At 38.0% G+C, this 141,118-nt stretch overlaps 1 protein-coding gene and 1 long non-coding RNA gene across 3 annotated transcripts; one reads left to right on the forward strand and one right to left on the reverse strand.

Annotated features, from left to right (window-relative positions):
* Nucleotides 1–48,148: 48,148 nt before the first annotated feature.
* On the reverse strand, nt 48,149–107,985 carry GABRA2 (gamma-aminobutyric acid type A receptor subunit alpha2). 2 transcript variants are annotated; one of them, XM_059470560.1, is made up of 10 exons: nt 107,965–107,985; nt 107,268–107,356; nt 104,609–104,724; nt 82,144–82,211; nt 68,909–69,129; nt 66,533–66,615; nt 63,459–63,602; nt 62,491–62,643; nt 54,502–54,704; nt 48,149–50,444 (listed from the first exon to the last, which is right to left on the reverse strand). In XM_059470560.1, exons 2-10 carry the CDS (start codon nt 107,336–107,338, stop codon nt 50,136–50,138), a joined length of 1,368 nt encoding a protein of 455 aa, XP_059326543.1. In that variant the 5' UTR covers nt 107,339–107,356; nt 107,965–107,985; the 3' UTR covers nt 48,149–50,135. The 2 variants fall into 2 exon arrangements, with proteins under 2 accessions (XP_059326543.1, XP_059326542.1); XM_059470559.1 differs by lacking the exon at nt 107,965–107,985 and adding an exon at nt 107,455–107,695.
* An 11,165-nt stretch (nt 107,986–119,150) lies between these two features.
* LOC132072839 (uncharacterized) lies at nt 119,151–124,680 on the forward strand. The gene is made up of 2 exons (XR_009418409.1): nt 119,151–119,256; nt 123,948–124,680. It is a non-coding gene; the product is annotated as an uncharacterized LOC132072839 (long non-coding RNA).
* The last annotated feature ends 16,438 nt before the right edge of the window (nt 124,681–141,118 follow it).

A 141,118-nucleotide genomic window follows, 5' to 3' on the forward strand; every position in this document is an offset into this window, starting at 1 on the left:
GTCATGGCCGTGGAAACTCTCAGTGGTTTTGGCATGCCTGCTTAATTTGGGAAAGGAAACCTTGCCACAGCTCAATAGGTTTGCAGAGGATGAACAAAAAGAACTGTTCAGATATCAGAGCTTTCATACCTAGCTTGCTGCAAACAAGTTGAAAGAGTCTATTATAGCAGAAAGTAATATGCAGTCTAAATACAAGGCTCACTGACAGCTTCCCTGTAACAGCCTGAAAAGTGCTTTCATTCTTTTAAATTGAAATGCACCATAAAATACTTAATCTTTACTGCACTACATAGAGAAATGTCAGATATTAAATATTTAACGTTTCCCATTAGCAGGATCCCACTAATGGGAGCACTAAAACTAGGAAGTTAAGTTTCATAAATGTACACTCTTTCTCCCTCAGAGCTACCTGTTTCTTTCATGCATTGTTGCCGTACAGCTTTTTTTTTTATTATTATTATATCTATTTATGATCTGCTTGCACTTTTTGGCATCTAATTACTTTATAAATTAGCTTACAGTTGCTCAGAGTGAAAAGGCAATCCCAGACTTCTCCCAGAGGCATTAAGATGATGAGGAGTTAAAAGTTAATTTATAACTAGCTCTCTAAGGAAAGACACATAACCGCCACAAAACTGACCTTCTTTTTTTGTCTTCCATCCCATAAACAGTAGAAAGTATAGTGAAATTAACAGAGTTCCTTACATATACAGGGCACCTGATTCTCTGGGTCAGCCCAATTATTTGCAGAAAACCTGAAGTGATTATGACTCTACTTTGTTCTTCTTTAAAGTTTTTTCCACAATGCTATTAAGAACAGCCAAAATGGAAAGTACAAGAGGTCATGCCATGACCACCTAAACCAAATAGGAGTTACAACCACAACACCTCAACTCACAGTCACTTGAATATCTTGACATTTCAAAGAGTCCTTAATTTTATTTATAGATTCACAGGACAAATCACGTCAGAAAGAGATCATGAGAGGTCTCTCTAGTCCAGCCTCCTGCTCAAAGCAGGGCTTGCTCTGAGGTCACAGCAGGTTGCTCATGGCTTGATCAGGTTGACTATTGCAGACATTCAAAAATGGAAGCTGCACAACTCTCTGAGCAACCTGATCTCCACTTGGCTCTTTTCTATAATTTAATATATTTAAATAAACTGGAAATTAACAAGAAGAAACAATGCAAATAAAAACAGATTTCAGATTTTCACTTTTCATTTTTTCACTTTTTGTCTTAATTGGAGTATCTCTGGTTCTCCTCCAATTTTAAAACTCTGAACTACGGATAGGTGTACAATGACAGCTTACAGAAATCTATTAATGCAATTCCACGGGAAAGGGAAAAATTCCATCCCAACATCTGAGCGATTTTCCAGGCACCAGTAAATAAATCCATATAAGAAGACAGTTTTATTAGAGGCAACATTTCTTTACTTGGTGTCTGACAAGTATTGGTTTAAAATGCGCATTTCTGACTATTTACAAAGAACTAATTGATTTTATCTTGGAAATACTGTACACTGAAAAAAGTGCCAACTGCACAAAAAGAAACAATTGTTTTCTACACTAGTACACAAGGCCAAGAAGAGCTTGTGACTCACGAACCCATTTGGTAAAACGGCAAAGAAACCAACATGAATCAGATAATAATGTAACCAAATGTGGAATACCTGAATTATTGCTGTTCTTCAAGGTGAAAACAGCTATTCTCACTCTATTCCTCTCTTACCAGCCTTTTCAGAGGTGCTGGACTGAGATTAACCCATCTCACTACCTGACTACCATCTTTTAAACTTGTCTTTAAAATGTGCCCAAGGTCACCAAGCGTGCAGTAGAGACTGTAATATCTCTGAAATGCTGATGGAACCCGGTTCTACAGTTCTGATTCCTAAACCACAGCCACTGACGTGCAGCAACAAGACTGTGGTAAGAATGAATGACACTGGATGGAAGGAGGAAGTGACCAGAATATACAGAAAGTCTTTTGTAAACCCTTCAGTGAAATAGAGCACACCACCTGCCAACTTGAATTGTCAACCCAGTCGGTTTGGGGGGAGTTGCACAAAGCTCCCTCAAAAGAGCACCTAGTCATGTGAAGGCAACAGGACAGGCACTGTGTCCATATTCATCTCCAGCAATCTGAATTACCAATATGCTAAACAGATTTGTCATGCTAAACATTTGTCATGCTAAAGAGATTTTAATTAGTTTGTTTTAAAGATAGAAATCCCTTCAGATGTAAAAAGTCTGCAGGATCAGTTGAGATGGTGTTATCACTTAATTGACCTTGCTAGGCCATGTTCTATAAAGAAACATTCACTTTAGAAAACAAGATGGGTCAAAACTGTTAATCTTTTACCAAGTTTTTGTGTATCTCCAGCATTTTCTTCAGGATTTGGAATGGGATAGAAGGAAAAACAGAAGGCAGCAAACTTCATTCTAAACCAGAAAATAAAATGTTAAATTCAGGTATGCCATTCAATTATTTAATGACAGTTAACTTGGGCTGAGGACCTTTTTACTTCTTTGCCATTAAAATAAATCTGAAAAACCCATGAAGATTAATGCCAATTAACTCCACTCCCATTTTAATGGTAGCACTATCCTATCTCTTTCACAACCCCAAGAAGAAAGGCAAACTTAATTAAAGAGGAATTCTTTTCCTTTCCAAGTTCATCTAAAGGTTATTTCACTATACACAGAACATAATACTTGATCATCTCTCCATTTACTGTAAAATGTATTTGTTCCAGCTAAGTTCACTCACTATCTTTTTCAGAATGTCTGGAGAGATTATGATTTAGAACAAAAATACATCATCAAACATTGAAACATTTCTGTTCCATGGCACAGTGCTACTTTACGTCTAATAATGCAGGTGCTAATTCTGATTTTAATGATTTTATAAATAAGAAAGAGACCTCACCTCTTAAGATGTTTGTTGTTACAACACTTCAGCTACCCTCATAAACTCAACAGTAAACTGCATGTACACAGCTACCAGCAATTAGGCAAAAAGTGCCCCCATTTTGCTCTCTGTCCTTCAACTAATTGGAGACATTACCATGACTAATAAATCTCTGGGCACAAGTGACTAAAGACTAAATAAGTCTTTTCAACATCAGGCAACGTGCTTCTCTTCAGACACTAATATCATAGGTTTTTGTTCTCCTTTAAATACGAGAAAAATCAGTCAGGTGACCTTTGTGCTGCAATTAACATCTGTCAAGTTATGCAATGAACTGGAAGAAAAACTAATATAGGGAAACTGTTCTGACTGCTACTTGCATCATGCATGTCAAAGTATTATGCACAGAAGTACATGTATGGCATAAGTGAGAGAATTTAAATATAGCTAAGCATCAATTTAGTTGTCCATTCCCAGGCTCCTATTCCTATCCAGCACAGAGAAGGATATCCAGTCTTCCAAGATGGGCTGATTTATAGGGAACCTGTAGGCCTCTGGAAAAGTAGACACTTGTCAAGGAACCTGAGTTATCTCTACTGAAGCTTTAAGTTTGTGCAGAAGCAACTCAGTCAAGCTCTTGGTACCTGTGAGGTTTAGACAACCTTCACAGGGGCCTCGTCTATTTGGAGATAGTGATCCTTCTGTACAAGAAATACTCTGATGATTATTTAATAAATAAATAAGGAGGAAAGTGAGTGTTTCAGATAATTTCCATGCTGAGAGAGCTAAAACAAATACACTTCTTTCCTTGTTGCCTTACATATGTGAATGAAAACAGTAAGGTTAGTTGAGTTACTTCATTTACGTGAGGATCTTCAGTTGCTTCAGGAGTTTCACCAACACAGGAGTAGGGCACAGTAACACTCACTTAAATGATGAAATATGACATAAGACAGCTGTTATTCACTGGCTGTGCTCCCCAGGATACATCCTTTGTCTAAATATAATGCAATTTAACCTTTATTTTGTATTACTTAAAAAACCCCAAAAAACAAACAAAAAAAATTTCTTGAAGTGTTAATATGACAGATTACTTTGTAAACAATAATACTGGCCTTCATAACAAGTCAGTCAAGACAGGTAAGGTTCCCAGGGAAGTTTTCCAACAGATCATCTAACCAGACACTAGCTTGCTCCAGAACACCAAGCACTGTATGCTTGTATGTGGTAAAGTGTATTTATTTCATGGCCCCATCAATGTGAAGTCAGAGCTCACCTGAACTAGCCAAATTCCACACATGAAAAAAGACCTAAAGCTCTGCTGAAAAGCTAAACATGGTCACTGACACACCTATGTCCAGAGTCAGACATTTGTAAAGAGGCTGGTGATGATTCTAGCTCAGAAGACAATAATGTAAGTACTTAATTGTGCCATGTGAATGACCAGGGCATAGGACCAGGCGTAGATGAAAATCGGAACTCTGGCAGGTTGATAAGTTTAAGAAATGCCTGAAGCAGAGCAAAGTTCCTTAAATACAGAGAAAAATGCAACTTCAATGTGGAATGAATAATTACTCTCATGTCAGAAATTTAAATTATATATTTGCATATGTTCTTGAATCTTCTTAAGATAAAACATGGATGGATGTCAGATAGACTCGTAGTACCCTCAGAAGCTGAGAATTTAGTGGCACTCCTTCAGGTATGCAAATACTACTCTCAAATAGAAAAAATAATTAGGGCCACATAATCATGACTCATAAAATAGAACTCAATTTCATTTTTCTAGAAAAGACTTGGAAGCTCACTACCACTGCTAGCTGTCAGTAGTGAATGGTTTAAAGCATTCACTCTCAAGGCTCATCTCTCAAGACTTATCTTTCAGACTTTATGGCTGACTTCATAGTCATCAGTTCCGTTACAATTCTGTGGAAGTGAACTCTTGCATTTCATCATCAGCATCTTCACTGATATGGTTTATGTGTCACAGAAATTTTCTGGGAAAATAAAAGTTACTGCAAGCAAAAAAAATACAGCTATTGAAAATATGCTTTTTTGGAAAAAGCACTACTTACTCCTGGTAATCCTGTGGGATATACAGCCACTGATATTAAAGTCCTTGCTCTTTATCCTTCCCAAAGTGGTTTAGACATTCTCTTGACAAAAATCTCTTTTCCCCCCATCTATTCCATCTCCAACGTTTTCACCAATTTCCCCCCCTTTCTGCCTTGCTAGACTTGGGCATATCCTTTTGTGTGTCAAAATGTATTTCTCTCTCCCACTGAAGTATGTTTTGCTTATTCCCTATATCTTTTCTCCAGTACACCTACCACATACTGTTAGGTTGATTCTTCTTCTGAATACACATAGTCCCTTGTGCTATTTGTTTTATTTCATATTTGTCTGGCTGTTCATAATTTTCTGTCCTTCTTCTTCTTTCCGTTCTTCTTCCTTGTTGTTTAGTAAAGGGATTAATTTGGACATTAATTATCAGGGAAAAGTGTGGAAAAAAATATTAGGAATTCCTACACAGAAATATTTGAACACTAGATTAGAAGTATAAGCTACATAGGGAAGTTCACTTGGTATTAAATAAGCTTTTTTGCAAAAAGAATGAACAATCATAGCAATAACAGAATAAAAACATGCACCTCTGGTGTTCACTCCCTGTAAAAAACGTGCTGCCTATGTATCTGAGTGCTCAGACTATTAACCTTGTGATATCTTCATACATATCACAAGTACTGAATGATTAAGATCGTTTGAGTCATTACATCTTTGAAGCACATCTCAGAGATATTAAACATTTTCTCCAACACATAATAACTTCAGTCCAACTAATTTTAATCTCAGTGATACCTTCACTTAAAAGCATTATCACATTTCTCATAAAATCTTCAACATCTTTGTGACACCTACATATCAAAAACTAATTCAAAATTACTGAACAATACAACCAGACTTAACTCTGAGCACTGAATAAAGGCACAATCTGACAAAAATATTTATAGAAACGTGGATTTTTAACAAGAGGAACAACAGATACTATTAAAGCTATCTTCTGAGAGAACAGTTTTGTTCTGAGATCCACACAAATTGCTCTTCTCCAAGTCAATTTTCACATAATGCTGCATGCTGTTTGAAATAACACTGGTCAAATGCTATTAATTCAAATGGATTTTAGAGATCTCACTAAATTTTCATAAAGACTCAAAGTATCTCAGATATTCTTTATTCATCAGTCTTCTAACATAATACAAAGTTTATCTCCTTGAAAGTTTATCCAAAGACTGATATGGTCAGACCAGTACAACTGCTGTCTCTACTCCTATCAAGCTGCAGCCCAGAAATCAATTGACAATTTTTCTCACATCTCTGTAGCTAAGTACAGGTAATTCTCTGTACCACTTCAGAGCTGCTGGATTCTCAAACATATTCAGCTTGATTAATATAGCAATCTTACTTTGACCATGTCTTTATCTCCATATGTGATGACAAAAATCCTCAGTTGTGGAGACCTGAGGCAGAAAACTACTTGTTTCTACAATTCTCTTTTTGTGCCACACAATAGAGAGCAAGGATTTTGCACACAGAGCAAAACAAAACAAAAAATACAAGCTGATTTCTGCAATTTTCCAGAGAAATTACTAGTTTTCACATAAAATTTAGAAGGAATCTTAAGAAGTTTACTTCTAGTCAAAGGGCCGAATCTGAATTTAGACTAGGGTGCTTGCCTAATCCAGCTGGTATATAAAATTCCATGGAAAGACATCCCAAACCTTCACTCGATATCTTGTTCTGCTGTTTAATTATCTTTCTAGTAATTTTTTCTTTATATCTAGTTGAGATTTCCCTGTTGCAATTCATCACCATTGTTTCTCATTTTCTTACCATGCACCACTAGGAAGTGCCAACCTCTGTTTTCTGGATTGCCTCCCAGTAAATGCTGGGGACTGATGCTGAATCCACACCAAGTTATCTTTTGTCCAGTCAGATCAGCCCTTGCCTCTTAGGGACAGGTGCTCCTGCTTGACCAGCTTGGTATCCTCTCCTGAGCTCCCTCCAGTTTAAGCCCTGAACTGGATGCAGAATCTACATGCAGTTTCACAAGGGTTGAGCAGAGGGAGACAGTCAATTTCCTCACCTTCCTGAATGTGTACCTGATCCCACAGCCCAGGAGTCTGCTGTGCCAAGGTGCCATGCTCTCCAACAGCAAGTCCAGGTCCTTCTGGAAGAGCTGCTCCCCAGCTAGCTAGCTCCAGTCCTGCTGAGGGGGATTTTCCATTCAGGTGCAGGATTTTAGCACTCATCCTTGATGACTTTTATAATGTTCCTGTCAACACATTAACCCAGGCTCTCCTGCTCCCTCAGAACAGCAGCCCTGTCTGCAAACATACAAATTTGGTAAAATAGTAATATTTCAAAATGGAAAAAAAATGTCTTTAAGAAACATTAGGCTAAAATCATTATTCCTGATGCTCTGAGGAGTTCTTGCTCCACCCCAGACAAAGAAGGAAACAGGGCACAGTTCTCACTTCTCTTCCCTTGCAGCAATTATTTTGTCTTCTGATTACAAACTTGAAGAACATGTTGTATGATGCCTTTTCACAGAATCATGGAACCATTTAGTTTGGAAAAGACCTCTGAGATCATCAAGTCCAACCTTTGACTGATCGTCACCTTGTCAACCAGACTACGGCATCAAGTGCCACAGAGTTGTTTCTTGAACACCTCCAGGGATAGTGACTCTACCATGACCCAGCTCAGCCCCCTCCAATACTTTCTGGGAACAAACGCATCCCAATGTCCAACCTGAACCTCCCCTGTCACAGCCTGAGGCCATTTCCTCTTGTCCTGTCTCTATTTGCCTCAGAGAAGAGGTTGACCCCCACCTTTACAACCTCCTTTCACGCAGTGGTAGAGAGTGAGTGATAAGGGCCCCCTTGAGCCTCCTTTTCTCCAAGCTAAACAACCCCAGCTCCCTCAGCCACTCCTCACAGGACTTAACCTCTAGATCTTTCACCAGCTCCATTGCCTTACTTAGGACACACGCCAACACCTCACCTTTTTTCTGATAATGAAGGGGCCCGGAACTGAACACAGGACTTGAGGTGGAATCTTGTTTTCTCAGTCGGTAAGTTTTACCTTCTTTGTGGGTTTTGGCCAAAGCACGCAATCAAATAACCAGAATGTAAACACCCATAGTGCACTGTTCATCTAGACAAAGCAGCAGGAAACAAATGAAGACTTGAAAAGAAAGTACGAGGATAACCAAAGCAAATTATAGAACCTAAGTAGTGTCCAGGTTTAGAGCAAATTTGGGGAAGAATGCCTCAAAGGAGCTTCAGTGGGAAAAAGAGATCCAATCGGCCCCTCCCCCCCACTGGTCCGGGAAGGAAAAAATACCTCCTTGGAGAAAGGTGGAAAAAAACTGGTTATTAAACAATAGAACCAAAACAATATCAAACAATGAGACCCCTTGCCACTCTAAAAGAGATGACAAACTGAGAAAACCCTGTCCCTGGGTTGCAGCTCACTCAGTCTCTGATCAGTCCCTCCGGTGCTGGAATTGTCGCAGGCCAGGCCTGGCCCGGTGGGCCAGAGATGTGAGCTCCAGTGCTCTCCCGGGTGTTCAGTCCAGAGCAGGTTTCAAGAGGTCCAAAGAAAAGAAAAAAAAACACAGTCCAGGGAACTTCTTTGCCTCAGCTAGCTAACACTAACTAAAAAGCAAAAGAAGAGCTCTGTCCCGCTGTCTATCCACGGAGGAGTCCAGGAGGAGGAATGTGGGGGAGTGGAGTACAATGTCTGAAAACAAACTGCGCGCTTCTTCTCTCCCCACCCTTCACTCTCTGGAACACTCTTAAAGGTGCAAAACTTATTATTCAACATAAACAGAATGAGACGACTGGGGATAAAAGCATCATATAGTCAACCCAGGACAAGTAGATATAACTGAAGAGGGACAACAGGTATTATATAAAGGTCAAAATATCCCCAAAGTGCTAAGGAAGGACCCAGTGTTGATAACTTCAGTGGTTATGTGAAACACGTACTAACCATGGCAGTACCAGATCTCCTGGAAGTTTCAGACTGATCACCACTCAAAGACACAAAGACAGGAACACATAAATCCATGTGTCACACATCAGCACACCATTCACACATTATCTACACTTGACTCATGAAAGGTTAATTGCCATCAAATTCAAAATGAGCAAATACACTGTTGATGGGCTAAGTGCTTTGATCTAAGATACACTTTCCATAGTTAAACTAAACTTAAAACAAACTTTTGATAAATGAATGCTGAGAACTATAACCTCAAAAAAAAGATGTTAACCTAATTAAATAAAATCCCACACTAACTATAAAATTCACCAAATTGCAAAGTCAATTTTCTACCTTAAAATATCACCAGCATCTCAAAAAATATATCAAATGAGCAATCCTTTATAAGGTTTTTTCATTTGAATATTTGATCTAACACAATTCATCATATATTTCCTGCAAAATCTTCGGGTGACAAGAAATCCTACTACAACCCTTCACAAAACCAAACTTCTCTGAAATAGTTCCAAATTGTGTTACACATGTGAGCAGGTGCCATCCTCCTCCCACAAGAGCCAAATAAATATGCATGGACTGAAGCAGCAACAGAACCAGAGACTTGCATTGAATTGCACACTGTAATTGCAGCATATAAGTAAATTCAGCTTGAAATTACAGAAAAAGCCATGCAACTACAATAACTAGGCAATGACAACATGTACCCACTAGAAATATAATTTATAGGCTCTACTGAAATTTTAGTGTAAAATTAGGAAATTATGGACTAATCCAAAGGTCAGTTAAGTTAATGAATAATTGTATAGAGAGATGAATATACTCTGCAAGGACTAATGGAAATACCTAAACCATATAATCAAAAGCTTGCTGTCTCTATGCACAAAATTGTCTTCTCTGATGTTGTGTATTACATTACACATCTCTTTCAAACAGAAGAATTACACCTCTTGTTAGATGGTAACTAAAATTCATGGTAGTCAGAGTTGTCCCCTGCTGGACACAACCCACAGGCTATCAGCTGTATGGCCCTCACTGGCAAAGAACCTAAGGTACAGGTCCATAGGTCACCTGCAGCAGGTCTAACACAACCCAATCCATATCCAATGGCTGTATGGTGATGATATTAAGAACTGTTCTCCTCCAGAGAAAACAATGAGGACACTTTATTAAAAAAAATATGCACATAATTTATTCTGTCATGCAAATTTAACATTGGACAATGAAATAAAAAAAAAAATTCATGACTTACATTGACAGTTTACCATCTAAATGGACACTGAATGCTATATTTTTTTACTAGTATAAATTCTATCCAGTCAAACTTTATTTAGAAAGAAAAATTGGACAATAATACTGCATTATACTACTAATAATAACACTTAATCCCTCCTGGTACACTGCCTTAAACAAGAAGATAACCATACTAAAGGAAAGGACGAACAATCTATTTGAGACATCAAATAATTTAATCCAAAGAGGATGTATCCCCTTTGTTCCACCTCAGATTTTTCCTATCCACTAAGTCTGTCTTCCTTAAAACAAAGAAAAATTGCGGCATATAAATTTAGAAACACAGAATTAGCCATTCGCACCTCACCAGACACGAATGCAGTGACACTGAAAAGGATTTGACAACCAAGGCAAAAGAACATGAGTTAAACCTGAACAATATTGGAGCTAATCCTGTGAGACAGGATCTGAGCAGTATGAAGCAGCAGTGAAGCAATATTCTGTGTGTATCTCTTCTTCAGACAAAAAAATGGAAAGCGCTTAAAAGTGGTCAAGCAAATAATTAAATATTTTCTGAAGAAATGCAGGTATCTCAGTTTACTCATGTGAGAGAAGAATGTAAGTGGCTATCAAGTCATCTCTTAAACTACACCTACCAGGGATGTGCTTCAAAGATTAATTCATATGACTGCAGCATGGCTAAACCCAATTCAGTGGATATTTCCACACTGCAGAGTGTCTCCAATTGAGACACATTTGTACACAAGTTTCATTTTGAACTAGATCATTCATCCTGCAACAACTCCTTGGAATCTAACCACACTGGAGCTTCTGAGGTGAGGAGGTTTCTACAACATATTATGGAAGACTAGTCTGGAAAGAGAAAGACACCAGGATGTTTTCTGACCAAAATACTGATTCCTTTAGGAATTTTTGAGATTCACTTGAGATGCTCTGAGTTCTTGTCAGGGCAAAACTTGGCAGAGGCAATCAGAACAAGGAGGAGCTTTGATGACTGGTTATCTTGTCAAAGAGCAGATGGATGCAGACCACACTCTGCTCCTGAAGAGCAGCTGCAGCCATTGGTCTATGCCTTGAGGCTACCCTGCAGAACCAGAAGTATAAAAGAAGATGTGGATTTCCCCACAAAGAGATGGACATGGTAACCCAGTGGCTAAGCCAGGTGTAGCAGGTTACACTGGGAACAGGAGATCCACTGGCTGGAAGCCAGAGAAACCTCAGACTAGAAATACTGTGTAATATTTCATCAGATTCCTCCTCACCAAGTCTGTAAGCAGGGACTTAATTAAACTGAAGGAGCAGACCTAATAGAGGCACCAGGGTAAATTCTCCAGTTTTGTTTAGCCTCTTATACATTCTTATATAGGACCAGATTATCTCAACAGATCCTACTGACTGGAAAATCCCCAATTAAAGCATATTTTAGAAACTATTTATTACCATCATATCCATATAACTGAAATTGCTCTCTTCTTTAAAATAAGTTCTGTTCTGATGAACTCCGATGACCTTCCTAATCTCTCTAGTTACCTCTATTAGTTCAGTGTTGCTCCATGATTTACCATTTTAGTTTTATAAATAAATAAATAAATAAATAAATATATATATATATATATAAATCAATTTTTTACATAGGCCTTTAGGCCACTGAACTCACCACATTATTTTCAGTCTTAAGTAATATTTGCCTGTGTAAAAATTCAAAATCTGGACTTCTGTGTCATCTTCAGATTAATTCAGTTGCATCTGAATTACTCTGTACAAATTATTACTATTCAGAGAAATTGTTAAGAAATAAAAGTTAGTGTCATTTTCATCCACCAGCCTTTAAAGGTTCCTGTCAGTGTGTTACAGTCATTTGTAATTTGTACTTGTCTCTGCTGCTCTTTACCAGCTAAGTTATGATATTGTTATTTTACTCACGCACATGACCAATTCAGGGTGCAGTGCAAGAAAGTTATGCAGGTAATTCAAAAAGTGCTACTCTCTTCTACCATGAATGGTACTACAAAAAAGGGGTTTGAGACAATCACTTTTGGTTTTCTGTGAATTCAACACATATGACTCTTTTAGTTTATAATATATGTATGACAGCCCAAACCAAAGCAACTCACTTTCAAACAGTGCATATACCTAGTCCATTTAAGTGGTTCTACGTATTAGGTGTTCTGTTTTAACCAGATTAATACAATCTGTCTAGAGCTTCAAAGAAAAAAAACACCTCACTATTCTCATGATCACCTTGTAATCTGCTCTGTAGATAGACTTCTGTATTCAGAAAAAGAACAAGCTCAACAAGTGCTCACCTGTAAATTTTTCTGTCCAGCTCAAAAAGGCTTGAATTTGCAGCAAAGGTGCCTTTTTTAACATCAGGCAGATTTAACAAACAGAAAGTTAAAAGTAAATGAAAATTTGTTTCAATTTGATGAGAGCCTTTTCTTTACTTAACAGTTTGACATAGTTTGAAGGTTTCCTTGAAACCGCTGTAAGAAGATTATGTGCAAAGACTATAAGTATTTCTCAATATTTAGGTCTCTTTAAACTTTATACCAACAAAAGAAAATATTAACAAACTTTCAATAAAATAAACTGTATTTTAAATCACTGGGACTGGTGAATAACAAGTTCTTTGTTGTCACATCATGAACAAAGCACATAAGAGTGAGGATAATAATGAATAAACATCACAGATGTTCAAATGAAACAGTAAATCACTATTATCAAGCACTAAGAAACCAACATTGTTATGACAGGCTTAGCTCTGATCCAGGAATTTATATGAGAGAAAAACGTAGGCTGTATTATATATTTTCCTAACAGATACTTTGAAAAGAAAATATCACTTGACATTTGTACTTGCTGACAGTTGCATTTCAATAGAGCATTTATAATTGCTTTTAAAACATCGGATTACAAATTGAAAGGGAAGATATGGCCAAAATTAAGTTAAGCTTAAAATATACCTTTAGGCATGCTGACCAGCACATACCATTTAAAGAAGTATAAATTGGAAGAAAAGTTACAGTTATGGTGTACTTGTATGGGTGGAACTGAGAAAATAACATTAATTATATTGTCAGTTCTTATGCTCTGCCTATCAATTATCTGTTTATTTGAATTCAACAAGAAAAATGGGTTTGTCAGACATTGAGGACTGCAGTAACTGCTGGGTAAGTATTCTTTCCCTGCACATATTTTGTAGAAAGGCTCACAGCCCAATTTCTGCTACAGAAGAGATCTCCGATTGACAAAAGTAGTCCTTCAAAATATGGACCCCTGGAATTAAATCAAGTGCATTGGTCATTCTGATCTGTTAGTGCTGAAGGTGAGGAACTGGAGGTAAACAACTGCTTCATGGGAAAGAGTTCCCACTCTGTGGTGTGGGAAGTTTGGTGTAATGTCATGGAACAGCTTTTGGGGCAGTATCTTAATAGAATAAACTCTTGGTTGGGCTCAACTTCCAGTGCCTTTGCTTAGGCTTTAGCTCCATTTGTTGCAGCTGAAGCAACTTTATTCATACTCAGCACAAAGAACTTTGTGTATACATGTGTACTAAAAATGATGCAATTTGCATCCTTTTAAAAATATCTGTTGGAAAGGCAGACTGGCTCCTGCAAGATAGCTTTAGAAAAACTGGCAAAGTTTGTGCAGCCTGGTTTACTATTGAGAAAAAGCATTACTCCTGTGTTTTAGTTTGAGCTTCAAGGAAAATCTTGGGCTGAAACTATAGAGAGGCATCCAAAGAAGCAGAAAAATAGTATTTCCATCCTACTTTGTAGCAGACTTTAAAGAGTGCCAAAGGTCCATGAATTGCAATGCACTACATACCAGAGAACCATGATCTGCAACACATGTCCATTTGAGGTCACTTAAAAGGGAAAAAAAGGAAGGGGGGGGGAAATCTTTCAAACACCATTTTTCCATGTAGCCTCTGAAAAAAAAAGTCAAGGCTGAAAACAGTTGATTCAGATACACAGATATTCATACCAAAGGTTCCCTCTATCTGAGATGTCCTGGAACACAGAAAAAAACAATGCATGTAAGTTACCTCTTTTTCTCACTTCTTATCAACTTATATATAGATTATAATGCTAATGAGATGCATCCATGGTAATCTACACTCAATTTTATAATCCCAACCACAGTCAGACAAGCAAAGCAAAATAATTTTTTTTTTTTGGCTAGTTCTCCTCCTTTGTTACAAAGTCTTTGAACTGCTAAATTAGCATGCATATTCTTTTCTCTCAAACCACTTGATAATTTCTTTCACACCTGAGGTACACTACGATCATTAAGAAACATTCTGAAGACGCACAGCTGCACTGGTATCATTTTCATCAATGCCTTTGAAAAACATTTCCATAATTTATCAAGGTTTTAAAAGACACAGGTTAAGAAAAGTATAATCAGGGGTTTTTCTACTAGGATAACACAGCAGCCTTCTGAAGATGAGATGCGATGAGATCAACATACCTCACACATCATTCAGTGTGGTGAAGGGGTCTAGATGGACTTTAAAAATGTTTAATAGATTTTTTTCCCTTTTTTCCTCTTTTTTGCTAGCCTTTACACTACATATTTTTATATCCTCTAGAATGATAACTTCGCCTTTCATTTAAAAGAAACACACACTGAGCAACAGTCAAATACCCTTTATTTATACCTGAAGTGCTGTTTTGTGATTTTTATGAGTGTAACCTGTGGAATTGTTCACATTAGTACTGCATCATCAATGGAGTTGAATTATCACATTCCTCTTCGTTGTTATGGGTACTAATAACACATGTACACAGCTGTACCAAACTGTTGTTTCTTCAGAGGTCTCCAGCTCAATTTTCTAAATCTCCCTCAAAACGCACCTTCCAACTTCGGGGACTTGAGCAGCTGCCCTGCTCCATTCCACATGTGACCCCGATCATTCTCCCAGCGGCAGGAGCCGATGCCGCGCTGGGTGCCCCGCACGGGTCCCATTGCCGGGCCGGGTGCCCCGCACGGGTCCCATTGCCGGGCCGGGTGCCCCGCACGGGTCCCATTGCTGCTGTGGGTGCCCCGCACGGGTCCCATTGCCGGGCCGGGTGCCCCGCACGGGTCCCATTGCTGCTGTGGGTGCCCCGCACGGGTCCCATTGCCGGGCCGGGTGCCCCGCACGGGTCCCATTGCTGCTGTGGGTGCCCCGCACGGGTCCCACTGCTGCTGTGGGTGCCCCGCACGGGTCCCATTGCTGCTGTGGGTGCCCCGCGCGGGTCCCATTGTCGCTGTGGGTGCTCCGCACGGGTCCCATTGCTGCTGTGGGTGCCCCGCACGGGTCCCATTGCTGCTGTGGGTGCCCCGCACGGGTCCCACTGCTGCTGTGGGTGCCCCGCACGGGTCCCATTGCTGCTGTGGGTGCTCCGCACGGGTCGCATTGCCGGGCCGGGTGCCCCGCACGGGTCCCACTGCCGGGCCGGGCGCCCCGCAGGGGTTCCGCGGCCGCCCCGCACCAGCAGCCGCAGGAGCGGCAGCGCTGGCCGCGCTCCCGGGCCCTCTCCCCGCAGCCGCCGGCGGGAACGGGCGGCACCGCGCGGAGAGCTCGGGGCTCCGGGCCGCCCTCGGCATGGGGGGACTCTTCCAGCGCCGAGCCGAGCCTGCACTCACCAACCCGCCCAGCGAACAAGTGGGATGCGGCTGAAGTTTTACTTTGCCGGAGCCGCCTCCCGCCGCAGCCGCCCGCGGGAGCCACAGCGGCAGCACCGACACGGTTTTGGTTGAAGTTTGGCGGCACAACACGCCGCCCCTCCCGCCCCTGCCCCCGCCCGGAGCCCCCGGCTCAGGTGAGGCGCGATGCGCAGGTAGCGGTCCCGGCGGGCGGGGGCAGGCGCGGCTCCCGCCGTACTCACCCGCTGCCCAGGCGCACGGTCAGCAGCAGCAGCAGCAGCCGGGCCCCGCGGCGGCGGATCCAGCGGGGCGCGGGGCCCCCCCACGCATCCATGAGCGAGAAGGAGCTCTCCCTTGCCCGAGTTTTCTCCGGAGAGCCTGGGAAATTGCGACCCTACCGATCCCACCACCCCCCGACACACGGCAGGGAGAAGGAGGGGAGGGGAAGGGGGAAAAAAAATAAAATAAAACACCCAAACAGGTAGAAACCCACTCTGCAAGGACCGAGCAACTCGCCCAATAGGCTCATCAGGTTGCTTCATAAATTATCCTAAAAACTGCTGGACGAATCAATCCCTAGCAGAGGTGGAGCCTCCTTTACTAGAAGGGAAACATGCATGCGAGAAAGGGTGGCATTGATTTGGTATTTTTCTCCAAAGAGGGAAATGAAATAGACCTTACGTATGTACATATACATGTAAATATAAACAGGCAAAATGTATAAAATGTTAAATACATGATTAAAGCTACACATATACATTTAAATATTTCTATTTTTGAAGGTATTCTGAGGGCGACTCTCCGAGGGGCAGCCGGTCCGGTCCTCCCTGCCTAGCGGAGACCCGCAACCGGGAGCTGAGACCCCGGGGGACGTGCAGGGACACCCGCGGGGACTGCGCGCCTCCACGTCTGGCACGATGGAGATTTGCGGGGGGCGGCCCTAGCGGGAAGGGGGCATCCGCCATCCCCTCGTTGGTCCCCAAGAGAGGGAGCACAGCCCTGCAGCCGCAGTCCCGAGAGCCGCGCTGGAGGCGTGCCGGGCGCGCAGGGGCAGCGCGGGAGGTGCGCGCAGGCTCGGCGGCTGCGGGCGGCTCTGCGCGGCCGCGGAGCGCCCCGCGGGGACGGGCGGGAGGCGCTGCGCTGCGAAATGCGCCGGGGCATGCAAACCGCAAGGGTATGGGGGTTTTCTTCTTTATTCCTTCGTGTCTCCTCTCGGCTGCTTCCTCCTCCCGGAGACGTAGGCGGGAAGGCAGCCAGACGTGCCCCCAGCAAGCCCGCACACACGGCCCTGAACCCGCACACACGCCCCCGAACCCCCGGCAGAAAAGCGCCGCGGCAGAGAGCGCAGGTTCCGCGCCCGCAGGCTTTGTCCGGCGGTAGGGGCGAGTGGGCACGTCCCGGCGGGACCAGCGCCTGGATAACGCGTATTCCTCCTCTCGGCTTCAGGCTGTCACCAACCCAAATCACCGTCCCCGGCGATGCCCTTGTTCCCAGCTCTCTACAGGGCACTTACGGAGTAACCTGCGCACCGAGTTCTCGGTGGAAGTAGCAAACCGTTTTACAGCCATCATTATCATCATCCTTTGAGTCAATGTACAGAAATGTAAATAATTTGTCCTTTGTACAGAAATGTAAATTATCCCCCATCCAGTGGTTCTTCCTGTGAAAGGCAGTGTTATGTCTTCTTTACACATCATCATCTGCTTGTTATTTTATATATACAGCTTACAGCTTTAATGGTTAAAGAAACTCACCATGCTTCAGAGAGCTGCAGTACATTAAATGAAAATTCAACAACTTGAAAATTAATAGCCAGTCCTGGGGGTACTGGCAGACGGTAAAGGCACATATTATTGCATGACCTGAGGTCTCTTTACTGGTGGATTAACACAGCAGGCAGCATCCTAGCATGATGGCAAAGGCATGAGCTCAGAGCATATGCATTTATTACAGAGTAAGTGCAGAAGCAGCTCCACTGCTGCAGCTGGTGGCACTAGCTCCAAGAAGCAGGATTGCTGTCCCTCTCAGCAAGACAATGAGCACACCCAAGTCCCTTTCTCTCTGGGAAGTCCCTCTGCCCTGAAAATGGCCATGGTCCTTACGTTTATTATAAATTTATCTGTCAAATTGACTACATTTTGCAAAATATGCAGTAATTGCTTATGTCTTTGCATTCTGATGTTTTTGGAATCATTAAAGCTCTTTACCAGTCTATAAAATTCCACCCTGTCACTGAAAAGCATGCAATTAAAGTAACTGCTGCAAAAATTTTACATAAGAAGTTTAAACATACTTACAGGATTCCAAGACATCTTCTTTCTACATGAGCAGTTTGGAGCATCTGCTTAAAAACTTAATTTCACCCCTGTGAAGATCCAGCAGCTTGCTAACAGTGAAAGAGGTGGAAGATTACAGCAAAAATAACATGTAGCATGAATAGTGAGAAAATGGAATTTTTCATTTGATTTCAGGGTTGAGAACACTAAGGCATATAGAAGTACTGTTAAAAAAAATTAAAATAAAAGCAGTGCCAATGCTATTTCTCAAATGAGACAACACTAAGGATGACATCTGGACAAGCTGGTTTCAGGTAGTCCCAAATCTAAATTTTTCTTGTACTTTCATGTAAATAGAAATCCATCCCTCTAAAAACTAGAGAAGAAATTACTCCATAATTAAGTAAAATACTAGATGAGAAATAGATATAAAAGCTTTGAAAAGCAATCAGGGAACAGAAAATAACAAAAAAAACTTTCACCATCAGAAGAAAACCTGGAGGGAAAGAAATCAACTCAGATTGTCTGTATTCCTGAAGAAAATAAAAGAAGCAATAAATGAATTTTAAAACTGCAAAATAGAAAAGAGAATATCAAAGAAAAGCTGGGGATATCACCTAGCTGGGTGTCAAAAGAAGGAGATACTGATACAGGACAAAACACTAAAAGATAGTGAGTTATTACTAAGACCTGCAGATATTTCTCCTGGGTTTTACTAGCACAGCAAACCAACAACAGTGTTTAAATTCTCAGTTAAAAACACCTTCTGATGCTGGAAGTAAGAAGGCTATCTTTAAAAAAAAGCAAACAACCAAGATGAAGAAACAAGTTAATCATGTCTCTTCAGACCTGCTAGGCATCATTTCAAAATCATCAAATTAAGCAAAGTTAAGCAAAACTGCAGGATTCACATCACTACTATTACTAAGGAGGAACAAACCAGAATAGGTTCTGCAATGGAAAATCACATCTCTATCTTCTTCAGTCATATTTAATGAAACTATCAATAGAGGAACAGAGCTTCATAATTCACTGTCTTTCAAAACCATTTCAGGTCTATCAGGAATTTGTTAAAGAAGATGCATAGTTCTGGGGTCAGTAGGAAAGTAAGGCCATCTTTCAGAAACTGCTTGAGACTGCTGTCAGCAATTAACTTTCCATGTTAAAAAGTTGAGTTCTTACAAGTCTGGTCTTGAGACTATTGTATTCAACTGATTACTTACTGAACTAATGGTTTCAAAGAGAAAAAATTCTCTGATGAAAGTTTCAGATTGGTGAAGTCTATAGAAAAAAAAGTGAATACATTGTTAAATCATCACAGTATAGAATATCAATTATAAAATGGGAAGTGATAACATGCTGACAAATGGAAAAACAAAAATAATTCATGGGTTGAATTTAGTAAAGATTGTAAGTACCTAAATACCACATGTCAGCTCTGCTGCTGCCTAGTAGTAGAAAATCTAAAGACATATATTCATAACTAACTGAAATTTCTCCAGGACTGTAGAGGAATACCCATACAAACAGGAGGAGCTCTAATTTGAGCAGCTCAGCAACTAAACTCTGCCCAAACTCGCTAGAAAACTTTCTCTACACTTCAGATTTAAGGAGTGCAAGATAGGATAATCCAATGTAAAAGACCTCTAAAACACAGCCAGGCTAGATCACTAGTTCCCTAATTTCTTAAACGTGTAATTATTGATTCGGATTCCATAATAATACACCTAAGCTCATGCACTATAAAAGGAGCAAAGGCACTTAGCACAAACTCTGGATTTCCAGTCTGGAAGCAACTTACTCAACCACAAGGTACCTACAATCTGTGATTCATCTAAAAGGACATGAGAAAGAATTTTTGTTATTAAAGCTGAAGTCCAAATAGAAGGAGGAGGAAAAAATCTTCCACAATAATATATAAAAAGCAAATATCACTGTATTTTTCACCTGGGAGGCTTCACACTTAGCATTGAAGAGCATTTTGATCCTTCACAATTCAATTGCTCAGGACCACAGAGGAACTTAAAAACACTCACATGTAATTTTACTGAGCTGACATCCTACATCTGCTGAATTTCTCTTGGATAGAGAGAAACATCTATCCTGATATATGGAGAGGAGCATATGAGAATTGATGCATGATTTGTGTGCCTGCATACCATATTGAGTGCATAAGAGCTCTGAAAACCTAGACTTAGTGGGTGGCCCATCTTCATTCACTGTGCTTGAGGGAAGTTAATGGCTCTCATGTGGTTGTGTAAGGAGCACTTACCTGCTGAAAGCAAAGTTATCCAGCGTGTGGAGACGGAAGAACAAATTATTGTGGTGTTCTGTCCTCCACCAAAAAAAAGCACATAGAGCAGCAGGAGCTCAAGGACCACTGCAGTCATGTCTTTAAAAGGCCAGGTTTACATAACAATATTTTGATGAAATTGTATATGCAGACCTTAACTGTGTATTCACAAAACAATTTCCTTTGTGCACCTCTGTCACTGTAGGACATGAAATAAAACAATGCAGACAAGCAACTCTCCAAGGTAAAAAAGACAGTGTTTAATTTCTGACTCCAACATTTGTAGATTTCCAAAAGTGATCATGGATTGGAGTATGACAGTGCCACCTCTCCAATGACACTGGACAAACCAACAGTCCATCAAATTTTTCTTCCTCCATAAAAGAATGCAAAACAATAAGTTATTTACATAAAGTGCATAAAGTTACATAAAGTTCATTACAGGAAGGTAAACATCAGAAGGCTTACAAAAACTTAAAAAAAAAAGGACAACACACCTCACACCTTAGTTTTATAGTGTCAGAGAATACTTTAGGTTGTAAGAGACCTTTAAAAGTAATCTAGTTCAGTCTCCCTGTGATGGGAAGGGACAATTTCAAAATGTACACACATATCATTTGTGTGCTTGCATTTGAGTAAGCACAAACATAAGAACAGAGTCAAGTGCATGGTATTGAAAACCTGCAACCCAAATGAAAACAGTTCCATTCTTCTTAGGGAAGTTCAGAAAATGTGGTTTTAAATATGCATCATCATGGTTAATCCTACCTGAATGTTTACTCCAATGTAAACTTAACGAGCTATCTTAAACAGCATAATAGCCTAGTGCTACAATAAATGCAAAGAACATCTCAAAAAATAAAGAAAACTAATGAAAACATTTTGGTATAGGCCTTTTTAAAAGGAGCCTTTAGACTTGATGGTGGTGGATATCCCCAGGAGGAGAAGAGAAAGATGCAGAAATGTAACTTCAGTGCAGCTCGCATATTGTGATTTGAACCACAAAATAATTGCTTTCAGTGAAACAGTCAACATCTTAATAGAAAATAAATTATAAAATTCTCTTTTTTTCATAACTAAATACTATTTTAATTAGGATTTAATCTCTGATAGATTGATTTAACTCCATGATTTTGATTCTGATACATTGATTTTACTCACTCAAATTACTCATTAAAATGATTAAGAACGCACACATCTTCAGTTACACTTAAAAATTAAGCAGGAGAAGTAATCTCAAGTAGAGAAGAACTGATGAAGAAAGAAGATAGCACCTATCTTTGCATCTGGGGAAGGGAAAGTGTTGCAGTATATAAGATGATATTCCTTTACATTTAGCATGCTACACTTCCTCTCCATTTAAGTTAAGATGAAACGAAAAACAAATTGAAGTGTAAACAGATCTGTGGTGACTAGACTGGAGTGCCTAGGTACAGAAAGATAACTTCAAACCACAAACATTCCCCTGGTCTATTACTTTTGTCATTGCCTTTCACTAGACCTTCAAGTATTCTCAACACAAGCCAACAAACAGCAAATAAATACTTTTTGTTCTTTCCTGTTTTACAAGGCCTAAGTCCACAATCCTTAACTCTTCTCCACCCTAAGAGCACATTTTTAACTTTGCTTCTCCTTCTCCTATCAGACAATTTCCCAGTAAACAGAGACTAGGACCCTGGATTTTTTGGGAGCCTGGATTTACCATCTGTCAAAACACATCCTCAAAAGCAGCCAACTTTGATAGGGAATATGGTGACCAGTGGGAAGAGGGGTGCTTCCAAGTGTGAGGCACATATATGATGCAGACAAGGCAATGAGTCTTACAGGGGACTTGCACATCAAGGTGCACTCTAGTTAATTTAGGAAGTTAAATCCAGCTTGGATACCCCAAAGTCATGTGCAGGAGGTGGGAACTATTCAAACTCATCTTCAGTCTGTGCTCACTTTTCCATGTCAGGAAGTGACACAGTTCAACCAGAGGACCCCAGTGGCACAAATGTACAAGGAATGCACAGTTTACATTGGCACTGCAGTGTGAATGAGGAGCATTCAATTTAAAAGTAGGCCACGAGGTACGTGAAGGTGCTTGCAGCATTTTCTGAATGTGCTTACCAGGGCTTCTGGAATGTACTGTGCTCCAGCACAGTAATGGATCATCTGTCTAGGGAACTAGCTTGGCACTAGGCTCAAGTAAATCCCCTCCAAACCACACTGTGGCTGCTGGGTTCTCAGTACAGTGGACTGTCTCTGAAGATCTGTTTTATTTCACTCCAGTATTTGCCAGTGTGGCCAATGGCACAGTAAATTATTAGAGGACTAGCACCCTGGCATGAATCATGGCAAAGCAGAATGCCAGTGTATGTTTGGTGTATGTTCACCCATACTTCGAAACCCCATAGCAAAGAAATCTTTTCTTTTTGCTGATTCGTCTTGCCTCTATCCAGGACAAAAACTCCCTTCAAATGGTTAAGAATAAGAATAATTTCATGGCTTATAGGACGCTCTAGGGAGAATACTATTTGATTATCTGTCTGGTCTTATTTTGTTAGAGGCTAACAGGGCAGCTGTTCTATCCAACTACTGTGAGCACTTACTGTTCCAGCCAGATCAGGAGGACAAAAACATGTGAAAATGAAAAATAATGGGGCAGGCAAAGACTGTGGTCTGTACTTTTTCCAGTTTCAAAAAGATTCAGTTGATACTTGCCCCAGCCTTTGTTGAAAGTTGAACGTGGCTTTTCAGTAGACCCTATCCTGAGTAATCCTCCTTAGAGTATAAGAAGTTTTTTAATCTGCAAAGCACAAGAGATAAAAAGGTCTCTTCAGAAGGCTGGTCTGTCTGATAATTGGAAAACATTTTCTCCAGAATGACAATTTAAACTCTTGGTAACAGTATCCCATAGCAAATCTAAAGGAAGAGCAAAGTAATTCTGTCCAGAACATTAAGACTCTGCCTGCAATATATTATGTCACTTGCTGAACTTCTACAATTGCTATTAATTGACTTCTAGGTCTCTCAATTGTAACAAAAGTCTCAGATATTTAGAGATTGCTTTTTGGTGTAATAGATTTTATTTTGTTCCTTTAACATTTTCTAAAGTTTCACTAAATTTATCCTTTTGCATCTCCATTTTTCTTAAGATTCTTCTTCCATCTTCCAGTTATTGTTTACTATACTACACTTTATGAAACAAATGTTTAATAACCCAGTTGAATACATCACAGTCATAAGTATCTCCTGTGCTTAGAAGAGAAAAAAGCTGAGAGAAAAAATCTGTCTGAGCTTTGAATTATTTTAATTGTTATTGGATATTCACTACATAATCAGATAGAACTGCCCTACAATATACCTTGGTGTAAATTCAGCTGCCAGGTAAATAGATTTATTTACATTTGTAGGATCATGTCAGAATACATCATGTAAAACCAGCATTCCTCCCTAGTTTAATTATTGAGAGAAAAATAGTGTATTATGACAGATCCTCACTAGATTGTGTAAGGTAAATACTGTTGATTATAAAAAATCATTTGTGGACAATATCAAACATACAGACATTTAACAGCATTGGTATAGCATGGAGGTTAAAGAATACATACATATTACACTGTGTCATAATGCACAAGTCTGGCAAAATTTTAAGTACATATTTCATGGTATGTTTTCAAAACTACTTCATTGCATCATCAGTATGATGAAAGTGCTTTGATTTTTATATTTTTTTAAACATGTCCCAGAGAAGAATAATTTTCCCTCTCAAACAATACCAGAAAATAGGACTAGAAGACCCTTAGTCTTAGGTCTGTTGCTCCTAGACAAACTCTTTTTTCTGTGGTTGTCTTTAATCACTGACTTGCATATTCTAGCATTTGCATGTGATGAAAATTCATCATTCTAGCATGACAAAAAATGTTGCTGTGCAGAGATAATTCTAGTGAATAACAGAGAAATCAACTATTTTTGAAAGTGGACACATTATCCTGTGGTTTATCATATGCTCTCAGGAAGGACATTATCAGTTATGATTATCAATGCCAACTCACCCTTTTGATTGGAGACTGATGAAACAACTGCTTTGATTTGCATCATTGATGTCTATTCTGAAGAATGGTTGATTTACTCCAGAAAAGGATCATTCTCTTGAAAATATCTCCTAAAATAATACCACTGACAAGACTGGTGATACTTCTGCTTCAGCTATGTTGCAAATGATACTCTGTATGTCAGAGTCTTTGATTTCCCTAATAGTTGTTAAAAGCATTGCATGTTTTTGCAAAGACTCACCTCAGTGATCACACTGTATTTGCCATGTAAAACAGCTTTATTTAGTCTGATTTAATAAAATGTAATTTAATTTTCTCATTTATTTTGTTTCTTATCTCCTTTACTTTAAATTCTTTCTTCTAAAGTACTAATCTTTTTTTTCTCCCCATTAAATTCTCCTTAGCTTCTGGAAAAATATCATCCACCCAGAGACCCACCTTTACTTTTTTAGGAAGTATTGCAAAGGCTGCAGTATGTTAATAGCTGCCAGTCTCAGTGTGCCACAGGCTTATGACAAGTGGTGAGCAGAAGCTTCCATTTGTGCAGTTTGCCAGTGTCCCAGAGCTGAGGAATTGCCATGACCTGTCTTCCATATATCTTTATCATAGCATGCAGTGTTGGGCACCACAATGCAAAAAAGACATAAAGCTATTAGAGAGCATCAAAATGTGGCCATGAGGATGATGAAGGGTCTGGAGGGGAAGCTGTATGAGGAACAGCTGAGGTCACTTGGTCTGTCCAGCCTGGAGAAGAGGAGGCTGGGGGGAGACCTCACTGCAGTTACACCTTCCTCATGAGGGGGAGAGGAGGGGCAGGCACTGATCTCCTCTCTGGTGACCAGTGACATGACCCAAGGGAATGGCCTGAAGCTGAGCCAGGGGAAAATTAGTTTAGATAAAGGAAAAGGTTCCTCACCCAGAGGGTGGTTGTGCTCTGGAACAGGCTCCCAGGGCAGTGGTCACAGCACCAAGCATGACAGAGTTCCAGAAGTGTTTGGTGAGTGAACGCTCTCAGGCACAGGGTGTAACTTCTGGGCATGCCCTCTGCAGGGCCAGTTGGACTCGATGATCCTTGTGGGCCCCTTCCAACTCATAATCAATATAAGTTGGATATCAATACCAGAATCTGGATACCTATTTACAGTAGAATTTGCAGCTCTTCTTGCATCACACTGTTTCTGCAATGAAAATATTATTTTCAGAGGACTATATTCCTACTTCCATTTTTCCAGCTTGAATCTTTTTCATCCCAGACATTTCTCAAAGTAGCCAATGTAGTATCAAAGACTTTGTACAATTTCTTAAAATATGTCATTAAATTTCTGATCTAGTTGCACAAAGTCCACTTAGTTAAAAGTGTAGGGTTTGAATGGAAAATCCTATTAAAAAAAAAAACAACAAAAAAAAGAAAGGAAGGTATAAAGGCAGTCACTCTTTTCTGTGTTGTTGTTCTGCAGAGCCTGTGTCCATCATGACCCTTGCTTGGCTTCACTTGTTCCACAAATTGCTTCCAGTAGATTGTTGTGTTGTCATCTGATAAAGTCCTGCCTCCAGGTTTTGACATTTATAGCCCAGTTGTGAGCATTACCTGAAGTCCAGCTGTGCTCTCTGGGGAAATCATGGCAAGAATGGGAAACATCTTTTGCTCATTGTTGTTGTAGCTCCACATGCTGGGTTTATAACAAAATAGGATCTGCCCCTTGTAATAGGTGATTGTTGCTTAGAAATGGTATTCTCCAACTAAGCATTTTTACTAAATGCTTCCCTTCCCACCCCCATCATGGGCTGAGATAAGAGCAATTTACTGAAAACAGCAATGAGATGAGAAAGGAAACAGTAACAGCAACAATAGCAATGAAAAAGGTGTAAGAAAATAAACAATTGGGAGCATGAAAAGCTCCCAACAATAAACAAACACCAGACCGCTCCATGGCCACGCTGTTTACTCAAATGGAGGATCCCCTTCTCCTGGGAGGAAAGACAGTCTCTTTCCCCCAGGGCAGCAAGGTGATGTGGTGTCAAAACACATCAGGGCCCTGGCCATACTCTCTCCTAGCTACTGCAAAAAATTATCCCCACCCTGGCCAGAACCAAGGCACGCATGTTGCACCAATGGACAAAACACATTCCTGCTACCTCTTGGCTTTGGGTCATAGTCACATTGTGCCAAGCAGTAGTCCATGTGTAAGCCCAGATAAAGTGAATCATGGCTGTACAAAACACAGGGATTGCCAGAGCCTACTGCAAATGCAAAATACTCTCCAATAGCAATGGTGTAGTCCTCAGTCAAATTTGGTATCACAGAACAATTTTGTCATGGTGAGTAAAAACTAACTGTCTTTGAAAAGGAAAGCAACTTGCATTTTCAGGATGATGAAGACTTTTGCTAGCAGCAGGTATTCTGGCTGGAACCTATGTGAATATCTTAGCCAGGAGCACCTATTTCTTGATTGGACTCACAATAAGCTGCCTAATCACAAGTATACAACTCTTTGAAACATGTGACAACTTGTGACCTCACACACTGCATCTGTTGAGGACAGACGAGGAATAATCCTGTTCAAACCATTGGTGATTAAAAATGTATTGAAAATAGATCCAAAGATTTAATTGCATCTAAATAGAGTTTGGATAACATAAAGTAGCAGAATGTGTTATTAGATGTACCTAATGTCATCTTACCTTACATCTGTTAGTGTTCAGTGCTTTTTTTTTTGTTTGGAGATGTTTCAAGATAGCACAATAAGCTTTTATCCTGTAAGAATGCTCCCTGAAATAACATCAAATTTTCCTTGGAGAAGCAGTCCGGTAAAAAAAAAAAAAGTCACTATACCGAAACAATCTTGCTTTTTTAATCTACGTGTAGGGAAAAAAAAAAGTAACATTTTAAGAAGTCATCTGTATGGTTTACTGGTGTGTATGTTTGGAAAGCAAAGTACTTAAGTCCAAGTTATAGATTATCTTCAGTCTGGCCAACTTGATCTCAGTGATATCAATGTCTACAAATTGAAAGATGGTCCTGAGAACAGGCTGAATTTTTTCAGCAGCCAAGTGCTAATCTAAAATTAAATGGATGTATTATCCTAAATCATTCAAGCTACCACATTTCTTTATTTACACACATGGCCTAGCACTCTGTTGTGGTGGTCCTGTTGTCTCAGCTGTAAGTACAGAGTCATGACTGCACTGCTGCAGCATTTCTGGAAAGAACGGGTTTGAAAAAGTAAAGTAACTACTGTATGTTGTCATCTTATTGCAAAGCTACCATACATCCTCGGTGATTTCTCACAAGCAGTTCCTCACAGCACTGACACCTTTGTCTTCACAGCACAACCAACAAACTCCATCTCTCTCCTCACCCAGCTACCCCACTCTTTTGTAGCACTCATCTCCTTATTGGACACAGCTGTGGCCTGTTAAGGGCAGGCCTGTTCCTAATCTTTGGTGATTGGTACAGCTGCAGCTCCTCAGGTGTGAGACTGCCTTCTGCACTATTCTCTTACATTCTATCCCCCACAACTATACACACAAGCACTACTCTCACATTGTAAATTGTGATGGTGGCTTTTAACAGTAATTTTCCTATAGACTAAGAGAAAATCACATTGCCAGTGCTTTCAGTACCCACAGGTGAATTCCATGCAGCCCCACAGATCTGTGTCTGAGTAGAACAACAGGTCACTAACTACTTCCTCCTGGGTTGCAGGGGATGCCTGTCCTGGTCTACCAAGGGAGAAGACTGGTTGTCCTGAGGATAGCTGGCCTCTCTGTTAAAGACTGAGGTAAAGGAGGCATTAAGTACCTCATCCTTGGTGACAAGTGTGGAGTACCTAAGTACCTCATGCCTTTTCCTCATCTTTCATGACCATGTTGCCCTCCAAATCCAATAAAAATATGTAGATATTCCTTTTCCCTTCTTTTGTCATTAATATATTCATAAAACCATTCTTTATTATCTTTCACAGCAGTAGCCAGATTGAGTTCTAGTTGAGCTTTCGCCTTTCTAATTTTCCCTCTACATGACCTAGCAACATCCTTGTACTCTTCCTGGGTTGCCTTCCCCCTTCTTCCAAAAGTCATAAATTCTCTTTATTTCCCATTGAGTTACAGCAGCAGCCCTCTGTTCAACCAGGCCAGTCTTCTTCCATGATGGTTTGTGTTTCGGCACATAGGGACAGCCTGCTCCTGCACCTTTAAGATTTACTTTTGAAAGTATGTCCCACCTTCCTGGATCTCTTTATTGTTAAGGTCTGTTTCCCAAGGGACTCTCTGAACCATGAACATGCCAGTGACCACCCTGTGGAAGGCCAATGCAGAGGTGTTGCTGACCACTTTTCTTACTTCACCAAGAACTGAGAACTCCCTCATTTCATGGTCTCTGTATCAAATACAGCCCCAACCACCAGCCCCTCTCTGCTTGTGAAGAGCAGGTCTAATGGGGTTCCACCCCAGCAGGCTAACTCACCACCTGTGTCAGGAAATTACCTTCCACACACTCCAGGAACCTCCTAGGCTGCCTCCTCTCCTCTGTGTTGAGTTTCCAGAAGACATCCAGCACGTTAAGTCTCCCACAAGAGCAAGGGTTAGCAATCATGAAACATCAGCCAACTGCTCATGGAATACTTCACGTGCCTCATCATCCTGGTAGTTTATAACTACACCACGCTTTATAAGCACACCATGTCTTCAACAAGTCTGAAAAAATTGTGAAAAATTCCAAGCAAAGTAGAGGTTAAGTGCAGTTGCTTTAGATTTACCATGGTTGCATTTGTCAAACAGACAAGTTGAAAGCAAAGAGCACTTAGCACTCATTCAAGAACTACAGGAGGTAGGAGATGAGGTATGCTGGTTTAATGATCAATTTGCAATGTGGCTCTCAATCAGAATTTTAGCTTTGAACAGCACCCTGAACATTTGGTTGCTGGACTAAGAGAATTGATGGTTGGTACCTGAAGGTCTTAAGAAGAGTTGACTTTTCGGAGCTGATTTCTCAGAATAGCAGGGGAGTGCTCTGCCATGAGATCTTGGTGACACTAATTTTCCATCAGTTGCTATAAGTTTTAGTACCTTTTAATGCCTTTAAAACTTTAATTAAATCTTTTTGAACTCCTTGCCAGATTCAAATACCCTTTTGAAAAATCAGCTTTGTTTTTATAGGTCTTTATTCTAATGCAGCCAGTCCACAGATTTCACTAAGCAATTCCAAATAATATTTTAACTATGTAACTGTCAAAATGTCTGATCCTGAATGGGAGAGGGCTGGGTATTCAGCATGTTGGTCTGCCCTCTTTCTGTTGCCAACCTGCTTAAGGTAGTGTAAATACATATTCTAAACATAAATTGATTGAAACAACTGTTAAGTCTGTCACCAGAATTAAATCATGGTTATAATAACAACAAGCTGGAATCAATGAGTTAGAAATGGCATCCCAGTCCTACCTACCAATGAATTTTTCACATGCAATGCACTCAAACAGAATTACTCCACAGTTAATCCTACACAGTTTTGACAATGTGCAAAGTGCACTAAGGATTTGAGTTCAAATGTTCAAATCTGCCCTCAGCTCCCGAAGCTACTAACTCATACTGACAAGTTATTAACACCAAAAGTAACACACTGTAAACTTTTTAAAATTCCTACTCCATTTCTAGTGACTGAAATCCCTCCTCTGGTAAAGCAATTTCCATAACAGTGATATTGTCATAACTAATAGATATTTAATAATAAGTAGTTACCAAAACATATCAGTGTACAAATAGTTGTGCCCATAGAGCATTCCTCTTTGTGGCATGAACCCCTGAGTTACTCTTGAATGAGGCTGTGTAGTTGACTGGGTTGTGCTAATATAATGCTACATTACTGGGAAAGAAGAGCTCCAGGCTTTTGAAGAAAAACAGTGCTCTCCAAAAATTCAAGCACAAGACGCAGAGTGGGCCTTAAAACTGAAGAGCAGGATGGCATCAGAACTCTTAGGGCAACAGACCAGGGTAGTACTGGCTGTAGAGGTAACAAAGGTCAAGTATCTAAGACATGGGAAACACACTATATATACTAAAACCTAATGATAACACAGAATTTGCAGACCATTGAAGAAAGAGCAAGTAAGTTAATTAGCAAACACATAAATATAACACCAAGTGAAACCAGAAATGATGAGAAAGGAGTTCTACTATAACCACCATTTTCCTATCAGTGAAGGAGCTCAGATGCTGGATCCACACTACAGCGAAGCTCCCCTATTATCTATTATATTCTGCTTATCAGTAACTCCATCTATATGCTGACCCAGAATAATAGGTGTGTGTGTAAAAGAGACTAGGAAATCTGTGTTCAACAACTGTATTTTAAATGAGAAATTCTTTCAATTGGCTAATTTCAATTGTATGTGCTAGCAAAATTGTAGCTAGATTGGTAATACAAAATTTGATTAGATTTCTAATATTCTAATTGGACTAACAATAAATCCCTGAGTTTGCATGAGGTATGTGTTTCATTATCCCAGATGCACTACACAAAGAATTTGGTCTGCTACCTTACCCTTAACTGCATTTGAATGCACTGCTCTTTAAAGTTTTATAGCACATATCATGTATTATTTATTCTTCTTTGCATATTCATCCAATGTAATGATAGACAAATTAATAGGACAACTCTTCTTTTAACAAAAGGCTGTGCATATATGAAGGCCTAGTGATTAGGTATGTTTCATCACTTTTGATGCCATGACAATCAAAATGAGAATAGTGGGAATTCTGCCACAGGCTGTCCCAACTCCCCTGATGCTCTGGAAACAAGCAGGGACAGCTCAGGTAAAGGCACAAGCTGCAGCAAGGGGGAGCACAAGCCTTCACAGCACTGTCGAGCCGCCAGCACTGAGTGGTTCTTCTAAACCACAGGAGTTGGAAGCCCTGTGTCACACACAGAGAAGTTACCTGTACCCTAAATTCACTCATACTGACACTGTTTGACTTCCTGTCCTTCTCTGGAACGCCTGCATGCTCTAGTTGCTGCAAATGCAGAGGAATATGTCATCCCATCTTGGTGCAATTCTGGCTGGAGGGTTTGTCCTTTCCACTTACAGGTCCTCTTCCAATGTTCCTGTGAAGCACCTGAGATCAAACTCTTCCCTTTGCTCAGAAAGTCCTGCTCCCTCCTGTCTGCAGGAGACTTCTATTTAAAATTACATTTCTGAGAGTTTTCTGTGAGGAAATAACACTGGAAAAATATTCCTCAGATATTTGATGTTTGGGTATAATTATAATTTTTCACTAGTAGAAACTACATACTACATAAAACATAAAAGAAATGACTAGAACTTCTGAAATCCCTTATAAAAATCATGGCAAGTCAGGCCAAGACAGAGTTACCAAAAGATAACAAACTACTTGGTATACCACAACACTTCTTTTGATAATATATTGCAGCCCCCTTTGAATACATAACGCTTGCAAAAGTCCTTTCCAGAGAATCCATGTTTTTATATCTCTGATGTGTCTCATTCCTTTGCAGAGTTCTTAAATAATCTGCATCCTAACATAAATCAATAATTTTTAAGGAGAATACTTTCAGGAAATTTCTTTTAAAAGGAGTAACACAGTAGCATGTGATTAAATACTGCAAATTATTAATGTGCTTGCTTGTTGCTTTCTCCATTCTGAATTGCCTAAGCATAACTTTTAATTTTTTCCCCTGTATCTACTTTGTAGACATTCTTTCTACTTCAAAATACTCTTAGTCATAAAGCATCAAAGACCTATAAAAGCTGACTTTATGTGGTGTCCTGAAATCCCTTAGGGATGATCCAGGATTCAGCAGATTTAAGTAGTAGTTCTTCAAGGCTGAAATGACATCTAAGTGTGAAATGTCCTTTTAGGAAAAAGTAACTCTTGGATACTATAGGAGACAAACAAGTCTTTTAAAAGACAACTCTTGCAGAGCAAAGTCACTACCTTGGTATTAATATATGTCTCAAACTTGTTTTCATGCACTAAATGAAAGTGTCTGGGATAAAAAAAGGCTTCTTGTGCTCCCTTATTGTTTACAGTAGGCAGCACTGAGCTCAGCTAATGCTTAGTCATCCCCCAGCTCTACCTGTGGCTGTGCAAAGGCCTCTCTAGTGGAAAACAAACCATTCTCACTTAAAATTAACTGCAAAGTTACCAGCTGGGCTTTAAACACAGCATCTTGAAGATGCTATGGTGACTGGGTATTGTGCATCAGCCCTAACACTCTGACAAAACAATTAAGTGTTTACAGACAATGAGCTGGTAATGTTCTTTTGCCAATTAACATAAAATGCTCATGACAATGAAAACACAACTAAAATTCAAGCAAGCAGTCTAGGTAAATTTACTAGTAATACAAACATGTAACAGAACTGTGGGATTCTATTTGTGGCACAATATCCTGCAATTACTCTTCCATGGCTGCAATACAAGCAGCAGGCTTGCATTGCAGGCTCCTAGGAAGTTTATAGTGTTGGAGGGAAGAGCCTCTTGGGTTAGCAAAAGCTTCATAGATCTCAAAATCAAGCTTAAGAAAAGGTATCTGAGGAAATGAGACTTTGAGGTTGACCTTTCTTTGCTATTATTTCTAGAGAAGGAAGTGATGGGACCATTTCAGTCTTCCTGCTCAGACAAGAAAGTACAGATGTGTTCTTTGTGCATGCAAAATATGTGGGAAGAATTCTTGTAAGGCAAAGTAAAGGGAAAACAAGATAAAATTATTTTTCATGTAATTCATACTAACTGAACTGGGAATGGAAATACTGAAGCAAAGGAAATTGTAAAACTCTGAGCTGTATTTTATCAAGAGCTACAATGTGATCTACTTTAAGAGAATTCCCTGGGGATCAGTCCAATATGCAAGAATTAATATTTGCTCCCACACAAAATTTCAGTAATAATTTGAAACACCATGCGAGTTGGAAGAGGTAGGAAATATCTGAAATAAATTTAAGTTAAATATCCCTTATAAAAATATTGTGATTTTACTGAGTCAAGAAGCTCCTTTAGGGTTATTTAACGCTTGTTACGATTCTGATTTTCTCCCACATTATTCCAGTACTTAAACAATCTCAATTGCTTCTCAATGGAAAAAATACAGTAAGCTACTTTGCCAAAATACACCAGGTAAAGTGATTGCTTACATCTGATGCATCTAGAGGGAATTTTATTCCCAAATGTGCTTCCAAGACACTTGACATAACAAATGCATTCCATCATTTTTATTATAGACTGCTAACATGGGATTTTCTGGGAATTAATAAGGGTTCAAATTGTCTCTAGGCCCTTTCTGAGTAAATTTTGGTTTCTGTAGGAAAAAAACATTTAATGATATGGATCCTCTGCTTGACTTAACTGCATGTTCTCTTTGATGTCTTGATAAGTTTTCCCACTGTCTGCAGCAAACTCACTGTAATTCTCCACCATGGATCTTTGGGATAACTTTCATTGCTGTATTTTATCTTACTCAAGCCCTCTCATCTGCTGCAAAAGGATGGGTCACACCAACCTGCATCCTGTCCTGTGCAGTCTTAAGTCAGTTTGCAAGGGAAAAAGTGGAGACAGCAAACACCTTGGCAGGTGGTAGTCCCTCCCTGCCCTTGCTGCCCTGCAGGAGCAGGAGGCTCACTGTGCTCCTTGCACCCATCTGCAGCTCCAAAAGCCTCTGAGCATCCCCTCCCTGAGCAGCGGCTGAGCCAGCCTGCAGGAACCAGGCAGAATTTCTCAGATGATTCAGAGAAGCTAAGGAAAGGATTATGGCTTTACATATATTATAAATGCCTATGCCTTCATACCTTCAAACCATCTGCAAAGGGTATTATGTACTTGAGGTTTGCCTGGTATTCTGCCTGACTTCTCTCCATTGCACGCAGAATTTCTGTAAACAAAAATGTTTCTTCCCCAGAGTTCAGTGCCTCAGAAATAAGAGGTGCACTGATTGTAATCTTCCTTGGGCTTGAGAGGAGATAGGAGACTCAGAAATGCTCTTGTAAACTCTCATGCTTTTATAGAAAGAAATATGAAGTTTTGTATTGAATCCAAGGAAAAATTCATTTCACTAAGCTAAGAAGGAATTCACTAGAATGAAACATGTCAGGAAAACAATCAACACCAAAATCTAATAGAAAACAACTCCCAATACCCAAAATGAATGGAATTTTAAAAAATTATTTTCAGAAAAGTTTGAAGGTGCAAAAAAAAAAATTGGAAAAGCACTGGAAAAGCCTGACCCTGAAGAAAAATTATTTTCAACTAAACTAAGGAAAAATTTAATGGGGTGAAAAGTGTTAGGGAAAAACAAAAGCAAACATAACCAAATGGAATCTAAACAAACTGGTTTTGTAAAAAGGTATTCTTCCTCAATTGTTCAGTAAGTTTTCTTTGAGAAAGTACAAGTTCAATAGCTCTCTGTTTGTCTGACTTTCTGCTACGAGGAAAAAGCACAAAACTAAAACATTTTTCTTTTGATAAAGCCCTCCTTGCCTTGTACGTGCATTACAAAGAGCTGAAACACAATAACAACTGCCTTTATCGTGAACAAGTCACCTTGAGAGGTACAATCTAACCCTGAATTTATTTATGGTGGCTCTGAAATATGACTATTGAAATATGACTACATGAAAGGGATACATAGTACTGAAGAGTGAATATGAAATACGTTTCATTTGAAGTGGTACATTATTACATAATGTCTTCTTTGTTATAAAGCCTCTTGTAATGTGATAGAAGACTGCAAGAACAAAAGGGAGACACTTTGGGTAGAGGAAGATTTTCTAAAACTCAACTGCAACACGAGCCCCCTGTTAAGTATGAAATCAAATCAACTACAGCCCCCTCTTCCAATATCTCTGTGGGATAGTTTCCAAATAAAAAGCACATCTAAGTACTAACGCTTTGTGGCCGAAAACAGTATAGAAGAAGAGAAACTCACAAAAAATATATTTTCATTGATTTTAAAGAATCTGTGCTTCTTCTTTCTTATGTATGCCTCTATCAGAGGGAAACATGCCCAGGTTGGAGCTGCACATCTGCACCATCAGCTGCCTGGGGCAAGAGTGTAAGTCACGGGTCTGTTTATTCAGAAATTGCAGTAGGATGTGAGTTGCCTCAAAATATTGCCTATTGAAAATAGCAATAACATTTCCTAAACACTTATATACTAATTTTAAATTATTCACAAATTGTACAGGTACTGATACTTACATTCTGATGTTTTCTGCATCAGATTGAGTTACTCCCCAGTTATCTAACTAATGGAAATTACCTCGACTGTGTTTCTGACTCACAATGAGGGAAATAGTCCATGAAATGAATATACATACTCCTATACCACAACACATTTATTGAAATCCAGGTGCCTTGTAAATATTTTTGTGCTTTAAAGAGTATTACACAGTTGCATGAACAGGTGAGATGGAAAATTTATACAGGTTTTCTTATTATTTTTCTAAATATTAAGCATGATTGCTTCAAAAGTAGTCCTCAAAGAACCTGTGATCTCTCATGGAAGACATCTCATTTTTATTATAGGTGCTCCCTATGAATAAGAAACTTAGTTTTCATGCTTGTGTATACAATGTGCTTTGTGCAATCTACATTTTTAACCCTACTCTAAGACTTTACTGAAATTACCATATTTCTAGTTTGGCAGGAAATATACCTATTGTGCTTTTTGCTGAACTGCTTTTTAAAACAGATGTATCAATGAATCATGTTCCTTTATGTAGTCAGATTTTCTGAAGTGCAAAAGAAAATTACAAGGATTAATTCTTTAAAGGTAAGTCAGACTGGGAGGTAATTTGGACTAGAAACATGAACATTTTCTAAGATTTTAATTTTAAATCCATAAAAATATTCAAATATACAAATAATATGCCAAATTGACAAGATTAGTTCTGTAATTTGCTATGAAAATAGTGTGAGTCATTATCCTGAAGTATTCTACTTGAACAATTTCTCTCCTTCCAATTATTTCTCAATTAAAGTAATTATTTTCTTAGATGCTCTGCATATTTCATTTTCTTTTATTCCCTATGGTACTATACCACACAACAGATGTGTTGTAGCTTTTTGCTCTTGAAATTAAACCATTTTTGGGGAGGAAGAATAATATGTGGGGGAGAGAGTTCACTGACATACTATCAAAGGACTGCTAAACAGATACCCAGGTTATTTTATAGCCTCAACATTTCTTTATATTTTAAAAGCTTTTATGCAAAATGGCAAACTATAAAAAAATAATGGTCCTTGAAGGTTAGATAATGCCTCCAGGCTTAACTGCTGGCATTGATCCTGGATTAGGTAGTTTGAAAACAGTTCTTGGTACAATGCCTATGGAAAGTAATTTAATTCTCTTTGCTGCAACAAGACCCCGCTATGAACCACTATGATGGGAGGACAGAGCACTGGCCTCATCCTCACTGCATTCCATGGTGCTTCCTTTGGGACTGCAATTAAACCTCTGAATGAGCTGGTCAGATAGCAGACAGCTATGGACTTTCTATAGGTGTACCATGAGACGGCGATCATCAGGGCTCCTGCCTTCCTCAGGCAGTTTCTGGTGTCTCACTCACTATGTACCAAACCAAATGGACTGTCACAGGTCACCAGAGCACCACAGGATGTGGCACAGACAGGGGTTAAGCTTTGCTCTCCTACAGTGGCCCCACGAGGTACCTGCTGGTGTTGAAGGGAACCAGAGAACCTGGAGGGGAAAGCCAAAGTCATGTAGAGCAGATCACAGTTCACCAGAGCAGGAAAGTGCTGTGTGAGGAGGTCCATTAACCCAGGATTAACTGAGGCAAGTCACCACCATATGGGCAAGCAGGTAAATCAGACGTGACATGAGCACCAAAGGGTTTTGCTTCAACAGGGTCCCATTCTGCCTTTGTGTCACTGTGCCATTAACCAATGTGGGTTACCTGGGGCCTTCCCCTGGACAGGATTCTGGTCACTGCTGCTCCATGGCAGGGAGCCTCTGGAGTTCAGCAAGGTGGGAATACCGCCCACCCCAGACCCCTTCAGCCTGGGAGGGCTTGCTCTGCAATCTAAGCAGAGGTCTGAGGTAAAGAGACACAGGGAGAAGGACTAGTACTTTATAACATTTGATTTGATCTTTTCTCTAAATGAAATGTGACATGTAGACATGGGACCATTGCATATATCATAAGGTCAGGTGTTCACCAGGTCAAAAATGCTTGCTTCGCTATGCCACTCCAGCCTTCTTGTTTGTTTGCAGTACAATGCTGCACTTAGTTCCATACTCAAATGCTATGGCTTTCCTCAAGGAATAGACAGGAAGCAGACTTTATCCTCTCAGTGGTAATTCCTTCTTACAGAGATATGTAATTATGATATGCAATGGCCCATTACTCCACTGAAGAACTCTTTAGGCTGACAAGCTTTTGCTTCAGATTTTACATAAGGTATACATTTTAGAAATTATAATCAATAAATGAACTTGCAAATGAAACCATTAATCATTGTGAATAATATATGTACCATCTATTAATCAGAGATTCAGAACTTATAAAATTCCTTCACCATGGATCAAAGTATATTCTGATGAACGACACAAACATTCTGAAAAGTAGTATTAATCTGTGATTGCAACACTTAGCACAATGAAAAAAAAATTAACTGTTACTGAAAAATGGAATTGGATGCAAGGATATAGTAATTGGTGCTTGAGCAAGTGTAAGGGATTCACGAATATTTACTGAAGTGAGAAATGAAAAGCCCACATACATAAAAAATAAATGTCAGAAGTTATACTTCTCTGTGGAAAGGGAATAGTTTAATCACCTTTATTTAAAAACATTCAGTCAATAAAGCCAGGTAGAAACTCTGAGTGGAAAAGGGTAAGATCTGCAGGGGGAGTTAGTGAGGGAAGTCAAGCTGAGATATATTTCTTGTCATAACCCAAATACACTGCTAAAATTAACAAAATATTACTCATAGAATATTCTCATTTCATTGTGATGATTCATTTATCATTGATGATCACTATTTCATAAACAATGAAATAATTACAATAATATTGATATTTGCATCATGCTCAAAGGTATTGAAAGTTTTGCCGTTATTATTGTCAACAAAGCAACTACACTTCAGACATAAATACTTAGACTTCAGCAACAAGTGTGATGTGTGAGTAGTGAGAAAGGCAAAAATTTCAAGTAGTCATCTCTTTATGACATTGTGATTAGCTCAGAATAAATAGAAATCATCTTGTTGCCGTAAATTGTCTACAGAAGTGAATAGACAATTTTGAAATTTTCACTGTGAAAATGGAGAATGGATAGCAGGAAAAATGCTGATTCAGTTGTAGCATCTCAGCATTAAAAGGACTATTTAATGCACTTTCAGAGTCATAAATATAGCATGTCAAATTGTAATAAGAGATATAGTCATTCAACAGAGAAGAAATAACTAAAGTCATGAAACACATTAAAAGCCTTCTCACACACTGGTTTTCTGTGGTGGGCAAAAGGGTTCTCCTTGCCAACACCAAAATGGGCCTGCAATTCTAGCATGTGTTCTACCATGGGAAAAAGTCCTTTTTAAAGGGCAGGTGTCTGTACCGTTAATATGAGTTTATTATATGCTTTATAACTTCAGAAGATACTTTTAAATACATCCTTCCTTGCCTTACAACGTTTAAAACTCAGTTTTTTTGATTCATTATAGTGTAGCACTGTATAAACCTCAGTTGGCTCTTATTTTATGATTTCCTCTTTCCTCTCCTAAGCACCAAAGTTAAAAATACGTATTTGTAGCCTGGCAGAGGAAACAAACCCTCTTCCATGCTCAAATTACTTAAATTGTCTTAATTGGAGTACCAATTAAATGATTAACTGATTTTTCCACAACACACTAAAATGACACTTCTCAGAAGTGATCTGTTGAGTCAGATTGTCTGCAGATTCAGGGAGTGCTGCATCTTTTGATGTTGAGCGTACACTTCAGAAGCTTTCTTTGTACCTGCAAGGAATGGTAACTGTTGTTCTAAGGCAAAATGAGACATCAGCATAAAAGGTAAGAAAGGGGGCAATGGTGAAGAGTTGCCTACTGTGTTGGCTGTTGTGAGAATGCAAGAGATATAGCTAATTTTTGCTAAACTCTTTCATGTAGGAAAAAAGAATCTGCAGAATCAGAAAAACATCCAAGCAGCCTAATAGTAATGTTATACTACTGGTACTGCTGGAAAAGATTCACTCCTTGATGCCAGACCTTCACAAGTAACGTCACACACATGGAGTTCAATGGGTCTGCTGTCTTTAAGGTGTTTGAAAATGTTTTCCCGGAGTATTTGTTTTGTTACAAAGAAGCCAATCGACAGTCAAGGTAAAGATGACCTGTAGGTCACCAGAGCCTCCTTCCACCCCTCTTTGAAGGTAGGAATAATATTTGCATCCTTCCCATCCTCAGACTTTTGTTTTCCATAACACTCTAAAACTTAGAGAGTGTCTCCATATCCCTTCCAGGTTATCTGCCCCTGCTTCCACCTTTTTATATTTGAGTTTAGTCAAGGCCAACTTAACTGTACAGGCCTCCTGCCACCTTGGCTTGACCTGTTGCTTGCCGAGTTGGACTTTGCTTGAGTTGGAGAGGAGTATGTTTGAAAATCAACCAGATGCTCTGGACCTCTTTTCTCTCCAGGAACCATCTGCCAAGGGACTCTTTCAAGCCTTCCCCTCAGCTGCCTGGGGATGTGAATGGAATTAGCACTGTGCAGAGATCAGGACCAGTCTGCTCTCTTGCAGTCCAGGGCTGGTAGCCAGTTTTTTGCCTTGTTCCTTCCTCTAAGGATCCTGAACACCTCTATCTCATGGTCACCCAAGGCTTGCACATCACTATCCTGTCCATTTCTTTTTGTAAGTATGAGCTGCAACAGAGCTGCATGAACTCCTTGACTCCTCTATCACCTCAGCCAGGAAGTTGGCATCAATGCACTTCAAGAGCCTCCTGTATTTCCCTGGGTTTTTTCAACTCTTTTTTTGGAGTTTTTTTTTAAATACTATGTCTTAGTGTGAGGTGTGAAGTTACCATTGGAACTGCCAGAGTTGCCAGACAGATCTAGTCTTTGACATTCCCAGTATCACATGATCACTGGCTCATTGCTGGACACTTGTTCTAGACTATTAATGCTGTCAGAACTCTTCTATTAAAAATAGAAACACTTACCATTGTATACAACCTACAGTAAAAAGAGCTGAACTCTACCTATAATGAAACTTGAAGCATGGTTGACTAAACTCCCATCACTGTCATTTCTGAAAGCACTAACCTGTTTTGTGCCAGGTGGCTGTGGTAGAAAAGAATAACAGAAAGGTGTTTTGAAGGAAAATGTGTTCCATCAGAAGTGTTTAAGATAATGTCAAGTCACAACTTGAGGGCAATTTTAACTGCTGGTTCTTACTAGCTCCAACATTAACAATTGATTTGGGTGGGTCGGGAGGGAGAGGAGTGCAGGAGTTAAATATGCTGCTCTACAAAAAACAGTAATCTTCATAAAACTGTCACATTCTTTGTATTTGTCACTCATGTCCAGCATTAGCAAAAAGTGATGCTAATCTTTGGAAAGTTGAAAAGACATTAAATTCCTTCCTCTTTAATAAGTTATAGCAGGGTCTCAAAAGATCTGCAAAGAACTTGAAAGCAGAGTTGCTTTTCAATATTTAAAATGTTATGAATATTCATCTTTCACTTTTACTCTGACTCTATCCACCACAAATGCACAGGACAAAATGTTCAAAATGTTTTCCATGCTGGATCTACTTAAATGGTTCTTTTCTCCCATATGAGTTGTCAACTCTGCAAATATTACTCAGGCCCCTGTTTACTTCTTATCCATACATAAAGCACATTTTTGAAACTAAATCCTTATTCATTACAGTCTGATTTTTGGATTAAGTGTTTCCTGAAAAAAATATACTATATTTTGGACCATTTTCTGCATTGCTGTTAATCCCTCAGGCCTCCATAAATTGCCTTAGGCAAGGACACCTTCCACTAGACCAGGTTACTCAAAGTCCCATCCAACCTGGCTTTGAAAACTTCCAGGGAGGGGGCAGCCACCACTTCTTTGGGCAACTTGTGCCAGTTCCTCACCAGACTGAGACTAAAAAATTTCTTCTTAATATCTATGTCTTTTAGTTTAAAACCATTTTCCCCTCTCCTATCACCATCTACCCTATCTATGTAAAAAGTCCCTCCTCCTCTTTTTAATAAGCCCCCTTTAAATACTGAAAGGCCACAATGAGATCTCCCCATAGCCTTCCCTTCTCCAGGCTGAACAACCCAGCTCTCTCAGCCTGTCCTCACGGGACGTGTCCCAGCCCTCTGAGCATCTTTATGGCCTCCTCTGGTCCTGCTCTAACACATCTGTGTCTTTCCTGTGCTGAGGACCCCAGACCTGGGCACAGCACTCCAGGTGGGGTGTCACCAGGGCAGAGCAGAGGGGAGAATCACCTCCATGGAGCTGCTGCTGCTCCTGCAGCCCAGGATGGGCTTGGCCTTCTGGCCTGTGAGTGCACACTGATGGGTCATGGCCATATTTTCATCCATGAGAACCCCCAAGCCCTTCTCTGCAGATGTCTTCTCAATGGCATCTTCTCTCAGTCTGGGCTCATGTCTGGGACTGCCCCAACCCAGGCGCAGCTCATTGCACCTGGGCTTGCTGAACCTCATGAGGTTCACTTCCCAAGTGTGTCCAGGTCCCCTGAATGGCATCCCTTACTTCTACTGTGTCACCTGCACTGCTCAGCTTTGTGTCAGACAGTGCATGGATCTCATTGTCTGTGTTCTTGATAAAGATATTGAAGAGCATCAGTCCCAAAACAGCACCCTGAGGGTCACCTCTTGTCACTGGTCTCCACCTGGACATTGAGCCGTTTGCCACAACTCTCTGTCTGCGTCCATCCAGCCAATTCCTTACCCATCATATCGTCCACATCTCAAATACATGTCTCTCCAATTTGGAAGGAAGGATGTCATGTTCTTCATCATCCATGAAGAACATTTATGTGTTTCTTGTGAGAACATGTGACTTTACAAGAAAAGAAAGGATCATCCCAGAAAAATCTACAGCTTTTCCACTGAAAGATTTGGAATCAGAATGCTCATTTTCAAGCAAAAAAAACCAAACCAAAACAAAAAACAACTCCAAACCCACACCTTACTAACAGAATAGTCTTCTGTTTGTTTCTAAGTGAGCTTTGTTACCCCATATACTCCCACTGATGAATTAAGCTGTCTGGCAGGAGGTTTCTTCTGCTCCACATCATTTGGTTGTTAGTGTATACCCAGCAGCAACATGTTTTATAACCTTCAGAAAATATGAAACATTGCCATTTGTAATATGAATACATGAGGTTATTCTCATTATATAAAGAGGAAATCTGTTAAACTCTCACCAATCTGAGGAATATTTTCTTTCCAATATATTGTTTGTTTCCTTTGGGAAATACTGTCTTTAATAAAAAAGCACCTTTGTAGAGGCTGTAATGGGTTGTTTAAAAACAAGAAAATGAAAAACCCACACGTAGGCCCTAAGAGAGAAGATGTGAAGGGAATTAAATATTTCTGCTGTCAAAGCATTAAAAACAAAAATACAAAATGTGCTATATTTAAATTAACTTTAATAAGAAGTACAAAAAGATAATGTTAAGCAATATTTTGCATGTGGTTAATAAATATTCTTCAACAGCAAGCAGTGACACATTCAAACATAAATCCAGTTATTTCTTTTACATTTTAGAAAAGTAACGATTTTCCCAGTTAAAACAAGGTCACAAATAACAGAATATTATAATCTTCTTTAATTATTTATAACTATGAAACCTACTAAATAAGTAAACTGTCACCCAGAAGATTTTATATGACATTGATGTTCAAGGTTAAGTATACTTACATTTATCATGCAGTTTCTTATTGTGCATATTTGATTGGTGTTTAATTTCAAAATTATTGGTTTCATTCTTCCCATTCCCTTATTTCTTTTTAATATACTGGGAGTGCCTATTTTCCAAGTCCTATACATTTTCACACCTAAGTGACTCACTAAAGTAGATGTGTCATACAATGCATAAATGTTTTCTGACTCCAGCCCAGCTGAGAAATTGCAAACCATGTATGAATCAGAGACCACTTTGTTTTTACTATTTTTTTTAATCAAGTAAACAACATTTAGTGTAATCACTTTCATTCAAATTAAAGTGCCTTCAAATGTTTTCTAATAAAGTGACTATTTGGAAGGGAGAGGGTGAAGGGGTGCAGTTTAGGAACTGATATTTTAACAGTTTATAGATACAGTGCATATGTATTCTAACAGATGTAAAGTACTACATTGCATTCCGTGCTATTGCTAAGCTACAGTAGCCTATAAACTGATAAATTCAGCCAAAATGAACATCTAATAAAGAATATCAAAAGCAGTTGATCAAAATAATATCTTGTTCCATTCGCTATTTCCATCCATCCATCCTCAACAGCGTGGTTTGATGGATAAAGTATAGGAAAGCAAATATAACACTTCAACCTGTTGAAGCTCACCCCTTTTAATATCAGATGAATGAAAGCACTCATTGCAATCATCAAAAACCTTGAATGCATAAGGACACACTCCAGAACACCTTATCAAGTAAAGTATTCACATTATGTAAATAATTTGAAAGCAAAATAGAACTTTTAAATTATCCAACAATAAAAATATAATCATATATATTTATGTAGACTCCAACACTAGAGGAAGAGTATACATTATCTTGCATATTTTAAAGTATCCTCAAAATTCCTTTTTGTTAGTGTTATCACCTCATCCTAACTTACAGCACTTTCATAATATTCTTAAAGGGTATTAATAAATATCAAGGAAAAAAACAGACAAAGCTCTGTATTCCAGTATGGTTGACACTTTTAAGGGCTTTAAGGGCTATTTCATGGATTAGAGAATGGACAACCCATATCCAAAGGAGAGCGCAGGTACAGTTAGGTGTACTCCTCTTCTGGAAAAGTCCTTACTGACTTCACTGATAGAGATTAATATGATGAGGATGTAGATTAGTTTTATTTTAATTTCAGTGCAAATTTTGCCCTGATCTCCATCAGAGATGTCAAGCCCTCAAAATTTATCCTCTTCCAGTAAGATATAATCATAGACTCCAAAAACATGAGTTAAGAGATTCACCTAGAAAGATTTGAATCTAAAAAATTAAGTGGTTTCAAGAAGAGAGAAAGAAAACATTTTATGCAATTAACATATGCCAGGCATTGTAACAAAGTTTTGATCCTTTTACTTCTACTACTAAAGACCTAAAGTCCCTCACTGATTCTCAGATGACTGCAATTAATAATTTGATTTAGAAAATAATTTAAAGTTCTATTGTTTTAGGGAATTTGGGTCATCTACACAAATGAGGTGGAGGTTTCTTTGACTGAAGTGAAAAAAAAAAGAGATATTAAAGGGATGTAACCAGAATTTATATTGTGCACTAAGAACATTCTAGCAGGAGGTTCACAGGTGCTGGGGTGAGATGGAAGGAATCCTAACACTGTTTTATAAAGAACCATTCATTTTACTCAAGGCTGAAGGGCGATCTGACTTTTACACAAATTCACATAATTATTTTAACATTTGTGTAAGACAAAAATTTTATATGTGATATGAAATTATACCACATTCGGAGAGTCTATTTAGGTATGTTTAGATATTTCTACAATTGCCAAAATGTGTTTTTTAAATGAAGTAATTTAACTTACTGGGTTTATTTTAAAATGTTTTCTTCCTCTACTTTAAAACTCATTGCATGGGTTTCAAAATTTTAGCATTATGTGTCTGCACATAATCGGGCACAGATGATGATAGCTTCATTTCCACACTGAAATAATCTTTCATGCAAATTTGTTAGGAGTGGTAATGTTCAGCAGCATAGACTTCATCTGGTTTGTGAAGGCCAAGGCAAACCTGTGCATTACTAAGCTTTCAGAAAAGGAATGAGAGGTATGGAGGATTAGTGCTGACTCTCTGTGCTTAAGTGAAAGCCATGCTTTTTAAGAAAACAAAGTGTAGAATTAACAAAATTGTACCTTCTTTCTGAAGCTTCTTTTCTCCTCGCACCCAAGATGTTCCAATGAGCAGGAGACACACAGTATTGCATGGTCTGCTTTCACAAAGCAGTCACTAGAGGCCTCGCTTTCCAAGGCACAACTCGTGTCCCTCAAGTTCAGTAGAATTATACAAACATTTTCATTTTATGTGCTCTAGAAGTTACTGTCCACAACTCACATGTGGCAGTGAAGGCTCAGAACTAAAGCTGAAACAAAAATACACATTACCTCCCTCAGCGACTTCCTCCTCAGTTATCTCACATTCCAGTGCCATGGTAACAAAGCCATTTGTGTGCTCTCTTTCCTCCTTTCCTCCCCCATACATCCCTACCTCCTCCCTGCTGCTTCTGGTTGATTTCATGCAGACATTTTTTTGGTCTCTTTTGAAAAGTCTCATCACCCTGTATGTTATCTGTAACCACTGGGAAGGGAAGGGAAGGGAAGGGAAGGGAAGGGAAGGGAAGGGAAGGGAAGGGAAGGGAAGGGAAGGGAAGGGAAGGGAAGGGAAGGGAAGGGAAGGGAAGGGAAGGGAAGGGAAGGGAAGGGAAGGGAAGGGAAGGGAAGGGAAGGGAAGGGAAGGGAAGGGAAGGGAAGGGAAGGGAAGGGAAGGGAAGGGAAGGGAAGGGAAGGGAAGGGAAGGGAAGGGAAGGGAAGGGAAGGGAAGGGAAGGGAAGGTGATTCAGTAAGGCTCCTGTTCAGTCTCTAGATACTCTTTCCTGTGACTATATGGGCAAATTGGCTCCTTAATTTAGAATAATGTTCAGTGGTAAGAGTGGTCTGCCAAACTAAAGCTCATATCTCAGAATGCCTACCATAACATTTTTTTAAAGATGCTCAACAATGCAGCAGCTACAAGTTGAATTAGCTCACATACAACAGGTGGAGGTAATTTAATTTGCCACAGCGTAATTGAGAATTTTCTACTCTTCTGTCATGAAGTCTCCAGCAGACAACTGGCTGATATACTGTGCTGATCTCTACTTTTCATGCTGATTTATAAGTTACTGTTAAATTACCTGATACATGCATCCAGAAATATGTGCCCCAGTACTATAGTGGAAGCCTACTTCCTAAACCTCATTTAGAATTACTGTAACTCCAATCTAACTTTACCAGTGTTTTATCTTTGTATTTATTTTATTAATTTATTAAATCACAAAATATGATACACTGACCCAAGAATAATAGAAGTAGGTTAGATTAATATGCCAACCAAAAAATTCACTGTCAGATTCCATGTGCAAGTCCTTGAGAAGTGACTTGCATTTTCTCACTCATGCTCCCCACTTTAAGTATTTAAGACCTGCAAGATTTACTCAAATTATAGGAAACCTCTACATATTTGGCACATAGATTTGTGACATTAGCTTTAAAATCCCAGACACAGATTCTATGGTAAATGAAATGACACAGATTCCTTCTAAAGGAAAGTAAGTCCTAACTGTTGTATTCTGGTATTCCTCGCACAATGCTCCCATTCACTTAAATCTTTACATTTATATTCACTTATCCAGTTGGCAGTCTTACAAATTTGCAACTTATGTGTACTCAGTAGGGCCACTGTAAATGTTTCAGCAGTGAAACAGTAAAGCATACTCGATCCCATAGAAGGAGATTGCTTTAATGTTGACCAATTTACTAAATTTTCTGGAGGGTGCCCATTTAAAAGACTTGTGATGCCCACAATAGCTGCATGTATGTATTTTAAATGTTTTGGATTTTTTTTTAACTGAGTTTAATTGTATGCCTACTTTGCTATATAAGTGGGCAATAAATGTAACTTTACCATGCGATAAACACCTTGTTTATCTACTGACTCAAGCAACTGTAGAGAAAAGGGTCAGTGGATGAAAAAATAGTAGTACCTAATGAAAGTAGTAGCAGCAGGGCTGACTAGCATGAGACAGCATTGGGCTTCTTGTGCAAACTGAAGATGGGCTTTTTGCATGCAGCAAACTCCACCTGAGTTACCCAGGTGGTATTTTCCAGAGAAGTCTTGCTGGAGAAGACTTTACCATTAAAAGCCTTTGAGAAGGTCCATTCTGGGATAAGGGTGCAAGAGCCTTCCTTATCAGGTAATTCAACATGACTGAGCACACTCACATTTGGCATGGAGAGACTTCTGACTATACAGTGTCGTGCATGGAGAAATACACAACAGTTTCAACACTGTGAAGGGTCTGAGTACCTGGGATGCAGCCAAGGGTGAAACACAACCCTCTGTTTCTCACACCCCAGTCTTGAGAGGTTTGCAGAGTCCCTAGATCTTGCTGATAAGAACAGAAGGTAAGAACTCTCACTAGGTCACAGGAAGGAGACCGCAGCCACAGAAAATATAATCGAGCTATTCAAGTTCAAGAGCATTTTAGGAGGGGCCTCCATTAAACTATACAGTCAGAGCCCTTTGCCAAAAACAGAGCTAAAAGTGAAGGGATTTTTCTACAGTCCTAATATTTACAATTATTTGTACATATGTACATATTTATATATTTATTCATACTTGGACAACGGGATGTTCAAGGGAAAATTTTTAATTTACAAATGAAACATTTTAAAAATGTATGCTTATACCATGAAAAAACCCTTTTTTTATTGCTTGCCTTCTAGCCTTTTGTTCATAATCACACTATTGCACACATCTCCATGTTACATGGAAGATCTACATTTACATATAAATATATATGAAAATAAGGATATTTTTCTTTCAATGTTCTGAGTAAAGTGCTCGTTTTTAAGCTACTGTTGATGAGAAAGGTTTAGTCTGACAGTTTAATTAGAGGGAATTCAAGGGATACACACCTTGTCCATGCTTCTCCCCTTCTTTTATAACCTACTAAATGTCTTTATTTTACTGATGTCAACTCTGTCTTAACTATTAATTCTATTTATAATATGCATTTGTGACCTTGGCATCTATACTGTCACACAAAGTACAAAACAGAATCACATCAAAAGCAAAGAAAAAGCAAGAAAATAAAACAGCAAAAGAAAGCAGTGTTTCTCTTTGTTGTTTTTAGCACACTTCCATGTCTTAAGATACTCTTTTATTTGATTTTAGAAATATTTGTACAACTTTTTTTAAACTCTGAACATATCTATTTTATGCACTATACTCAAGTTACTGTACAAAACTGCAATAAATGACACTATACGACTACATATGTCTCTACTAGAAGACATCATCATAAAGGTGTTTCTTTTTTAAAGGTCAACTAATAACTGCTAATGTATGTGTGAATCAAAATATTTTTGATTGGCCAAGTATACTAAAATCTAAATACAGTACACAGTTATTATTTATGCTATGATTTACCAGGCCTTTAGGGGCATAAAGAATCTTTGCAAAGGCTCAGAAGAAAAACAATTTTACTGATAGTATTAAATGTTCTTATAAAATTGCCAATGGCAGATCCAATTTTGTTATATTTGTGTATATGAAATACAGTTGATGCCTACTGATGATGCATGACCTTTTATTAAAAAAATAACATTCAAATCTTAGCAAAATCATTTCTAGTATACAAAGTTGTTGTAAAGTTATGTCAGCGAAATGTAAAGTTGCAATTTACAAAAGCAGCAGTAAATTTTATTATATGGACATATTCCTGAACTTAAATCATGGTTCTTGTTTCCCTTGAAAACAGTGCTTCCTGGGACAAATACAGGTAAATATTGTAATGGCAGGATTTAAGAAAACATAAGCAAAGAAAAAAATTATACTATATTACTGATAAACTTAAACCTGAAAAATTTCTGCGTGATTCTAGAAACCTGAAAATAATTCAATTAGGAACAAAATCAAAAATAATAATTAAAAAAAATCCAGCTTTGCTGAACCAGACAATCCAGCTTAGTAATATCAAATAAATAAACACTGAAAAAATAAGTATCTCACTAGCAGAAGTTGGTTGATACTGAATTTGATTTACCCTTTTCTCTGAAATCAATTAGATGAATTTATTAACAACTTCAAAGAGGACAGAAGTAAGAAACTTGTGGATTTTGCCATACAGTAGAGTGTTTACTACCTCCTTAATCTAACTTGTATCCAGAATGTTTTGAAGAGCAGAACTGTATGACCTCCGTACTCTGTTATGTACATGGGTACTGCTATTGTATGAAACAATTACACCTTTTTAAAAAAATCACTTTTTTTAAATGACAGTTTCTTTCACTAAAGTAGAATTAGTTACTTTATAGAAAAATATTTTAACTTTAAATTAAAAAAATACTGCTCCTAAATAATTATGTAGGATCACATCTTCATCTCATTGTACGGAGAGAATATAATTCTGTATATTTGAATCCTAGTTTAACAGAAGTCCCCTGGGTTTAACTTTTAAAGAGCTGGCTGTATTTGCCATGGGTGCTATCTGTTTACAGACCCATGAATTAACGCTGTGTCCCTCCTTTGGAGACACACAGACAAGACATTTATATACACACTGTACAGAATGGTTCACAGATTAGCAGTTATTAGTCGGACTGTACATAGCGAACAACCTATCTGATTAGAATGATGCTTGAAGTCCTCAGTGCAAGTCAGCTTTTAGGTTGATGGTGCAAAGCCAAGTAAGACAGGCTCCCTGTTTAAATATGTAGCCCAATACACTAAATTAAAAGTACCAAATAAGACTGGAAACACTATTCTAGACATTCTGTCAATTTTGCTAACACTGTTGAATGTCTTCTTTGCTTCTTGTGGCTTTGCTTCTGGTTTTGCCTTGTTGGGTTCTGCAGTTGTAGCACTCTTGGAGATGGTTGGTAGCACTGAGTCCTTGGTAATATTTGGAGCATAGTTGGCAACAGCCACTGCATAGGCATTGTTTTTCTTAATGACAGATGCTTTTTCTTTTTTCTATTGGAAGACAGCAGGAAGTTAAATATTTCATGTGTATTTGCCAGAATAGACTTAATAAAACATAATTTCAAAAGTAAAAGAAACAAGCGAGCATATTAAAATAAATACCATGCCAATAAATTCAGATATAAAGAAAGACATTTCCAGTCTATCCAAAAAGAAGGTTGAGGTGACGTAAGATTGCTCTTGCACCATCAAATGCCCTACTAAAGTTATGTGAGGAAGTCTCTGTTACTGTGACTGTAAGCATAACTGGAGAAGCATTGCCCTTTCTGTAGTGGCTTTGCATCTGTCTCCTTACAGCAGAATTGCAAATTCCTTACATTGTTTTCTGTGAAGATTACCCGTTATGGTAGTAAAATTAAAATTAGGCCACCTTTCTCACATAAAACTAGCATGACTATTGTTTGGGCATGTCATAACACGCCACTAATAAATACATGAATTTCAGTTAAGGGTTTACATTTTTTAGAGACTCTGGAGAAATGTGTTTACACATATATATACATAGACACACATATAGAGAGGTCAGTAAGAGATTGCAATTAAGTGAAAGAAGGAATCCAGACTGATAGTTTTGGAACTGAGTTGAGATTTAGCCCTAAAACTACTTCTGGTTTTCATAAATGATTGGTTAAAAAATGCATAACAATGATGAAAACAGGACTAAGAACATAAAAAAAAAAACCCAGCAGAAGATAAGGATAGTGGGATGGAATTAATTTAATGAAGCTCAGAAAAGGGCAATTTAAGTCCTGGAGCTGGGGAGGAATAAGCCATGCACCAGTGCAGGTTGAGGCTAATGGGTTTGAAAGATGCTTTGTAGAAAAAGCCCAGGGGGTCTGGGTGGCCACCAAGTTGAACACAAGCCAGCAGTGAGCCCTCACAGAAACAAAGCCAGCAGCCTCCTGGGCTGCATCACAGAGTGCTGCCAGCCAGCCAAGGGAAGCGATCATTGCCCTTGACTCAGCTCTCGTGAGCCACATCTGGAGTGCTGGATCCAGCTCTGTGCTTCCCAGCTCAAGAGAGACATGGAGATAATGAAACTAGTCTAGTCAAGGACCACAGAGATGATTTGAAGCCTGAAGCATCTGAAATACAAAAGGCCAAGAGAGCTGGGGCTGTTTAGCCTGGAAAAGAGAAGGCCCAGGGGAAGTCTTGTCAATGTATGCAAGTATGTGAGAATAAAGATTAGACTTTCCCCAGTGAAATACAGTTGAAGGACAAGAAGCAATGAGCACAAAATTAAATACAGAATATTCCACTTAAGTATTAAAAAACCTTCAATTTTTACTATGAGTTTGACCTAGCGCTGGCATAGGTTACCTAGAGAGGTTGTGGAATCTTCATCTTTGAAGATATTAAAAAAATATCTGGACAATGACCCTGAGCAACCATCCCTAGCTGACCCTGCTTGCACTAGGGGAGATAAATGTAATGATCTCCAGAGGTCAATTCCAACTTCACCAGTTCTGTGTTGCTATGGGACTGTGCATGCTTTCAAAGGGCTGAAGTTCAGCCAGGGGCAGGTCACTGGAGAGTCCATGTGGACACATGGGCACAGGGATGTATAGGGAATGAATACAGGCTTGGGGTTTTAGACCAATACGTAGGTTCACAGACTAATTCTGCAATAAGACTGTAATGCTGTAAATTAATCCAATGCTTTGCAGCTATCTCACACTAAGGAATTTCTAATAAGAATTCCTACAAGAAAGAATGGAAGGCAGTTTCTCAGGAAGCAATGCATATTATTTACATGTATATAAATATAACATATATCATTTATATATAAAACAATACAATAATACAATGTAATTTAAAATATATGTATGCAATTTAGAGACAAACAAATAAATATTAGATTTAGTCTGTCTCTTCCACAAAATACAGAATTAAGCAGATGAAAAAATAGCTAACTTCTGGATCATATAAGAAATCATCAGTTGTATTGGTTTGTTTTGATTTTTAATCTGATGGATGTGACACAAGTAAGGGAATTCTTGTGACATGTCTCATATAGGCGCATTTCAGTTTTTTTACTTCCACTGGGAGGCATCTATTCCATTTCCAATTTTTGGTTTTAAATTACATAAAATTTGATATTTATCTGGGCCATCTACAAATCTTGCGAAGATCTTCATGGTTGGATGTTGTGCCTATAATATCTTGTCTTAGGAGATGGTGTCACATAAAAAGAGAATCTGGGAACCAGCTAGGAATTCAGCATTGTTCCTTATCGACTGGCATGTGAAAAATAGTTGATCAAATATGTAGCTTTTTCCTGCACTTGCCTGCCTGTGAGGCAAATTGCCTGTCAACAGCACTTAGAGAAGAATTTCCATATAATGTGAACACAGACAACTGTCACTGAGGAAACATATTTCATTTTAATTAGTGAAAAGTACTGCATTTTAATTAGTGAAAAGTAAGCCCGGGTTTAGGTGTACAGATACCTTCAGCTAAAAAGAGCAAATTGCCAACTCAAATTCATCTATATTACCAAATTTAATTAATCTCTAAGTCCTTCCTTTCAGACACAATTAGTGTGTTTTAAAAGGTATCTGTACTATCATTAATGAGACCTGCATAATAAAGCTGAACCATAATTTTGTCTGAGAAACTATGACTATGTTAAAAGCTTATCTTTTTGTTAAGTTAGTTTGAAGAAAGAACTGGACACATGGATGGTATATAAATCTTAAAATGTATTGTCACTTCTAGCTCTTTTAAAGAGCTGCCACTCCTAAGATCATGAGACAACACTTGTACTTTAAAGGAATAACCAAAGGATGATCAGAGAGTTTATAAGGGCTCCCTACATTATTACAATTACAATATTACTACCATTATTGTAATACTGGCAATAACTGGCACACAGGGCAATGTGCCAGTCTGAAAAGCTTCACTCAAGACACGCTGATAAACTCGCCCTGATTTACTTCTAGCAGTAGGTAACAGATCCTGAAGTCATGGACAACACATGCCCTTCCAGAAGTCACAGGGAATTATGAAGAATGAACATTTCTTCTAATTCTCCTTTACTATTACATTTTGCTTCTTTATGAATTGCTTCTTTATGCATGCTTCTTTATGCATTCAAAGTGATGAGAAATCAGTTAATGAAACCTGCTCCACACTTACTAGAATCATTTAGAAAGCAAATAAAATTCTACCCTATTTTAGGAAGGATCACAGAAGTCTGTGTATTTTTCAGAAGAAATCTGTTTTCATTGGTAAAATCAAGGACTACAATAGGAAAAAAAGGATAAAATATATTAAGTCAGTCAAAATGAGTGAGCTTTAATAATTGTTCTGTGTTATTACAGTTCTAAACTGCAAATACAAAAATCACTAGCTCATTCTGTTTATGAAATGAGAAATTCTATCAGGTCAAAACTTCATTCCATCATGGCTACACCATTATAATGACGAGAAAATTAAGGCATGACTGTGTTTCTGTGTACTCAAAGCATCAACACATCATAGGTGAAGAATTTTGTACATCTGCTATCTAAAGTGGTTTTAAAATTAATGTCTATTTATCATTAGCAGTAAGTTTCAGAATACTGGAAATGTTCAGAAGTTCTAGATTTTGTTATTCATAGTACTAACATATATGGATATTAATTTGCTTTTCTAAACCTTACATACCATGATTAATTATTAATTATTACCAAATTAATATACATAATATATTTATGTGGGTTTTTTTTTTTATTTCCAGCTCAACTGAATTAAAAAATACAAAAAGTGATACACCAATATAATCTAGATTAAATTTTATAAATAACCAGATAAACAGTTGCATCTGAGGAGTCAAAAAACAAGACAGGCAGTTCCCAAAAGATAATGTTCTTGATAACCAAATCTGCATTTGTGAGACCAAATGAGATTAGCATAAGGGCAGAAATATTCCTGTTCAGGACAGAAGATATGTGTACATTCTTTTGATGTAAAGCTTTTTTTTTGTTATACAGCAAAATATCTTAACAATATATTAGAGCTGGTTTAGGTAATTGACTGGAAATAGAACAATTTCATTAGGACTTACCTTATCATTCACTACACTTTTTCCATCCCAGGCCCATCCTCGCTTTGTGAAATAATTTACAGTTGCAAATTCAATTAATGCAGAGAATACAAATGCATAGCAAACAGCAATAAACCAATCCATAGCTGTTGCATATGCTACTTTGGGGAGTGAATTTCGAGCACTGATGCTCAGTGTTGTCATTGTCAACACAGTTGTTACTCCTGCAGGGGGACACAAAAATAGAACACCAACAATTTCACTTGGATTTTGAATGTTAGCAGAAAAAAATAAATATCATGGTATTCTTTTGAAACACAATGATTTTTTTTTCTAAGTTGCTGACAAACATTGCTAGAATTGTATTAAATGTTGTATCTGGATTTTCCTTTGAAGATCAGTCAGTTCAATTTCCTGTCTAAACTTTCCTTTTTAGATGAGCTGATGATTTCACTTACAGAAAATAATTTTTCTTAACTTGTCAGGGCAGGATACGTTATTGTAACTAACAAAATTAATAATTTCTTCACAGATTCATAATATTTAGCAACATTAGAGCAATAATGATTAATAGGTTAATGTTTGGTAGCTGGCTTCTCTGCAATGGCTGCAGGTTTGGCACCCATATTTACTGAAATTACCAAACAAATACACTTTTTTAATGAGATTTTTTTTTCTTTACAGTTGCTGTCTTACTAACCATTCAGTGACATACTCAAAGACATAAACAGTGTAAGTTCTCATTCAGCTAACATGGATTGTATTCTAGAACAGCACTGATTTGAAGTGACAGATTATTGTAACTGTATTATGTGTCACAAAACAGGAGCTGGTGATACAGGAAGGCTGTGCATTCACTGTGCAGTTACTAAAAGAACTTTGCAGTACTTTTTTAAATAATAAGGATCCAGTTTAAAAAAAAAAAAAAAGTCCCTCCCAAAAGAATCAGGAAGAAGATACATGGAAGGAAAGGAAGAGAACTTCTGTCTGAGTCAGATTTAGCAAGCAGAAATCTATAGCCATAAATACAGTCTCCATTCCTTAAGTAAATCAGTTCTCCCACCTCAGGCTGAATCACACGTAGACAAACCAAACTATTCCCTTTGTGGCACACCATTAAGCATGTCTGCAGAATTAAAGGCAACACAAAGTGATGTACTCAGCACAGATCAGCAAACCTACACTCCACTATGACAGCAAAGGAGATGCCATGGCAGAAATATCAGTAACAGCACATCACAGCTTCAACAAATACACACTCATAAAACTGGTGTAGGAGGCTTCCCAAGAGAAAGTAAAGTGACTCTCCCTAAGCCAGATCTTCTGCTGTCAGCAATCTGTCACCTGGGTTCTGGAGGATCAACAGAGCTCTGATTCTCCTTCTGCTACAAGAGAAGAAGCAATTTTAACCACTGTGTGAAAGAGAAGAGAGGCAGCAATTGCATCTACTGAGACCTCCTCAGACTCCACAATTTTCATCCCTCCAGTAAAGATTCTCCATCTCTGAAGGTGCCACAAAGGGTGGCAGAGCAAAGCTAAATGGACTTGGCCTCAGTGCCTTCAAAGGTCTGTGCAGCAGGGAAAACACACAAAAGCATCCTGCTGAGTCACACAGGAGACTCCTTAGCAAACATAAATCTCTAATTGCTGTTTTTCAGCCTCCATAAATTAAAGAAGTGGATGGCCTGGAATCAGCCATGACACTGTTGGCATCTACTAGGCTATACAATGAAAAGGAAGCAGCTATCACATGGAACAGTACGAAAATCTGTAGACAAAATATATTTTGTAAAGAACTTAGTCTCTCCTAATGCTTACAGAACATATGGCTTAATTAATTTCAGCACCTCAGGGAAAAGACAGCCTATCTTAACATCTAAAATTATCACATGTAAATTTTAACACTGGTCCTGAGCTGCAGATAAACCATTATAATTATACAGAGATTCAGTAAAGTGAGTTTCTCAGATATAAGGTGACCTTATCCACATGTAAATATATACAGTTGCTAAGGTATTACTCAGTTTAAATCCCACTTTATAGAGTAAATTAATCTTCTGGAAACCACATTGACTTCTTCAGAAATATGATTTAAGATTTACTGCTGACCTTTCCTAGTCCCAGTTAAAACATTGTGAATTTATATCTTGTTACCACATGCTACCACTTGACAATTTCTCTAAAAAGTTCAGCAAGTTACACCATTTTGTGACCCAAATGCTAATCAAGCAGCACACTGTCAGACCATTGCCAACATACTTTCATTTATTCCTTCACTCTATAAATTCAATGATGTTCAAGATACCACAGTCATTTAACCTGAATTGAATGGGAAAAAATTGGACAGAAAATTTCATCTTAATATCTGTCAGTTTAGGATTCTCTAGTCCTTTTAGATTGCTATTATTCTTCAGAGAAAAGACAGATGATTTTGCACATTATAGTTAATTTGAAAAATCAGTTTTATCAAGTCTTCTTTATGAAAAAGGACTGAATGGAAATAACCTGCCTCCTTGCCACAGCTAAACCTGAGAGGACTGAAAAGTTATTAATGTGGAAGAACATGGTCAACTTGAAAAAACAAAACTCATTTATTTCCTAAAGGTTTAACTTAAAACCTCACAAAATCCATACACTGATCAGAACAAAACTGTTCATCATTACTCATCAAATTCATAACACTAGTGAACTAAAATTGGTATAAAATTACCAAGTAGATTGTATCCCCTACAATGAAGTGGTCAAAAAAATATTTAAAGGGCTATGTAAAGACTGCATGATATCTCACTATGATGCAGAAAAATCAGTTTACATACAAGGTAAGAACTCTCTTCTATAGCCCAGCACCCAGCAGATGTGGCAAGTGAATTGATGCCAGAAGAAACAGTCATGTATTATTTTGTAAGGACCATGAGCAGTCATCAGTTTGTCTTTGAAAAAGGTCGAAAAAAAATAAACCATCCAACCACCTTTTTTCTCCAAAGAAGACCAAGCATTTTTACTTAACAGTAAACATCCTTACAAGGTTTGTTCTCAGCAGTGCATGCCTACAAAGCTAAATATCTTCTGTCACTACAGGTTTATCCATTACAGCCAAGACTGGAGTTATTTGATTGCCTGGAATTTTTTTTTTTTTTTTAATGGTGCTGCTTTTGAAACAGCATTTGCTTACTGGAGAGAGAAAATCCATCTCCAGAGCTGCAAATTCAACACTTTTCACTGGCACTAAACTTATATCTCTGGAAAGTAGCAGCTCTGTTTTGCTTATAACAGTGGAAGAGGTAATCTGAAAAGCTAGAAATGTCTAACTAGAAACTGAGAGTGGAAATTGGAGGAGTTAACACATATATAATAAAGTTAAAATCTGTCAAGATAACTACTTTATGCCCACATTTATTAGTTACACATAATGGTTGAAGAACATATCACAAAAGGATTGATAAATCACTTTTTTTTTAAATTTAGGAAATTAATTTCCTTATTCTATTTTTTAACAGCAATTGCAAATGTGTTTTGGTAATTAGATATACAACCTGGTCCAAAACCCAAAGAGATTCATAAATACAAATAACAGCAGAAAGGAAAGATTGTTGGCCATTTCAGAGATACAGATTACCCTTCATTTTATCACTCCAAGACCAAATAGAAGTGTAAACAAAAGTTTAAAAATTCTGTATCTAGCATGATATTAAAGCATTGCGCCATAACATTTCAGTGCACAGGATGCCGACCAGCCTTTTTAAATAGCTTGGGAGACAAGAACTATAACAAAATCTATTTCCAGAAAAGTTGAATTCAATCATTTGGGTAAGCTACGTATCCATATGGTGAAGTTGGTACCATGCTGCTTCACTGGATCAATACTGAGCAATGGAACACAATTTCCCATTGAGCAACAGACAAGTTTATTCCCAAAGCCAAATGGCAAATGCTATTTACCCCAACTCCAGGAAAAGCTGCATGCAATTATGCCACCCCTGGAATATGAAGTAGTGACTTCACACACAACTAAGTTGAGGAGACATATTGGTTTGTTTGTAACAAGCTCAGCCTCTTACTCAGGGCTATTTTTCCACTACCCACTGCCTATCACTATATAATTATATCTACATTAAGCAGAAATTCCCAATTAAAAAATTATAAACAGAAATGTGTGAGTGGTGGGATATCTCTAAAGGCACAAAAGATAATCTGCAGCATGTGGAAGGAGAGAAGAATAAAGACACTTGAGATTTTTTTTCAATGAAATGGGAAAATGCACTTTGTATTTATAGAACTGCTCAAAAGGACAAGTCTTTATTATTCAATTCCCATGTAAAAATAACCAGAGAACAAATCTTCAAAGTTCTCCAAGAACTTCTCTTGGGTTCCTCTTTCTGTAGTGTCACAATTAAAAAGTTGCTTTGGGTTGGCACGGCAAGGGTTTGGTAGCGGGGCCTGCAGTGATGGCTTCTGTGAGAAGCTGCCAGGAGCTTCCCCCACGCCTGAGAGATCCAAAGCCAGCCAGCTCCAAGAGGGACCCACAACTGCTGGCCAAGGCCAAGCCCAAGGGCAACACTGCCAGTGCCTCTAGGATGACATATTTAAGATGGAGAAAAAATTATATTGAGCAGACACAACTGCAGGCAGAGAAGACAAGTGAGAATATGTGACAGAAACACCTCTGCAGACACCCAGGTCAGTCGAGAGGGAGAGGGAGGAGGTGCTCTGGCAGCAGAGATGAGATCCCCCTTTAGCCTGTGGTAAAAGCCATGGGGAAGCAGCTGTGCCCCTGCAGCCCACAGAGGGGTCCACGGGGGAGTAGAGATCGACCTCCAGCCCATGGAGGGCCCCCCAAAAGAACAGCTGAATGCCTGGAGGAGGCTGTGACACCATGGAAATCTGTGCTGGAGCAGGCTTCCAGCAGGACCTGTGGCTCCATGCTGGAGCACTCTGCTCCTGAAGGACTGCACCCCATGGAAAGAACCCACAAGTTAAAACAGACACAGGAACTCAGAGCAACAATAAAATTATCACAGTGAACTGACAAAAGAACATAGCTATGTGAATTTAAATATAATAAGCAATAAGACTAATTTTTGTTCTTTCCTGCTTCAGTTAACAAAGATTATATACCTAACTACATTTATTTTATCATTCTCATTGATACTCCATGTGAGTTAAAGGATAGATAACTGTAGAACTAAGAAAACTAATTTCTGATTTGTCACCTGCATCTAATGCTGCTATTCAAACACATGTGATGCTTCTAAGTGCTATGACCCATTAAAACAAAGCAAGAATCCAATAAGCTGCACAAGATTAGTTTTGCTAATATTGTTGACACTAAATGCATGACAATAAACACATTAGTAAATGAAACAGATTGTAATCTTGCACTAAATGAAGGCATTATGAACCAGTTCTATTTTCTTTCATTAGGAATGCAATCAGATTTATCTGCTAGAGAAAACACATTCAAGACTTATTTAATCAACGATGACGAAACTTTCTTCTTACAATAATTTAAAGCAAAGTTGAAGCAATATAGTAATATTAAATAGATGCCATAAAGAAAGGGGATTAAAGAGCTCAACTATAAAATAAGCCTCATTATACCAACCCCTAATATTGGCCTAGAATTTGAAACCACATTGAAGAAAGAGAATAAAAAGGGAAAAGTAACTTCTTTCACCCATGAAATAATACGTGCTAGGTGGTGCTTTGAATAACTTGAAGCTATGTTTCATTGAAAGGAACAGTATTCCTGTAGTAGGTCCTTAGCTGGCAAGAAGACCATTGAAATAAATTTCTCATTGATTTTCAAAAACACTTTGTCAGACTCATAACTTCTGTTTAATTGTATTTTAAAATTGATATATTTGATATAAAATGCAAAAATGGGTATCTAACAAGTGACTACTCCATATAAAAACTGAAAATTAAGTATGATCAATAAAATGTAAAGGAATACCCCCTAAACTTTTTATATTCTCTGCTGAATGTAGCTCATTTCATTAATGTGACTGCAGTATGAGCTTCTCTTGTCACTGGATGGAGCCTAATCCAAAGTATCACCCAGATGAAACCTTGAGTGTACCAGCCCAGCTCCAACTGACAAGAATATTTCCGTACGCTCAAAAACCACTAAAGAGCTACAGAGGAACTTTGTTATGAAACTCTGACGAACTGCACATTTTTGTAACACATTCAGGCAAGAGACCAGGGGGTATCAGAAATCCCAGTGATAACTGCTGCCAGTAGGAATGGAGAAAGCCTGGGAGATCCACTTGGGGCTGTGCATTTAGGGAGCCCATTGGCAGCTTCTGCTGTCAATCTCATCTAGAGTGCCAAAGAATGTTATGAAATAGCTCCTTGGGGAAAACCCAACCCAATGAAAAAGTCTATGCCTGAGGAGCAAATGCTGCATGCTAGGGCTGAGGTTTCTCCAAAAGGCAGAGCCTGGATGTGTCTTGTTTCCCTGGGTTAAGGGTGCCTGGAGGGGACAGAGCCCTTACTGGCATACAGGGTGCATGTCTGTGTGGCAGGAATAAAATACTAGCATAAAACTGCCATGTCTGCAATAAACTCATTGTTTTTAGTAAAGAGACTTCAGGTTCGGTGTCGCTGAGTGGTGTGATTCTGTTCTTGTGGCCCTCCAATGCACTTCCCTCAAGACTGAATCAGCCCTGAAGCAGGACACTTCATTATCCATGTTACACTAAACCCCAGGAGAGCAAAGCAGCAGCCTGCCATGCAGATACTATTTATTTCTTGAAAAAATTATAAATTAAACAGAAAATAAATCAATAATATAGAACAGGTGTGCAGGAAGGTACACATTTCAGGAAAATTATCCCAGGGTCTTGTTATGCATGGAGTGCCTTGTTAACAGTGACACAGTAACAGAAAGTGCATTTTAGGAAGAGCAGATGTGAGACTTTTTTTGGAGAGACCAGTGACACTGTCCTATATGTATTGGAGTGGATACAGAAAAGGGCAAAGACAGAGATATAGAAGGATTTGACAGTGTACTTGTGGGGCTGGAAAACAGGAGTGTACATTTTCATAATCAAAATAGGTAAATTCACAGAAGATTTTGAAGAAAGCCAAAGAATCTGCCTGATAGCTGCCTGGAAAACCATGGTAGAATTCTGGTCCCACTGAAACCACTGAACCACTTCATCTGACTTCTGTAAGGCTCATATTCAAACCTGCAATTTTCACAGTGCTTTGTGTGGCATGTTTTCTACCAGGAGAGACAGTAAATGCTTTGTTGTGCATCATATTTAATATGCATTTGAGTTTGGCCTATTTTTTGAAGAGTACACGGTGCTCACTGATGACTAAGCATACCATTTTATGCAGCATTTTTGATGGGTGATTTCACACAGAAAATAATTTTATTTTGCTAATCTCTTTTTCTTTAAAAGCAAACAAACTAAATGAACTTTGCTTTGCAAATAGGAAAGATGTTACTTTGAGAAACACCATCTTATTGCTCTGCTGAACGGGCCTCACAGTAATGTCCAATTTGAATTAGCAAAAAAGTGTTGCCCAAACCCCCGGAATAGGGTTTCTTTAAAAGAACTTCAGCTTGAAATTTTAACACAAATAATTCAACAAATTCAAATTTAATTTGCCTAATTTAAAAATAAATTTAGAAATTTGCTTATTTACCAAGTACCAGAATACTTGGATAATACCAAGGTAAGGAGGGTACTTCAGAAAATAATCTAAGTTTACTAAATTTACTTTTTAAATACAAACATTAATATCTTTTTCTATTCTGTGATTTTTTTTTCCTCTTAAGACTCAAGGATATGAGGACAGTTTGCTTGTACGTACTAATTTCCAAGACCTTTGGGATTGTCGGGAGATGTGTAAGTTGCAGTTGAAAGCTGTTTGGACTAGAAATCATATCACATTCTACAAACACTTTAACCTGAATGAAAAAGCCCTTTGATTCAGAAGTACTTTCTAGCATCTTCAGCTACTGCAAACAGAGCTACTGCTACTCAGTATACTCACCAAAGACTGTCCTGGCAGGTACAGATTCTCTGTTCAGCCAGAATGACACTTGAGACAGAATGACAGTCATGATACAGGGGAGGTAAGTCTGAATGACAAAATAACCAATTTTCCTCTTCAAGTGAAAATGAGCTGTCATTACTGTATATTCACCTACGTGCCACAAACAAACAAAAAACAAAAGGTTATCATCTTAAGAAAATCCATTTCCTTGGTCCTAGAACATTTGCTATATTTATGTGAAACAAATGTCCTAGGGTTATACTGTACCAAAGGTATTTTGTAATAGAAAGCATCCTGTAGAATATAAGAAAGATTTTGAGTACAGCTATTTCTTATTCCCACTGTGTTCCATGAAAGATGAGTGTCAAGGAACTTCCAGGAACTTTTGTATGCACTGACAAGTGCCTCAGCCTTGAAGTCTTATGCTTATAAGCAACTCTCTGCATTCACACAACAGCTCTCTGAGAGTTTAATCACGCTTAGAAAGAAGTCATGGAGGTCCTGGCCTGGCACATGCAGGAAAACAGTCTAGAGTCTAGTAGAATAGTCCAGTGTTTCATGTCAAAACCATGATGGAAGGGAAACATGGTTGAAACCTGTCTGCTTTACCATTTAATAGACAAAATCTATGAAATGAATCCATGAAAAAATGAAATCCATGAAATTTAACAAATATCTCAACCCTGGTTTACAAATGTTAGGATTAAACATGAAGCTCCAGAGCTCCAGAGATCTAGCATTTTTACAAACAGTTACTGAGGGCAATTTCACCTCTGCTATCACCAGCTAATTGTAATTTGAAAGAATCAGTGAAGTGCCGTTTTGTGTTACTTGCACAGTACATGCCTAATAGATCCCATTTAGCAAAATTCTTTTTCAGAAGCCTGTAACACCACGTGGAATATAGTTTTCACAGCCAGTAACTGCCTTTTTCTCCAAAATATTTCAAAATTTATTTTACTAACCTGTACTTGACTTAACTGTCTCTTTTCCAATTGTTTGGCCTAAAAGATCATACTGATTCAGTCTTGAGCCATCTGGTGCCACTTGCACTGAATCTGAAGCATTGTAAGTCCAAATGTATGTCACTTCTGAAGTTGTGTATGCATCTGTGGGAAACAAAGTAAAATATTTCATCAACAATTTAAATTAAACAGCGTCCATCAAAACTCACAGAATTACAAGAGCTACTTATTTTTCAAATAAAACTCACCCCAAAGAATTTAAAATTGCGTGGTAAAAATATCTTTGGTCGTTTAAAATAGCTTTACTATAAAGTAAGTGCCTATTGTAGCACAGGAACAGGGCACTCACTTGTGATCTTATTAAACACAATTTCTTTCTATTAAACTACAAACAACATTTCTTCTTCACTGTTAAAAGACTTGTCAGAGATTAGATATTATATTTATCCTATAATTTGTGATAACACAGATTAAAAGAAGAACAATTTGCAAGATTTAGGACACACAAAATTTTTAAAAATTAATTCCTGTATAGTTCTGACGTTCCATTGACTCCATGCTCAACTTCGGGGATGTATCACAAGAATTTTATTATTAGCTGAAATCCAGACAAATATGGCAAGCCAGCAGTGAAAACACCCTGGTACCTTGTTCTGCCAACCCTCTTAAATATCACCAGTGTCCATTATTTTGGGGCACACGCCAACATTAAACAGGCTGCTCTCTCAGTACATTCATGATCAAATATACATTTAGCCTGGTCTCTTCTCAAAATAAACTGGTATGAAAGCAAATCAACACTGTATTTTAAACAGCACTAATGCCTCTCCAGTAAGTAAGGAAAAAAAAAAAGAGTATGTCCTGAAAGTTTTTACAGTCTAATATGCTATTAACAAATGGAGTATGAAAGAAAAAGGGTAAACCACTTTGAAAAATGAAAACCCAAGAAGTTGGGCGTTCATTTTGATTGACTGAGACAAGTACATTTTAAATCTTACACCATAATTGCAGTGCAATTAAAAAGTAAAGCATCATTACTGTTGGTCTACAAACATTTTCACTTGAGAAATCTCTAGAGGCTCAGAAAGTAGCTTTTTCATGCAACTAGCCATAAATTGCATGACTAACAAAATCTAGCAGGTGGGTAGCAAGTAGAGATTTTTAGCACTTCCCATGTATCCTTCCAGCTTTACACAAAAATATCTCTGCTTAAATGCAAACCAGCAGTATGGCAAATTGCTAATTTCTCTCCATTCTCTTCACTTTCAGCTAGACTTTTTGAAAAGAATAAAGAAAAGCAATCTATTAAGCTACAGCCTCTCCATACATTCAATGTGGCTTTTCTCTTATGTTTAAAGAGAGACATTCATACACGCTGATGATCCTCCTAGCAACGTAAGATTAGCAGCATATGAAGAGCTGTGACAAATATATACTACCGGCAAACTTGCCTTAGTTAAACCAAAATCCTCAGGATTCCTGCTTATTTTCACCACTATTCATCATTCAGTTTCTATCCCAGAATAAAAGCTGAAAAATGGACAGTTGTCTAGAATTGAATCCTAGGTAAAGAAATAAAATGTGTGTGAAGCCATTCAAAATGAACAGAAGTAAGTGCCACCTGAGAATGTGCCAACAGGCACGGGGGCACGGGTGACTTTGAGGGAAATGAAATACACTTTTTAAAATCACATTGCTCACATTTAGAATTCCTCTGATTATTAGAAAATCATAGGCAGAGAAAAAAAGAGCAAGCTGGTAAGAAAAACAAACAATCAGGACCAAAAAAAGACAAAAAAAGGAGTGATTCACACAGAGTCTAATACACCTAGTAATAAGGATTTCCAATGTAAAATTGCTCCAAAAGAAAGTAGTTTTTTGGCCTGAGTATCAGTTATATTATTACATGAGTTTTCAAATTGCTTTGAGGCTACATAGGAGTCCTTTTTTCCCTGCAACACCTTATAAATCCAACATGCCTTGCTGGGTACATATATGTCAATATTATTAGTCAGTAGCTGATTTTGGCTCACATCTCTGGTGTTAGTTACTTAGGCTGCATTATGTATTACAAATATAATATTGAGGGGGCAAGGGAAGGCTCTATGATGTAAATAGCATTCATTCTAATGATCTTTTATCTCCACAGCTAAGATTTCCTACAAATGTGGAAACATCATCAGAAGCACAGGCTTTGTTTAATTTGCTATAAACTCCAAGGAAAAGGGATATTGGAGCACGATGGAGACAGTGTGCTTGTCATAGCACAGTGCTATGACAAGCATCTTGTGGTTAATGAGGTCCTTAGTGGCAGCATATCCCCAGGTTTGTATTCTGTGGTTGCTACAATTATTGTAAAATCAGCCAGAATTTATAGGGCTTTAACTTGTTTCCTCAAAAAAACCCAATTTCCTTTCCCGGGCCCAGCAGAGAATGTAAGCTGCAGCCAAAGGGAAAAAAAAAAATAAAGCTTTTAGTGTAAAACATCCAAAATATATATAATGAAGAAGAAGAAGAATGGCTGTAATCTAAGAAAGTGAAATAATGCTGCTGTTAAAAATAATACCAGTTAGGTCAAATTCCACCTGTTTGTAACATGGAGATGCAATAAGAATGAAATTTTTTATCACATGAAGCCATTCATTATTGCTTTCACTGAATAAGAACATTAAAAATATCATTAACAATAAAGAGAAACTAAGTTTTGGTGATAAATTTAAAAAATCCACTCACTGAATTCCTCTATCTGCTCTTTGTTAATGCTACACAGGCTACGTGCATCCAGTTCTGTGCTGGTCAGTGTGATTTGCACACTGCAATGAAAGTAGACCAGTGCAGTGTTGATCAGGTGCAGGCTGTTTGTTGTTAACTGGAGTAATGAAATCTTTAAAATACACTAGAAAACACAATACTTGAATAGAGAAAAGAGATTTTGATGTGTCAGGTTACAGTAATTTTTTTAAGTCTCATCTTGTGGTTTACATTTCTCATGTAACAATTTACTGAAACAAAATTATGCTGAGAAATGTTAGATATTCACTAATCAAAGGCTCTACTTCCCATTATATACTTACAGCTGCCAAATTTCAGTGGGCACGAGTGAGCATCCATAGGGAAGTCCTCCAAGTGCATTGGACATTCAGCTTGGACTGTAAGCCTAAAAGGCAAAAGATCTCTATGCATTAAAGTCATTTAGCAGGACAAGAAAATCAGTTCCACAGAAATGAACAGAGTTCATGCCAATTTAGTAGACTAAATTGAAATTTTATATTAAACTAACAAGAATTTAAATCTACTTTTACTTCTTCCAATTTACATGGTCCTTTGAAAGGCATTTACTTATCATATCAAGAACCTGTAAAAGCTGACCTCAAAATTATGAACAAAGGTCATTTAAAATAAAATACAAATTAAGTACTGCCAGGCTGTTAAGAAAAATAATTTTTCTCTCATAGTATTCTGTGGTACTTGTGTGCTACTACAGCTCTTAAAGGAGCATCTAAAATACAATTAACTTGCCAAAGAACCCTACTCCAGTATTTTTAATTCAATTTTTTTCACAGTTTGAATGGATGATACAGAGGGAAAATATTTGTGTTCTTTCAAAAGACCTCTGCTTCTCATTCTCCATGTTACTAGTAATTACTCTTTATATTTATGTAAGGTGTGAGAGTATGTTAACAAAGCATCCACTTTTGCCTATTTTGTGAAATATCCCAGTATCATCTACGGGGATTACTACAATAAAAAATAATTTAAAACAATTTGAAGAAAGCATTTCATGGACTTCCCCATTACTTTTAATTTTTAAAAAAAGCCAAGAAAAAACCCTATGTTTCTCCTTCCTAGCCTTTAAGTCTTCTCTGGGTAGAGATTTTTTTCTGTATGCCTTTTCTTCCTCTTCATTCAGCCCCAAACATCAGTTTCACCCTTCTGTATTCCCAGTGGTTCCTAATCATTGTATTCTCTGCCATATTCTCCCAGCCTTCCACCAAAAAATATTTCATATTTCTACTCCTCCACTCCCCAGGATTGTTTATCTGAATTCAAGGGACACCAGGAGATAAGAATCAGCAAACAGGCTGAAGGCAAAGGAAAGAACTGCATGAGCCTCTGATGTAAATCACACAATCATTTTTATGTAGACATGAAAAAAACAGCTGTTTAAAATCTAGGCAAAACAGATCAGTGTACACATTAATTTCATACCCTGAGAACCAACATACTCACAAGTAACAAAAATGCATAGTCAATTATAATTAACCTGACTCAGATTATGCTTCATAATGGTTTCAAACAGTATTTCCTATAATTTATAGTATATGATTCTTATACTCTCTGGAGAAAGAGAATTTCAGTCAGCTTAGACAGATTATTCTCAAATAATTATTTGAGCCAAAGCAAAAATACAACATAAGGGGCTTGAATTTACTTCAAACAAACTTTTCTGAATCTCTCCAAGCACTACACCATCCAATATCATCAGCAGCCTACTCAAGAACTTTCAATAGTGTAAGGGTTTCAGAGCTGTGTAGTAAAACTGGGTTTCAGGGATGCTGGCATGGCTGCATGGAGAAAGTACCAGAGTACATGTTAACTTTGAAGCTCACATTTTCTATCTGACTTAGGCTGGGGATTTTAAGTCAGCATTCACAACAACTTAAATTTATTAAGTATTCTCCAAGAAAAAGAAAAAACCTAAGTCAAGGGCTTCTGGAAACTTGGGTAAAATATTCAAAAAAATTCACATAGGTAACAAACATTATGGCCAAAAGAGTTACCAAAGAAGAAATCAGTCCTTTAAAAATGCTACTAATATCTGCGTATACATGATTTTTTATAATTTTTCATATTCTATATTCTATTTTCTAAGCAAATTTAATACATTTTACCAGCTGAAATATTTATCTTAGCTACAAATGATGCACAAGATGAAAAAATTAAAATTTAAAGTTAAATATTGTAATTATATATAAAGAAACAGTAATTACATAGTAAGACATTTTCCCTTTAGCTCTTGCTGGAAAGAATTTTAGACATTATTATCTCTTCATTCTTGCTCTGTTTTTTTATTCCCCCGATCTTAATAAAAAATTTGCTTAGGGGCTCATATATTCAGTACAATGGCTGCAGTAATAGGTCAACTCCTACATTATCTTAATCATTCTAAAACAGACTTGGTAAACTCTACCTGAAGGTCTCACTTAACTTTATTAATCTGTTCAGTATCTTCAATGCATTACAAAAATTGAGGCATACATAGGAAAACTGATCTAACTCATTATCAGCCAAAAGACTTTAACAGAACTGGAAACAAAACATACATTTTTCTAGCTTTCTTTCTGCTGAGAGAAAAACAAAACAAAGGAGAGTTCTCCTGAAACCTGATTTAATTGTTCAATGGAAAAATCCCATCAAGAAATAGCTTGAGTAGAGATGAACAGACGTACCTCATGGTGTACAAGAGCGTCCCATCGTCCTGGATTCGTAGAAGCTTGTTTGGCATGGTCATGTTATGAGCCACTGACTTCTTCCCATTGTGGAAAAATGTATCTGGAGTCCAGATTTTGCTGGCCATTAGGTTATTCAGTCGAAGAATGTTCATTGGGCCTTTAAACTTTAATCTCTCATCCTTCCATCGCTGACGGAAGAACACATCTATCGTGTACTCCTGCAATGGAATAAATACATGTCTTTTTTGACACAATGAAACACTAATCTGCTTTCTGAGAACAAAAATAGAAAAGCTTTGTCTGCAAAATTCCCTTCGCAAAATTGTCAAGGGAGAACAATCATCACAAAAAAAATTGTATAGTACTGAGAATAATAAGCAGAAAGTCAGCTTATTAAGGGTATGACATTCTTCTTCATGATTGCTAGGTGTTGTTTGCATATTGAACTCTTTCAATATTTATATATATTTCTGATGTACAAAGTATCTGTGACCTGGGTAATTAGAGCAAACAGAGTAAGGAAGGAAAGTAAGGAAAAAATACACAAGATTAAATAGTTCTTTCAGCATCTTCTCCTGTAGAGTAACTCAGCATTTCAAGAGCATGGAGAATGGCTGAGCCTGGACAGAAACGATGCAACCCATAAGGGGTACAGTATATACAAACAGAATGATACAAGATTTTTCCGAAGAGGAATGTAGGCTCTGTAGTGGTGTGGATTTTATGAACAAAAGTACTTAGTTAGGAAACAGCAGCTGATGATTAACTGGTGACACACTCTGCCTGGTGAACATCACCCTGATGCCTAGTCTTGGAAGCAGTACAGTGGGGAAAAAAGGATGAAAGCAAAAACAGACTGATGACCTAGACCGGACGCCTGTGTCAACAGGCTGGGTACCCCATCTGGTGGGTTTGTTGCTGTTTAGTTGGTTGCTGGCTGGGGTTAAACCACAACACAAACAAACAAAAAACTGATTAAACATTGAGAACGCAAATTTATCAACTATCTTCAAAAATGAAACTGCAAATGGATTTAGTGCTTTGCTTTGCCCAGCATAAAACTTGGATATGAGAGAGCTTAAAAACTATGTTGGAAGCAAATTGTATTCAGCATATTGGCAAATGCTACCTTGGTGCAACTTTGTTTTCTTGGACAGGTACAAAATGTGGTCTGATGACTTCCAAATATTAGTATGCTGCAACAGTCTGTACTACTGCAATTCCTCTGCATAGACCATTTTCAAGTAAATTACTTTGAATGGACAAGGCCTGATAAAATTTAACCAATATAAAATTTTCAAGGGATTTCAATATAAAAGTGACTTCAAGGAACTTATCAGCCTCTATCATTTTCTGCTGGCTCCCTTGTGTGCTGATTAACAAGGCTTAGGGTTTTTCTCCATCAATCATACAGAAATACAAAAGGAGTGCTGACTAGACAGAGACAAGTGACAGCTCTCTTTAGCTCCTTTGGTCTGCAAGCCAAAGAGCTGTGAGGACCTTTTCCAGGTCAGGGCCAGAGGCTGAGGAGAGAATGAGGAGTAAAGGAAAAAGAATTTTGTAATGTGAAGGAGCATGACAGGGGCAGGAGAGAAAGCAGTTCTCTTTATGAACGGCGACAGATGCAAAGAGATATTTTGGAAATTATGGATACCTATAAACTAATCTGACAAAAAACAGAAGCTCAGTTTTTAGCTATACCAAGAGGTATATACATAATATATTAATGTAATAAATTCTGTCATTTTTCTAATTAAAATTTTAAATTTTTAAAATAAACTTAAATAAAACTAACACGATAGTACACTGAACATTTATTTACTTGGTTTTCTTTAATCTAATTTTCTATTTTCTCTAATAATATTTTAGCAAATATATCTGTTTAATACAAAACTATGAATCTCTAAAACATGCATTTCTTTGATATTATACTGGATTTTATTCAGTGCCTCATCACTGCTAGAGACACTGCCTCATAACAAGTGGTTTGCTCACTTCTTTATGATAGATCACATTTAATTTTAAACCTCTTTTATTTGCTGATTTACATGTTGTTTTATTTTTTAGATGTCATGTGACTTAAAATCCCATTTACAAATAACAATATCAGTTCAGTTGCAGACCAGGGAAAGTGACAAAATGCATAATATCATGGAGAATCAGGAGCAGCAGGGGAGTACATGAAATATAGATAGAAATACCCGGTAATTAAAGGAAAATTGCCCTAAGAGCCTCCTTGTACCTTTCATCTGAGGGGCTTTACCAATAAATCATTTTTATGGTAAGACTGATGTTTGAGGTATAAAGAAGAAGAAGAGCCTGAAGGGATTAAGACTTTGAAATTCCACTGAAATTCAATAGGAGTGAGTGATACGTCCTACAGGTTCTTTTGACAAACACCTCTGCACATAAATGATTAGAATATAAATTTGAACCTTTTTGCAATGTTTCCATCAATAAAGAACTTCAAAGATGCTGCTTTTTTACTGTCTTCTAACATTCATAAAAATAATTACAAGAGAAATAAAATAGAAAAAAAAGCAGACATGAAATGCTACTAAATCAAAACAGCAACATTTCACAAAACCCTGCATCTGCTGCATGGCAACAGCTAAGGAAGTAGAATTAGCAGGAAAGAATGAGCAGTAAAATGAGCTGCAGCCTTGAAAGATCCTACTGGTAAACCTCTGACTGATCCACAGGTAATGGTTAATGGCTCAAACACTGTTAAGGTAATCACCAAAGGACTTTGCCCACTATGGCAAACTATATAAAAAAGCAACTGCTCTTCTGTTCTGAGACCACAGAACTCCCCTCTCTCCCTCTCCCCACTATGTCTCTGTGAATTCCTGGAAATTTGGACAATAAGTTAAGCCTCCAGATAGGAACTTGAGATAAGATAAAGGTGCTAATATTGTCCCATTATCTCAGGTCTAAGGAGAAGTAGACAAGGCTGGAGCAATGTATCTACAAGAAAAGCCAACTCTGCAGATGTGCTGAAAGTAAGCCCTGGCTGGGTCTGGCAGGGGGAGGCCATAGCTGCCAGACTCATTTCTGGGGTCTTCCACCTGAGGTCTGCACATGATCCACACGTGCAACACATCCACATATTGCAAAAGACAGTGTAAAGCTCCCTTCCTGTCCTCGTTTAGGACAAATTAGGGGAAATCTCCAAAAGGAAGCCCCCCAAAACAAAACAAACCTCCAACCACCCCTCCCCCAATACCGGGTTCGGGAAGGAATTTCTCGGAGGAGCAAAGTGGAAAACAAAACCTATTTATTCACAAGTAACAAAAGAACACTCCCCAACACAAGAAAAGAAAAGAAACCAGGCTGTATTGTGGAGGGCGCGGAGCTTCTCTCGCAAACTCCGGGTGTCCTGGATGTCCCAGGTCAGGTCCGGAGCTGGTCCAGTACCTTCAGGGGAGGGTAAGAAAGAGGGAACAAAAGAAAAGGAAAAAAAAAACAGCGCAAAAAGCAGAAAGCAAGCAAGCAAGCGGCTAGCCAAGCCAAGCAGCCAAAAGCCAAAGTGCCTGGTCAAACCCTCCCTCCTCTCTTCCCCGCCCCGCCGCGGCAAGATGGCGGGGGGGGGGGGGGGGGGGAGGGAGGGAGAGAGAAAAGGCACAGCTGCCAGACACAACACACGATATTGGGATAAAGGCTGTCACCCCACGACACTTCCCCAGGAGAGGTGTCTGGGCACTCCCATGTAAACCTGAACATACATTACTCCATTGCTAATACTGACATACATATTAACTCTATGTTTCATGGTCTATCCACACCCCTGGCAGATCAAAAATGTGGCCATCACTTTGACTAACAAACACTCAAATTACATCAAGTCTTGTTGAATCCATGTGTGGTGATATCTTTCTATTCTCCTTTCCTTCTCTTTCTGTCATTTCCTTACAAATTTTCTTCAGTGTTATTTTTATGCTTTTGTACTGCTATATTGCTATTGATACTAATAACCAAAATGGCTACATACCCCCTTTCCATTGCAACCAAAACTTCCCAAAATTAACTCACACACACACACACACACACACACACACACACACACACATATATATATATGTATGTATGTATGTATGTATGTGTTTATAAATACTGGTCATTCAGTGTTGCTTCACCCTAATCTGCTCCCAGGATCAATTAATAAGAACCTGAGTTACCCTCACCTTTATGGTCATGTGTAACACCCTCCAGTCTGTGCTGGAGATCTTTATTTCAGAACATTTAGAAGATGGAAACAGGATAAACCAAGGTTTGGTGTGAATGATGACAAACACCTTCTGTTTCCATTTTCCACAATAGTAGTAAAATCTCTTAGCTCTTAACTTATCTTTCTACAGACTTCTTTGCATTTTTTTTCAATGGAAGTAATAGGATCTCAATTTTGTCACTGTCCATTTAAAATTATTATTTAAGCAACATACAACCCCTGTCTTTGCATCCCAGTGTTATATTCACTGACCCTATGTTCCCTTCTGTGCCAAATCTATTCTACCTATGATCAGGAATATCCTTACTGATGTTTGAATTGAAGTACGTTGAATATAATCAATATGATAAAAAGCCAGCTACAAAAAGCTGCTACATAAAGATTTTGAGACTAATTCCTATTCAATATGTTTGATATATATAACTTTGTGATAAATGCTGTGTAATGTTTACTTTTCAGTCAAGACTAATGTCCATGACAAAGGCAAATCTGGACTCCAGAAAAAATACTGAGATTAATACCTGATATTTCTTTCATTCTGCAAATATTCTCCAATGAAAAACCCCTGTTTTCTCTGGATATGACCTAAGCACTCTGCAGTAAATAGTGCAGTATATCCACAAAACCACAAGAGCAAACTTCCAGGTCTTCAGAGGAGTCCTGTGATAATTTCTAGACGAGAAAGGCTGCCTACTGTGTCGTGTCTAACATGGTGCTTATACAGCCAGACTCTAATGCAGTATGATTAAACATAATCTTTCAAATATGTGTTATACTACCTTACATGAAATTTTAGGTGCAGGCAATGAGATTCTTGCTGGAGTTTTAAGAAGCACTTAACCCTCTGCCAGTTCAATGAATAATAAAATGGCAAGGAAATTTTATTCCTCTTTTAATATGCAGTTGTTGTGCATAACACTCCGCACCATAAAAAAGATGATAGTGTCTCTGGCTGAAGCTTTAACTGACCTAAGTATAAGCAATCCCTCGCCACTACATGACAGTCTTTATTTTTTTTTTTTGTTTGTTTGTTTTGTTTTGTTTTTTGCTAAGGCCAGACTTGTATCTGTTCAAACAACAAAAAAATGTACTTTCATCCTTTCCAATAATGGTTGGTATATTTTGGAAGTTTTAGCATCTGGAGTAAAGATGGATGTGTTCCAAATATCTCAAAAATTGTAAGTGTCCATTAGCAAGCAGTATTGTCCTGAAGCAGATGGAACATTTTATTAATTACCTTCTGGAACACAGCATTTTGTTTAATGAATAGTTCAAGCCAGAGTTCCTCATTCCCTATTGTAAAGATTTTTCTGAGTAATTTATCTAAAGTATATTTGTCTTTTTCCTAACCACTCTTATAGCCAATAATGGACATATATATATATAACCACAAAACAAATTTTAAGTACTGCAAAATACAAAACATTTAAAATTCAAATTAAAAAAAAAATAAAAGCAAGCAAAGGGGAAATGGCACATATAGCTTTCCACTGAGTCCTTAAAACAGTTGGAAATACTGTGGTTGATACACTGATGAGACAGTTCAGATTCATGGACCTAAATCTTGCCTAGCTAATATGGGGACTGCATGTTAATATTTATTTTTACAGCAGTACAATTTCTTCATTTTAGTTCTTAAAATGTACATTCATGTTTTCATATCTGCCTTAAGGAAACGTGTAATTTTTCTTTTGAATTTTTTTAAAAACATTAACTTTCTTAGTCTGTAACTGGTGCAGCAGAATACTAACATGTACGTATCTAAGCATCAAAATTACTTTCAAAAAAAACAAGAAGGAATTTAGACAGAAGATTCAAAAAATTTAATTAGTCAAAAAAAACTAATCTGCCCATTATATGCCCTCTTACCATAACCTGATATTCGTTGCTGCAACGAGTTTAAGTTTGTGATGCAACTTCTGCAATTGAATTTATTAAACCTGCACACTAGATATTTTCAGTGAGTGCTGAAATTAGCTTTACAGTAGGAGGATCACATCACTAGTCGGTTGTCTTGGTGGTTGTCTCTGTGGGCAGATCCATGCAGGGTGCAGATGGCAGAAGGAAGGACTGACACACTACAGCAGTCTCCTAAGCTACTTCATCATTGCACTGCTTGGTGGGCTTTGCCTAGGCCCCCCTACCAGAATGGACAAATAATCTATCTCACTTTCTACTTTTCTCTTCTCTAAAAACAAGCAATTGTCTTACAATATGAGGACTGAAAGAGTTCTCCTCCAAACCCCCTCAATGCTCCAACAATAAGTACTGACTACTCAGGCTCTGCACAAGCCCTTGTCTATCAACATCAAACCTCACTGCACAGATAAATAAACTGAGTCCATTTTCTCTTCTCCAAAACCTACCTCCTGATGTGTGCACAAGACAGAACATAGAAGGAAACAGCAGACAGACAGAAATTCCCTTCAAGTCTTTCAGAGCGTGGATCGTACATACTAGTGACTAGAATCCTTGAAAATATTCTGATGAAGGTGGATTCTGGTTTGAAACTGCACTGTTGGTTACTTTTTATCAAAACCCTTCACAACCCTGTTAAAAATTGAAACACAATCCCATCACTGCATTTCAAAGGAACATGTATTCATTTTTAAATACATAAGTAATGCCTGCCAGATACATATGGCCTTTCATACTATCAAGAATATGTGGAATATTTCTAGGGACTTGCAGCACAATTTTTCTCTATTTGAAGAACATGTTTCAAGCCTTTTATTTCTGCCTAATCTGTCAACCTCAGTCATTTCTGTCTAGGCATTTAATCGAAACATGAAGTATTAAAAAAAAATCTGGAAAGAATGTGTTTAACCAGTTTGAATGATAGCGTCTAGGGAAGAGAATGTCTTTCTATTCATATTCATCTATGAAAAGGACCTTCTCAGAATAATTTTCTCTCTCTTTTTTTCCATATACCTGATGTAGAGTGAACTCTGAGTCTAAAAGAAGCACCAAGGAGGGATAAGAGAGTTCTGTAGAAGATACATATAGGGATTACTTAGAAAAGAGACTACAGGACTTTTTTTGCTGTCACGGAAAATAAAAACACCTGTCATTATCCCTTTTTTATTCAGACATGGAGAAAGAGCAACCCTGAAACAAAGGGGATGCCTGGTGCCAGGAACAGGAGCCCAAACAAAGGTACAGAGAGAGCGAACGGCAATGACAGGCTTGGACACAACCTCTGACAAATCAATTTCCAATACTGACTCCCTTGGCAGGACTTTGAACAGAGGAAAAAGCCTTCCCAACAGAATAAATGGACAGAAACTCTGCAAGAGATCATGTGAGATATTCTCATCAAAATTTCAGTGTAAGGATTTAACTTGCAAAGGCAATTACCTGAGCCAACAATGTATTGACTTTTCAGAAATATATCAATTATAAAAACACAACCTAGATGTTCCCCAATTCTGCCCAAAAATTCCAGTGTATTTAGCATTTCCTTTACTCCTTAGTCTTCTCTTACTGAGTTCAAATAATAACTACGTAAAAGTAACTGCAGTACTTTTTTTCTAATCTATTTGAAAAATGAATAATCTTGATGCATTCCCTTATTCTATCCAGAATTAAATATCATACCAGTTCTGTAAAGCTTCTCTTAAGGAATTCTACCTAATAATTAGACTCTGAAACAGAGCTAAAAATAAGTTGCATAGAAAAAATACCCCAAACAAAACCCAAATACAAACTGAAGTGACGAAATTTGAAAAAACAGAGAGAAATAAAAAAACAGGGTTCCAAGTTCAGTCACTACCTCTAAAGAACCATCCTCAATTGCAGTGATGAATGCTGTAACAATCCTTCTGCTTATTTCTGTATTTGACTTTCAGCCTTCACTGAAAATTTCTAATCTGGTTGTATTTGAAAAATCAGAAACACTTATTGACATTTCAGTTGAAAACTGATGAGATGGAAGTGTGTGTAGTGATGAATATACACATCATACACATACCAGCTGTGTATATGATCTCTACAAAGGAATGTTCCTATTCCTTGAATTCAAAGTGAAAACATCAAGAAATTAGGAAAAACTGTTGTTTACAAGCAACTTGGGAATAAAGGTGCAACTACAATAAACAAAATTCCCCAATAACAATGAAAATCTAAGACTGCAAGTTGAAATATAAAAGTTTCAGAAGGCTTCTTAGTTTTAATATTCAAGCTAAACTGATTCAAGTCCTGCCACCTACTAACCATGTGTTGGAGGAAAGCAGGAAAGACCGTTCCCAACGACAATCAGAAAGACTCTTCTGAGGCAAAATTTGCTGCATCTTGGCAAATCTTTCTTCACAGCAGACCTTATATAAGGGACTCAGTACCTACATAATCTGTCTTACATAAAATAACTACTGCTTGAGGAGTAAATAGGTGTCATTTATTATATGTATGTCTGTGGCTGTGGGAGAAATTTTAGGAGCCAAAGTGTCAGAGAGAGCCCGGAAGGGCACCAAGCCTGATAAAAAGAGGTAAAAATACATAGCTTTCAGTGTTGAAATTCAAGTTAGCAGCATGTAGATTTATAGTGATGGTACAGTCTACCAGATTTCAAACAAATTTTTAAAAATAGAAAAATAATCAGGTTTAATGTTCAATCCTTTTATATCCTACAAATTATAGTCCAAAGAAGTTCATCCTTTACCTCTGAGTTTTCAAATATTAAACATTTTAATTTCATTATAAATGCTTTAATTAGCCCCTGTAACAAGAACTTAATCCTACAACACTTCAGAAAATTAAGAGATGCTTTATTTTTCAGTTGTTCTGTCCAATTTTTCATTTGTTTGTTTTTCTAAATAATGCAGCTTTTCTTCTCTCGGGCTAATGTCCAAATAAATTTTTATCACTGATTGGGTTGGAAGCCTATAAGGCATAGCATCACAATACTGAACTTGAACATTTCTGAGAAACAACAACTCAAAAAGACAGAAGGGTGAAAATAAAATCTGTTTAAACTTGTGTTTTGCTTTGCCTTCCTTGATTCTCATTAGCTTGCAAAAGGAAGTTGAAAATCCTTATATATTAGCACTACATATGTGACATTAGATAGAATGGTTGACATACAATAGCTTTTCTTTGACACAAATGGTATAGATACCAAAATATTTTTGCTCATTTGAAGCACAGTTTGCAACTGACTGCTGGCCAAGAGAGAACAAATTTGGTAGCTGGCTATTTTGGTAGGAACAGAGAGTAGCATCTTTTGAACTTAGTCAAAATGTTAATCCACTACAAGCACCAAATGTTTTTGACTCTTAACACATTTAGAGAAAAATCTCAGCCTCAACTTCTACTTCCTGAATTTATCAACAGCAATTCCAGCTAGCTTAAAATCAGTCAAAGATCAAATTCCCCTGGACATAATGATTTGTTGAGAAAGTTGTGAAAGCAAATGTGAATAAAAACCCACACTCAGCAATGACTGAGTCACAGATCAAACACCATACCACATTACCATTAATGGGAACAGCTAGTGAGGGAAACGGACACCTCATAAATTCATAGCAATGCAGCAACAAAAGTTAGAATTAAATTTTATCAACTTTGTGTATCAACACTATGTGAGAACTGTGTCCTTAGCTCCAATCCACCCATCACTGCTTGTCTGTCACTTGCTTATTCCAAATTGTAAATGCATATTAAACATCTCACATGTCAGTGAGTCCCCTTCCTGTGTTCAAAAGCACCTCTCTTCTTCCAAGCACCATTATTCTTCACAATATACTAACCAAGGAGGAAAAAATAAACTGCAAAACAGATCATGTAAAGGGGTGCAGTCACACAGCTGATGATCTTATTCCTGTAAGAAACTGCAATAGAAGGAATCCTAAGGGCAGCAATATTCCTCAGAGTTTTGGGCAACAGCAGTGTTCAGCCTAAATACCTCACGTGACTGAGGGCCTCACCATTCACATTGTGCCAGCAGAGGACTTCCTGAGATGGGACCAACCTTCCTGAAAAAATCTGAGCTTAGGATCTTCTAAAAATTCCAGAAGACATGGACAAGAGTCAAATTTATTCTTGCAATAAAGCTTTTTAAGGAAGAAATTTTAAAAATATATAATATCCCTGAGTTTCCAGCATTTACAGAAGAAAATATCAATGAATCCTCTACATAATAGTTTAAATTATTGATTCAGTCATGCAGCTCCTAAATGAAAAAGTACTCATGGTTAAAACCCTAATGTCACCTTCATGTTCGACAGGATATGTGATGGTTTGGAAGCTATTATTTCAAAACTCACATGTTGGAATTTTCTCATTGACTGCTCATACGTTTCAAAATTATTCTATAATTATCAACAGAACAAGCTAAATTAACCCTGAAGCTTGTAGCAATAAGAACTAAACTGCTCTTACTTATCTATCTACTTATGTGCAAATAAACCTACCCATTAGAGTAACAGCTGCCATTCTGATGCACTGCACTCTGCTTTGATTAACACCTCTGCACAGATCTGTGCACTGTCTATATGTCCATGCAAACAGACACCCAGAGTTCTCCATACATTTATCCACTGATGTCAGAAGTGTGTTGGGAGGGAGGGAATAGGCTCAGGGAGCTTTCATTACTTTTCCATTTAAGCACAGATGACTTGCACAGCCTTGGGTAAGTCTCCTTGTGGCTCAGTAATCACCTTTAAAAGTGGATTAATATAATATTCCTGTTACACAGGAATACCATAAATGCCAGACTTCACCATTCTAAAGTCATGAGATACTAGACCAACAAGGTCAAGATGTTCATATCATCTTTGTACATAGCCGTGGATACCTTTTTTACAAAATTATTAACAAAATAAGAATTATTTCATAAACCTAAAATCATCAGAAAAAAACACCTCAGGAGAATCAGCAACATGTACAGTAATATAAACAAAAGTCTATTTCTCCTATGAAATCGCCTTTCATGGCCTTTCATGTGAAATCTTACCTGTGTATTCATAACTTTCAAAACAGAGCTTGAAAACACAAAACAAACCACACAAAAAACTCCCACAAAACCCCACTAGAATATATTTTCCAAAGCTATGATAACCAGGTAATCAAATAACTTTTAACTTAAAATAACTTTTAAAATGTTCAATGTACTGTGAAAAATTTAGCTTCATAAACTTGTTCATAACATCATAATGCTCCCTGTTTTGTATGATGCATAACCTGATTTTTTTTCCATAGAAAAAGAAATGTTGTCTTATTTTAAAAAATATTAATTTTGAGTATCTCCAGCTACACCAAGGTAGTATTTAATACGTCTCATACATAATAAAGAATATTTGAAACATTTCAAAAATAATTTCTCGCAGGGTTGGCAAGGGTAGTATGAAAGACTGAGATGTTAATGGCTAATGGCTCAAACAATCAGCCATTTGCAAGAGCAGCAGGTGCTTTGCTGAGGATGAGCACAGTAACAGCCCAGGTGCAGAGGGTGTGAGTACCAGGGGATGACCATGACAAAGCAGCCTTTGCTCAGCAAGAAGCTGGAGTTTCAGACACATAAGGGAAGAGGCCAAAAAGAAGCAGATCCTGTGAGGTGGATTAATACTTTTTGTCATGCTGATGTCCTTCCTTACACAAGTGGCTCATTTGTGAAACTCCTCCCCACCTGGGGGACATACTGGGACATTCACACACAGGCCTGAAGACGTTCATCCCTTCTGATGGGGCATAAGGGGCTCAACTGCACTGACTGAGAGGCAGTTTTCATGTCTTAGAAAATGTCACAAACCATCAAAAACCCCCAAAATACCCCCAGAATAATTCCTGGGGTCTTCCACCAGAGGACTGAGCAGGATCCACAGCATTGCAACAGATTCAAGGTGCTGCAAAAGACAGCATAAAACTCCCCACTCCAGGGAAGGTGCCTTGGCATTCCATCTAAAGCTAAGCATATATAAACCCTCTGGAATTTGTGTTTTGTGGGTTTTTCCCACCCCTGATGTATCAAGATACCATTTAGACCAAAGGACATCAAAATTGAGTCTTGTTACTAAATCCACAGATGGTGATATCATTCTGCTCTTATCCTTTCCTTCTCCTTCTTTCTCCATTTCCTCTCAAAAAAATCCTGTCAATGCCTTATTAAGTGTCCTGTATCTGGATTTGTTAAGCTTGGCTAAGTTTAAGTTTGCTAAACTAAAGTTTGTGAAGTACTTACTTTGGATGTTGTTTTAACATCAGTCTATCTTATTCTATCTTGATGTTCTACATTTTGCAAGTAAAAGATTGTTGTTGACTCTTCTGAAAATTTTGTTCTCTCCTACACTTTTCCCAGAGTCAATTAAACCACCTCCCCCTAAACCAGGCAAGTGAACAGGAGCATGACAGGTAAAGTAAGTTTGATACTGTCCTTCCCTTTCCTTTTAGAGAGCTATATCCATCAGGTCTTTCTACCCAGTGTGAAACATTCTCCCTAATCTCTGTACTATTTTCAGTGAGCCTACAAACAATTCCTTATAATCCAGAGCAATATTCTGAAAGTTTCTTTCTTTTTTAATGTCACTGACTTCTTTAAATGCTTACTAAACAATGCAAATTATCAAGGACAGATCTGTAAACCCCCACAGTCATGTTGATTACCCAGCTTCCAAGCTATGTCTTTCAAGAAGTTTTAGGTTTGACTTGCATCAGGTCCCTCAGTCTATTGCCAATATTAAGAGTGCTCCTTTCACTCCAGGTTCTCAGGTTTTCATGCAAGAGGAATCCAGTTCATCCATATCAAGATTGCTCCAGAATATAAACCAAAGTACAGTCAGTGGGAAAATCAGAAGATTTACTGGTCTAAATTAAACAGCTAACACAAGCACACTTATCATGTAAAGTCCATAAATCAATTTTCAAATTTCAAACTACATGGGGTTTGGCACATTCTGATTTCAGTGAGATTGTTTCAAATCCATCCACAATAAGTAAAAGAATAAAGGTTTAAAGGAAGTTTATATATATCTTACACCATTTATCCATATATGCAAAAGATTCAGGAACTCACCATATCAGTATCTGACACAGGTCCAAAACTGGTCACATAGATGTTAGTGAAGACTTCAGTAATACTATCTGATATAAAAAGAAAAAAAAAAAAACAAAAAAAAACAAGCAAACATTTTAAATTGACAGTACTTTTTCTATTGTTATGTAAGATTATGGGACATTTTGAACAGGTTTCCCTCCTTATTTACTACCCCTCATCAGTGTCCTGTTGTAAATACTGGGGGTTTCTTTCCCACTTAACACAGAGGTTAACAAACAAGCATTTGTCCCACAGAGTAGCTTGTTTCAGCTTGTTCAGTTATACAATCACCAGCAACTACACACACATATCCTGTTTCTCGACCAGCAAAAATACCCCAGCATCGTGGACTTAACATGGAAGGAGAGTCCTGAACACAACATGCCTTTGTTGCATAGGTGTTACCTCTGTTGTTGCAGATCTCTCCTATTAAAACCTTTCTAGTTGAAGGCTGTTTTCTACATTCTTAATAGCTTTTTCAAAGAAAAAGACAAGAAAAGGCAATTATTGACTGTACCAAATGTAACAAAACAGCATCCTACTTTTCAGTTGCGTGTGTTTTTAAGTGGCACATATTTTAATATAACAGCTCCTTTGCTTGATAGGCAATGCTCATGACACATTGCTGTGGTACTGTGAACACTTTGAGAAAATGTCCTTCCCAATCATTGCAGTCAGACAGCCATGAAATCAGAATATTAGATATTGTACTGCAGGGAAAAATAACTGCTTAGTTTTCTATCTTCAGTTTTCAATTAGGCTCGAAATAGAATGATATTCACTAAGAGGGGTAGTATGCACAGGAAATTTCTTAACAGCAGTTGCCAACCACAGTCTGCATTCTAGACACACAGTCAGCATTCTAGACAGTCAACACAAGGAATTCTCTGCCTTAAAGCCAGCTGCTGATTGGAAAAGAAAAATTTGAATATAACTAGGTGCAATTTCACTCATTGCAGAATTTCCCATTCCCAAAAATAACACAACTGCCTGTTGTATAAGTGATCCTGCTGTTATATTATGATTATACTTCCATATTTAATCATTATTAAATGTGGGTAGCTAATAGTTTCTGTTTTCCTGAAAGCTGCCTTTTAACAAATACATGATACAAGCCGATTTTACTTCTAATTATATGGAGGACAACAGTTCAATCCCTGCTCCTCACTGGGAGAAACCAGTGGTGCTCACTCATGACAGCAGAGTCTCTGCCAGGCACCAGGAAAAGGCCAGGACTGATCCATGAGCAGCTGCATGGGGAGCAGTGCATTTTCAAAGGGATGTAGATGCAAAGACACAGCGATTTCAGACAACTTCTGGACATGGACGAGGAATATTTATCTGTTCTCATCTGCAAGGAAACTTCCTTTTTCAGCCAAACGCTAGAAATATGGGACTCCAAAAAGCCCTTCCTACCAAAAAGAATCTTTTTCCCAGGATCATGTCTGCTTTTTAAGCAAATAAATAAAGATTGACTCCTAAAATTCCTCTGCACGTCCTGAGATAAGTTTATTTGTATGATAGAGACTTCTGAAATCCATTATGAAGCATCCTTACACAAGCTAAGTTGATTTCTACTCCAAATTTCTTACAAACAAATTTTAAGTCAGTGGACAGAAAAGGTGCTGAGTCTGCACAGCCCTTACTATTCAACATAGATAAAGTAGAGGTATGGCTGAAGTATCCTACAGGAGCCACAGGTACATTTCAGAGGACTAGAGGCTTCATGCTGCCTGTGGGAGACTCTCCAGAAAATAAAAAAATATTATTATCTCCAAATGGTTACCTGGCACAGACTGGAATGAAATAAGAGAGTGACAAGAGAGCTACTCTTCAGGAGGTAAAATGGAGCTGCAGGGACTAATTGTGAAATTTGGCCTGTACTGATGACAATACAAAATACTAATTAAAATTCCAAGAAAAGCACTGGTGTTGCAAAAATATGACTGACAATCAAGTATCCCAACAGCAGAGTATCAAGGCTAAATTCAAATATACTTGTATAACTTGAAGGAACCCTACTATAGGCAACAAAGTCACTTGGCAAATCTTTACCTGCATGCTCCTCATGCAATAAATGCTTGGAAACATGGTCCTCTTGTAAACTCACTCTAATGTTACCAGTTATTTGTGTGTGGTTTTTTTATTTGACACAGAGGAATGGTTTTAATATTTGCATAGAATAAACTACAGGACATGGAATCTTCAAGCTTGCCTTGCATTCGAAGTTTTAATTTTTAAAAAAATTCCCATATTCTGTTATATGATTTCTAAACTCTTCTGGATCTATTTTTCCATCAGAAATGAGTAGACAAGACAGAGAGGAGAACAAACATATTGACCACAACTTATGCTATTAGAACAGTGTATCGATTCTCCCTGTTGGTTTGTGTTAAGAAAAAGTACACTAAAGAAGAAATGGCAGTTTTTTATATTTTTACCTCTTATTTTCCAAATTCTGCATAGTTAAGAAGTTTCTATTCATACCCTACCTTAAAGAAAACAAGCCCTTAAAGACAAAAGAAGCTGAAATGTAATAAATCTTGAATTACTCCTGTTACCATTTGTGTTAGCAGCCTGAATCTTGTGTTTGTTTCTTCCTTGTTACTTTACATAGTGCTAAAATAAAGGTACCTCTGAATTAAAAATTTGAACTTGAGGGTTCTGAATCAACATCTACAAAAACAAAAAATACATCATCCTTTTTTACAACAAATATTGTAGCTACTGCTTTGAAGGAGTATGTACTTGTCAAACAAACAATTCAGAAGCACAAAGCACAGTTTCAAATGGGCTCTCTAATCAAAATTCATCCAGCAGGCATCACAGTTACAGGCTTTTTATAACTCATATTCTGTCAAGAACAGCACCAGTCATCATACTTAGCCCACCAGAGATTCAAACAGTTCTGGATCATCAGTTCTTGTGGAAAAGCCAAGGAATATAGTCAGCTAAAAGATGTTCCATGCAACATGTGTTTGCATAAAAATCTAGCTTGTTTTTTTGAGAAAAGGACAAGCTTTTCCCACTGGGATTATAAAATTTGTTTCCTCAAGTGACACATATGCCTGTAACTAAAAGGCCTGATTTTCAAAAGTGCCGAAATCAATGGAGGCCCATATTGAAAAACAGTCTAGATTTTAAAGAATCCTCTGTTGGGAGGAAGGGGTGCAGATTCATTTATACTTGTGGGCTCTTAAGTTATTCTGAATCACTGCTTTTGAAAGTTATACAAAGAAATGGGAACAGCAAAGGGTAAGGATATAATTTCTATTTAAGATGCTTCTTTTAGGGGAAAAAAATCTCAGGCAAAGAATAAAACAAGTAGCTGCCAGCATCACATGACATACTCTAAAACAAGTAGCTGCAAAGGCTATTATAGCACCATTTCTAACTTGCTTTGGTCATAAATGTTAAAAAAATTCCCGATCTGACTTAGATCAGACCAGTTCCTCAGATGATGGAAGTCAAGGGTAAACTGACAAAATGTAGTCAATAAAATTAATGATAAACGAAGGAAGAAAAGCACATCCCATGGAAGTAAAAAAAAACCCCAGTAATTATTAAGATCACATTGCACATGGTTCTCAAGTACTGGTTTCTTCTGATTCCCCTTCCATACTTGAACTGACATGGTATTACTACTGGGGAAAACAAAAAACAGAAAGGAAGAAAAAGCAATACATATAACAAATTGTAGAAGATTTATACATCCTTATCTGTCCTTAGCTGGAATGTTTGCTGTGTATTTTAATTACATTTAGGATTTAAAAAGAAAATGTTAATTACAACTCCTCTATGAAGATAACAATGTTATTATACTCAATTTTCCTTGGGAAGCTGAGGCAGAAGGATTAAGTTATGTGCAAGTAAGGTGAAGCACAGGTGTTTGCCAAGTCTGGTTACAGCTGTCCAACACTAAGTAACCACACTGGGAAATGTCAACATCATTGACTTGTCAACAAATTAGAAAAGTGGTTCAGCACTTAGCTGGAGTTGGTATCAGTGGCATCACCAATTCCTTTATGCCAACTCTCCAGCTGTTGGGATACCCTTTCTGATGGTCTGAAACCCTGCTGACTTGTCCCTCAGCAGAAGAGCTGGCTCAGCTGAAGCAGGCTGCTTGGCAGAGAATTTGCAGTGGCTGAAGTCTAAACCAATCCAGGCTGAGTAATGGAGATGATCAGAAAAGTCAGAAGAAAAGGCTCCTCAGGAGCATTTACCAGTTTGTCAAAATGCTAAGATTCCACAGAGGCATTTAAATTTTCAATGAGTTCCTTTGGCCTGCTGTCTGACAGCAGTTTTCAAAATTTTTTCAAGTTCTTTCATATGTCCCTTCTCAGCTGCCTGCATCCCTGACAGGGCACACAGAGTTCCAGTCTGTGATGGACATGCAGGATTCTGCATACCTGAGAGCTCCCCCTCTCCCGGAGAATGCTGAGAAGGCATCACATTTATTGAAATAAATTTTCAGAGTATTTCCCATATTTGACAATGACCTGAGTATTGAGAATGACCTGAGTATTATTCATTCCCCCCCCCACCAAAATAATCTAGATTCCTTTCTTCACAGAGGTTAGGGACAAAACATGCATGGCTCACTCTAGGTATGCTTAAAAGAAGAGAAGAAAGGAGCGTGATCACTGCAAAATCTTCAGAAAGGTTCCAGATGTTTGTTTGCATGAAACTGGCTATATTATTGATTAATGTGTCAAGGCTGTTTTCAGAAGAAAACAGGCCTGAAAGATTGGGTTGGGCTTTTTATTCTTTTTAATTTCAATTTTTATTCAGTAAAGCTGTAAATACAGGCTTTGGGCAGCTAAAATAGAAGACAATCTCCTTGAGGTAATCAAAAACCATCAAAAGCCTTCTTGGTGGGATAGAACTTCTAAAGTATACATATGCAGTTCTAATGTATACTATAAAAATATTCAGAAAAACATTATTTTAAATATAGAATTAATAGTGCCTGTGAGAACACTGCAAGGCTGTAACTGAAAGGCTGCTAAAGCATGCAAAAAAAAAAAAAAAAAGAAGCAAAAATAAAATACTGGTCTTTAAATAAATATATCAACAACAACAAAAGAAGGAGGTCAAGTTGCAGTTCTATGGGAAATTTAAGTGAGGATTTCTGAGTTTTTGTGGAAATGCTGTCAAAAGCTTGATGTTAATTTAATTATTTTTCTATAAAAAATTATTTATCTGGAATTGACATTGTTCTGACATTGTAATATGGTCTCCAGGGGCATGCTTGGCAATGTTGCCCAAAGGCCTTGAAAATGTCATTCATAATACAAGTCAGAAATTGCACAGGTGAAACAGCCAGGGTCTTAATCCATCAAACACTGTTCCAACTCAACATGCTGCCCTTATCTGACAAGCTCCTTAGTGTGTCTGTTGACAGCTCAAGACACTGACTGGCTGGCAGGGAATGGGGGTCAGAGGAGGTCATGCAACACGGAGCTGTAACAGCAGCAAAATCCGTGGGAACACAGATATTTCAAAATCATGTTCTGCCATTTCTTTATTTTTGGTTTAGGTGGTTTATGCAACAATTTTATTTATCCAACTTCAGCATCTTCATTCATTATCCACTATTAAATTCCAACAGTCTCAAAGCCACATATGCCCTACATAAAACCACTTCCAATTTATAAACTGAAGTCATCTGTGAGAAGAGAAAATCCATTTCTCCCCTTGACATCAGCACTTCCCTTCCAATGGGCTCACTTTAACCATGAGCAAGATTATCAGCAAGAAAATTTCTTCATATAGGCCACAATTGTCTTTCAAATCTCCATCTTTAACAAAGCTTATGTAGAATAAGCTTACCAGTTTAACTTCTGGAGCTTCTAGTAAAATACTACTAAGTATCATATCAACAGCTGCACTCTTGATTCACATTGGTGTAAATAAAACAGAATCAGACACTGTAATGAATTCCTCATAGTGTTGACTGGAACAAGAATATATTCTGGAGAAAATGTCTGGAGGAAGAGACAGGAGTTGAAAGCCAGTAGGCTTAGAGACCCCAACTGACTTACTTCTGAAGAGCTGATATCTATTAACAGATATTATATCACTTATTAAATTAATGCCAGCTCCGTATAAAGTCTATCAGGGGCCCTCCAAAGGCCTATTCAGAACTTTCAAAATTCAGCAGCCCTGGAAAGCAGTACCATAAATACTATTATGTCATTTACACTAACAGAATACTTGGGCTGCATATAAGCCCACTCTTTTATTTCAGCAAAGCAGTATTCATTATTCTGAAATAATTAAAATTTGTTCAAAATGACAAGAATTTGCTATAAGAAAATAATTCAGTTAAACATTAGTGTTTCTTTAGAGATGAGTAAGACTTTTTGACCATCAGAAAAACACACTAACCTGGAAAAAAGAATTTAGCTTAACTGTCAACACCCTTCTCTACTCTAGCAAAAAATATGACTTGTGAAAACATTCTCAGATATTTTTTTAGCTAATCTAACAGCTTTTTTAGGTGTAGGCTACCCACAAAATGTGCACAGAAGGATATGTAGGCACATCTTAAACACAAATAATGTGATATATTATCACAATCAGTATTTACTCTTTGTGCTGTATGTAGAAGATGCTGGTGCGAACTGCCTTAGCATCATTACCAAATATCAAATGAAAAAACAAAAAAATTCTGTGTTGAGAGAACATTTACACATTACTAAGATAATTTTCACATGTATATGACAAATTTGAGGCTTAACTCTCTGTGAAAAAGAAGAGTGCAGATCACACACATAAACATTATATTTACTACATTTTCTTCTCTCTTTCCCAAGTGACCTTTAATTTGCAAACCTTATTATTTCATATCACAAATTTAAATTTCCAAAGGGTCCTGTGAATGAAGAACTTTGGATATAAGTGACATTTGGGGTGCAGTTTTAACTTTATTTTATGCTTTCTCCACAAATTTGAGAAAGGTGCTCAAGGATAGTGCTAAAGACTAATTTTGGTGCTCAATTATCTCTTAAAGTATATTGGACAAGCTGCACAAAGTTATTTAAGCTCCAAGTTTCCATTTAAATCAATCAAAGTTAATCTGAATGTCTCTGTGGTCCAGATCATAATGACTAAGTTTTGCACTTATATTTGTCTGAATCCCCTTTATTCCCAAATTGCTGTCTAACACTGTCAGTACCTAAATTTCCCCAGCTGCTTATATTTCCACCTTAAGGCAAATATATCCCAATGCTGCCAAGCAGCCTAAAGAACTGGCTCTCAACCAAGTCCCAACGAGTTCCTCAAACTATAAATAATTACAAATTTACTGAGCCAGAAAGATTTTGAGAGAGAAAGCAAGAAAACAAGTGAAAGACTGTTTCCACAGCCTAGCAGTACTCATGGGATAGAGCAGACTTAAATTGAAGCCTGTGCTCAAGATCTAATTATTTACACAAAGCAGAACAATTCCTTCCAAAGACTGAGGAAGCATGCTGTGTCTTAGAAAATTCACCTTTGTGGTCAAGACAGAACCTGACACACAGTAACTGAGCTCATGTCTCTGCTTTAAACTAGAGCATGCACTTGACAAGAGCTGCTCTCTATTTTAGAAGTTTCCATTAAACCCGACCATCAGCTTCTCTCATGGCTCTTTTCAGGAAAGGAGGAATGACATGAGAGGGAACACCCCTGTGAATAGATGAAAAGGAGATTGGTAAAGTTTTCACACCCAAACTTGGTTATTTCACATGTGTTGGTAAGGAAAGGCTTCAGCTGCTTGCTCCTCTTCAGCATTTTTAATTACTTAGCTTGACAGATTTCTACTCAGTTTATCAACTTTAAGAGCCACATTTGTAGACAGTTATGCCAACACCATCTCTGAGATGTGCCAACACGCCCAGCTTTGCTCATGTTCCACATAGGATGCCCAGCTGTTGGAAGCAATGAATTCCACTCTATCTGGGCTCCAGGAGATGTGGGAACTGACAAACCGAAGCCCTCAGTCTTGTGGGGCCAACTGGTCAAAGACCATGAATGCCCCTAAATGGCAGCAGGAAAAAAGAGATCTCAGTCCATGTTCTGACACATAGGTAGCTATTTTATACAAATAAATAAGTAAAACATCTCCAACGGAAGAAGCCACTTTCTCAGAATGATCAAAAGACCCGTGCCTACATAAAAGGTTTGGAAAGTGGGAAATATGGATTCAGAACCCTTTTCCGAATCAGGTAGGGAGTAACTAAGATGTTTAATCTAGAATGTACTTTATCCCTGAGGAGAAGGCGTTGTACTGACTGGTGCAGCTCATATCACATTGGGCCAATCAACCATCCAGGGTCTTGCCTGAATCCTGCCACTACTTTAACATGAAAGAGATTTCAAACAACCCAAAAGTGCATAACTTAATTGGTTCTTTGCGCCGGGAAAAGAAGATATTTACTCTCACTCATTACTGTTGAACTTCATAGACTTTTGTCACCTCCGGCAACATTTTGACAATCTCAGAGGTATTGACTGCCAAGTGATTAAGAAAGCAATTAACTATCTAGACAGCTTTTTGGATTTTTTCCCTATCATTTAAACAGAGTATTCCTCCAATTTACAGGTTCATTGTAAAGGTATTAAAACAATATGGATGCTTTGGTTGTATAAGCACTTGTAAAAGCTGGGTAATTATGAACATTAGTGTTGACCATTAAAAAGGGAGAGACAAAATGCTGAAAAGAAATAAATTAAATCATTGGGAAGAACAATCTAAACACATGGGCATAAACTTGTTCCCATAAGACTACCATGAAATCCACCAAATCTCCCTTCTTCCCTTTTCATTACATCCTCACACACAGTGAAGGAAAAAAAATAAAAATAAAAATAACTTAAAAGTATACAGCTCTAAAATAAACTACCAGTGTGAGAAATTTTTAGTTAAAGTTGCACAAAATGTTCAACAGAAACATGAAATTGAAAACATAGTTGAGTTTGGCTGGAAGAAATGTGATCTTGCTGAAACAGATTACTTAAATGTTGAAGTTAGAGGAATTTAGCTAGCACACAACACATTTGGCAGCAAACCAAAACCACGTCACACAAATGAAAACTGAAACATCAGCACTAAATCTGGTCCCTTTAGACACTACAGCTTCCATCAGGATGAGGAGTGTTTATAATTACCAGGCTGAGTAATAAATATGACTGCTGCATTGTTTAGATCAACTGGATGAGCATGATGGAGCTAAAATGAACCAGACTGCCCCAACCCTCTCTAAAGAATGAGACAGAGGAAGACAAAAAAAGCACTCAAACAAGTCTGGAAGTCTGGAAGGGAGCAGACTTTGACAAAGTAGAGCAGTAATTATTTGAACTGACCTGAATTGGTGTCATCACACAAGTAGGGAGGGCAAAGTTATTACCCGCATGAGACCATATTTCTGTCTACTCTGCTCAGAGATTTGTGCTACTAGAGAGAAAATCATAACATGTAGGTAAGGCAGAAAAATTCCCCAAATGATTTCAGATTGCAGAAATTTATACTCAGAGGTCTTCATCTCTCTTCTTTTTTTTAAATGTTTGAATTTTATGACCTCAGTACTTAGAGTCATCGAACACCTTGGCAAATTCTGCAGCATTACACTTCTAGGCTAATTTCAGGTTTAATCTCCGTGCTTTACTCCAAGTCATAGCATTTATAAATCATCCCATTTGATACACTCACTCTGACAGTCCCTCCTGCATTTCAAACCACATCTACCCCTAAGAGCAGTATCATTTTTAAAAAGTAGCTGCTTCCAGTTTCTCTTTGCAGTCATAATGCAGCCAAGTCTGGGTTTCTTAACAAGTGATTTTATTGTATAGTGGCTATTGTCTCTTCAAAAGCTTCATTTTTGTTGTTAACTTATTTGCTTGCCCATCACTTACATAGGCCCAGCTGCTTTTCTAACGAAGATCACTCATTCTAGATTTTATCCAAATTAGATTTCAAAAGCCAATTTGGTTCATATATATATATATATAAAATATGTAACATGTCAACTTGCCAGTGAAAGTACAAGTTATGAAAGGATGCTGTCCTTCAGGACCTTCCACATTCTAAACATTAAAAAAAACCCTAAATTTTTGTTATTTCCTGGAAAAACATCGGAAGTCTGCATCAAGCACTGGTAAAATGGCCACAGAATTCAGTGGATTGTCCAGGAAACTGTGATAATACATTATCATATATACATAGAGCATAGATATACATATAATATACATAGAGCATTACGATATTTGGCTACACTGCTTTCTTTAAGCTGAAACAGACACTGTCACAGTGCTTCTTAGCCTTGTTAATTATTTAATGAGTAATTTGGGTAGCAGAGCCCACTGAAGTCAGTGAAAAAGTCTTTGCCTACTGACTACCAGCTTCAGCAGAAGCCTTTGGATTATGTCTGGCCAGCCACAGCAAAAAAGTTGCCACCCTGGAGCTGACAGAAACTGTGATGAAGCTCTGGGAAGGATTGTCTTGCTTGTTCTGGGGCAAGCACTCACATCACCAGAAGCTGGCATCTTCCCAAGGCTTGCAGCTATCAGAACAAAGTATGAAACTCACATGTTTCAAAGTCCCAAAGGCTGATGATGTCCTCTAGAGATCAACAGACATAAGAAAGCATTGAAAATGAAGATCCTTTCAGACAGATTAATTTTAATGTCTGTGCTTAGTGTCTGGGTATTATAGTCCTGGATTGGATAGTCATTAAAAATGGAGCTGCAGCTCTTTTATCTTTTGCTAGCCTTGTACTTTGCATTCAAGCATGACAGCAACCAGTGGTAGAAAGAGGTAGTGCCTTTATTTAATAGAGCTGCATATTAGTGGGCACTTTTAATGCATCTTTTTTGCAGCAGGATCCTCAAATATATTTTTCATATGTAATGCTGTATGAAATTCTATAATAGTATTTCAGAAGACTGTGATACACTATTAAAAAAAATAAATTAGAGAGTGTTCTAATCCTTTTATCAACCAGGCAGCAGCTCCTATTTCAAGCCAGGTAAAATAACTATGAAAGACAGGAAATTAATGTTTGTCCAGACTACTCTATATTCTCAAAAAAGCTAGCCAGAGGAATTACTAAAATCACCCAGAGGCTGTGTGCACGTTAACACCCTAAATACCTGGCATGCTTAAGCACAGGTAGACGCACACTTCACTCGCACATTCCTGAGCATCACAGCTGCTGAAACGCAGGGAAGGAAGGAGTACACTTGTGGTTTCAAGACACAGCACAAATCAGACTGGCTGCCAAGCTGCCTTTAAATTTTTATTAACATTTTTTGTCTGGCAGGACAACTCAGGGGATGGTCATGGGTAATAAGCTTCCTGCTAAACAGGACTCCTGACAAACAATGAGTTCATGGCTTGATCCAACAGAGAATCATTTTAATACTTCAACAAGCATCTCCCAAATAAGCAAAAAATACTGGCATGGGCAGCAATGAAGCAATTTTTAATTTCCATTTTAAGATGCTACAGAGTTGTCAGCTATTTTTCTGCTATCCAGTTAATACTAAAAAGGTCTTAGTGTGTACAAGAAGTGTACTGTGGCACTCAAAAGTCCCACAGCTGAGTCACTAGAATGTCTCCAAGCTACTTTACAGATAACAGTGTTTCCCTGAATCTCCTCTAAAACATACTCCCAGGATACTCCCAGAGCTTGGATTAAGCAGCCTCAAATTTGTCTTTTATTTTCGCCTATGACAAGAGAATTTGCCTCTGGCTGTCTATGGAACTTTGTGAATCCACTAGGTTTCTATATGTGGAAAGACTATATATTTGGGACTGGAATCTGCTTGTAAAATTAAATTAACAGGTTGGAATTTTTACAGGCATAAATTAAAAAATAGAGTGGTTTTTTTTTTTTTTATTTGAAACAATGCCTAATATGAGTTTAATCAGAACCCAGTTCTTTAAAGTGCATATTGTTCTAAGCAGAAATAATTGTGAAAATGCAGGTAATATCTACTGCAGATATTATTTTTAAAAAGTCAATTACTTTAAAAATAGCATTATCATGCAGTAGCAAACCAGATTATCTATTCTTTTTTTTTTTCTTCTAATGGTCATTAAAGACAAAATGTCTAGTAAAAGCATAAAGAATTCTCTGACAGCTTTTAGCACCCAGCAGATGAAAAGGGATTATTAAAAATGCGACCATTGCCTTATCTCAAGTAACAGGCATTTATATTTCTCCTTTCTCATCTTTACCATATTTATTTATTTATTTATTTATTTATTTATTTATTTATTTATTTTCCCAGGTGGAAGTCTCTTCCCTTTTCCTTTCAGAAACTGCATGAAATGATGCAGTACCAAATTCACATTTAAAGATCTGGTAAAAAGAAGTTCACTGTTCAATGCTCAGTTAAAACTATTGACACAAACAAGTCCATGAAATGCTATGGAATGCCTTAGGATGGCAGAGTGGTTATATAAACACAGCACTGCATCTATGACTAAAACCTTTGGTTTTCTCATTTATATACACCACAATACAACTCTCTTCAGCTGCTTCTCATTCAGTGAGCCTTTAACTTATTATTTCAAATAGTGAGAAGTAACAGGCATCTACAGTAGCCTTCAGACTGTCACTCAGAATGACACATCTAGAACATTATGCTGGTGTATTAAGGGTAGGAACTGTCCCTTGAACCCATCTCTAAATTCTTGAATATAAACACAGACTTCCTCACCTGTTCCATTGCTTTTCTGCTCGCTGGTGTTGTGCTGAGAGGCTTACACACTTGCAAGAATGGAAATAATAATAATAATAATAATAATAATAATAATAATAATAATAATAATAATAATAATTCCCAATTTACTGGGATAGATAAAAGTCTGAGGAACCTATTGTCTTAGAACAACTAAGAAAGGATACAAGAAAGAAAAAGAGGGAATGTGTTGGAAGACCATTATCTCTTTTGGATGAGAGAATCAGCACCAAGAAATTGAGACAAACAAAGAAGAACTAGTAACATTCAGGGCAATCATTCAGTCAGAACATACATTGCCTTCACGTCATCTTGCTATTTAAGAGATGGACAGTATGCAATTTTTTAAATTAAAACAGAAGAAGGTGGTAAATGAAGATAGGTAACTCCATGAAACTACTTTCACACCAAAGATCATAAATGCAAGCAGTCTTGAAAATTTTACAGCATACACCACTTTTTTAACTGATTTATATTGAACCATATGTGAAGGTCAGTGGTCCATAGCACTGAATTTTATCTTCAATCAACTCTATTAGTCATAACACTACCAGATTATAAAATACTTTATTTACAGTCTGTAGAAAAACATAGATTAAGCAGATGGAACATGGGACACCCAGGTTTTCCCAAACAAACTAGATAAGGACATGTGATCTCTACTGGTTCAACAAAAAAAAAAAAAAAATCATGAGGAGGACCAAATATGTATGTATATACATTAAAAAATGAATGCAGTTTGGTCAGACTAGATCCAATCTCTGCAGCTGCACAACTTCACTGCAGTGTTCAATGTTCTCTGATGCACAATAATCCCAGGTAAGAGGGGAATTGATTTACATTTCTTTCACAGTGTTAAATGCTCTAATTATTAAATAGCCCTCAACATATGGCAAGGAATTAAGGAATGTAAATCAGGAGCCGTGTGCTACACAGTAATCACATAAATGGTTCCCAAATAGCAATACCACTTCTGGAAGATTAGCAGAATCATACTTTTGTGATTTACATACAATTTCCACAAACTAGTGGTGAAATACTCTGCATGATAAAGCAAACTATTAATTGGGTGACAGTGGTAAAGAAAATTTATTTTAGCTTGTGATTAATTTCATTAGAGCATTAACATGTAAAAAAAAATATAAAAATGTATTTAAAGATTAATATTGGGATATTAAAGTCTTTTGATTCTTATAAATAAAATTTATTAAACTTTTGACAGTATTAATTCAAAATATTCTGTCTACTTTCAAGCTCCCAAAAGATATTTGAAAAAAAGATCAGACAGCTGTTTAAATCTGCCATTTTTTTAAAAGTTGTCAGTGGTTAGTATGACAATTTTATCTTCTTTCACTCGTCATCTCTTTTGTTCTGCCCTCCTTCCCTTTCCCATATTTATTGCTCATAGTGGTTTTTCACCTTGGCTTGTATTACCCTAATGCTAGGTTGTTGAAAAAGAGCTTTTTTCTACTTCATATATGTTATTTGGAGTATTTAGAAGCTACTTTTAGATATTAATTGTAGCCATGAATACTGACAATTAAAACAGACCAAAATACTGGGGGAAAAAAAAAAAGCCTGCGCTGTTTTTATATATAGACAATTACAATGTCCTCTTCTATGATCCTTTCTGATGAAATACCTCTATCTCTCTCTCCACACTATTAATTCTAAAAATTGGATGCACTAGATTGTGCATTGAAAAGGTTATTCTAAAAGACAGTCACAAAATGGTAGCATTGCAAGAAAGCAGAAACAGGAATATGCAGTCAGGAGAACTGCCAGAAGCAACAGATCTGTCTCAGACCAGTCAACAGCACCAGAGAACTGTGCTGGCACAACAGGAAAACCATTTTTTCTGTGGGTAAAGGATAATATTTGCTTTCTACCCACCTAGGAGCCTGTCTTCACATCATTTCAACCTCCTCCATCCAGTTCCACTGGATAAGAAATCTTTCAGGCAGCTGGATGTCAGCAGCTGTATTACATCTACATGGCAGGTCTCACCTGGACTTAGCTAACTCTATATTTACATGGAATTGGATAAATTCATCAAATTTTGGTCAAAAAAACCAGTTGGGCATTTTTTATAAGAATGGACAAAATAGACAGGTATTTAGAAAAGAAAAAGGCAATGTAAAAACAGAAAAATGAAACAGGAGGAGCCTTGGAAGGTATCTTGGGGCACTTCAGAAGGGTAGTGATTAGAGGTTCCTGGATGCCTCCTGAGGAGGTGTTGATCTCTAGGATGCACAGTGTTGTGCAGCTTTTCACTTCCATGTACATTGCTGAAGTAAACTGAAAAGGATTTGATGAAATACAGTGCCTGTCCTTTAAAATACTGTCTTTTCACATATTTAACCCTTTTCAGGACTTCAGCATAAGGTGATAGTAGGAAAAATGTGGCTAAGACTATAAACAAGGATATTTCCTCTTCATTTTTGCAGATCTGTCTACCCAAAATCTTATATTTTTCAGTGGGCTCTTTATGAATAATAAGCTCAAGAGTTATACAACACTGTGCATCCTGCTGTTCTGAAGCAGTTTAAAACTTTCATTTACACAGACTTTTCCTTCAGCTATATCTTCAAGATCTAATATACTAATTTTTTTTTACCTTTTCCAAGTAAGATGGAAAGCTGCAGCCATTATTTCAATGTCTTGCTGGCTGCAGGTAAAGAATCTTAGAACAACTGAGTTTAAAAAGAGCCTTTGGAAGGTCCAAGGCAGAGCAATCTCTAAAAACACAGCAAGTTACCCAAGTCATATTCTGTCAAATTGTGAGGGTCTCCACAAAGATGGAAATTCCACCACAACTCTGAGCAGTCATTATCTCTGTAACTGTTGAAAATCATCAGCATTGGCATAATAGTAATGAGTTATATTATAACTATAACAGTTATGAGTTTGCCTAGTAAAGCTAAGGAGGGGAAGAAAATAATTCTTCTTTTTTTTGGTCCTTTTAGATTATGTCTCATAAAGACCCAGTATTGTTACACTGTTTTGCCACAATCAGGCCTTGAATGTAACAGGAGCCCATTCTGCTATGCAGAATGAATGTCTTGTGGCAGTTTTTTCTTTATAGGTGCTAAAATACAGAAGATATATTTAAATGTATATTTACCATTACAGGGCTCAAGAACAAAGGTTATGAAAACCCCCAATCTTTTCTACACAAAGAAGTTGAAGGAGTTATACATGCCCATTTAATCCCAAGTTTTTAGTTTTCATTAAAAATAAAATGTCAAAACTTGCCAATTAATTGTCTTGAAAGTTATGCTTCACTATTTGTTTAAATATTGGTTGTTGTAACACAAGCAGAAATGAACATCACTAAATAGTGATGCCAGTCATACCACAGTGATATAATTGCCATTTTTCCTTAAATCAACCATCTTCCAAGGTCCACTTTTTTCACCTTTGTGGAGGGCGGTGTATTCCAAATGTAGTCTGCATCCTATGCATCTAAACCCAAAATGTGAAAGACCATCAATGCTTTATTTTAAACTGATTTAATATATTTTTTATAAGTGCAACCCAGAATACTATTAATTTTGTATTACACAATCTCTTCATTTCTAAAGACTGAATAACAATTTCTTCATTGTAAGCAACATATACATTGATTACTACATTTTAAATTAACTTTTTGCTTGGTTAAAATCCACTAGTAAAAACCCATGAAATCCATTAAAATAACCCAAAGTTATCCTGGATGAATTTCTAATGTGCTTAAATATCTCTGAAAATGTTTTAGAGTTAGATTATTTAAATAATAATTGTATTTCCAATTCAGGTAGCTTTATGCAAATTGTATCATTACGCAAGGGTAATAAAAACTTTGGAACTATGATATTACATTCCTTTGGTACTTAGCTTTTTAAACTAGTCATCCTGAATGAGAAGTAGTTGTATATTTGAGATAGAAAAAAATCATTGCAAGATTTAATAAGATAAAAGGCCTTAGTGGAAAGCATTCAATAATAGAATACCTTGGATACCAACAAGACCACTGCTTCTTAACCCTTTCCTAAATAACCCAGAATAACTGCATCACAGATAAAAAGTGATGGTTTTGATTTCTTTGTTTATCAAATCTGCCTGAAAAAAATGTTATCACCCCATTGGTCTGATTTACATTGAGCACCAATGAGCTACAGAGAAATCTGCGGTATCTGCTTTCACAGCTTCCTTGCAGATAAGACAAAAGTAAGCAAAGCTCTAATTCAGCATTGGTGTCGTCAGCAGTAATTCTAGCATTAGAATCAAATGCTGATGCTTTGTCAGGAGAGAAAAAAAAAGTACTAAATATATATGTTCAGTGAACTGGGAGAGCCTCCCAGACCAGCTCCTCTATGGACACATGTAACTACTGTACAGTACCTACATTTCTGTTAACTCATCTGAGGCAGAGCATTTGACTCTTTGGGATGGTGCTGTTCAGGCCCTGGAGTTGGGTCCAATGATCCTTGTGGGTCCCTTCCAAATCAGCTTATTTTGTGATTCTGTGCAACACTTCCCCCAATTGCACTACCCTGCACAGCTGTAGCATTCATTTTATTTTTATGTCTTCACTGTTGATTTATTCACAGACTTCAATAAATAAATAACCAAATAACCTCTGTCTAGCTACTCAGCCCTATCCTATACTAGACAAGTTTTCTGGTTTGTTCTTAAGTATCAAAGAGGTTTCTGTAGGCTTTTTATCCTTCCTTTTTCCTAATAAATCATTCCCTGGAATGCTTACAGCTACTGAGTTACTTCTGTTCTTGCATCTTAGCACTGTCTGCATGCCCTGGATAAGTTATTAATGAGATGTTCATATCCTTTTTCTATCGCTTCTCCATTTTTTACAAGGAATGCTTTTTGCCAATATACATTATCCACAGCTCTAACATAAGTTTCTCACTGACTCCTCTGAAAGCACCATTATGGGCAGATTCCATGTGGCCCTTCCAGGAATGCCCAAAAGGGGAGCGTACATACAGTAGTTTATCCCTTTGTGTCCCAGCATAGCTACAAGGACAGTGGGCTTTTAGAAGATGCAAGTGCTGCTCTGCATTAGCACTGGCAGAGAGATATTACCATTTCCAAAATATTAACCTAGATCAAAGAAGGCCTAAGGAAGCAACCAGAACTGAGATGGGGAGCTGCACTTTTTCCCTTTAAAAACAGTAGTGGAAGATTTCTAGTAGTGCTCTGCAGAAAAAAGAAATAGACAACGAACCTTCCTTTATGATACTCTGAATTTGCATTAAGCATGTTTGGGGCTGACAAACACCACTAGGTTTGGCTAGGTGACTAGGGTCCCCCATCTAGGGACTCCTATAGCTACAAACTCTTCCAAAGCTCATTAAAAACTCTGAATTACAGTGATATATAAATACAGTGCCCTAAATGCAACATATTCCAGATTATCAGCATATGACCATGGCTGTATTTCCTGGCAACTGAAAACCTCCAACTATGTGATAAACACACACACGCACACACATATATGGATACAGCTCTCCTGATCCAGGCAAGAGACAAAGGTAATCTGTGAAAAAATAAGTTTCCCTTGTGCTCATATTGGTGAGCACATCACAAAACTTTTAATCACCAAGTCTGATATTCTACACCATTACACTGATTCTATGCAATGAAATATCCAGTTCTCCAAAGATGAAAGATCACACCTGCAAGCGCTCATTGCTGACCATCTCTCTGATATGAATAGTCAGCAAGAATTCCCTTCAATTCTTTCCAGTTTTCCTGTTCAACTGATTTACAAAATGTTGGGAAAAAAGAGGATTTGGTCTGTCTGTGTGAGAAATGCAATGCAGATGCTTGCTTAAAGCATTCAGGACATTTGAAAGCAGAGATGGTTCCTTCAAAATAGATTCACAGTGCATTTAATTTTCACCTACCTACTATCTTATCTTCCTCTTTTTTAACAACCATCATTCAACTCTTTGGTTACAATAAGAATACCATTCCTGAAGCTGATGAGACTGACCACGGTTTGCAGAAGGATCCTGACATTTCCATAGATCTTTTCAATATCAATATGGCACTTGAAACTTTAGGCTAGGAAGTCCAGTCTTCTGCCCTTGTAACTTCCCGTTTCTTTTGCTCTGTTTTTTTTTGTTTCTTTTCTCCAACATTTTAGTTTTCTATTCAGTTCTGTTTTATAAGTTTCTGAGAGTAGAAAATACAGAAGTTCTTTAGCTGTTGGAAAATTTCAGATGTGAGAAAGTAAAGAAGGATGAATAACTTATGGAGATAGTCACAATACTGAAGTATCCAGCATGACCATGTCTGTTCATGGGGCAGAGGAGAGCAGACAGATAATTCAATCGCTTACAGATATTTTGGTTCCTTGCTTAGTTTTAGTGCCCATTAATGTGTTGATTTGCTTTACTACATGCTAATAAAAAGCAAAAGATTTATGAAAAAATGTTAGCCTAAGCGTATTGCAAACATTACAGCAAATAAAAAGAAGAAAATACCTTCATTACTTGTAGAAAGTCACAAACAATGAAGGTCTGTATGACTTGCCATTTGCATGGCTATATTTCATATAAATTAATGCTAATGATACAGGAAAATTTGGTTTGAAGTCAAACTTGTAATTTATTTTGATGACTAAACAGAAATGGCATGGAATGTTTGGGTAAAATGGTTCACTTCAGAGCTGAAAGTACAGTCAAGAGTGTTCCAGCTGCAATCCTGTGCTTAGCATAAAATGAGTACAGAGAAAATATTATCTCCCCTCAAATAAACCCATGCTCATGTCTATCAATACAGCAGGCTGGGGTATGTAGCTAAGTCATATGAGATGTCTCTGGCTTCAGGGCATGGTGCAGTGTCATCCTCCCCCTGCCCACACCCATTTTGCAGGTCATTTCATCACTGTAGTGTTCATACATCACGCAAGGATCCCAGCTGCTAGGATAGCCAACAGCCAAAACCTGTTTATCTGACCAAGGTGTGCCACCAGTAAAAGTTAAACCTTCCTCAACAGCTTATAGAAAATAGTACTCTGTTTTGAATTGCATCAGTAAAGCATCAAGTTACATACTGTCAGTAGTCAGACTGTGTCCCAGGAAAATGAATTACAAATCTATCCCTTAATTCAAGAACAACCTCCAAATCAGACATTTATTTAGCTGAATTTAATATACAGACTTTCAAGAAGCCTGTACATTTCCCTGTTGTTGGTCAATAACTAGATAAAATGGTAATATCAACCCAAAACATTTCATTACTAAAGGAGCAGTTTTTTACAATGAGCTAAATTCTTGCTGTAAGACATCTCTGAAAATGTCTTTCACAGCAAGTGAAAGTGGGCTGATGAACAGCTCTTGCTTTCAGACGACTTCAGAAGGATCTCAGACCCTGGACTATTTCTGTTGTAGCATGTTAGGCCAGATTGTGATCCCAGTCATAGCAGTGATATGTGCACGACAATGCAAACTGCTGTGCCAAAGTAAACATTCTGCTGCATTCAAATGAGCTATTTCAGATTCATATAAAGAGAAGGGAAACACAACTGAGACTAGGTATCTTAAATTAATGATGTGTGTGGCATGGCCAGAATGCAGTAATCTCTTGCAAAAACACTTTTAGAAATTCCCAGGCTTACTAGGCACATAGTGTTGAAAAAAAGGTTAATTATTTCCACATCTCTTTTCAGACTACAGGTCAGTATAGAAAAAGGAATAAACTGCTAGAAAATTCCTGAAATATGAAGCTAGATAATTATTAAGCACTATGTACAAAAGCCTTGTTTGGTATGTTTTGTATCATGAATTATCACAACTGCCATTTACAAGTGTTCTTTTAAACTGTAAGAATCCATCCATCCACAACTGAAGTATTTTTGAGGATTAAGATTAATGTGTCATGAATCACCACGGTTTAATATGCATGACACAGTTTCATTTCACACATATTCTGCATGGGTTGATTGCCATGTATACCAATATCAAACAGATGTTAATTCTTTAATTTTTTGTTCTCAGAGTATGTTTTAATTATCTATGAGGCTTTATAAAGAAAAAGAGGGAGGTTATTTTGAAGCTAATTTAGTGAAAAATAGAAAAATCCATTAGATCTGTATTTCATGTTCTCAAAAATATTATTTCAATATTAAAAAAATGCTTGATATGCAAAGGAACTGCAGACTGCTCTCATTAAATGGCTCATCCCTTGTAAGCAAGAAAACTTTGACTATTTTTCTAATAAAATGCATTATTTTAAAAGCCCTGTCAATTCAACACGAGTTTGGTGATATGAAATGTTTCTGCAAGTCATTCTATGTTTATACTATGCGTAAATTCTTAAATTTGAGTATTTTGCAAAGAAATCAAAACTCCACGTAAAAAAATTACTATATAAATTCTGGCATCAACAGTTCTATAGGTCCCCTGTATCATCCAAATTAAGAAATCTTTGAATATAAAATATTTCACAAGCTTTCACTGTACAGAGGCCAAAAATGGAAATGAAAAGACATCCTAGTTTAAAAGCAATGCATAATGAGAAATCTGTTTCAGTCAGCGTCAGCTCCCACTTTCTGCTGTGTCAGATTCAAGCCACAATTCCCCAGGACCAGAACAGCAACAGAGCCACAGGTCAGGCTGGAATAGTGTTGGATAAAAACTCTGAGCTTTAACTAAGGCCTAATTTGATCAGAGTTGTTATTGTAATTTCCATGGAAGTTGGAGTGTGTCTCTAGCTTTGGGCCTGATCTTCCTGAAATCAACAGGAACAGGAATGGCTCCCAAGGATTTTGTACTGGAATTAGCTTCACCAAGCTGAAACAGTCTCCAGGTTGAAAATTACAATTACCAAAACTGTTACAAATAATAATAGTGGCAGTAGAAGTGTATATTTGAATCATACATGTCAATGCTAGATAGTATAAATACAGATAAACAATAGTAGTAGACAAAATATTGTCAAAACTGAGATATTCAGCCCCTCCCTATGTCATAGCTATTTTTCTGTACACAGTAATATTTTCAACACCACAAAAATTATTTAAATTTCTTGCCAATATAACACATACTGACAAAAGATGGCATACAGCTTTAAAATCAAAATGTGAACTGACATTTTGAAAAATAACTGACAGTCATGGCACAAGAGTGCAGAGACCTCTGTCCTTCAATATTCTCTTTTTCTCTATTTTTTTTTCCAAATGCTCAAATAAGTGCAAGGTGCCCAGAAATGAAATGTATATTACCAGTGACACCCCAATTCCAAAGAAGTCAAAATCACAACATTTTCACTGAACTTACTGGGCCAAGGAACGAATCTCAAATGTGGAATTTATACGCATCGCACAAAACACTTGTGAAGATTTCTGAAAACATACACCTATCAGATTGCAGGGAATTAAGCCTGGATTCCTTGTTCAACCAAAATTCCCTGACTGGAATAACAGCTTTAGATGTTATTTTTGTTCACATTCTGTTTTACTATGTTAAAACACCAGATTTTTTCTTTTTACTTAAGATAAATGTGTGAAAATGCCTTCTTTCCATTCATAGATGTTATCTTCCTCAAACTTCAAATGATTCATCTGGGTGAATGTAGTTATAAATAATTTATCAAGATGCATACCAGTTGTTAGGGGAAAAAAAACCCCGAAGGAAGAATATCACTGCATAAAATCTGAACATTAAAATTTATTTTTTAAAATCAATCTTTAATTGGGTTGTATTACCTCCTAATCCAGGTCTGAGGCGATTATCATAACCATCCAGAAGTCTGTCTAGAATTCTTGTAAAGATGGTGATGTTATTCTTAGCTTCGTCTTCCAGGGAGTCAGCCAGCACCGATCTAAATGGATATTTTACATTTTAGAAGGTGCTAAGTATGTTTTAACATACACTCAACATGCATTTTTTTTGGACTGGCCATTACTTGCTGCATTCCAACAGGAAAGGAGTATTTACAGTATGCAAATATAAAATTTCTATATAACAAGTTCAGACACATAAGGGTCAACAGAATACTACTTAAAATACCCAAGAAGTCATTTTCCAGTAGTCTGTACTTGCATGCATCATTGCATTACTGTGAGTGCTGCTTCCAGCTCCCCAAACACTGTTAGTGGAGGCTGCACTGGTGCAAAACCCTGAAGAGCCTCCCAGGCTTTGGTGGCATGTCACTCCTGGGCTGATAAACCCGGGTTCCCATGCACAAACCCATCTTCTTCTAGCTCTATCTTATCTGTCCTCACTTAGGCATACTCTATCTCTGGATAAATCCTGTGGATTTGCCTCCACCCAATGGTCATGTAATGTACATGACCAGAAGAACTAACATGAGGGAAAACTCCAGCGATCATGCTCAGGGAGTCCTCTGACGCCAGCAGTTGGTGGGAGGGAACACCAGCGCTGACTAGCAAGCTGCAGGGTAGCTGTGGACAGCCCTCATCTTTCTAAAATGCTATTTTGTCATAAAACGCACTGTCTGATACTCCATCAGATGCAGACAAACCTTATAAATGCTGGATGGAAAAAGGAATCACAAATGAAGTGTCAAGAAGAATCTGTAGAACACTGATGGTTTCAAAGTTCCCCAATAAAGAAAGAGACATTACAGCCTTTATGGATCAAATCTCTGTGGGACATGCTATAGGGGCTGGAATATGAACCTGCCCAGCCAGCCGTGGTGCCCCACAGTTCTCTGGAACCTGGGCACCCAGACCAACAGGGTTTGTGCCAGGGAAGCCCCGACACACAGAAAGCCTTACACATGCAAATGTTGCCGTGCCAACAATTTTAAGCACCATGCATGTGAAATACAGGAGCTCATCAGTTTTAGCTACTTAAAACCAGCACATTGGTATCAAGGAAGTAAAGCATCATGTGCTACATACCATTTATATCTTTTTCAGGTACCTAAATTTTTAACCCTAAATGTTTGAGTATTAGTCATCTTGAAATGAAGGTATTCTGAATGCCATAATAGCAAGCATGTTTTCCTCCTCCTCCAAACCGAAAGTAGGTTTGGGTGATATTTTCTCTAAAGAAAGCTATAAAATGATTAAAGACAAGGCTGTATGTTGGTCTCCAGCTCAATGGCATAAAGAAGTATTTAAATGTAAATCATTGCAGTCTGTGCTTTCCATCATATAAACCATAGAATTGACCCAAATCAGATAACTTGAAAAGAACCCATGAAAATGTCATGTGTGATTTTACTCGTGTGTCAGTTTTTTCTTAGTTGCAATTACTGGATGGTTCCTTCTCGGTTTGTAAAATCGTATCGTTGTACTCATGGACCACCAGAGTATGTCTCTGCCATTTTTAAGCTTCTTTTTGAGATATAACAGTTTTTGAACTCAAGATTCCACTAAAAATATTAGATCAATATAATTACATCAAATTAGTGTCGAATCTTGCAAACTTTACTCAGGCATAAAGTCTTTAATAACGCTTATAGTCTCTTTGACGTCAGTAAGATTACTCACTTGAGTAGGGTTTGCAGGATCTGGCCCACTGTGACTCAACTAATACTGCACCATAGTTAGGTATAAAGTGAAATAGAAAATATAGTTTCAGAAAATATTTTGTTCACTGGTAAACAAACAAAAATATTGGAGACATGTTAAATCATAGGAAACTTGCATTATATAGCATACAATCTTTACCATATTAGGACAAGACCTACTGCAGCCACAACCAAAGCAAGTGAATCAAAGTTACAAACTACAATTAATTATTGTGTTTAGGGACTGTGAGCAACACAAAAGTATAATGTAATAAAAATTACTTGCTCTTATGCTGTCACTTTAGAAATTGAGAACTTTACACAACATAAGAAAAGTTGATTAATAAATGATGGTATTGTTTTATTATATGTGATTGTGAACTTGTATGCTATCTCCACCTAGAGGTTTAAGGCTTAAGCATCATTTTGAATTCTATTATGTTTGAACAAAAAAAAATTAAGGGAAAAAAAAAGGCATGGCCATATTAATAAATATATGAGCATTATTTTAAGAACAGTGATTTGCAGTGAGACTTCATAAAAATCTATTTCTCCATTTTGTATGGTACAGAATCACAGTCATGCAGTAACTCAAGTCTTTAAGATCCAAAAAGGCATTTAAAGAAATTGTTATTTTAATGGTGGAATAAAGCATCAATTCACAAACCATTTAACGACAAGAGATCAGGCTTTTATGGTCCTTAAACTACATTCTACTGCATTTATTCTCGAAACTATGTAATACTGCATTCAAACAGCTAAGAAAGATTTTTTTTTATTACGTTACTACATACTGTACTTTTATAGCCCCTCACACAAGCTTACCCTTAGCAGACTGTAACATGCATGTTCGCACTGAACAACGAAACTGAATATCCTCTCACCTCGTTGGTAGCCACACCAATAAAACGAGAAGAACCAACTGCATCTCGGAGAGTGCCAGCTTCTTCTTCATCGCTGCTCTTTGCAAAACCTAACGGTGCAAGAAAAACACAAACCCACTCTCAGCCACAGTCAGTCTCCGCCAAGCAGTGCTTTCAACTTAAACCCGAGGAAAATATGTCACTTCACTGGAGAAAGGAAACCACTGGATTTCCGCAGCACTTTTCGGTACTAGCAACTTATTGTATCTCCATCTTTCCCAACGATCCTGCTCTGTGCAAGGAGGCAATGTATGATCAGAAGTGGCACGTGAGCCGGCGCATCAGATGCTTTCCTGTTCCGTGATGTGAAAGCCCCGAGACGAAAAGGAACAAAAAATAAAAGCCGTATGTATGGGAGGATGGGGGTTTAACCACCCCTCGCCTCACTACGGCACACCGCAGCCGGGGGGGCGGGGGGGCGGGCGGCAGGCAGAGTCATGCCATTCGCCGGGGCTCGGTGCGGGGACCGAGCGCGGGCGAGCCGCCCCCCGCCGCCGCCGAGCGCCCGGCACGTTTGACAGCTGCTCGGCGGAGCGCCGCCGGGGAGCGCGGGGCGGCGGCGGGGGCAGCCCCGCAGGCTGACAAGTTGCGGAGCGCAGCAGAGCCCCCGACACGGGCGGGCGCTGCCGCCGCAGCTGGGGACCCCCGGGGACCCTACCTGGGAGCAGCGGGCGGGCGGGCTGGCGGCCGAGGCGGGGAGGGAGGGGAGAGGGAGGGAGGGAAGCAGGAGGGAGGGGAGGCGGGTGCCGCCGGCGAGCGGGGCAGGCGGCGGCGGGGGGCGGCGGGGAGCGCGGGGCGGCGGCGGCGGGCGCGGCCGGGACCGAGCGGGGACCCAGCGGCGGGGGCGTGCGCGCGTGCCCGCTCGTGCCGGGGCGCGGGGCTGCCCCGGGGGCCGTCACGGGGCCGCGCCCGCCGCCCCCGCGGCCCGGCCCTCACGGGACACGGCGGGCGCGGGGTCCCCGCCGAGGGGCATCGGCACCGGCACCGGCCCGGGGCGGCTGCCGCGGCCTCGGAGCCCGGAGCGGGCGGGCGCGGCAGCGTTGCCGGTGCGCGAACGAGAAACGGGGCGGAAAGCGGTCCCCGGAGCGGTACGAGACATTTTCCGTAGCCCTCCCTCCTCAGCCTCTCGGTCGCGTCCGGCCAAGCGCGCGTTCGGCGGGGCACAGCCCCGGAGCCGCCGCGCTGCCCCGGACTGCGGCGGGAGCGGGAGCCGCCAGCCCCGGCTCCCAGCCCGCTCCCGCTGCCTCATTAACATTCCCTTCCCCGCTTGCCCACTGGCACAGTCTAATTGGAATGCAGAGAGAAGAAAAGTCTATCATTTAATGTGAGCTCAGGATGAAGGCAGACAAGGAAACAAACCTCGCTTGTATTTTTTTTTCCCTTTTTCCGCCTCGAATTGCATTACTTTCTGTTGTATTGTCTTTTAAAGCACGCTGCCCTCCTTTCGTATATGCAGTCCTTCTCTGGTAGTAACTGGATCGCTGCTGGGATTCATTCCCGTTGATTTCAGGTTTTCCAGTACAAGTAGAACAGGACAGGCTTAATAATTAAAGATAAGGGTTTACATTTAGTGTACCCTCATTTTGCATTGTTAACTCGGAAATAATTAAATAACGCTGGCAATAATATTTCAGCCCTTTTCTTGCATTTTAAACCAATCCTCATCTATCTCCTTTCCTTTCAATCTCTAAACTGCCCAAAGCACCATCTCGATTATCCTCTCTTAATGTCACTGGCCCGCTTATTGTGTTTAAGTGAAATTATTCTGATGAAGTTTGGTCCTGAATCAATACCAGTCCCAACATGAACATGTGAAATAGGATGTACAGACATGGAAGGGGTCTGGGGGAGGGGGGGGGGCAAGGAGGGAGGAGAGGGAAATAGGAGGGAAGGAGAAGTAGGAAAAAAATAAGAAAAAAATTCTTAGGTTACCTATTGAATTGGGGTGTTCCTGCTTCCTAATTGTTGCAGTTTGCAATTGGTGGTGTCTTTGTTTCCTTCTCTTTTCATGGTTCAGTGACTCCACAGTAGAGGATGAGAAACAGAGAAAGGAAGAAAAAAACTTGGGCAATCAAGACAATTTGTTCCTTTCAACTTAGAGATATTTTGTAACTTGGAGTAAGACTGAGAAGAGAGAGGGAATAAGCTCAATGTCTTTGTTTTCAAATTACCTGTAAAATGACAGCCCAAACTATGGAAAATGACAAAGACAAGGACAGAGGAGCAAAAGCTGAAATCTGAAAAACACTCTTTCAGCAGCCATCTAACACTGGCTGTGTCTAAGACACAAGGCCCTCATCTCTCCATGTACAGATGTGAAAATGTGCTGTGTTCACTCTCAGTTAGGGATCTACGGTCGATCCAAAGTCTTCTTTGAATCTGCCTCCAAGTCCCACACATTAGGAATTAATAACTGATACTAGATGCAGAATCAACCCTCACAGTAAAGGAAACTAGTTTTAGCTACTTGTCCTAAGAAAAAGTGACTTCACAGGTATCAAAATGGAAGGAGAAAAAGAATCACGGAAAGTGAAGTCTTCATGATTTATTCTTATATGAAACACATTATGTAATCCAAGCAGAATGATTTTTTCCACAGGTATTCATGCCATTCCTTTTCAAAACACACTTCCAGTAATAATAATATTGAAGCATTAATCTAATTTTCATATGTAAGTTGCATCAAAAAAATTAAAGACCACATTCATTAAGGAGAGCAGTCACAGTGGCTCCTTGTTGCTGTGATAGCACATTGTCACTCCTCAAAGGCCACACAGGGTAGCTATGTATTTATGCTGAGCTTGTGCTCATAGACTTTCCCAAGGAAAATGTGCTAGTTTTTAGGCTCTAATCACAATTACCCATGATGTTCTTTGAGATTTACCATAGCTTCATGCATTGAAGTCATGCTTCAGATCAAAATTTTTAAATAACCCCTCATACCCATTTTAAACAATTTGGACAGGCCTGTGAGGCATCCCAAATAACAGGAAAGCTGAGTACAGGGACAAACTATGTGGCAACATGGAAAATCAGAGGCAATATAATTACTAACAGAGAGAAGGGTTTTTCTGGTAGGCTCACATACTAACAGCCTGTGCTGCTGGTGAACTGGAAAGTATTTGGGGAGAAAGCTGTGGTATTGCTGGGCTGTTATTGCTTTGTTGGGCTACATGCAAGCATAGCTCAAATGTGTTAGCTCTAGGTGGTTAGAAAAAGTGTGTTTGAGCCCCCTCAGGTGCACAGTCAGCAGGGAACCTTTCTTCCCTTCTGCATTATCATTTCTGGTATGGTATTGAATGCTGTCTTTCATTATTGAATTTCAATTAACTCTAAGTGATATGCAGTGTCCATCATGTCACCAGGGTTTGTGAGACTCCCCTGATGCAAGCACCCTGGAAGGTGGGGAGCCATGCCCTTGGTTTAAATAGGACTTGAAATAGTCCACAGGAAGGCAGCAGGTCTCCAAATTGTTACTTTCAAAGTATAAATAAAATATTTTACTTAAAAGTCTTTATTTCTTTTGTGCTATATTTGCTGCAATATATAAATAGAATTCAATCCCTATTTTGATATTTTAAAAAATCTTAAAAACAAACAAAGGACCTTGCAATCCTATTATCCCCCTTGCCAAGGATCTCAAAACTCTGCACAGGCTGATAAACGATGTTTCAGAATTCTTTTGTGAGACTGGAATGACTTCCTCAGTGAGCACAAATTAAATAGCAGGGTAGGTATGTGACATTTCATAACCATTTCTTAGAGTTTAGAGGTAATAGAAACACAGGAGAGGTTAAGCCAAGGCCTCAAGTCATTATCCAGACTGAAAAACACTAGATTGAATGCTTCCTTTAAAATTGTGCTTAAAAGAATCATCTATATGACAAAGTTACACCATCCTTCAGACAAAATAAATTACTCAAAAACAATACCTCCAATTTGTAGCCACTAGGGAGGTCCCAGTAATCATTTTCTGTCATGGACATAATCAAGTAATGCAAAACAGAACTTAATACATAATTCTGATCTGGAGTACATTCTGCAGTATAGCATTTCCAGAAAAAAATTGGCAGATTGAGGTAATCAGCATTTACTTTGTACTGCTTGAGAATAATCCCCACCCTTATATCTAGGCCAGCAGCACTCTGAGCTGTAAGGATATAAACAATAATCACTGGAGTTAAATGATGTGATGCATATGTGTGAAAATTGAAGTGATATATCAGAAATTTTTGTATGGGATAAGTGGATATTTTTAGTATAAATTTTGCTTTTTATAAATATTCTTATCTCTAAAAAGACATAAAGCATATTTCAATATATTAATTTTCTGATAGACTGTTTCATCCTTTTAAAATTTCTATTTCCATTCATTAAATAGTTAAATATAAGCTCAAGTGTTGATATATATATCGAAGACATAATTTCTATGTAACTTTAAACATGTATGTTATCTTATTTCTGTAAATAATGATGAAATAAAATGCTGAGGGGGGGAATTAGTTTTTGACCCTAGACTGGCTCATCATAGAGGTACATGACTGCTAGTCTAAGAAAAAAGAAGGAAGAAGCTGGCTTTTTTCAGGAGCCCCTTAAAACCATGATGGAAATCAGATTTCTGTAAGAAGGCTCAGGTGTCCAAAACTTCTCCTCCTTATGCAAAATTGCAGCACAAATTTCTAAGAGTTGAAATTATTTTGAGATGCGCCATCCATCACTAGATGCTAGTATAACAAGGAAACACAAAAAAAATCTTACAACTTTATGCAGCACCCACCATTGTAAATGTCTGAACAACTTTTCAATTTGACTGAGTCACTTTCAGATTGGGAAGGGTTTCTGTGCTTGTCCAAAAGCTCTGGCTATCATAGTCTTCCTGACTGAAGAGCAAGAGCAGAAGCAAAGGCCCAGTGCCAGCTTTATTTCAGCTGTGTGTAATCGGCTTTAAGTTGCTTTCCAATGTGCCCTGAGAAGTTCAGCAGAACAGGAAATTGAAATGAGCTTTCCCACCTTAAATATTGATGAATGTTTCTTCTTTCCCAGGATTATACTTCTCCCAGATTTGAACCTTAAATACCAGATGAGGATTTTTAGCTTTCTCCAAACACAAAGATATCTGCAGAAGGAGTGAGCAGAGCATCTTTGCTGTCTATCAGGAGTAGTGAAACTTTCCTCATCCTTTTAGAGTAGATCTTCCTTGGCAGGAGAAATGCAGGACAAGCGACAGAGGGCAATGTAACACATTTACCAGCTGGGACAGGAAAGCTCCAGTAAATAGAACTGGCTAATCACTCTGGGTCTGAGTTATGCTTTTATAAAAGCAACACTTTTCTTCATCTGCAAATCCCTGTTTTCAGTTGTATAGCTTACAGCAAAATGAGACCTTTGCTTGAGTAGACAGGGCAGAATGCTGAAAATGAAAATACATGTTAAATTGTTCTATAAATATAATCATTTTTGTGTTATTTGTATAGATACAGTTTATCTTTCACTTGAGTATTTCTTGGACTCTGAAGATGTTTTTAAGTTAAAGCAACACACATCTATGGTGTTTCATGTCTCAGTTTGAGGCAAGTAGAACTTTTATTAGAAAGATAGAAATATACTTAATTTCAAAAAATCAGTGTTGATTTTGAAATTAAATTGATATTCAGAGAAAATTTTACAAATTTATGGCCAGTTATAATCAACTCTTTTCCCAGGAATAGAAAGAAAGAAAAGACAGTAGACTTCTGCCAGTTTGTGTGGCCTAAAAAATTGCCATGTGCTGACTTTGCAACCTGGTAATATGAGGAATCATTTGTCCATGGTTATCTTTGTTTCTGCAAAGGCCTCATCTCCCCTTGTCAATAGCTGATACTGGCCATCCTAAATAATGTTTGATGCACGTGAATTTATCAATGACCACAGGATCTGCCTAAGCCTCAGGGCCTCAGACAACTTCTTAGAGGATGTGCTTCTGCACATCTCTTTCCAGCACCATAATGCAGGCTGTAGGCAGATGACACAATTGAGCAGTGATATTTCTATGTTTAAAATATCTATTTAATTACTTAAACTCTGCTTCTGGGGATCCAGTAACATGAAAGATCACTTAAAATAAGCAGAAAGCTAAATGGAGTATAGCATGACAAACAAAGGGATTGAGGAGGGATGAAATTTTCAGACATAATGGTTCAAAAATACTGTCTTTTGTGAATAAGCACAAGTCACTCTAGAACAAGAAGCCCAATACAGACCTTCAGATTGCCTGAAAATTGCTGAAATTGGCAGTTCTGGCAGTGCCAGGTTTTGAGCAGAAAATAATCATGGGGCATTTATTCCTACTAAGAGTGCCTTTAAATTTTAAATTTAAAATAATGGATGTCTTTCTAAATTCCTTGTAAAAAAAAGTCATCCTTTGGCCTTATTTCAGTTCTCCTCAAAAAAATGGCCAGAATTCCGTTAGCAATCTGTTCAATAACTGCTCCTAGTCAGGAATGCTTTTGTTCCTGATCCAAAACTGCATTATCTTGGGTGGCAAAAAGTTTGCATTTTAAAAATGATTCTGCCTCCCAGGACTTCAAAGAGTTTCCTCCTGTCTTTTACTAATGTTAGCTAAAACACACACAAAGGTGTTCTTCTATCAGTAACAACAAATAATCCAAAGACAGTTCTAACATGATATGTCTTGCCTAGTTCAGCAAGAACAGCAACAACAACAAAAATCACATCACTCCATACTTGTGTTAACACAAATGCAGCTTCTGCATCGATGGAGTCTAGGAGGAGAAATGTTGTGCTATGTCCCATGTTTTTTAGGGAAAAAAAAAGATAAACCATATAATTGCTAAGGGGTGTAGCTGTAGTTTATAACAGTCTGCTCACGTTTTGCAGAAGCATGGAGCTATATATATCTGAGTTAATTAACTGCCATTACAGTATTTTTATGCATTTAAAAGAAGAATTTAGTTTTTCAGCACACTGCAGATGACATATTATGCAGGATGACAATTAAATCATAATATAGACAACTGCATAAACAAACTGCTGGATTTCATTGCGTGCTCTAAGTATGGCTGTTTCCTAAACTGCCCCTTTCTGCACCAACAGCTAGAGAGATCAGAAAGCTTCCAAGCTGGGCAGAGGAGAACCACCCCAGGACCTGAGGATGTGGTTAGGTGGTTAGATGGGTTCTCAGCCTGCCCTTTGGAGGGGCTTGAATTACCCAATAATTTCTCCTAGCATGCACCTAAGCTGGCAGTATGAACTCTTCCTTCACTCTTCCTTGCTTAAGCAAAAGAGATCTTCGTGTGGATGAAGGTGCTCCATCTCATCTCTCCTCACTTCCAAACATGCAGATGCCAAGTACAGCCCAGAGCCTCCGGCCGCTGTCAGTCCAGCTGCATTCCATTGCTTTGAGAATGCCCCGGGCTAAAACAAATAAATAACCAGATAAATGGATGACAGCTCATATAAATAGTCCTCATTTACCTTCCTCTCCTTCCAAACAATGAATCACCAGTGAAAGGGTGATGACTCACTAGGGGAATCCAAAACATGCTTTCTCTTTCATATGTGAGTTTGCAGTAGCCATCCATGCTCCAAAGGGGGAGAAAACTGGGCTGCATTTAAATATTCATTTTCACAAAGCTGAGTGAAAGCTGCTGGTAAGTGCCAAGGGATTTTCAAGGAAAAACAGCTGCCCTCATATCTCCTGGATGTCTTGAGAATGTATAAATAGTTGCACATGGCAGATAGTTTATGCCAACACAGTATTTTATTTGTGAGAGTCTGGGTAGCAACTGCTGGACACAAGACAGCATCTGCAATAAAAAGAATATGCTTCTGTCTACAAAGTAAGAACTGTGTTACCCAAAAGCTCTGCATGGTGCTATTCAAGTTTGCCACACAAAAAGGGATGTCTGGGGTAAGAGTTCATTAAATATCACCAAGATTATTGAGAAGAGAGCTTGTGTCCTTTTTAATTGATTCTGTGGTACCTGCCTTTGTGCTCTGAGCTCATTCTGATGGTCTCTGTTGTCTCTCTAAGAACTGGACAGGTTATCACCTTGGCCTGGCCAGTCCCTGGCAAGGGTGGACAAATTGCCTGCCACATTTTGGGAACATGGCATCAGGCCCCTCTTCCCTGTTTGGGTTTCCCTTTTCTCTCTGCACAATTTCCTCACTGTGCCACCTGGTTTTAGAGGTTTGCTTTGGTGCATTGCAAGTCCCTTTTTCCTGGGAAGCCCTAAGGGATGCTGTGGGTGCACAGGGACAGCTCCTTCCCCACCGTACCAGGGAAGTGCAGGGCCACATTTGATGGAGGAAGCTTTTAGCTAACCACAAATTGCCACTGTACTGAAAAGCAGGGACGAGGATGGCCATATGTCACAAACATGCTTGTTAGCTGGGACAAGATGCTCGCCAGCACTGACTCTCCCTCAGCACCTCAATCTGTTATCACAAACACCAGAGGCAGAGGGACAGTGATCTGGGATGCAAGAGATTGAAGAAAAAAGTAATTTTTTAATCTAATTTACTGAGTCATAGAGCTTAAACTTCTAGTTTACAGTCCTCACAGAATTCCCACTCCTCTCTTTTGCTTCCCATTTACCACAGGCAACAGTTCACTAGGAACCTCATATTGTCATATCCTTGACTGTAATTTTTTTTTAATTATGTATATGCCCAACAGGATTGTTTCTACTATAAAAATAGTATATGTGGCTGTTACAATTCTCAGTTTCTCTTCAAGGAAAAAATGGTAGCTGGATGGAATCCTATTCAGTTTTTGAAATTTTAAAGGACTAGCAGGGGGTTCTCTTTGTATAAGGATCTTTCTATTGCTCCAAACCTAAAGCCTACATTAAAACTGCAGCTAAAAAAAAAGAGATAAGTCTACCAAAAACCAACAGCTTACATTCAAGAAAATTAAGAAAACATACAAGACAGTCTTTGTGCACTGTTTATATTAGAGATGTACCTGCAGCCCAATATGGCAGACTTGTAGCTTTCACAGACTTTCATTGGGGTAGTTTGGATTGCAGAGAAGTCTTTCTTCTCTAGGTTTTACTCATGAGGGACTGGATTGAGTCCCTCATGATTACATTCAAGAAATGGAAAATACTATTTTTTTTTCTTTCTGCATAGCAGCACATCTATCTTTAATTCAGTATAAACAGTGTTTCCTCTAATTAATTTTATCATGCATTAAAAAAAAATTAAAAAATCAAATGGATCAAGCTATTCAAAGAGATTGTAAAGATTTTTTTATATATATAATTTATTTACCCAATTGTCTTTCTTTTTCAGGGTGATTTTCTTCTCAGCTTCCTGCATTTTTTATCAGCCTGTTTCATTTTAAGAAAAATATCATAGGCTTCAAGCTGCTCCTGTGTTACATCATTAAAATGCTGGGGAAATTACTATTCCAAAGTTAATTGTTACTAATATTTTAATTTTATGAACATTATTGTAAATGTAAAATTAGTCTTTGGTGTTCTATCCCTTAAAGTGAAAAAAATATTTTGGCATTAAAGAATTTTGTACTTCACTGGTACATCAGCTGCATTGATAACAAGTCTCAAAAATTATAAACAGTACTTGTAAAGCCATGCAAGTCTTCTCAAATGACACAGTATGGTTTTATTTGGCTGAAAATTAAAGAGTAAATTAAAGTTTATTCTGAATACTGTTCAGACATATAATTTAAACAAAGACTGCTTGTTTGCAGTTTTCATTATTTTACATGTTCTGTACTTCAACTCTGTCAAAACTTGGTAAAACATGAATCACATGCCACCAGTTGCATATTGTTGCTGTGTTTCCTCAAGTTTTTATGTATCTCTGCATTCCAGTCGCCTGGCAAAGCCAAGCTGTAGTGTTAAAACCCCAACCAATTCTCATGACTTCCACAGGACCCATAATTCTTTCCCAGGGTTTTCACTTCCGAGCCTGCTTTGAATTTGAGTCCTTTAGATGTGTTTTACAGAAGAATGACAGGAACTAGCACATTGTTACACCCAAATACCTGTGCTTGAGTGAGAGCATCTGTATACTGCAATTTTTTGGGAAAGAAATGTGAAGAAGCTTCAAAACAGCTCAGTAGAATTTGGGAATAGGAGCAACAAAAGTTGCTTGATAATGTTTGCACCTTTGAGATGGCAGAGTGAACACTCGGTGGTAGGTAACTCCATGGCTTGAGTGCTGTTAACCCAGATTTATCTGCAGGTTGCTCTGGATGTATCATGATGAGTCCCCCTAAAAACTTATTGCTTTTCAGACAGTATTTATGAAACATATTTAAGATGCTAAAATTTTGCATATGGTCCCCAATGTCTTTTCTGTACCTGTGATCTGATGGACTGAGGATGTAGAGGAAAATTAATACATTATCAACTAAAAAATGGAATTTTCTACATATATTGGTTTTGGAATAATCCTGAAGTATTATAAGATCATGTAAGGACTATTAACATAATATATTTATACAAGAATAATGTATATTTAATCAGTACTTAATGGTGATATCATAATAGGTTTCCCCATAGAGAACGACAATGTGATTTTCATCTTCCTGAATTAATAATCTTGCAGAATACTGAAGACCATTTTTACGTTTCACTCATATGCAGAAAGAAGAAATCTTTTTCTGAGCAACTAAGGAAACCTCTAAAACAAATCAAAGCTGTGGGCAGTGAGCACAGAGAACTCATTAACTCAAGGCAAGTAACCCAGGAAAATTAATGCTGGACTGGGGGGAGTTCAAAGACTTTGAGGGTAACAGTTTAAAATGAAGTGTTTATGGCCTTGAATAGTTAAGACCTTGTGAATGACTGTATTCTTTTCAGAAGGCATGAAACATCAAAGGAAAGTGGAACAGAAATAAATCTGTGCACAAAAAGAACTGAGAAAGAGAAAGGAAGAGCTTTCATTGTGTTCACAGAGGGGAAAAATTCCTCAAGATCCTCAGAGTCTACTCAGGAATCAGTGACCACTACTGCTGCACGATGAACAGGGGCAGGGATGCAGGGAGATTGTCAAAGGATCATGTGCAGGGGTTCAGGTATGCTGGGCACCCCTTAGGTGGTGTGTCTGGTGGATGCTCCAGCTGTGTCAGGATCTTCAGCACAGTGTGTCCCAGGTCTGCAAGTAACTCGTTTTGTACTGTTCCTAAATTCAGTGTGCATTAGTCAGAAACAGAGAAGAGAGGTTATTACAGCGACCTGAGGAGGTCGCTGGGGTGAGAGAAAGACGAGAATCTTGTTTCTTGATCAGAAGGCTGGATTTATTATATAATACATTATAACTATACTAAATAGAATAAAGAGAGAAGTTGCAGAGGCTTGCTAAGCTAAGCTAAGAATATAAAGAATCTATAACAAAGTTCTGTATCCAGGGGCTCTGTCCCCAGCTTGCTCCTGTGATTGGCCCTTAATTATAAACACATGGAACATGAACCAATCACAGGTGCATCCTATTGCATTCCACAGCAGCTGATAATCATTGTTTACATTCTTCTTCTGGGGCCCTTGCTTCCCAGAAGATGCACAATCCCAAAGAAAGGATTTCTATGAAAAAATGTCTGCGACAAGAGGTGCCTCTGAAACACTGATGTAAAGTCGCACTGTAAAGCAATTGTGGTCCTAGGACACACCAGGGGGATTTTTGCAGGAGAAATAAAGTTTTAGTACCTCAGTATATGATGCTTATGTGGTCTCAGGAATAATAATGATCAGCTTTTAAATGGGTGTTTCAGAAGAAAGAACTGAAGCTTAGAATATCTGTCCAAAAGGGCCATGCAATGACGGATTACTTGCATTACAGAGGAAAGTCAACAGTTGTTTCCTTCTGCCTACCACAGTGAAGGCTGAAGAAAGAGGGGCAAAAGGAGGTAGGAAGCTCTGACAAGGTATCTTCAGGAAACATCAAAGCAAAAAAGAAATTTTGCTGCTGAAGGACAAAAGAGGTGAGTAACCACAGGTCTCAAATAGATGTACCCATGAAAATAGAGGGTTTCTAGCAAAGTGGAACAGCTGCAACAAGAGACTGTGATAGAGAAAAACATAACTGTTGGTAAGAAAAAGGGAGCAAACCAGCTGTTTGAGCATCACTTTTCTGGATGCTTGTTGTTTTGTGATACATTTCTCATTCTTTGACTAAACTTTGAAAATACTGGAAATCCCTCTTCTATCATCTTCAACTATATTTTCTCCTGAAAGACAGTGTTGACTGGGAAAACTATAGGAGTTATTTTACTTCTGTACATCTTGAATGTTTCAGCACTATTGCTTGGTGGTAGAAGAAAAAATCAATGATAGCAACAATTTTATAATAACTATGGTACAAAACTGAGGAGCACACTTTATCATAAGTGCCTACAGGTGAGTGTTAGTTTGGCAACACTGGTAGCATCTATTGCACAGATATTTAAATACTATCACTGTCCAGTTTTTGGATGGAGCTGTCTTGCAGAAAATTGTATTTTTGAACAAATAATGTGTACACTGATTCCTTACACATGAAACCTGCTCTTTTCCAGGCAACCACACTACATCAGCTCATTATGGTTATGAAAAAGATAGAGTATTAAAATACGTTACCATGCCTGCTCTAGAACTTTTCAACACAAACCTCCTTTTTTTTTTTTTTTTTTTTTTTGAGATATATTAGCTGGTTGAGACAAACTTCTTCCAAAAAGACATAGAGAACAACAGTTCTACAGTTCTTTCCTTTGTTCCTTTGTTTTGTAAAATTGGGATTTTCCCCTTAAGGCTCTATATGGATTCAGTGACATCACTGTTGTATATTTTATAAAAACATATATTGTGAATACCTCAGAAGAGTAAGATACATGCTGACCAAAGTCAGAAATAAGTGAGGTGTCTCAAAGTGTCTTATAAAAATCTACACATGGATGAAGATCAAGTTTGGATATTTTCTGCTGAACAGGAAAGTATTTTTACAAAACTGTCAAAGTATTTATTAAAAAATATTTTTAATAATATATCATCTCATTTTCATTTCACTGTATAGTAAAAATTACAGGCCCTACAGCATCACCATAATTTATTCAATATGCTACTACCTCATTTTTTTTTCTCTATTAGAGAGAATGAACCATTACATGTATGTGTGTGCATATATATATCTACACATTAAAAAAGTGTGATTGATTAGGCCTGATTTTGATTAAGTAGATATGCATGGTTCATTTCCATCCCAAAAGGGATGGAAGGTAAAAACTGAATGAAAAATGTTAGCAAAGTCATTTAAGAATGAATGTGATTAGAATGCATATCTTTCTTACTGTACCCAGAACTCTCAAGAGCAAATGGCAAATGTATTCCAGCCACTGGCAAGCAAAGATTAGATAATAAATCTCAGAGAAATGAGAAAGGTTAATAGAAGACCATAATAAGGAAAGAAAATTATCTCATGAATTCAATTAGGAACTTTGATATCTCAGGCTAAATGTAGAAACCAAAGATTCAGAGGTACCTGGACATGGAATTGCATGTCATTGAAACAAGAAAATATAGAACAAAAACGCTTTTTGGTAGAGAGAGGTCAGTTTTACACAGGTGGAAGAGGGACAGAAGTGTTTAGTCCACTGAAAAAGCTTTTTTACTAGCTGGATTGGATACTGTTTTGTTGCTGTATTAAAGCTGGATTGAACATTTGTGTGTTTCCTACAGTGTGATCATATGTCAAAGCCAGTCTCAAGGGTCAGGAATACCCCCTCTTTTCCTTATTTCACCAGGGGGTGTATTCTCCAGTGAATTCTACAGCTCTGTTTTTAATCTTGATTAGTTAAAGGTAAATAGGTAAGTATAAATAAAAAGAGCAAACTGTTTTCTCTTACTTTGGTCTGTTATTACTACCAGATACAGTTAAGGGAGTTACTTACCACTTCTGTCAACTCACTTCCAGATCCTTATCCAGAATTAGGAACCAGAAATACAGAAAAGATTTTGCAAAATGTTATTTTATGATTTTGTAAAAATTATAAAAGACAATTCCTCTATTTTAAAGAAGAAAATACAGGGATAAATTTAATAGGACGTTCATAAAACTTGAAGTTAGAATAGATGTATTTCACAGCAAAAAAGCAATTAAGTCTCAGGGGGAAAAAAAAAAAAAAAAAGGAAATGCGTCCTAGAGCTCAAGGAATAGTTGTTCACACACTTGGCCAGGAGAGGGACTGCTGATGTCTGAGCCATGCTGTGCCCAGCAGAAGCTGCCTTAGCTATGCCTTGTGCCAGGAAGGCATTTCCAGGACAGCCCTGCTGCCAGGGAGGGGGGTTTGCCTTTGATACTAAACTGCAGCATGAAAGAATCTCCACCTGGAGATTCAGTTAAGTGCCCAAGCTTTCAAAAAATGCACACACACCTCAAAATACTGCATTGTGCTCTAATGGATGAAGGGGTTTACCTAGATTTAAAATGACAAAGACATTTCTCCAGGCTTAAATGAATTAATTATACAACAACTACAATAAAACTAAATCTCAGCAATATGAGAAGATTCAGGGATATTGCTATGAAGGCATGTTTCTTCAAAGATATTTTCAGAAGGGATATGTTCTGGAGAAAAAAAAAAAAATGAAAACCAAAAAAACAAGAACAAGCAAGTAAATAACCTCCCATCTCTCACACACACACACACACACATGCACACACACACAGGGTTTTTATTACTCTGCACTTCTTACTGAGATTTCTGAAGAATTTGCCTTGGTAAAAAAAAATACAGAGAGAAAAGTTAAGTTACTCTTTCTTCTCCCCATATGCTGCAGATTTGTCTGATTTGAATGAAGTGTGGTGGGTGGGTAGGCTGGATTTTCAAGGTCACTTACTCCAATTGTACAGAAAAGCTCAGCATCCATTCTGCTTTTGGCAGAGCAGAAAGCATGTAAGCAGCTAGCAAAATAGAAACACTAAAACCTGTAAATCCTTACTTGAACTGAATGTCCAAGCTTTTGCCTGTAGGTGACAGACTCCATTCCCCACTGGTGCAAATCCTTTTAATCAGTGTATTACTTCAAATAATACAACTGTAAAATAAAGTAATTTGTTTTAATTTCTTGTGCTGCAGAGAAATATACTTCCTATTGTCAAAGGTGTCTGATACACAAGTCACACAAAACATTTTTTGGAGAAAAGGTTTAAAATCCAATGGATTATGCAACATAAGACAGGAAAGTGTTGCATGAAAATGCAAGCTTTGCTGCCAGAGGTTTTTGCAAAGCAATCACTGGTTTTAAAAGCTATTTCACAAGAGTATTTAAGAGAGCTGTTAACCCAACTTCTCATTCACATGTAGGAGTTCCATAAAAATTCATTTTAGAATATAAAGCAAATGTCTCCCCAGCCACTTCAAAGAGATTGTATCCCTTGTTGTTTCAATATATTAAGATGCTGAGCATACTATTTTATGTAAAGTTTTAATATGACTAATAAGGTTGAATTAGTGTGTTAAATAATCAGTCCTTAAAATAAGTGAGGGAAGAGACAAACTAAGGCATTATGTTTTTCTTCCTCTGAATTTATAGTTATAGCTCTGCTATTACCCTCTAAGCATTTTTATGGTGCATTTGCATGTTTAATAAGTATTGCAGTCCAAATAAAGGTTTAAATGGACAACAAGAGTAAAAAAAGTTCTTACATTTCATCAAGCCAGGAACACAAATATGCCAGATATATTTGAAGCCAACTACATTAGTAAATTGCATTCATTTAGGACCTTTCACAATAAAGTAAGTAGACTGAAAAGCCATTTAATAAATTCAGTCATCATGGTCAACAGAAATCTTTTCTCTCTGCTTTCAGGACACATGACTGCTATTTCATATCATCACTATTTTTGCCAGTGAACTCTTGTGATTGTACTGCCCTGATTTGCAATATTCGCTTCCATCCCAGAGGCACTACTGAACGTATAAATGACTGCTTTTTTTGCAAAGATCACACGAGTTACACAGCGTAAAGAATCTGAGTTAAATATAATCAAATATCAACACTGTGCTATAAAATTACAGCCTGAATTATTTTTGCCTGCTTGTAGTCAAGAAATTTAAACAAGCATTTCCAATAATCTCATTTTAACATTTTAGATCGACACTTTACAATAGCTATAGTTGAGTCAATTAAATGTTTGGGTACCAGAATGAGGAAGGAAGGGAACTTTATTTGAATTGACTTTTTCAGCTGCTCTCTGAAATACATCCATAGCATGCTCACTATCCTTGTCCTACTCAAAAGACACTATTTTGACTGTAAAATGAGATTTCAGCTTCAACATCAGAAAAGAGATGGGAACATAGGAATGTCGAATTATTGGCATTAGCTATCTTTCCTTTTCCTTGAAAATTATTTATCTCAAAAAGAAAGAAAGAGGCTTCTAATCAAACATTTCAATTCAGTAGAACCCAGAACTTTGACATCTGATAGACACTGACTTTCTAACTGATAACACTGTTCTTTCAAATATGTCTGAGACAGCTCTGACACAAGGACTGCTATGCAGAAGGGTATGGGTGAAGTACACCCAATAAGTTTTACAAGGAAAGCTTATTCTTTCTTTATGCAAAAATGTATCTTTTTCTTTAAGATTTTGGAAAACAAGATCACTTTCTCCCTTTGAAATTTTATTTTCAGCTTTCAAAAGAACCTGAAGAGACACTTAGAATATTTTGAGTCTTTATGTTAAAACCTCCACCAAACTGGAACGTGCCTTCACTGCTTAACATTCAACTGTGATGACCAGTCTGAGCTCACCCTCATCAGGGATACTTGCTTGGGCATCTTTAAAGAAAATGGATAGAAATCTCCTCCTATCATATGTCTCAGCTCAACTTACTCTCCATTCCAAATGAACATCCTTTTTACATGGACACTTAATAAGCATTTCAGGCTTCTAGACTGATCTCTTGTTTCACTATTGCACAGGAATCCGTACAACTGGCATTGTAGTCTTTGTGCTGAGGCGTAGTGGTGGAAATCTCTGCAGTGTGTATGCCTGAAAGATACTGCTCCCCAGAAATAATGTGCCTATGGCAGCAACAGGAGGACACACAAAGTTAATTCCCCCTATTATCCACTGGAAAAAGACATTTGAAATTAACAGATTTTAAATTGAACAGATAGAGAGTACATCAGCAAATTGCTCACCTCTCCAATTCGAGCTATTGAAAGAGCACTTGGGGACTGATTTGTGATAATCTGGTGATTCACTGGAAAGAGCTGAAGGAACAATGCCCCCCCTGTTGACAATGATAAGCAAGAATGTGATTTCTTATTACTGCCAATGTACCAGCTGAAATTACTGCTCAAGTACTTTTTGCTATTGCTGTTTTTCCTTCTGTTGTAATTAAACAACACCAGAACACTGCCTTCTGATGTGTTTCATTTAAACCAAAGTCAACTTCTCCATGAAATTCTATCCAAAAGGTTTACAAGGGGAACAATATACTAACTTTAACATTCTTTCAAAAGTTTTAAGCACTTTCACTATTTAGTGGGGTCTTTATGTCAGAGAATTGCTTTTTCAAATACTCATGAGAGTCCAGATGATTTTGTTTTTTCTGAGGTCACATCCTCATTATTAATTTAACTGCAGTAGGATTGCTGGTTGATCCTAGAGGTACCAAGAATGTAAGGGTGCCAGCGTGTGACCTGAGAGTTTATCATACAACAACTCAGATAAAATTCCATTTTCTTTCAATAGCTGATTTGATGGAAGGAAAACAAGTATGGAAACACACTCCATTATCTGATCCAAAACTTCATCCAGATTCGCAGATGAGATAGTAAATGTAATTTGAATGCCAGTATCAGGTTTATTAACTAGTAGCTAAGCAACATTTTCTTTCTCTGCATACATAAATTGGACTTGTCTGTGACTTTAGTCTTCAGCCAAGAGCACAGCCCCTGCATGGATCAGCAACTGAGACTTCACTCCTGCAGAGCTAAGACCTACTCATATCAATCACAAGTCATGGGGAATAGAGCCTTCACTCTGCTCCTGGACACTGAAGTACTTGCCGCATTAGAGGGAGTATGAAAGGTGACTATTGCTTAAAAGGACTGGGATTAAATTACTGCTGTGGGATATGTAGAGCATATTCCCTTGGAAACTTTTCTCTTAATCACACAAGATATGTCTTTATTGCTAAATAAAGCCAGGTAGGCAAGTGTCCACATGTTTAAGGACACTCTGACATAGCAAGTTGAGATGGTCAAGTTGAGATGGTATGGTCCAAAACAGAGACAGGCAGCAAGTTATCAGTTCAGTAATTCAGATAGTCAGGACATCAGTATTTGATCTCATTTTCTGTGCCTCTTGTTAACAAAATAGAGGCATGATACAAATGCTAAGTAACCCACGGCACAGAACCATGGCTAAAGTCACAGCCCTCAAGCATCTGCCTTTCTGCACCTCTTCTGTCAATGGCACAGGCTCCCTCTTTCCCCAGACTATCCAGATATGCAGTGGCTTAGGACATGGATCTAATGCTTTGTCCATACCACTTGGAAATGTTCCAGTCCTAGGGGAGAAGAGGAAGAAAACAGCAAAAGGAGGTGATAACAGATGTCAATAAATATAAAGGCAGAGAACCTATGTCCATCTCATGTCCAGTTCTACTGACACAGCTGTTTCTTTATAACCTGTATCTATCTACCTAAGTGCACAGGTTTTTATATGAAAGTAAAAGGCAGTTTCATATTACTGATTAAGGAAACTAACCCCTAGCTGAAATCAAGTGGTCCCAACATTCTCCTTATACTATTTCCTTAACATTTGCCTCACTTGCAATGAACCAGTTTCAAACCCTAAACTACACAACAGTACCTTACTTTTGTCAGCTCGGTTTCCTGAATAAATTAACCATTGAACAGGACCCCATCATGGTGAGCCTGCACTGGAACCCAGAAAGGAAGGTGCTTGACTGGGAGGCAGAAAGAGGAGGAGAACTGGCCTTCATGTCAGCCATTAACTATCTGACAGGCTCAGCTGTACTTGCAAAAATACTGTCAGCCAAGAAGATTTGTATTTAGCAGAGATTTGTTGGACCTAACAATATCTACTCTTGCATACATACATTTTGACAAAGAAAGATTTATTCCTTAAGACCTGAAAATACAATTAATGAATAGACTTAGATACATGGGTGTGACAGCATATGCCACAGCACATGCCATAGTTGAGATGGCCACAATACACAGAATATCACCATAAAATTTCAGAAGGCTTTAAGCATTCACCCAAACAGAGTAACACCAAACCACAGCAGAAGGCTTCAGCCACCTGCCCATACAGAGCAACATCACATCTCTTCAAAAGGCATCGAGCATCTGCCCTTCTTGTTCTTTTGCCCAACCTTTTATACCCCTCATGCTCACACATTGCACTGTGTGCCCTCTGTTCCCTTTGGTGATGGGTCAGTGCCCCTGGGCACTCCATGGCTCACTGCTGTCAGTGCTGCTCACCTGCTGCTCACAGCTGCACCCACTGGGGATGAGGCTCAGCCACAGCCCCACTCCCAGTTACCACAAACTGTGTCCCTATATATGGGTCAATTTGAAACTGGAGCACTTTCTACTTTTTAGGATGTGATGTCTATCCAGTCTTGCCTTGAATCTCATGTCAAAAGTCAGATCCCAGCATATACCTGCTGCTTCCTTTTCAGTGAAGGAGCCATAAGTACATAAGCAGCAAGAAACCTCTGTCATCTGAAACTCCTGCTTATCCTTTCAGAACACTCCTTTCTGGACAAATTGAGAGTAAATGACTTATATGGGCTGAATTTCTCAGAAGATCACTGCATTATTAATAGCTGATTCAATTTAGCTAGTTAGACAAAGAATTGTTTCTGAAGTTAGATTGGATTTCAAGTACCTTTTTTGGACTTATGTTATTTTTATCCGCTAATTGTTTCCTGTGCATGGATTACCACACAGCTATAATTCCTATGTAATACTAAAATGAATAGCTGCTAGGCAATGCTAATCCTTTCTACCATCATGCCAGACATTTTATTGCCCTCCCCCCCCCGCCCCAGTTTGACTCTTTCCCTAAAAATGCTTTTTAACTTCATCTTGAAATTGCATTGTTACATTTTTTTAGTCATGCCTTCCCACTTCCCCCACCTCCCACCAGAGATTCTGCTGCTAATTTTTCATTGAGCTCTAACATATCATAGAACCCAAAAACTTGTCAGATTGGGAGGGACCTTAAAGATCATCTAGTTCCAGCCCCTTTGCTATGGGGAGAGGTTGGAACTGGTCTTCCTCCAGACCAGGTTGCTCACAGCTCCATCCAAACTGGCCTTGAACGCCTCCAGGGAGGGGCATCCACAACTTCTCTGGGAGTAGTGCAAGGCAGCTTCACTGCCAAGATGTATGAGGTACACTCAGCCATTCTGATTTAGGAAAACAGCCAGCACGAGGGCTGTCCTCTACCAACATGGCTTTTTAACAATGAAATCTGTTCTAAGAAGGTTTTCAAAGTAAAAATAATGCCTCAGCACCAAATCCCTTTCAAAAGGCAAAGACAGTAGCAATATATTACTCTGTACCTTTTTCTAAGATCGAGAATACAGTATATCCTTCAGCTACTTCTTTCTAGATACTATATTTATATTTATTTTCTGAAACTGAACAATATACAGCAACATTCTGCAATGAAGCCGCAGCGATACTGTGCTGTGTTCACTTAAAAAACACAGTAAGTTTTGTGTCACCAGCAGATATATGGCTTCTGCTCTGAGGCTTTTTTGACTGAGAAATTTCTTCAATGGTCATAACCTCACATACATATATAATAAAATACTTGCACAAAGGATTTTAGTTAACATTTACAAACATCTTAAGAAATGAAGAATGGTAATGATTTTTCTTCTTGCTACTTATTTCATTAAAAAATTACTCTAGGTGTTAAAATGGAAAGCAGTGGATATGGAGATTCCAAGAAAGAGTCATAGCAAAATATTTCCAGATATAGTGAAGGGATATGACATTAGCAGCCATATTTTTTGTGGGAAAAGGGAGAAAAAAAGACAATAAAGCAGTTTGAGTGGTCACACCACATGAGACTTCAAGCCTCAATACATTGAGCCTCTGTTGAAAGACTGAGATTTGCTTTGGAAGGAATAAAAAGAAGCCATGCATGAAAAGCAGCTTGGGTCTTGGAATCCAGCAAGTAATGGAGGTCATCTTGCATATTTTATAATCCATATCCAAAGACAAATAATAACACTTTGAACACATATGTTGCTTTCAGTCTTATTAAATTACAACAAGTTACTTTCTCATCAATCAATTAAATAGGCAGGACTAGAACTTGACTGTAAATTCCTGCATTGGTCTGCAATAAATCAAGCCTACAGCTGAATGAGTGTTTAATTATGTGTTCACAAGCGGTAGTGTATAAAGGAATTTACCTATCAGATCATATCTTTTACTTCTTATTTGAAGAATCTTTTTCTCATTAACCACTGACTAGCCACAGTGAACCTTCTTTTCAGCCCAGTGTCAGGACAGAATCTCACCTAGGAAGATCCTTAGGGGAAGCTGTATGGGGGACAGCTGAGGTCACTTGGTCTGTCCATCCTGGAGAAGAGACTGAGAGGGGACTTCAGCACAGTCTTCACCTTCCTTGTGAGGGGAAAAGGAGGGGCAGACACTGATCTCTTCTTTCCCCTCACCAGTGACATGAGGGAACAGCATGAAGCTGAGTCAGGGGAGATTTAGGTTAGATAAAAGGAAAAGGTTTTTCACTCAAAGTGTGGCTGGGCACCAGAACAGGCTCCCCAGGGAAGCAGTCACAGCAGCAGCTTGACCGAGTTCAAAAAGTGTTTGGACAACACTGTCAGGCACTTGGTATGACTTGGGGATGGGCTGGGGAGAGGGAGGAGTTGGACTTGACTTCTTGTGGCTCCCTTCTAATTCAGAATATTCTGTGATTCTATGTGTCCATTGACTCAACTAATTGTCAGCTTGAGGAAAGGACTCCATACCTTGCAGAAAGAGGATTCATTTTCAATCTGAATGTGTACACTTCTGGCTTTGTTTATCTTGAATTTGCTGTATTTGGCCCATGCTTGTGAAGTGAGTACAAAATTGAGGAAAGCTTTATATCAAGATACAAGTAGCAAACCTATTTTTAGACAATAGACTGAGTAAAAAAACCATGAAGAGTAAGAGCTTTTTTCATCTATTGTGACAAGAAAAGCCACAGAATAGGATGCCTTCCAGTGCACTCAAAAGGATCAGAAAAATATAAATTTTCCAGAATGGATTGTGTGCCCAAAAGGTGTCATGACATCCATTTTTAGTAAACTTAGTAAATAACTGGATCATAACCAAACCACAGTGGTTCACAATCTTTCTACATTATTTATTGAAAAGCATCAACCAGCTGGGGTTTTTTGCTTGCTTTTAGGAATATTTAGCCTAATGGGTGATCACGTGTAATCAGTCTGCACTTCCTTGTTAATGCAAACAGTTGAGTGCACCGGGCTTTTTAAGGCTATCAGGCTATTGGTAGATGTATCTCAGACTCCTAATGCAAGTCATTACTGCCCCAGAGGGAGAGTTTCAGAGACAGACTCCATATTTTGTAAGGACAAAGCTATTTGGGAAGTCAACCCTAAGATCCATAATCATAATTTCTCTCCTAATGATATCCTAAGAAATAGACTGTTAAGAACTATTCTCCCATCTTCTCTATTTGGTCTTTTCAGTATATTGTTCTCTTGAGAAGAAGCCAGGAAATCCACATTTCCAGAGTGACTTGGTGCCCAAAAGATGATATACAATCATTGTTATCAGTTAGTGACCCATTATGATGAGCAAGTCATGAGAGGAAAAGAAGTTTCTAACATCAAAACTTATAATGCTTAAAAACTGAGAGCTACATTAGATAGAATCCAAAGAATTCATCTTCTTTGACCACAGTTTATGCATAAAGCATTTTAAATGGTAAGCCATCATAAGTTTTGTCTTGATCTTAAACTTTCTTCTGTTACTAAAACATGCCTTTCAATGGGCAGATAATCACAACATTAGAAACCTGAATTCTCTTTCTTCCACCATTCCAGCCAAGGCTGGGGATGAGTCACAGAATTTTTTTCTCAGAAATAGCAGGTCTTTACCAGGTTTGGCTGGTCCCAGATGCTGTTATGTGTGCAGAGAACAGATCACCCTATTACAGTGCCCTTCAAAATCAGTGGAATATTCTTTAATAAATTTGCATAAGGGCACAAGCTCAAATCCTAAAGTAAAAAATAAAGTATCAATTTTAATTCATGATGCCAAAATCTTTATCTCACATAACTTCTGCTAATATATATGAACATTTGGAATCCACAGAGGTTCCTGCTGGAAAACCTAATTTAGCCAGAGATCCAAGAACTGCCACTAAAACTGTACCGTAACATTTTGTTGAAGAACAGTGAAAGCATGCTCTTTTAATCAATCTCTAGCTTGCCCCATGAAAACCATATCCACACTCATAGAAGGTGATCTGAGAGCAGTAAAATTGCACATATAGTGCAACTTTTAGGGTGCCATGGAAGAATTACAGATGAATTTGAAAGATTAATTTCAGGCTCTTTTCTGAGCAATTAAGACTCTTGGTGTGGGAGGAGAATGGTCAGATCCAGGAAAAGCATGAGATTTCCAAGAGGCATGAAGGACATAGATGTTTCCATCTTGTACACCTGTAATCAGTACTTTCCTGGTGCAACCATCTTAGCATGTAGTAAATGAGACACTATTGGCTATTTTCATCAATATTTTCACCAAATGCCAATTCTTGCCAGACTAGATCAGTTTTGCATTTTTTACTGCTGAGAGCCAGATGATGACTGCCCTTGCTACAGTGCAGGATACTCTTGGATGGAAAAAAAAGTGAGAGAATGCACAAAACCCCCCAGTGTTATTTTTCCCCTCCAGAGAGTGGAGAAAACTGCTGAAATCATCTAATTGTTTTTGTATGATTTTTTTGGGAATGTGGAAGTTCTCCTGTTTAATCTTGACCATTGGCTGCATAGTAATGTATCACTGCTTATGCAGAAAAAATGTAAGTCATGATCTTTGGTGTACCAAACATCTATGATTTCAGTTTCTGGTCAGCTTCATATACTCAATTTTCTCATATTCTGCGACATGAATACTTTGATACATGACCATAGGCTAGTTTAAATTCATAAGCAAGGTATTTATTTACAGAATCCCTACGGAATCCCTAAGATTTTAATTTGCCTCAAATATGTGTCCTTGCCAAGGACATATCAGAAGCCAGATAAGGTAATTCAGAAACTTATTACAGCTCCAAGGCTTTGATCTAAGACAAATCAAAGGCAGATTTTAAATTTGAAGGTAATAAGTCCTTAATATCCCTTTGGTACTTGGCAAAGTTGAGGTTTTTTCCTGTGGATTGGGAAAAGACTGCTTATATGTCTCAAAATCAAAATGTATTTTGTATTTTCTTTCATTTACAGCAAATTAACTTTTTTTTCCCTTTCAGCATCTTCATAATTTGTCCTCATTCCAGAAGGAAGGTACTCAAATTTAAGGCTGCAGAAAAGAATGTAGATTCAATAGAACTGCATGTGTCCCCAAGCTAAGGAACATGCTTAGACATATGTGGAATTCGGCCTTAAATTAGTTTCCAGCCCTAGTAAAAGCTTTTTAAGCAAGGGAAGGTACAGAGTACATCTTGGTTGGAACATTTCATATACAGCAGGAACCAGGGTCATCTTGATCTAGCCATGAATGTCCTAAGTAATTAACCAGCTTCTTGATAACACTTATCAATGTAATTATTTATTTTAAATAAGGAGAGAGAGAGAAGACTCCTAAATTTAGAGTTATCCTGACATTTCTAATACTACTAAATACATGGCTAATGAGAATGAAACAAAGAAAATTCTGAAGATAGGAATGCAACCACATAAGCAGAAAGAATTAAGTACCTTGGTTGTTGGTGAGGAATTAATTTATATCATCACATTAGGTCTCACTACCTATTTGTTCCTGCAAATTAAACCAAATGAGTTGTTTAAACTCTGTTTACTTAAAGGAGAAAGTCATTGCATTTTTAGTGGAAAGAGTGGAGACAAGAGGACAGGTTGACTATGTCTTGCAAAATATATTCTGTTTAGGCACCTTTGTACATACACTACGAATGCTAATGGGAAATCAGAAAAATGCAGGAAATCGAACCCTCTGTCTATAGGAGGCCAGGACAGAAAATTTCTGTCTGTCTATGTAAGACTACACATGAAGAAAGGAAGCAGCTCTAGTGAATAAAAGGAATAGAAAAATGGTGGATGAGGACTGAGTTTTAAGAACAGCCTTCTAAGCAAAAATTTTAACTGGATGCTAAATTATTTAGAAGCTGATGAAATTGGTTTAAAAAACATACCTATTTTTTGCATGCCAGCTCAAGTCATAGCTTCCTGAAATCTTCATTGCCACATCTTCTTTTCTTTTTCTTCAAACTGGTACAGAAACCTCTGCAAGTTGCAAGGATGTGTCATGCTTTTTGATTCTCTTCTTCTTCTTAATTTCTCTGCTACTGGGTTGTGCAAATCATCTACTTCCAATATTTTAAACTGCTTCCCCTAATACAAATAGTAAGAGTCAGAAAATCACTGACAAAGATAAACATAAGTGAATAAAGTAATGAAAAAAGACAGAGGTATGTACACTTTAAATACAGAAGAAACCAGCTGCCTGATGAATTTGCTTTCCCACAGCAAAAGCCATTTAGCTTGTGTTTAATAGAATAATAGAAAATAGTAAAAATCATTAATAGAAACAGATATCACTGGGGCTACTTAAGTAAGAAAAACTAATATGGTTAAGCAATATAACATTTAATGATGGATACTTATAGGGAACTTGATGTGTTCCAGGAACTGCACTTACAGCAATTAATCCTTAGGACACCCCAGGGAGACAACTTTGTAAGAAATAGTATCCTGCTCAGTGTGCAGAAGGGGTTAAAAGCACAGAAACAAGCTGTCATTGTAATATGCCCAAGACTAAATAGCACTTTGATAGGAACAGCAGGGCAAGGACTCCTGAGGTTCTGGGTTTCTGTTCTGCATTAATGTCATAAAAGTGGCAGAACCAGAGTGATGTGGAAGATAAACACACACAATTATTTTGTGTGTTTGTGCCTGCGTACTCTGCTCCTAAGAGCGGATCTCATACACTGAAGTTTTATAGAAAGACATCTAAAAAAATATTGATGCAGTTATCAGGATGGAAATCCATGCTTTCCTTCATTATTTTCAGTGCTATTTTCTATGATTAATAGAAATAAGGGCTGATTTTAAAAAGTTAAAAAAAATAATATTTGGGTTGTTTCATTTGGAGTTTTATTTGAGAAATAGTAGGGAGAGAAGAGTATTTCTTTGCTGGTGTTTTGAGGATTAAACAAGATCTGGCATAAGTTGAAATTCTCTCATATTTTCCCTTGGTATCAATGACTCATTTGAACAACAGATAGACAGCAAAAATGAGAGAATGGAAAAGGGCAAAACAAAATATAATCAGAAAGGGAAGGAAAGCTTACAATTTAAATTTTCTGTGTTTTATTTTAAATACTCAACTTTTTCCCCCAACAGACTCATATAAGCAAGTCTTCATCTACCTTACTGAGGTTCACACAATAATTTTATCTGTTCCCATTTACAAGAATTTTATTGAACATAGCAATTATACATTATTATCTTCATTAGCACTGGGTACAAGTAGTAGACCAACCTGCCATTATAAAGACAACAACAAAATCATTCCTCCTTCAAACAATTTGCACATTCTTTTTAATGGGATGTGTAAAATATTATAATGAGAACAAGTCTGAATTGCAGTGATTTTCCTGATTAAATGGTGGCATGTACAGAAACTTCAAAGACTATTTTTTTCTTGTAACTCTTACATTTAAAATAACCAGAGTTTTAAAGCAAGCTTGATAGAGAATTAATATGGATATGGTCAATTTTTCATTTCAGACAATTAATACATTTTTTTTACTTGTTCTAAAAAAGTAAAAAAGGAAGAATCTGATATTGCATTAGCTGTGTGTCCTGAATAATAAAAATTGAATTATCCTGTCCCGAGTGTCAGTGATAAGTCTGTGGACTTGAGCTTGCATGCTCAGAATGTTTATTGTGATGTTTTCATAGTTCCTGCATAGGAGGGATGTATCATGGTTTTCTTAGGTAATATTCTCTGTCAGATAAGCTCAGACATTGTTTTTTGTATTCTGCCATTCCAGCTGGATCCATAATCCCTTCCTGCAAAAAGGACAGTACAAAGATCAACCATACTGTGAAAGCAAAAAGTGACTCTTGAAAACCAATCATGATTTGAAATAGAGCTACCAATTACCATACTTTTCTATTTGAATCTATCCTGTAGTTGTATGTATAGTAGCTCCCCAAGTTTGCACTGCTCCTTTTTTATTCTACGTCTGCTCTCATTGGAAGAAAACAGTAATGAAGTATCCATAATAACTCACAATTACAATGATACATATTGCAATGACATGACCTTTCCTCAGAAAGCAGATGTCAGATTTTTTTTTACTATTTTGCCACATATAGTCTCTGAGAAAGAAGCTAATGCAAAGTTGGAAGTCACAAAGTCTCTATTGTGTATAAGCAATGAATCCTTCTCCTAATCTAGGGACATGAAGTTCTCTTACAGCCTTAAAATATTTGAAGGAAGAGCCAGAAGCCAGGAAGACTAATTAAGGAACACAGTGGAAATATCTGTGTGAGGTTGCTACAAATCTAATTAATTAGAGGCAAACTTGGAGGGAAAGAGAAACTAAACCTAACCCCTGGTAGCAAGGGATAAGAAATCATAATTCTTACTACTGGTGTTCAAGTAGCCTCACAAGAGAGGAAGTTCACAGCCATGCATAAGGAAACCAAGAAGAAAGTCTACTGAGCACAAGGAGAGAAACTTACTCTAGGGACAATATGGTTTTAACAAAGACCAAAATAACTTCTTACAGAAAGAACTGCTTAAACCCCCAACAATATAGGGTAATCCCCCAGCACCTATCCTAGCAGAAGTGCTGAGGCAGTGAAAGAGGGAGCTTTAGCAGAATCCATCTTTAACTAAAGAACAAAGAGGTCCAATGAGAGAGGAAAACCTCTGTGCAAATGGTATTCAGAACATCTGAGCTAGTTACTGTGTCCTAACAATGGGCAATTTGGAGCAAGTAGGGAATTCTTGCAGTGCCAAGGCTGAGGCAGAACTGCACTTTGTGGTGGCTTATTGGTTTGGGGGTTTTAATTAATTTTCTGACTTTTGTGCATTAAAATTTGAATTTTAAGAAATTTTTTTTTAGCCTGAGCTGAATGTGGTGATGAGCATTCTCAGACTGTTTCTCAGAAACGCCCAGGGCTCATCACTAAGCTATTACCAGATATTAACCCAGTTCTTTCTTCCTTATGGAGTAACACACCACAATACAGGGAGGACTGAGGGCAGAAGGCTCAGCCAAGAGAAGGGTTCCTGTAAGGGAGTATTCCTGGGAACAACTGGGATTTGTGGTTCACATCAAAAATATCCTGAAGTGTGCAAGATGTGACTGCTGCCTTCATCAAACAGAAACTAAGGAAAACTTGTTAATGCCTTTTTTCCCTTTTGGTCTCCTCTTTCTCCTCCCCCTTCCACAATTCTCCCCTTTTTTTCACCCCTTTTTGAGAGGAGTTCTTTGGATCCCAGGACTAATTCGTCTCAGAGAAGAGGCCAGATTTTGCTGTTAAGAGCTATAACTCTTTCTTTGCAAATCTCTTTGCTCCAGACTTCTTTATCTCCAAGACAAATTAAATTCCTAAATAACATGCTTGGGGCTGGTGTTAGCCCTAAAAATTCTGATCCTCCACTCACATAAAGCATAAGAAAAAAATAATCTCAGCAGGAGCAGTCTTGGGGGAGGGCTTGTAGTCCTGATTAACAGCAAGTCCCAGCACTTCACATTCACTGCCATTTGTTTCTGCAGCACTCCAGCGACATGTAATTCCTTATCCTGCAGGTGACAGATATCTTTGGTGTTATTGCTGCTCTGTGGGCAGTAAATCATCACTCAAATATAAGCTTAGGTCATGCCATGTGACAACTTCTTTACTTATTTGCATCACTGTAAGGCAGCCTGGCAATTATACAGAAAGTATGTTACCATGGCAACACAGGGAAACTGCAGCATCTAAAAAAAATTAGACTGCAGAATTACTTAACATTTTATTCTCCAAAGACTTCAGTATTCTGAGTTTAAACTTTGCACAAAAAATCATAACAAATGGTGTCTATTTCATAAATAGTGCTTCCTACATATTTTAGAAGTAATTGCTTCTTTACATCAAAGCATTTTATATTTTCATCTTCTTGGAATATAGAGTTTAATGAGTAAAATACTCCTCTCTCCCCTGTCCAGAATTTTTTTTTTGCAAAAACTACCACTTATTAGTCAAGTCAAATACGGTAATTATTTCAGCACAGTTAATGCGTAAGTCCCCTCACACACCTCCCACACAAATGACTGCAGACAGCTCTGACAGAGCCTGAGTCTTGGTAAAGCTCTGCAACAGCACAAAGGAATAGCTGACATATTAGTCTGCATAGGATGGGAAGAACCAAGCAGTCTGAATTGTGAAAAGGGACACAAAATGTAAGAGGCACACAACTATCCAGTGTCCAAGTCATGGGATGGTACCCACTGACTCAAGATACAAAATCCCTGGCTTCTAGCACAAGTCAGAAAGTTCCTTTTGCTTAGTGCCTAATTCAAAACCGAGGCTCAGACAATCAAAGATGGTTTATCATCCAAGTCCCTCCACCTGCACTGGTTTTGGATGTCAGGTTGTTTTAACCTTTTAGCCATGTGCTGGTGATCAGGAAAGCAATGGAGACAGTGCTGCTGCAGCGTCCTTGTAACCCAGGGTTTCATAATAATTCAGTATTAGCTACTGCTGTCATCTTATTACTATAAATAGTGGCAATACAATAAAGTACACATACAATATTAATGAAATTCAAATAAATTAAAAAAAAATTCACATCATCCCAGCGCATTTTATCTCATGCTGCTACCATTTCATCTTACAAACATGGTCAATGCATGCAAAGGCAAAAGCTGATTAGTTGCCTAAGAGTTATTCTGTTCCTCAGAACAGAAATAACTATAAGCATACATGAAGCAGTCATAGTAGTCATTGTTTTAGGACACCTTCCTTGCAAACAGAGGGCAGGCAGAGAGCCTTTTTTGACAAAAATGGAACTTTGTGACACAGATATAAAATTTTAGAGGAGCCCATTAATGCATGACTAATGCTCTCCACTGAGGTAAATACTCTGGCTTCAATTCTTTTTCTAAAAGATTTTACACTAGTAGCAGCCTACTTTAAAGTCTGATTTTGTAAAACATACCATTCATTTGTTCATTGGCACAGTCAATAGAAAAATACATATTGACATCTGAAGATCAAAATTTAAAAAACAAAGTCTTGCTGTGTCGTGTCTCTGATCTACATTTCATGCTAATTAACCTAAATATTTAAATTGAAAACAGACCTTGCTTCCTTATCAAGAAGCCTAATTATGTTACCTATATTGCATTTCTGAAACAGATGATAAAGTTCAGTCCCAAGTCTTTGTTAACACCATTAACAAATAAAATTCACAGAGAGCTGGTTAGGAACAGAAACACTAAAAATGTCCAAAGCATTTGCACAAATAAAACATACATCATTTAACCACCATGGGATACCCAGAATTATCCATTGCCTTACTATGTGCAATAAATATGCAAAAGAAATTCAAAATAGCCCACCTATCTTTAATAAAAGTCTAGATCTTAAGACCAACAATACAGCAGAACATAAACAGCTCAATAAAAACTCAGAAATATAAGCAGCAAGGGAATGCAGACTTTTGTTCCAAAGAATAAACCCATTGAACAAGAACCAGAATGCCAGGCACAGGAAAGAGCAGAAGCAGCAAGATGAGGAGAGACAACACAGGGGGATACTTGATGCTGTCAGGTAGTCTACTGACGTGTCAACTGCAGAAACAAGACGAGAGCTGTGAAAAGAAAGTGGAGAACATGAAGCAGCAGCTCAATCATTAACAAGCAACAGCCAACTAATGGGAAAAGACATCCAGCTAGCAGGAAGCCAACCCTTAACTAAAACTGCCACAATGGAAAGGTGACCACCTGGCCTGACTGAGAAGAAAACAACAATCAGCTTCACATACCAACAAAATTATAAGAGGAATTGAGAGGAAGCAGCAGGAAGAAGGGAAGCCTGAAGGTAAAGCTGCAGGAGGGTTTTGGCCACATTGCAGACATTATTTGAAACTAATTTGGTTTTGACCACAGCTTCATGTGGTTTATGCAGCATTCACAGTGAAATGAACAGATTTACAGGTAGTAAAAAATCTGTGTTCCTTCTGGAGAAAATGAGGTATCATCATAGGAATAGAATTACTTACCACTTCAGACTAACTGCTTACCTATTCCTGTTTGTAAAAGTGCTAAATTGAGTGATATTTCTGTTCACAGCACAGTGATATTTCTGGTCATACCACAGCAGTATTTCCCATCATGCCAAGCCCCAAATAAAACCACATGTCTTACTAAAGAGAGGGAGGAAATATGACACAGTGACATCCACACGGGAAGTGAGGAGTCAAGCAGGTTCAATTCCCTGCCCTGCCACACCCTTCTGGTATAAAGTTTCACAAGCCAATTTAGACAATTCAGGTCCTTCCAGTATATCATGGTTCATAGTCTTGGCATGGATTTCCACTTGGCATGGGCTCTGCAGGTGTTGTACAAGCCTGTGTTAGGATACCTCCTGCAGTCACACTGGAAGCCTTCCTATCTTTTGGATGAATATAAAAATCTTCCACATCCTATATTAAAATGTGATCTGGGCAGAGATATGGATGACAAAGAGCTAGTGAAATATTAGGACTGTATACCCTCTTTATTCACAGAGCACAAACTGTTGAAAAATCTAATGGATATAGGCTGAAAGGAATGTACAGCCACCTCTACAGAAAACATATGGCTGAATTCAGTCTTGGTGTAAACAAAAATACTCTGAGTTTCACACAATTTTTTTTTCTTCTTTTTATTTCACACTTTCCCCAATAGCTGCAAACTATCGTCAAAGCCCATCACAGATGAAGTCATTTCTGAAGCCAAGCTATGCATTTTTAACGCCATTTTATCTTTTCCCATATGTCACTCTCTCTATTTCTGTTGCTCTTCTTCACCTTAAGCTGATTATGTATCTGGTAATTCACTCTCCAGCAAAGCCTGATTCATCTGTAACCACGTAAGGACAGATTTCATGATGAAATCTTTGACTGAGATGGTTTGGAGGAGGGAAACTTCACAGTTTCCTCCAAAGATATTTTTTCAAGGCATTCCACTTCTGAGGAAAACAGCTCTCTGAAGCCTGTGGAATTAGCATCATAAATAATACAAACGCTAAGGCCAAAATTGCAAAATAGAGATGACTGTTTCTGGACAGGTTTTCTTTCATCCTCCTGTGCATATTTTTTTCCTTTTTAAGGACATTCTTGGGAGTGATAAGCTATATTTTACTTGTCTATAGTAAGTACAAAATTATTTCAGCAATTTTAACAGATACCTTTCCATATTGACACTTTTTGTTTTGCCTGTATATCTAGTCTTTTGACTCTAAATCAATTTTTCCCTAATATTTACTTTGGAACTCATGGTTATGTTTTACCATCAAAAGAAAAAAAACAGGTCATTAAATAACTATATTGTTCAAGATATTGTTGTTTTTAATACATCTGGTAGTCCTTCAGCTCTTTTTTTTTTTTTCCAAGTGAATGTGAATTAATTTTTGTCAGCTGATTTCATAGAATGAGCTAAAACTTTGAAATTAAATCCAAAGATATTCAATTTTATCTGCTGCAGTCTGTACAGTCATTGATTTTCTACTGTACTTTTAAAAGAACAATTAAAAACATACCTAATAAAAAACAACTTTTATAAGAATCATGACAATTCCTGCTCAAAATATTTTTATATATTTAGAGAGATGGTTTTTGCTATGATTCTGTTATGCTTCTAGATGCAGAAGTTAAATGTGTGGAAGGGTCGTGACTGTCCTGCTACCTCAATCCCTTTCTTCTCTACTCCCAATTTACTAATCAGTACAAACAGGTGGTTTTCTCCCATTTTCAAGCAAGTGACAGGTTAAGTGTTCACCCTGAACACAACAGAACGCCATAAATTCTCCAGAGCAGTAAGTCCCCAAGGCTCTGCTTCTTCAAGTGTTTCCTCACTTGCTCCCTTGTCCTCTCCTGAAATTATTTCTGTATGACCTTTTCTTATTTCTAGTTTGTGTATGCACATACGACAAAGAATTTTGCAGAGAATCTCAATCTCTGCCATTTTCAATTCATAATTAATTTGTTCCTCTTCATTTATTAATGAACTAATTTCTTGCTAAGGTTGAAGTTATTCAAAAATGAAAAAAGGCAGAACTTTTTCAGTGCATGAAGGGCTCGTCAGTTAAGAAATATGCTTTGGAGGCCTAAATCTCATAGGAATCCACACACTACAGCAATGAATAACAGAAGCTGAATGTTTGGGGAAACTGGGACCTGACATCTGTTTTGGACTTGCTTGCAATTCGTCTTTGTAAGCCATCTAAGTCTATTTAGACTCTTTAGAGGAGGAAAACAAAACCATTCCCCTATAAACACCCACAGATAAAATCTTCACAGCTTTTGAAGATGTGCCTCCCCACCTT

The sequence above is a fragment of the Ammospiza nelsoni genome, chromosome 4 (assembly GCF_027579445.1).
Source record: "Ammospiza nelsoni isolate bAmmNel1 chromosome 4, bAmmNel1.pri, whole genome shotgun sequence".
Lineage (NCBI taxonomy): Eukaryota > Metazoa > Chordata > Aves > Passeriformes > Passerellidae > Ammospiza > Ammospiza nelsoni.

Bases quoted from the DNA above. Each gene is read 5' to 3' on its own strand.
- GABRA2 (XM_059470560.1), bottom strand. From the start codon at position 107,338: ATGAAGAAGAAGCTGGCACTCTCCGAGATGCAGTTGGTTCTTCTCGTT. The intron at 82,212-104,608 runs GTAATACAACCC...TTTTTATATCAG, and splicing joins CCTCAGACCTGGATTAGGAG to ATAGTATTACTGAAGTCTTC. The intron at 50,445-54,501 runs GTAAGTCCTAAT...GTCTTCCAATAG, and splicing joins AAAGTGTAGTGAATGATAAG to AAAAAAGAAAAAGCATCTGT.